General features: G+C 33.9%; 3 protein-coding genes, 1 long non-coding RNA gene and 1 pseudogene across 10 annotated transcripts; 1 reads left to right on the forward strand and 4 right to left on the reverse strand.

Annotated features, from left to right (window-relative positions):
• Positions 1 to 869: 869 nt before the first annotated feature.
• Positions 870 to 3,431, reverse strand: LOC128559082 (uncharacterized). Its single transcript, XM_053550096.1, has 2 exons — positions 2,283 to 3,431; positions 870 to 1,588 (listed from the first exon to the last, which is right to left on the reverse strand). Exons 1-2 carry the CDS (start codon positions 2,500 to 2,502, stop codon positions 1,476 to 1,478), a joined length of 333 nt encoding a protein of 110 aa, XP_053406071.1. The 5' UTR covers positions 2,503 to 3,431; the 3' UTR covers positions 870 to 1,475.
• A 9,658-nt stretch (positions 3,432 to 13,089) lies between these two features.
• Positions 13,090 to 19,220, reverse strand: LOC123565650 (uncharacterized). The gene is made up of 3 exons (XR_006689161.2): positions 18,929 to 19,220; positions 17,903 to 17,956; positions 13,090 to 14,472 (listed from the first exon to the last, which is right to left on the reverse strand). It is a non-coding gene; the product is annotated as an uncharacterized LOC123565650 (long non-coding RNA).
• A 31,450-nt stretch (positions 19,221 to 50,670) lies between these two features.
• On the reverse strand, positions 50,671 to 84,165 carry LOC128559083 (uncharacterized). Of its 4 annotated transcripts, none has more exons than XM_053550097.1 (3): positions 84,017 to 84,165; positions 74,012 to 74,148; positions 50,671 to 60,547 (listed from the first exon to the last, which is right to left on the reverse strand). In XM_053550097.1, exon 3 carries the CDS (start codon positions 60,031 to 60,033, stop codon positions 58,957 to 58,959), a length of 1,077 nt encoding a protein of 358 aa, XP_053406072.1. In that variant the 5' UTR covers positions 60,034 to 60,547; positions 74,012 to 74,148; positions 84,017 to 84,165; the 3' UTR covers positions 50,671 to 58,956. The 4 variants fall into 4 exon arrangements, with proteins under 4 accessions (XP_053406072.1, XP_053406074.1, XP_053406073.1 ...); XM_053550099.1 differs by having other exon boundaries at positions 50,671 to 60,550; XM_053550098.1 differs by lacking the exon at positions 84,017 to 84,165 and adding an exon at positions 75,014 to 76,403.
• A 6,312-nt stretch (positions 84,166 to 90,477) lies between these two features.
• Positions 90,478 to 107,795, forward strand: LOC123554926 (uncharacterized). 4 transcript variants are annotated; one of them, XM_053550104.1, is made up of 9 exons: positions 90,478 to 90,607; positions 97,731 to 97,928; positions 98,187 to 98,337; positions 98,966 to 99,152; positions 99,514 to 99,568; positions 100,239 to 100,347; positions 101,182 to 101,573; positions 102,091 to 102,230; positions 102,675 to 107,795. In XM_053550104.1, the coding sequence occupies exons 2-9, from the start codon at positions 97,734 to 97,736 to the stop codon at positions 102,697 to 102,699; spliced, it is 1,254 nt and encodes a 417-aa protein (XP_053406079.1). In that variant the 5' UTR covers positions 90,478 to 90,607; positions 97,731 to 97,733; the 3' UTR covers positions 102,700 to 107,795. The 4 variants fall into 4 exon arrangements, with proteins under 4 accessions (XP_053406079.1, XP_053406078.1, XP_053406080.1 ...); XM_053550103.1 differs by lacking the exon at positions 90,478 to 90,607 and adding an exon at positions 91,726 to 93,313; XM_053550105.1 differs by lacking the exons at positions 90,478 to 90,607; positions 102,675 to 107,795 and adding an exon at positions 95,549 to 95,907 and having other exon boundaries at positions 101,182 to 101,507; positions 101,540 to 101,573; positions 102,091 to 102,229.
• Positions 105,097 to 107,352, reverse strand: LOC123532864 (ATP-dependent DNA helicase Q1-like; annotated as a pseudogene).
• Positions 107,796 to 144,179: the final 36,384 nt, after the last annotated feature.

Genomic DNA, 144,179 nt, shown 5'->3' on the forward strand with positions numbered 1-144,179 from the left:
TGTAAAAATGCAAAACAGGGTTATGAAACCTGCACAGAGCTTATCAGCTTATGACAGATGACAAGTATGTGAAATTTCAATCCATTCAAATTAGTGGGTACTTAGATACCAGCTTACATATAAGAATTTAACCAAAAACTGCTAAGTTGAAAAAGGGGCATAATTTTGTAAAATGCAAAATAGAGTTATTGAACCTTTGCACTGCATGTCAGATCATGAAAGTGAACAAGTGTGTGAAGTTTCAATCCTTTCCCATTAGTGGATACTGACATACCAGCTTACATACAAAAAACTTAACAAAAAACGGCAAGTCGTAAAAGGGGCATAATTTTGAACAAAAAATACAAACTAGAATAATGGGACTTGCTTAGTGCATGTCAGATTATGACAGTGAACAAGTGTGACGTTTCAATCAATTTCCATTAGTGAGTACTGAGATACCAGCTTACATACAAAACCTTAACCCAAAAAGTCGGAAACTGAGCATAAGTTTGTAAAAAAGTAAAATAGATTTATGAAACCTGTGCAGTGTAAGTCAGTTTATAACATTGCATAAGTGTGTGAAGTTTCAATCCATTCCAACAAGTGGTTACTGAGATATCAGCTTACACATCAAAACTTAACCAAAAATTTCTAAGTCGAAAAAGGAACATACTTTTGTAAAATGCAAAATAGAATTATGGAACATGTGCATTGTAAGTCAGTTTATCGCAGTGAATAAGTGTGTGAAGTTTCAATCAATTCCCGCTAGTGGTTACTGAGATGCCAGCTTACATACAAAAACTTAATCAAATCGTAACGCAGACGCGGACGCGGACGCGAACGCACGGGCGAGTTCAATAGCTCCACTATTCTATGAATAGTCGAGCTAAAAGTTATTTACCCATTCACAACACCAAGCAATTGTCTTAGATACGTTCTGGCTGAAACAACCGTGGTAGACAAGACAGCCATTTCCCATCCAAACCTCTCATTGTCCGAGTGATCTCATTTCGGGTTTTCGGATACTAAAACTGTAAGAATCGCAAGATAGTAATGCATTATACAGTTCATAATTTCAGGAATGAAGATTTATACTCTATTCTGTGTAAAGGTCGCCAATGTGCATGTTTAGTGTGTTCTGTCTGTTTTCCCTCAAAATCAAGTACAATATGCCTATTACCGGCCCAGTTTGCCTGTAAAGCCTTGACCTTAGATCTAGTGACCTTGCTCTGCACATTGTCTGAATGAGGTCAACAATAGTGATGCTTGTTATATGGAAATATTTCAAATGATTAAGAAGATAAAAAGCGGACATGATAAATGGACAGACATACTGATGGACAAACATGCATGACTCCAGTGTAGCCTTCATTATTTTCTTCATACATGGGGTATGCTTACTGAAAATCATTTATAACAAACAGTGATATCTACTTTCACCACATATAAAGAATCTTTAAATCATATACATAAATGTTTTCACTCACCTGTTACTAAAGAGCCCCTGTTTCTTCCGCTTGTAACTCACTATAGATGATGTTCTCCCCAACTGCGGCTTTGAAATTTTTTATTGGTTCAGCCGTTCTGAATGCTTCGCCATTCATGTCTACAAAACAGAAGTTCCTATGTTAATAACATACTATTGAGTTCTACCAGCAAAGGAAATACTGATCTCAACATTTACCTAGTGTGATTTATCTTTTAAGTATATAAACCAGGTTTGTACCTATTATAAATATACTTTAAGTAGTATACATAAAACTTATGTAAGGCTTTCTTGGAAAAAATGTATGTCCCCTCATCTCTACCAGTGCATTTTGTAGGAGGTTACGGAAATGATTTTGATGAAACTTGAGTGTGCACCACCTATCTATAGTGATCCAAATCCAATTTGTGTAATGTTTCATAAAGTTCCATCGATACGGATAGATTACTTTGCTATGGGGGAATAAATGGATTGTAAACAGTTAAAGGGCAATAACTTCAGATCAAGTTCCCGCAGTTCTTGTTTTTGTGTTGTTGTTTCTGTTTGTTCTTTTTTTTTTGTTTTTGTTTTTTTTTTTGTATATTTGCCTCGCATACTTGAATTTATTGTCACCTTTAAAGGTTTTTCGAAAAAAAAATCGAACACGCTTTCCTAGACAATTAAACCACTTAAAAGAAATATTATTTACATACACGATTGTTTCAGCATCCCTTATAAAAAAATGCTTATTTGTTTATTTACATTGACAGTCTCCTTTTCTTTCAAATATTTTATGCAGTTTTTAGTTGTTTTAGCAAAAATGAATATATATGACCTTCATTTAGACACCAGAACTGTTTGTGAGTATCCTCGATTTCACTCTCAATGAAATAATTTTCACATCCAAAGCGACACCTTCCTTCGCAGTCCTTTGTGAGTTTAATATTTCGTCTTTGCTTGCAATTTCCTTTCAGACTAACATACTCTTTACCACTCTGATGTTTTCTTTCTTTTTCTCTTTTTTCTTTTGCCAATATGTAGTATCTTTCAACCATTTCATGCCTCGATCACTGCTTTCTGAAATTTCCTTATCTGGACCGTTCTTTGTCAAACCAGGTATATCTATAGCACTGTATGAATGGTCGTTCGACACATTAGGCTCACTTGAAACAGTTTCTTAATTTAGATAATTATGTTACCGTCATCTTGAAATACAACTGAATTATCAATAGATGTGTTTACTGCAGAATTCTAATTATCAAAGTCAGTGTACTTTTTGTCTGTATTATTATATTTTTTTTTATATCTCGTTTGTTGTGTTGGTGGATTCCAATATGTGTTACTGTCAATGTTACCACAAGGTATATCATTCTGTCGCATATAACATTCGCTTTCTGAATATTCGAACTAATTAATGTCTAATTCAATTGGCTCCATTTTCTCTAAACAGAATCAGGTTATATATGTTATTAGTTACCATTTTATCTGCTTTTCGTGTATCAGGACAAAAATCAACAATTATCTCTGTGTTTAAGGTGTTATCAGTATCATAACGGTGCCTTTCAAATTAAATCTATTCATGATTTATATTTTATAGATTCGTTACATTATAAAGATATAGGTAATATTATGCTGAACGATACAGGATACTACGAACAATTAGCTGAGGACCCCATACGAATCGATAGGATAAAATATGATAAACTGATTCAAGAATTTGAAAACTGCTTCACTGAAAAAGAATTTGACTATTTACACAATTTTGAGGTTAAACAAAGAAATGTTTACGGTTTGCCTAAAGTTCATAAAAGTAAAGAAATAAGTGCAGCCTGTAACAGATCTACAACTCCAGTAGTCGGAGTGAAAAATGTTTCTGATTTGAAGCTGCGACCAATTCTTGCGGACCTTCTTGCCAGACTCACAGGTTAAGCATTTTACTTGACATTTACGTCCACTGACATGTTTCCAGTTATCTTTGTGATAGCACATACTTTTTAATCTCACTTCCGCAAAAACACCTGATGGCAACTTACTGACCTCATTTGACGTAGAGTCTTTATATTCCTATATCACAAACTACTTGGGAATAACAGCACTAAAATTCTGGATAGAAAAACACAGAGATAATATACCGACACGTTTCTCAACATAATTCATATAAAAGGCAGCAACATATATCTTAGAAAAGAATACATTCTACTTCAATGGAAACTAATACCGTCAATTAAAGGGAACAGCTATGGGAACAAAGTTCGCTCCTATCTATGCAACACTTTCTCTTGGGTGTCTTGAAGAAATTCTGTATCAGAATGTTGGAACAGAATTTGGTTTGGATTCCGCTGATTACTTCAAAGCCAACTGGAAACGATTTCTAGATGATATTTTCATTATATTGACACGTCCCCGATGCGACCTAGACAAAATTAATTCTTTGCTTAATAAGTTACATCTAGACTTAAAATTTATTATTTAGTTCCACGAAAGAGAACTACCATTCCTAGATGTATTAGTTAAAATTAACAATCAAACTTACCGATAGCAAGCAGTGCTTAATCTTAAATTCTTGCCATCCAAAACACACATAGGAAATCATCCCTTTTTTGTTTGGCTAGACGCATTTGCACAATCGTATCAAATGATATAATTTTGCATGAACACATGAAAGAACTACGAGTATTTTTATTAGCGCAAATCTAGCCAAAACATAATAGAAAATGGAATTGATAAAGCCTTGAGATTAGACAAACAGACCCTTCGACAAGTCAAAGAAAAAAAAACAAATTTTAAAATTATTCCATTAATAAGCACACATAACCCTAGAAATTTGAATTTTACAGTGCAATTAAAAAAAAATATGTTTTCTACAGACAGATCCGAAACTGACAAATATTGTACAGAATTATAATTATATCATTATCAAAAGTAAACGCCAGCCTGCCAATCTGAAGAAAATGCTAACAAGGGCCAAATTTAATCAGTTCCAGAAGTAATAAAATGTGGTAGATCAAACTGTGGACTTTGTCAACATTTTTTTGAGGGAAACACATTCAATTTCAGAAGCGGAAAATCATTCACAATCAAAATCACTTTATCCTGTCATGTTCAAAATTTTATATACGTCATTAGATGTTGTGGCTGCGAAAAAGAATATATTGGTGAGACAGGGGATTTTTTACTCAATCGAATGACTGTTTACCGACAACAGATAAGAGACAAAAATACACGAATGTTATATGTCAGTGAACATATCGACACATGTGCTGGACAAAGACAACAACCACTTATGATCTTTCCATTATATCAATTACAAATTATGAAGTAATTGTATTATTTCAAAATGTAAACTGCCTAAGATAAGTGTACTATTGAAAGCGCTTGCAGTGAATAATTAAAATAATTGGAAAACAAAAACAACAAAAAAACCTCAAAAAAGAAAAACAGAAGTCTTCTGCTGTTAATTCCTTGCAAATTGAAATATATATTCTAAACGATTGAGCAGGGTCGATATTATAGTAAAGGGAGAGACAGGAGATTCTGCGTACATTGCGAAAATGTTGTTGGAAATTATATACAGTGCAACCTCTGCAGAGCAACACCCTTTGTGAGATGCAGGTATTGGCCCCTGTTGAGAGGTTGTTGCTCTATAGAGGTTAAATTGATAGTAAATTTCAATTATGGGAAATTTTGATGATGCTGTTGGAGAGAGGTTTTTGCTATTGAGAGGGCCGCTCTGGAGAGGTTGCACTGTATTAGGTTGTCATTTGTACAAAACGATTAGAAAAATCTACATACCCAACAGTCCCGATGGAAATCTAGCTGTTCATTAATTCAATATTTTGTTGCCCTTCAAAAATAATAAATGAAAATATTTGTTTAAGATATTGCAATTTATACATATAATATGCATTTAAGATGCGTGGAGATAGTTTACAATGTGTATTGAATATATTTTATATATGTCAAGACTGTTGCATTCATATTTTGTATAAGTTTTAAATAAAATATTATTTTAGTATTAGCCAAAATATTTGTCTTTTATCACAATTATATGAACATAATTATTCTGTCCATGTATGTTCTTTCGTTCGGCAAGATACATGGACAGGCATGTATAAGATAAATAGAAATAATATACAAACATTTTTTTTTCTCGAAAACATATGCATTTACTGACATGAATAATATAACACGTAATCCTTTACTTGGACATCTCTTATAATTGTTGTTGTTTGAAAATGTTTTATGTTTGTTCAAATACCTGCATATACTTAAATACAATTAAAGATTAAGATTTGGTTTGATTTGATTTAAATGTTTTTTTATGTATTTATACAGTATAAGTGCAAAAACAAAACACTTGTTTTCATATAATTTAGTTAATGATAACGAGATTTACCTTCGTTTATAATGGTTCCGTAGTGTATTTAAGATGAAATGCATGATAAAAAATAAAACAAATTAAGAAGCTGATTTTGCTCAACGAATAAATGAAAAATTAATGATACAACAACCTGATAGTATTGTGCAAGCTGCCTAAATGAAATAGGGAGATGTAAGCGCTCACAAATAAAATGAAGCAGAGAAAGTGGTAAGTATTACACTGTAAGAGCAAAATAAACTAATCGCACCGAAATACCATGCCTATTCTATATCCTGCCTGTCAGTCAGTCCGTGGAAGACAATTTACCTGGGTCAGATGCTGAACAGGATATACATATAAGAAATTATATATATATATATATATATATATATATATATATATATATATATATATATATATATATATATATATATATATATATTATATATACACACAGTTGAATATCGTTACCTCGATATCGGTTAGCTCGATACTCCGGTTAGCAAGATGTGTTTGAGTCGGTCCCGATTTTTCCCTATTTATCTTAGTGTAATTTTTTATCATTACCTCGATATGATTAGCCCGATATTTTGTTTAAATCGATGAGATTTTTCAGTCCCGTCAACTTACCTGTACTGTATTTACACCTGGTTTCACCGATATCACAGCTTGTCAAAAAATATCCATGTTATTTGTAAGGTGTGAAAATCAACCTATTGTTGTCCGGCGATGTATTAATCATATGCAAATTAGTTAGTGTGTTTGTTTGGTTTGTTATTTAATCTTTAATCCAATTTAAATGTCAGGGAGTTTTCATTTAATTCCCAATAATTAGTTTTATAAAACATCGTGTAATAGGAAAGCTGTTTTCCAATGTAACAACTAATTTGCATGAAATATTTTCTGTTTGACGGAATAAAAATCTGCCATTTAGGATTGAGTAACAATATGCGTATTAAACTGGCAAATTGTCGTTATCGAAGCATATGATAATACATCATATGTGTAAAATATCTGGTTTGTAATTTATGATTCGGCTCTATTATCACAAAAACTCAGGCAACACCAAGCTTGAAAAAAGTATGAAATCAACAAAAATGGAAGTTTCTGACCTCATATGCATGCCTAATCTGAGAACATCAGATGCTTTTTATGATAACTCAACTGTTATAAAGTAACGAATATCAAAATTATTTGCTTCAAATCCTGCTTACGGGGACATAATTGACAAAAAATCATCGGGAATGGGGTTGCGCACCGGGAATGGAGGTTCTCGTATAAATCATAATGTGTATAATGTATACGCGCAACTCCATTCCCGGGGCGCAACCCCATTCCCGATTATTTTTTGCCAATGTTTCCCCCAAAAGCAACATTTCATTCAAGTGTATGTAATATTCATGACTGTTTTACACGTGTTTGATCATTAGAAGCACCACATTTCCAGAAAGAAGGCACAAGAGTTAGAAAATTTGCATTTTTCATGATTCCATGCATTTTTGACAGTTCGAGCCAGCAGAGTTTTCGTGATAACAGAGCTGATTATTAAATTACTAAGTTGGTATCTTTATTCATTTTTGCGTCGAATAGCATTTTGCTTTTTTCGAAAGCACTCGTAAATGTGTCATTATTTACAAAAACAAAAACCCACCTACCTTGATTTTGTATATATTAATGCGCAACGCCAGCACCGGAAGTCGCGCAACCCATTTTAGCGTATTCCCAGTGGGAATTGGATTGCGCGTTTACCACCCGTGGTAGATGCACTAAGCCGCGAAGTACACCAATTAATGATAGAAAATGTCAAATCTGTAATAAATTAGAAGACGAATATCATCTTATAGTTGAATGTACATTATATAACGATATAAGAAGAACAAATATACCCAAACGATACTTTGTAAGGCCAAATATGTTCAAATTCGTAGAACTTATATCAAGTGAAAATAAAGATCTGTTGAAGAAATTAGGTATGTTTGTCTATAAAGCATTTAGAATAAGAAATACGACATAGTGTAACACTTAGTATAACGATTATTTCTTAAACGTTATATATTTACTGTTAATATTAGCAATGTAATAATAGGTATGTTTTGTGTTATCTGTTTAGACCTTATGTTTCGATTAGTTTTTGTATAAGGTCAGACAGAAATTTTTAATAAATTGTTAAAGTCTTACATTACTATATTATAGTAAAGTACATTATTATAACGGCTTGAACTATGTATTTGGACCTTTCGTTTCGTTTTGCAAATCATACATCAACTGATGAAAAGTTTGTTTGTTTGTTTTGGGTTTAACGCCGTTTTTCAACAGTATTTCAGTCATGTAACGGCGGGCAGTTAACCTGACCAGTATTCCTGGATTCTGTACCAGTACAAACCTGTTCTCCGCAAGTAACTGCCAACTTCCCCACATGAATCAGAGGTGGAGGACTAAAGATTTCAGACACAATGTCGTTTATCAAATAGTCACGGAGAACATACATCCCGCCCGAGGATCGAACTCACGACCCCGAGATCCGTAGACCTACGCTCTTACCTACTGAGCTAAGCGGGCGGGCTACTGATGAAAAGGGTTGTTAATATAAAATAATAATGATAATAGTAATACATTATAATTTTAATTTCGTATATTGTCAATATCTGTCAATATTTTATAGTATTGTAAAAGTAGGGTTTTGTATGGTCGTTTCATTGTATTGTCTAACTATTTAGGTATGAAATTTGGTTGAAATATATAATTATGTTAAAATGTTACAAATAATAGTAATGTTAAGGACCTTCTCCTGTCTTTAGTAAAGTTAAGTGATTTATATTAGCATGATATTATTCTGCTGCATTCACACTGTCTGCATTTGTTAATATCATGTCAACATGGGCTTGTTAGCCTAAATGGATGAAATGTCTGTCTGTCTATAGAAAGGGCGCTCAATAAATCTGGTATAATAATTATAAAAATAAATAATAACGCATCCGTCGCCTGACTCTGTAATATGTGACAAGCGTTTGTCTGTATTCAACAACTCGTGAGAGGAGAAAGGGTCTGTTTTACTACGTTCAGGGAAAACGTCTTAATCGCTTATTTTTCTGAAATGGGGGTACATAAGGGAAGTACCTGATTGATTGATGTTGGAAGTCTTATACAAATGCATCAGACGGACTCTGTGGTCCAGGTCGCCTACTTGTAATCACTATAGCCTCTCACCTCTGGAGGGCCGTGGGTTCGAGCCCCGCTACCGACCATGACCGTTTATGTGAGAAAACACTTGGTAGTTTGTGTCGAGGGATGGTAAGGAAACGATTGTTGGGAAACTACCCGTCTGTATATGACTGAAAAATTGTTAAAAACGGGCATAAAACCTCAAAAACAAACAACAAAATGCATCAAATGAAAACAATAAGCTAAATCCTGTATTTCTTTTTTATTAAAAGTACTAAACATCTTAAATTTCCAAAACAATGGATGAAAGTTAACATCAAAATACAATATATCTGTAATGACAATGACCAGAGACTTATTAATATACATTATATATGTATATTAATAAGTCTCTGCAATGACTGATAAATAAAAACAGATTCAATGATTTCATTGGCATGTAAGTTCAGTGAACTTCATGTGGAGAATGCTGTATAAACTGGTAAAAACTCAGAATAAATTTATTGCATTATTCTGATAATAATACATATAATTCTTTATATATTTACAAATAAACAAGAAAAGTTTATGTTTTTTATAAAAATCTGCAGTCTCCCCCTATGGATAGTTGTAATAGTAGACAAGAAAAAGAGAACAAGAGTAAAAGTCAAAGAGACACAGACGGTTGCCTGCAATAGAGATCATATTTGCATGTCAAATCATCCTTTAAACTTTTAACATTATGGGTAAAGTAGTTCTCAAGTTACTGGTCATATATGTTTTTCTTTGTTCATGTTCCTGTGACCTTGATCTTTGTTGGAGTTACCCAAACAATGAATGTAGGACAAAATATCCCACAGACAAAAAGTCCCACGCCATTTTTGACAGGGTGGACAAAACTTCCTACACGGTTTTGACGAGGTGGACAAAACATCCCACATGATTTTGACATGGTGGACAAAACATCCCATATTCATTTGTAAAGTTTTTTACAAGATATGTTTTTTAGGTAGTGTCTAAATCCATTAATTTTTATCATAAATAACACAATTAGTGATCAAAGTCAAACAACAAAAGTTGAAAATAAACACTTCGATAGCCAACTGATGAACTAGTAGATGTTATTAACTAATATTAGCACAATTTGCAAACTGTGAAGTTATTTTGACAAATAACAATTAGCATTTCCAGTTTGAAGATTAGTGCAATGCGATAATTGTTTGTTCTCAAGAACTAAATAATTCTCTTTTAAAAGATGTTACAAATATAACAATCTGTGAAAAAATCCTTGTAAATAAAACTATCTTGTTCGTTTCCTAGTCTTTCTGGACTCCCATCCCATCTAGAAAAATATGGGATGTTTTGTCCATCCTGTAAAAATCATGTGGGACGTTTTGCCCATCCAGTTAAATTAGCATGGGATGTTTTGTCTGGCTCCCCTAAAAAACAAAAGGGTTGGTTTACTCCATAAGACTTACTAACTTATGTAGCTTGAAGGTTCTCGGTGAAATGGTCGGACATGAAGTGAGAAGGAAAGATGTATATGGACAATGCCAAAACAAAAGTCTCCCCTTGAGGGGTTATTAACTGTTTAACACTGAAAAGACAAAATACACAGGCAGAAACACAATTCACAAATATGACAATATTTATTTGACAGTACACACATCAAATCGATTGTATTTCCTTTAAAACTTAGTATAGTATTCTACCAAGATTTTAATAGGATGTAGTTGGTCTAGTGGTTCTTTAACGAAAATTTGAGAAGTTCAAAAGGAGGAGATAATCCAGTGAGGGAGTTATAAGTCTTTTAAATGAATGTCTAGTCATGACCCTGAATACATATGCAAGGTTTGGGATGAAAAGTTTTGAGAGTAACCGAGATATTTCAGTTAAAAGGGGCATAATTCTGACTAAAAGTAAATCAGAGTTATGGGGATTGTTTCTGCTAATGAAGACATGAATTATAGTTAAGACTTATTCAATTTAAAGTTTCAAGTCAATAACTATTAAAGAAACTGAGATATGTGATTTAATACAGATCTTAAACCAAAAAATCAAAAGTCAAAAAGGGGCATAATTCTGACAAAATGCAGTTCAGAAATATGGGGATGGTTTCTCCTTATGAAGACTTTGGTGTTAAAGATATATTTTGAGTTTCAAGTAAAAAGCTTTGATAGTTATAGAGATATTTGACTTTATCAAAATCTTAAACCAAAAAATCTAAGTCAAAAAAGGGGCATAATTCTGTCAAAATGCAATTCAGAGTTATGGGGATTGTGTCTCCTGATGTAGACTTTGATAGTTAACTTATATTTTGAGTTTCAAGTAGAAAGCTTTGAAAGTTATAGAGATATTTGACTTTATCAAAAATTCTAAGTCGAAAAAGGGGCATAATTCTGTCAAAATGCAATTAAGAGCTATGGGGATTATTTATCTTGAAGAAGACTTTAAAAGTAAAGATATATGTTGAGTTTCACGTAAATTGCTTTGATAGTTATACAGATATTTGACTTTATCAAAAACTTTACCCAAAAATTCTATGTCGAAAAAGGGGCATAATTCTGTCAAAATGCAATTAAGAGTTATGGGGATTGTTTATCTTGAAGAAGACTTAAAAGTAAAGATATATGTTGAGTTTCACGTAAATTGCTTTGATAGTTATACAGATATTTGACTTTATCAAAAACCTTAACCAACGCCAATGCCGGGGAAGTACAATAGCTCGCAATATTTTTCTAATAGTCGAGCTAAAAACTAAACAAAGCCGAACAGAAACCAGCAAAGTTTAAACAATATAAACTAAAAAGTGTTTTGTATAAGAGACCATGGTATGTTTTATATGGAATTCGATCATGCTATGTCCTGAGCTTACCACTACACCAAACATGCTTACTGCATTCCTGCATGTTAAAATCAAACAAGAAATGTCACAGAGATGACGAATGCCCCCGAGGGGGCACTTTATATGAAAACCGCCATCGTGTAATGGGCCGTGTTATTTGACCTTTGACCTATAAGTCTAAGTCAGTAGGGGTGGTGAAGGCAATGAGTACCATCAGCCTGCTGGGTGCAGCGGTTCCAGAATGAAGGGCCTTCATGCAAAAAATTAACATTGGGCCGTGTGACCTTAACCTTTTACCTGGTGACCCCAAAGTCAGTAGAGGTGGAGAAGGCAATGAATTACACCAGCCTGTGAAGTTTAAAAGTCCTTGGTGCAGCGGTTCAGGAGTAAAGGGCCTTCATGCAAAAAGTTATCATTGGGCCGTGTGACCTTGACCTTTTACCTGGTGACCCCAAAGTCAGTAGGGGTGGTAAAGGCAATGATGTTTAAAAGTCCCAGGTGCAGCGGTTCAGGAGAAAAGGGCATTCATGCAAAAAATTAACATTGGGCCGTGACCTTGACCTTTGACCTGGTGACCCCAAAGTCAGTAGGGGTGGTGAAGGCAATGAGTTCCATCAGCCTGTGATGTTTGAAAGTCCTGGGTTCAGCGGTTCCAGAGTAAAGGTCCTTTATGCAAAGAGTTAACATTTGGGCCACAAGACCTTGACCTTTGACCTGATGACCCCAATGTCAGTAGGGAGTGGTGAAGGCAATGAGTACAATCAGCCTGTGATGTTTGAAAGTCCTGGGTGCAGCGGTTCCAGAGTTAAGTGTCTTCGTGCAAAAACTTAACATAAGTGTGACGAACGAACGAAAGAACGGACGGACGAACAGTTGAAAACTAATATGCCTCCCTTCGGGGGCATAAAAATTAAAATGTGTGTATTTAATCATAAAGGAAGAGTTTTTCCATTATTCATGCTAAACTCCAAGCTAAATTCTGCCATATAATAATGATTATAACAATTGCACAACAGTTGGAGTAATGATCAATAAGTTATATCAGATGTTGTCTCAAGAATAAGCCAATAATATTATTTTTGTTCCTTTGATTACACACAAGGATGTTTTCTGTACCAAAATAACTTTATATATATATATATATATATATATATATATATATATATATATATATATATATATATATATATATATATATATATATATACAAGATTTCCCATATAAATCACCGTTATATTCTCATCCAGCATATTAAAGACATATACCTTACTCTGTTACTCACAGGGTAATCGTTTATTCACAGTGGTGAATCTACTCGGACTTTTTTTGATCAATCTGCATCCCCGGACGTTTTTGGATTTTCTGTCAAAAATAAAATGACAGGTATGTGCTTTAATGATTTATAGTGCTTAATATGTACATTGTATGTTTGATATAAATTGTCCACGGAATGCCCCAATAATATATGTATGCGAACAGGTATCATAGACACGAAACTTTTGAGATTTTTCATAAACAGAGGGAAACAAATTCGCACAGTCGAGAAAACGAACAAAAACACGAACAAATCCTCGTTTAAAACGGTCCAAGTACGTTGTTGTGTGAATATCAAGATGCAAGTGTTCGATAACTGTTGTTTTGTTAACAATGTATCAACGAAACCTGGAAAATTGCGTTTAGTATTGTTGAGAAAGAGGTAAATATTGAGCAAAACTCTTAAAATGTCTAACACATCTATCTTTTTTGAGAACCAAGACATAAAAACGTCCGATATGAGAAATCTAATGGCATATATAAACGACTAAATTATCTGAACATTCAGCGGAATGATGAAATTGGCAGTCTTGCTTGTATTTTTAATGGCATTGTTCAATTTTCAACCACAAGTACGTTGAATAAATCCAAAAAAGTCTGTCCCTCAATCAAAAAGTCATGGGACGTAGATTCATCAAAAAAAGTCCGAGTAGATTCACTTCCGTGTTATAGGGGTTTTATAGTAAAAACAAGCACAAAATGGCGTATAGAGGATTTAAATTATCAAATTAATCAAATACAAAAAGGCTTATATTTTTATAAGTTTTGAGGTCAGGTGCAGATATCTAAATTTTTTAGAAAGGCCTTAGAAAGCTCTAAATGAATATTGCAAGACATTATCTGAAATGAAAAAAAAAAGAATAATTCTAGACTAATAACTTCTCCAAAATCAATCAAATAGAACATACTGACAATATATGCACAACTAGACTTCCTACTGGTATGTACATGGGTACTCACAAGATTTAAGTGAAATGGTTGTGTTGATACTTTCAACACCTTAAAAAGCAAGAAAATAAACGCATTTTGAAGCAGGAATCAAGTTAGTTGTCGATAATCTGCGTCTACAAACTCTGTTGTGTTTAATTGTTCCTCTGTTTAGTAAAACTTATATAATTTGATTGAACCACATAGCGAAATTTACAAGGCATAATTACATAAATCTATTTTTCTCCCTTCGCCCTAAAATAATATTGTAAACTGCATATTTCACTCTTTTTCAGTTGTAGTTTCCAAATACTTTTTCACTTCTAACAACATTAATTATGTCCAACTTTCCTGGCACCTTTTCTTCTTTAATGAACTTGGCAAATACTCTCTCAAGTGTCTTCTTTTCTTCATCACTCCATGCCTGCCTGGTAGCACCTGAAACAAGAGCTAACCATACACCAGCACATTCCATTATTTACCAGTATGGCAGTAAAATGAAAATATGACTCAATGAGACCTCCACTTTAAAGGAAGATAATCTAAGGGGCATAATTCTGTCAAGAACACATTTTAGAGTTACTGGGATTGTATGAAAGGAGTATGAAAGAGGCATTATTTGGTACAAAATACAAATCAGAGTTATGGGGATTGTATCACATGCAGTTGATGATGATAAAGAAAGTGTCAAGTCTGTTATCTTATACTGTGCAAAGGTTATATCCAGAAAGCGATGTCAGGCAAAAAAACTAAGTATGAATTGGGCATAAATCTGTCAAAAACACAACTAGAGTTATAGGGTTTGTATTCGCACATGCAGATGATGATTATAAAGAAATATTCTTAATTTCAAAACATTATCTTTTAAAGTACCAAATATATGTCTATAAAATAAGCTTTCTAAAAAAATCTAACATGAAAAAAAATCCAACCATAAAAACTTGGTGACCTTGACCCTGCATATAAATTGTTTGTTTTCTGGACAATATCTATTTAAACTACTTTTAAATTAACCTAGGTATAACACCTTTGTGTGACCCACAATGTTTATGTGAAGTTACAGTAAAATATAAAAAATGGTAACAAAGATATGACAGATAAATAAGTTGCCAAAAAACCTTTAACCTTAAAAATAATCTATGTATAACACCTTGGTGACCTTGACTTTGCATATAATGGACCTCACCCCTGCACTTTGTTTCATGCTGAACAATGTCACTGTGAAGAAATAAATAAGCCAAAGATTGTCCAAAGACTTTAAACCAAGAAAGCTGACAGTGATGCTGGTACAAGTAGAATAGCCACCCCTATTCTCCATACAGTGGAACTAAAATGGTGCAAACAAATATTTTGTTCATTATTTGTATAGATGACAGCTTTTTTAATCTCAAAGCACAACTGAGACAACAACCCAAAGGAAGTGCTGAAGGGAGACAGAATCTAAGTCACTGTTTAGGTGGTCCGACCACTGGGAACCAGGTTTAAATTCTGACCTACAGAAGTATGTGCTCTGCCTTTGAGGCTCATGAACATTTGTTAAACAATTAAGATAGAGCAATATTTCTTCAGTAACTAAATTTTCCTATGCAACAAAAGCTCGTTGAACACGAAATGCCCCCCTTGATGCATTTAGTAATTGCACAAGAACAAAAATTATATGCTCACTGTAAACAAAACTTCTACCATTCTGGTTTAATCTGACCTTGACCTTTAACCTAACGAGATTACAAAGTGATCTTGGTGCCATTCACTGAGCCATTTTTAAATGTTCCAAATTTCAAGAGTAGCTCAATGTCAAAATCAATGTCAAATTTCATTTCAGTACAAAATAATGTGTATGTGGTCCAAATTTGAAATCTGAGGCTAGACAAATGTGAAAGCAGGTCACTAGTAGTAGATCAATATCAAGGTCAAAGTTCATTTCGGTAGACAGAAATATGCATGTGCTTCAAATTTAGATGCTGTAGCTTGAGAAATGTGAAGTAGGTAGTAGGTAAAAATCAATGTCAAATTTCAATTCAGAACACAAAAATATGCATGCGGTCCAAATCTGAAGTCTGTACAATCAGAAACGTGAAAGTAGGTCACTACGTCAATCTCAAGATCAAAGTTCATTTCGGAACACAAAACTATGCATGTGGTCCAAATTTGAAGCCTGTACCTTCAAAAATGTGAAAGTAGGTCACTACGTCGATTTCAAGGTGAAAATTCTTTTTTGGTACACAAAACTATGCATGTGGTCCAAATTTGAAGGCTGTAGCTTAAAAAATGTGAAAGTAGGTCACTAGATCAAAATCAATGTCAAATTTCATTTCGGAATAAAAAACTATGCATGTGGTCCAAATTTGAAGCCTGTACCTTTAAAAATGTGGAAGTAGGTCAATAGGTCAATGACAATGTCAAAATTTTTTTTGTGCACAAAACTCTGCATGTGGTCCAAATTTGAAGGCTGTAGCTACAGAAATGTGAAAGTAGGTCACTAGGTCAAGGTCAACTCATGTCAAGGTTCATCTTGCCACTCAAAACCATACATGTGGTCAAAATTTAAATGTTGTAGGTTATTGACAAGAAGGTTTTAAAAGTTTTTCCCTATATAAGTCTATATGAACCATGTGACCCCCAGGGTGGGGCCATATTTGACCTAGGTGTATAATTTGAACAAATTCCGTAGAGAATCTCTAGATGATGCTACATTACAAATATCAAAGCCCTAGTCTTTGTGGTTTGAACAAGAAGATTTTCAAAGTTTTTCTCTTTATAAGTCTATGTAAACTATGTGACCCCCAGGGCGGGGCCATATCTGACCCTAGGTGGATAATTTGAAAAATCTTAGTAGAAGCTCACTCGATGATGTCACATACAAAATATCAAAGCCCTAGGCCCTGTGGTTTTGGCCAAGAGGTTTTTCAAAATTTTTCCATATATAAGTCTATATAAACCATGTGACCCCCGGGGCGGGGCCATATTAGACCCCAGGGCAATAATTTGAATCATCTTGGTAGAGGACCACTAGATGATGCTTCAAACTAAATATCTAAGCCCTAGGCTCTGTGGTTTTAGAAAGGGAGTTCAGAAACCGTTTTAACTGCTCCTGGCCAATATTGCCTTGACCTTTGACCTAATGACCTCAGAATCAATAGAGGTCATCTGCTGATCACTACCAACGTAACTATCAATTTTCCTGACACTAGGCCCAAGCGTTCTCGAGTTACTGCCCGGAAACCGTTTTACTCTTTCTTGTCAATGTGACCTTGACTTTTGACATACTGACCTCAAAATTAATATGGAGAGGACTTCAATAAGCCTACTGGCTTCCAGTCCAATCCAGAATTTATGTATGTAAATAATCATTTGATATGTACATATTGGGAAATAAATATGTTTAAACCAAAATTAATAGGGGTCATCGGCTGGTAATGACCAACCTCCCTATCAACTTTTCTGACCCTAGGCTTATGCGTTCTTGAGTTATCATCCGGAAACCGTTTAACTGTTCAGGGTCACTGTGACCTTGACCTTTAAAATATTGACCTCAAATTCAGTAGGGGTCATCTGCGGGTCATGACCAACCTTTCTGTCAACCTTCATGATCCTAAGCCCAAGTGTTCTTGAGTTATCTTCCGGAAACCGTTTTACTATTCAGGGTCACTGTGACCTTGTCCTATGACATACAGATCTCAAAATCAATAGGGGTCATCTGCTGGTGATGACCAACCTTTCAATCAACTTTCATGATCCTAGGCCCAAGCGTTCTTGAGTTATCATCCAGAAACGGATTGGTCTACATTCCGACCGACCGACCGACAGACCGGCCTACATCTGCAAAACAATATACCCCACTTTCTTCGAAGCGGGGCATAATAAATACCTGTGGTACATTCTCTTTTCCTCTTCACTCCCTTCTTTCCCGATGACGGCACAGCTGCAAAAGGTATATGCATACAATATAAGTATAAATGTTATTTTATGAGTGCAGTGATATCAGTCTAAAGACTTTTCATCTTCAGAAAACTGCAAAAAGAAAACATCAAAACTGTTATATACTTGGCACTTCTGGTTGGTAAAAAACTCAATGGAATGGCAACAGAACTTTAAGCTAAGAAGAATTGTTAAAATTCACTAATACAAGAAAATAGGAGCAAAACCATAGGACTTCACTTTCTAGGCAAGAACTTTGTCTTTGATGCATAGACTACATAATGTAGGCTTTTCAGTATTTTATATAATAGGAATTGTTGTCGAGGACAACTTAGTCCACTTTTCTCAATGCTTTGTAATGCATGTATAAATCATTAGTTGAAACAATTCTGTTATCCAAAGTGAGACTCAATTTAGAAAAAAAGCTTGATAGAGTTACGTGCTCTTGGAGGTACTACAGTTACGAAATGTTTTGACTTATTGAAATAAAGTGACCTTAACCCAAAACTTGACCAATACAGATGCCGATGTAAGGGTCATGACAATAGGTGCGCTTTGGCCACTGGAGTGTTTACAAGATTTTCACTATTATTTTACCTAGTGACTAAGTTTCTAACCTCACATGACCCAGTTCCAAATTTGACCAAGATATCATCAATGTTGATATTCTAAGTTCCATCAGTAGAGAAGTCCAAAAATATGGTCTCAGAGTGTTCAAAACGATTTTCTGTTATCTCTCCAAATGACCTAGTTCAGACCCACATGACCAACATGAGAAATGTGGTCTGTAAAGATGTCACAAGGTTTTATTATTATACGAACATGTGACCTGGTTGTTGACTCCTTGTGACCCATATTCAAACTCTGACCAAAAGCCACCACGTTTAAAAATTCTTATAATAAATAAGCAAAAACCTCAAGCAATGAGTTATCTCTCACAAGCTATTTAAAATTGAAAAAGGTTAACACTGCCTACCGTCTTCTGTGGGTATATCTTCATCATCATTGCTGTCAGCATCTTCATCATCATCGCTTTCTTCTTCAACAGTTTCTGTTTATAATAGATTACGAATAAACATGTATTTGACAAAGACAATGTATGAAAATTTAATAGTTAAAAAATAGTGATTTTATGCCAGGTATGCAACAAGCTGTCCAAGATGGGGACAAAGGTCCCTTACTCATTTAATATTTAACAGGAAAACAGGCACTTCTTCCAAACTAATGAGAGAACAAGAGGCTGCATACACAACAAAATTCTTCTCTTCATTAAAAAAACATCTAGGTGATTAGACCTTGGTAAAGATTATTCAAGAGAACTACTGAACATTCTGACCTGACCTAGTCTCATGAAAATCTGGTCAATGTGTAGATTTGAAATCAAATCATTTGTTTTTAATCTATCGTGGTTGCGCAACAAAGAAACTAGACAAAGGAGGTATTAATTATTCTATAAACTGTTATTTCTAACGAATTATAGCAAATTATGTACCTGTCTGCAAATATTTGACAACTTAAACATACAAGTGTGCTTATGTTCATATCATGCCTTAGGCAAAATTTGTTTATTAAATTTATACTTATGCTAAAGTAATGCTATCTTGATCATTCTCCATCTCATAGTCATACATTCACATTGTAAACTATTCCAGGCAGATACCAAGCATCATGACGTATATACTTGATGACGTAATATCACTGTGTAATAACTACTGTCTCATTCGCATATTACGCACCATCATTACGATATGTGGCAAAATGAACACAATGTTTTGCTTTTGAATTGCCTAAATGTCTCGAATAATTCTAACGTTGGTAATATAAATTCCATTTTAATACGATGTGTGTTTTTTCTTTTTCTTTTTTCTAAGTTGTTACTAAAAAAGATCGAAGTTATCTCTAGTCCCGCTTGTTATGGGATTTCTAGATCTATCTCATTAAGAACATAGTTCAATAAATGCTTACTGTTTAGCCAAGTTTGAAATACATCCTTCTGCTATAACTGGGGCCTCCGTGGCCGAGTGGTTAGAGTCGTTGACTTCAAACCATTTGCCCCTCATCGATGTGGGTTCGAAACCTCATTTGGGGCGTAGAATTCTTCACGTGAGGAAGCCATCCAGCTGGCTTACGGAAGGTCGGTGGTTCTACCCAGGTGCCCGCTCGTGATGAAATAGTGCACGGAGGGGCACCTGGGGTCTTCCTCCACCATTAAAGCTGGAAAGTCGCCATATGACCTAAAATTGTGTCGGTGCGACGTTAAACCCAACAAAATAAATAAATTCTGCTATAACTTTCTTGCATTTTTCAAAATCTGCAAATTATGCGTAGAAAAGTACACCCATGTGATCAGTGTTGGGACAATTATATTGATGATCTCTTTAAGATAAATAGGTTGCTATGTTTAAGGTTTATTTAGCAGTGCCATGTAGGTGTACATTTACGATATATGGTAGAAATAAATTGTGTATTTAGAAAATGACAGGAAATGACTGCACTATATATTCCCGGTACACTGTGTAATTTCCTACCAAACTTGCCAGTACAAATCACAATGTGAATAGCACAGACAATACTGCTACAGTAACTATACAAAAATCTTTCATTGCCACTGTCTGACATGAATTTACATTTGAATATGTTAATATGCTGGTTCCTATTATTTATTGTAGAAAACATTTTTTATCTTTGAAACATATGAGACGAATACAACGAATTGCTCGAAGTTCACACGCAGACACAACGGAAGGTAGGCTATGTTCGGAAGATATTTATATCATGCTTTTTTACACCCATACTTTGTGTCTTCACATTACTTTAAGTAGTTTTTCTTGGATAAGACATTCTTTATTCCTTAAGCATTACTAAATTTGAACTCTTATTGAGTAGAAAATGTGGAAAATACGTTAGGCCTATAAGTGACCATGCTCTTTCGATAATGTAGCCTACTTAAATTCGTTTTAACTCGAAAATGAGAGAAAAGTTTAGGCTTATTCAATTGTTTACTAGAAATCTAGTCCACATTTATTTATTAGATCTAGTAGATCTATTATATGACGTATTTAGATATCATTTTTAAAAGGTTTAATTCTTTTTAAAGATGATACAATAATGGGCTAAAATTCTAATTATTCTTCTGTACGCATCCCAATCTTATTAAGTATCATAATGCTAAATTACAACTTCTCATTTTAATGAAGCTCTAAATGGGCTGATCATGGTTTAGCTGGGGTGCGAAATGGGGATATGACCCCTTGGAAAAACATACGCAAATACACCCTAGTGGTTCAGTCCAGCGTATACTTCACATACATGGGGTCTAAATATTTGACACAATCCTTTTGAGCTTTTAGATTTGTAAAAAAACAGGTTGATTAAAACTCAACTTTTGTTCAGTACCTAACAGTTATGAATACTATTTACATGTATATTTTTTACGAGCGAAACTAGCCGAAAATTTTATGTGTTGATTAATTGATGTTTCAACTTTATGTTATAAAAATGTATACCCGCAAAGTTTTAAAGAGGTCGCCCCCTCTGGATCCGCCCTTAATTTCTGCTGACTAATTCGGATGCTGTACCTATCTACTAAAATGAATAGTTATTTTTATTTTTATACTAAATTATTGTAAAACAGGTTGACCTTTCAATCGCGTTACTCCTGAACAATGGTAAATTATTTAAGGTTTTTGGATTCTAGTTCAAGAAAAAAACCGTTGATATTTAGCATAAAACACACAAAGTTCCTGTAAATGGGATTCGTTTTAGGAGCTGGAGAATGAAATTGTAATCCAGAGTTTCTAAGTCCGGCGTCTTGATACCAGACCACTGATCCGAGGTCATGACTGTCATCGTTTGAAATTGGTATTCTGTGTAATACCTTAAATATATTTTACCGTACGTTGGAGATACATATTCTTGAAAACATTTTTATAAAACTTGTCACTTGTTTGTAGGGAAATGTTGCTGCATTTCAGTTTTGATACAGATACGTTTAGTCTGAAGTTTGACCTTGTACATAAGATTCTTTATTGCCAAGAAATATGACATTCTGTCTTAAAACGAAATTTAAAGGACAGTGCACCTGCGTTCGTTCTACTTTGCAACATGTATAAACTACTGCATAATATGGATTTAATTTTTATTTAGGCAAAATTTCGATATAATTTTGGCGATTTGTATCATTTATATGTAACTATGTTACTGATTTTCTGAAAAGAATCTACACTTTCTAAGAACAATTTTAATATGTCTTAACTCTGTTCCCGTATTTGGTCAGTATGTAAGGAATGCTGAAACTATTCAAGATTTCTTTGTTCCGATTTAAAATATTACCAATTCTTGCACATCATAACTATATATGTCTCGGTCTTTTTAGCTAATGCCGGAAAAAACTCGTAATGGATGTTAAAAAGTGACAAACTTTCGACACATTGTTGTTTATTCTGTTATTTTCTAAAATTTCTTTTATAATATTTTTTTTCTTCTTTGATGAAAAAGTCGGTTTGCAGGAAAAAGAATACAGCGTTTGGTGTAGGCGCGGAAGGTACTTTTGGTAGTTCGCTCAATAAATTAAGCCGAATATTCCCGACTTCACCTACAGGCAGTGAACGATTACTTTGATGATGATAATCATCATTATAGTGAATTCGTTTAAAAAGAGGTACGAAATTAGAATAGTCATATAATGGACGAAACAAAATCCTCTACATTATTATAATAGCGATTGTCTTACATTTTATTCCCGACAAACGTAGTCACGAAAAGTAAGTTTATTTCTTTTTTTACTTTGAGGTTGTGCAGTGTTCAAGATTGGCTAGCCTGACTTCGTTTTCACAAAACATTTTTCGGTCTCAGCCGAGTTTGAGCTTGAAATTTCAATATCAATTTTTCTAAAACTTCAAAACTTAATTCAAACTGAAACTGACTATCAATACTGAAAAATCATTTGAAATTAGTTATTAACTTAAAAAAATTTAAACACTTTATTTAGATATAAATGACAAATAAAGTTTCATTATCAAACTCAGCCGATACTGAAAATGTTTTGTGAACACGAGGCCTGACCTACATATGGTAGGTTGGGATAACACCTGAAAAGGGTAGAAAACATCATATTCCACTTTCCATTTCAAATTTACTGGTTTTTGCCACGGGTAAATTATCATAATTAGAGTTTGTTGAGTGGTTATCGAATTGTTAATTTGTCACATGTTTTCGCGACTAAGCATATAGTCATACGGCTGACATGTAATTATAAGCAAGAAAAATGTGAATAACGGTATTTGTCCATTGGATATTAAGAGTTCATGCGTAAACTACAAATAAAATGGATAAGACTATACGTGTTTGGTACAACGACATGACGTTAAATAAAACCAAACGACATCAAAAGTGCGTTTGGGTAGACGTGAAAAAAAGCCCGACAAACGTGCATAAAAGGTAATTACAGTAAAGAAATATGAGTAAGGACATATTTATGCTTTATATACCTAATTTTTAGAGATTTTTGAAGTTTTGACTATTTCTGAATTTACCTCATTAAAAAAAATCCAAGTAAAAGACTACTTCCAATGTACAGGTGAATACTGAGGTGCTACACACACAGATTGCAATCTAAAACTCATTATAAAACCAAACAAAACAACTGAACCTGTGATATTCCACAACCTCAAAGAATATGGAAAGCCATCTTATTATGCAGAAAATACACAAAACAAATGGTTGTATTGCATGTATCCCAAATAATTGAGAACAGTATATATATTTCAGAATTGAGCAACTTAAGTTCTTAGATTTCCAGTTTATGGCATAAGAGAAATTGGTGGATGCAATTCACATGGCTGATTTCAAAATAACGAAAAACGAGTTTGGTGATAGGGAAGATATAATACTACGTAAACGTTTTTCCCACACAAATATATTAACAGCAAAGAAAGGTTTGATGAAACGAAATAACCACCAACAGATAAATGTTACAGCAGACATACAGATGAAATTATCAAGCAGAAAGATTATAAGCATGCTCAAAATGTATGGAAATAATTCAAGTACATTATTATTTGTGATTATCATGATTTATACCTGGAAACAGTTGTCGTTTTTCGTGCTGACATATTTCAAACTTTCAGAAAGTATACAAGCTTGATTAACTACACTATTACACTACACCTGACTTACCATAGGATTCTTTACTCAAATATGCAAAGATAGGTTTAGAACTCCTAAGATACATTGATACTCACTTATTCATAGAAAAGGGTATGCGTAGGGGCAAAAGTATAGTGTCAGAAAGACATGGCAAAACAAACTATCCGCATGTTACAGATAACAATCCTGGAAAAGGAGAAAGCTACATAATGTACTATAATGCAAACAAACTCTATGGTTGGGCTAAGAGTAAGCGACTCCCATACTCTGGATTCAAATGGAAGACTGGAAAAATTGGAAAAAAAGGAAAAGGTTGAAGTTGCCTCATTATGATTATCCACTTGCTACAAAAATGTAAGCATTGAAAAAAATAATGGCTCTCAGAATATCAAACAGAATTGCTAGAAAATAACAGCATGATAAACACAGAGAAACGTGTCACCTATTTCATAGACAAAGACAAGTGCATAGTGCATTATAATAATCTACATTTGTACACGTCTCTTGGCATGAAAAAAAGGAACGTACACAGAGTCTTGGAATTCAATAAGAAACCTTCGATGGAACCTTCCATCCGACTTAACACTGACTACTGTAAAAAGGCTAAATCTGCATTTGAAAAAAACTTTTACAAACCTATCAACAACTCGATGTTTGGTAAAACAACGGAAATCCTCAGTAAGAGAGTGGATATAAAGTTAGTCAGAACAGATGTAAGCGAAACCGAGAAAATAAGAAAATTCATAGCCAGACTTAACTTTAACAGACGTTTGAAATTCTCCGATGACCTGTCTGCAGTACATGTTACCAAAACAAAACTAACACTAAACAAACCAATCTACGTATGACTGGTATTATAACAAACCGAAAAGGAAGAAAGAAAGGCACGATTATCGTTTTGGGAGCAGGTAAATATATTTGCCATATAACTTGTTTTAAAGGAACTGCAGTGCCTGTTTTTCACTAACTAGCTTCTTTTGCCATTTTTTTTTCACAGCTGATAATTCTCTCAAAAATTCTGTAGGGCTGAAATAAATCTTTTCCATCTTTCTATTTAAAAGATAAAAAGTTATATATAAGACATGGGATACTTCAAAGAACTCACAACTGCTCAATTCGATGAACTGCTCTAAAAAGCAAAATCATTAAGACACAAAGAAATGGGCATGTCTGGAAATAAACAAACTATGCTCTGTTACAGATTGCAGAATGGTGGACACCAGCAACGGGAAAAGTATGCGTAATGGTGAAGTATGGGCACCAGAGCATTTGAAAGATAAATTAGTGAAGGGTGAAACCTTTTCAAACGCACCGTTCTACTTCCGTCTACTTAGATTGAAACCATGTCAGAATAATAAGAAAATAAATACAACGGATATGATTTAGTCCTTTTAAAATAGGTACATATATATTCTGTTCGTTGTTCGATAACAACATTTTGTATGCAAAGTGTCCAGTTGTTGCCATACGAAATACAACAGACACCATTTCTCTCTTTTGTCGATCATCACAAGGTGTATAAAAGTCACTAAGTTGGGGTTCAATAGGTAAAGCAGACAATTTCTTTTCTGTCAGATAAAAATACTGTTTCTTTGCATGAACGGCATCGTCAAATGTTTGCTTGATATGTAATTCTTTCAGCAGTTGTTCATTAATGTAATCTAGTCTTTCCGTTCGAATTTTACTCCAATCAGCTTGTGCCATTTTTATTTTGTGTTGCATATGTTGTCTTGTTTGTTGTTAGAGTTTCTTTCCTCTTTCTCCTCACTTAAGCCAAAGCCCCTATCCTCTCCCTTTGCAATTGCGTTCCCTTGTTTTTGCTTCCCTCCCCATTTACTTTGAGTAAGTTAGCGTGCCCACCCTAATGTTGGCTGCCGGAATCATAAGGCGGTGCCCGATTGTTGTTCTTGCCTGTTTATATGTGTACATTTGTGTAATTGTGCGTCTCTGTGTCTTGGGCGGTGCCAATCCATGTTCGTACATCTAACTTGTCTGTTTATATAAGTTAGTTGTGTTTGGACGTGGGTGTTTGTCTTTCGTACATGAATGTCTGCTCATGTTTACGTTGTAGTGTAACTAAGATAAAGGAACATAACATTTCCGTTTTATATTAATTCTTGTTCTACTTTCCCTTTAATCCCCTCCCCTACCCCTTCTGCCTCTTACCCCTTCTTCCCCCTCTATCTATATTTTTCATGAAATTAAAATATTTTTTCCGTAACAGCTTCTTTTTGCTGTGGGCCTACTTCGCAGATGTGTGGCTCTGAGAATGTGTTTGTGGTGCTCTGTTCTTCCAAGATATCTACCCCAACCTATGATCTTTTAAAAGAAGGTATGTGCTCTGGAAACCGGTAAGTGATGTTTTACTTGTCAGTTTTCGGTGGTTCACCAAAGAACAACTACGTTCATTTACATGTGGCGTGTATCAACTGAAAATATCTTCGAGCTACATACAAGAGCATTTAGATGGCAACTGCGATATACAGGTACATGCAGACGACAATGACTTGTTACGTGTTTAAATTCAAGGTCGTCTTACGTCATCAAGGAATTATCTTTCGTGGATCAAATATTCATATTCGTTGTCTGATATCGTAGCATGGTAATGTAAATGTCTTGCCGGAGAACGTGTAGACGGCATGTGTTGCCTCTGGTGTCTAGTATATTAGTTTTGCGCGAAATTTAGAGAGTAACATATATGGAATTAAAAACTGGGAAGAATATCTCGCTGATGCTAGGTAAAGTACCAGAGCAAATAGATGTGTCAGATTCGGAAAGTGAAGCCAGCATTATAGAAGAGTGACTGTTTATACAGTGGTAGATATAATATGTTACAAGTTGTAATAGTATATATACTGTAAAAACTTTACGACAGAAGTGTCAGAGTTATACGTAGTACTTCTGCAATTTTCGGCTGTAAACTCGTCTTGCCTGTTATATCAGTATTAAAAATGATATTGCGTAATTTATAAACATTCATTTATGGCTGATACAGACGTTCTACTTATTATATAGAGATTGAAACCAAATAACGTTATGTCTTATTTAGGATAGGTTTTGCATGTAAGGTTGGTGGATTGAAACTTGACAATCATGTTTTTCTGTAATGAGATGGCACGCATTATTTCCATTTTCATTAGTAATAATGTTTACGAACAGCGTTAATGTAATTCATCATGTAATTGTTGTAGTACGAATAGTATACTTCTATTCCCGGATTTTACTTCAGTAAACACTTACAAAATCAGAAAGAAAACATAAGCGTCGGTCGGTAAAGAGGAAACATGCATTTTTTGTTGTTTTTTCTGATATCAGTAAGATATATCAATTCTAAAGTGTATTCCAAGTTATATTATAAGCATTCAGTCATTGCAATATAGCTTGTTTATTACTCATCTGACGCTATTTTGAAAATTTTTGCATTAATTTAGATATTGCAAAATGTAAATATGTTCCATTCATCTATGGTTTCAATCATATGCACCATATGTTTGTTGATCACAACTTTACGGTTTCCGGTTTAGACGGTAACGAGGCTCTGTCTGTTTGCCACTTAAAACTGTTTCTAACGAGTTGGATACTCATAAAATCGTACTTTATTTTCCTAAAGTCAGAAGACTTAAATGAATGAAAACGAATGAACTATTTTTAAACTACACTATCATGTTCCTAGATTAAATGTGTAGACATGTTTTATATAATACGAGTTTTGAAGGTATAAGTGAATCAAAATGGGAAACTCTATACTGTTTACCGGAACTACAAATCATACATGTGTAGAATTATCAGTAAATTGTTTATTCATTATCCTAAATAGCGTATACAGTACAACCTCTCCAGAGCGGCCCTCTCTTTAGCAAAAACCTCTCTATAACAACAATACCAAAATTTCCCTTAGTTCAAATATACTATCAATTTTACCTCTCCAGAACAATAACCTCTACATAACAGTCAATATGTTTATCTCTCTAAAGGTGTTGCTCTACAGAGGTTTCACTGTATGTCGCTGCTTCGTTCGTCCATCTCGCAATACTTGTCCGGAACCACTGACTTGAATTAGGCAAAACTTCAAGAGAAGCGTTTCTCCCAAAACATGCTTCATGATTCGGTCCAATTTTGAGCTATTGTCCATTCATTATTTATTTAATTTAGTGTAGGTTATAGGTTACGGAAATATCCACGAGTTCTTAAATGGAAATATGGCGTGACATATTATTGATGCATAGATGATATAAACATTTTATTACATACGTATCTACAGGTATAAATGTGATGTTAACATTTTGAATATGTTCAATAGCCTGAATGATTGACACACATTAAACTAAAAGATACGTCACAGAGAAGAGAAGAAGTATGCAATAACTCCATTTATTGAACGTGCTTATTTTCTAAGAACTAATAGCTGGTGTTCTAAGAAACGTCTTTGAAACTTTCACTGCTACGAGGAGTAATGTGCCATGTCAATGAATTCCGCTTTTATGCGTTTAATATAAAGGATGCATTGCTTTTACCGATATTTTCTTGTTTACTTAGGAAATGATTTTAAGAGACAATTTAAAATGGATATATATTTTTTTTCATTTATCAAGTTTTTATCCATAAACAATACACTTTTTATACATATGATCAGGCAGTTAAAGAATTAAATGAAACCGCTGTATGTGAATGAAACAAAATGTAGATCTTATCTTATTGTATCGAATACACTGTGTTATGAGACGGACATACTGTTTTCAAGTAAGGTCCGTATCGAAGACGAGGCATATATTCTTTATAATGTCTAGCAACAAGGAATCGAAGTACACTGCACTCGCTAGGCTAAACGAATGAATTCATAATAAAGAGAGCAAGCACGAATATAACTAGCAGTATCATTTATGATATAACAAATGTATTTGTCATTCTCGTTAATTTCTTGATGCGTCATGCATATATATCTTTACCATAATGATTTGCCATTTTGACACGAAGCATATAATGTGCATTACTAGATTTAAACAATATAATGTCTATGTGTTGATTCACATTTCACCTTTCCGTTTTGACAGGCACATGCACATATAATAATATGTATTTAATCATCACAGCGGAATTTGTCAAACGATTTACCAATGAGTTTCTGCATGGCCAGCCGGTTTATTGAGATTCATTGTATGTAGTTTTGCATGAATGTAGAACATTTTTCTTGTAACGTTGAATCGTCTGTCAGATAATTACTTGGCTTAAAACGGATGTCGTCTTTTTGACTTACAGTTGTTATATAGCGAACTACATCCGGGTCTATCCATTTTTATAAACCGCATTGAGACATCATTTATTCGTCGATCTGAACACTTTCATAGTCAAAACCTAATAAAAGGTGCCATACACTTATTAAGATATATGTGACAGGAAAGGCCGTACCGGCGACAGTAACCATCAGAACAAATCAACACCCTTTACAATATTTACAAAATTTATTTACATAAGATGATTATTTACAATGAATAGATGATATGAAGAAAAAAAACTGATTATAAGAAAAAAAAAAAGTTCAGTATCACCAGATACAAAGTTCGTATAGTTCCATTCTAACGTGACGTGGTACAGTTCTTTAATTTAATTGCGAACTTTAAGTAGCACAAACAAAACGTATCTCTAAATTCAGTCCCTTTAAACCGTGAATACGTTGATTCCGTATTGGTTCCTTATGGTGGTAGGTGATTGCATCCCTGAGCTGACTTCAGAAGATAACAAAAATCAGCGTCTTTGCGGTTTACGGCACAACCATGGGACGAAAGCTCTGCGCTGGGAAAATCACATCCAGGCGAGTGAAGACAAGTGAACCTCGGGCATTGTACTTCCGGGTTATGACATCACCAAGTAAAATCGTCTGGTGGAAGAAGCTAAAATATATAACATATGGTAAGCACCATAGCAAAACAAATAAGTCAGGGCACAAAACTGCTCCTTTGGGTACACCATATCTCCGTAGGCTCCCATAAATAATACGTACTACTTATACAAAATATATGTGCTACTAAGTTCAAACGTCACATGATTAAAATACGTCACTTATTACTTCCATTATTACAAGAATTGCTTACTTAAAAGACTAAAGTTAAAGTATGAAATGATATGAAAAGTATATGATGAAACATTATAGTAATGGAAATGATAAACTGCAGCCATTATTTACAACTACAAATTAACAAAATTCAATGTAAATCAAACGTTATATGATAGTTGGCATCCATATAATATCTAATGCCATACAACAAAACGGACATTGTATGTGTATGCAATAGACTGTCACACAATTTCATATTACAATAAATATATTACATACATGGTACTAGACTTGCCATATAGAGTTATACATAACAATACAGTGCAGTGATGGCGTTCCATAACAACGATAAGGGGCCTCCGTGGCCGAGTGGTTAAGGTCACTGACTTCAAATCACTTGCCCCTCATCGATGTGGGTTCGAGCCTCACTCGGGGCGTTGAATTCTTCATGTGAGGAAGCCATCCAGTTGGCTTACGGAAGGTCGGTGGTTCTACCCAGGTGCCCGCTTGTGATGAAATAATGCACGGAGGGGCACCTGGGGTCTTCCTCCACCATTAAAGCTGGAAAGTCGCCATATGACCTATCATGTGTCGATGCGACGTTAAATCCAACCAAAAAAAAAAAAAAAAAAAAAAAAATAACAACGATATGTTTGACATAAGTTTTTGAAACAGTGCTTTACAATTATCACGATACAAATTTCAGTATAAATCTAACATCTTATATATAAATGGAACATTTTAGATTCCTCTTTCTAGATAATTTATAAAAGTCTGAAAATTTTAATCAGTTATTCTGACATACCGAATCTAGCCAAAATCATATGCCGAAAAGTAAATGTTACAGAATTCTGTAGAATGAACAAAAATTTACCAAATAAAAATCGTAATGCAAAAAGCATACAAAAATCTAACAAATAAATTTCTTACCTCGATCGAGCATAAATTTCTAGCAAGAAAATAATTCAGACATATATTCGTCTATAATGTAGGAAGGTGGTGTGCGCAAGGCATATCTAGTCCAGTCTATTTAAAGGGTAATGTCCCGCCAAATACTAAAGTTCATGAGATTCACGGATAATCCGTGTGCTATGACTATTGTCATTTTCACGGGATTCACGATATAGCCGGGGAATCTAACTACTTTGGCGCGGATTTAAATTGACAATTTGAGGCCCATTATAGTGGTTTTGGGGATAAAAAACATAAATTACTGAAGTTTATGAAATATCAACTTTCTTATTAGTGAACCGAATTTAATGGAATTTACATGGAAATTTAAGTTATGAAATACAGAAAAACATTAGAGGTGTTTTATGCGTGAAATCTAACATTTACCTCAATAACTCAAAAATTTACAAAAAGATGATGCAATACCTGCATTTACACTTCAGATAAAATAAGGCCCGTATGTCAATTTGTGACAATATATCCCTGTTAAATCCATACATATATAAACAGTATGAACTTTTTGGGAACTACGAAGCGTTTGAAATGGATGGCAGTCGAATTAAAAGGTTATCAAGTGGAAGAAATTGTTTCTTTTAAAATAATACACATTTAAAAGATGTAATTATGTAAATTATTCATGCATAGATATATGTATTATTGCACTTCTTTAGGTATATTCCCCTCCACCATTCGCTAGGAACTATGCCCCCTCACTTAACCAAAATCCTTGATTCACCCTTGACCATATCTAAACGCAGGAAGAGACGCACACACTCTTTCCATCTGGACTATTATGAAACGCATCAGGTTGCTGCCTATATTTTATACGTAGACAAGTATGCGCATTTATACATACATGTGTGTACTATTCAGACGATGTCAAAAAAACATTTATCCTGTAATAAATGCTTGAAGCTCATATTTCAACCGCAAGGTGTCACGTCCGATGTGGTAGTATAGCATCTTGGCGCGATTTCTGTTTACATTTGCAAAACGTGTCCTGGAATAAATGTTGTCACAGAATTTTCTAGATTTTTTCTTGTTCGTCCTTCAGATAAAATACAATAAGACAAAACTTCAAACTCTTTCCGCTATATGCGATTGTGTCAACATTCCATGTGAGAAAATAAAAAGTGGGAAACCACAGGTCGCCAAACACGACATAAACAAATATGTTAAACCTTATCAATTATTAAGCATCTAATAGCTGACTTATTATAGTAGAATAATATCTATAAATGTTATGATGAAATGAAATATTTACTCTGTTTTGCTAAATTATTAAAGTGATGCGCATTCGCAACTCCTGGATACAACCTTAATTGGTTTTTAATTGATGCATACCATTATTAATTAAAAACCTGTCTGTTTACTTGATTTTATGGATATGTTTGGATACCAGTGTTAACGAATGACTAACAGAATCTCATCTCAGTCTGGGAAGTAATAGTTTTTCATTTCGGAAAATTTGTTAACTACAAGAATAATAGTTGGCCGGTGGTCTAGTCTTAACACGCTTGACTGTCAATCCACAGGTTCGGGGTTCAAATCCCGGTCCAGGTACTGGAAATTTCTGAGATGCTCTTTAGTGTCTCCCACCTAACTATAGACCTGTACTGGTTCTTCCCATGAAAGACGGTTTCGCGTGTATCGGTGCTATACACCGGGCACGTTAAAAAACCAGAGTGTCTATTCGCAAAGTGCTAGGCTAGGTTAACTGTACACGTCTGTATCTGGAAAAAAAAAAACGTTCTCTCTGTCTGTTCTGGGGGCTTTATCTCATTCTGTCCCTCTTGTCAGATCGCTCTGTCTGTACTAGTAGAGGATGAATTTTGCGCCCTGTGTGGCTGCATTTGCTATATGAAAAATGACAGTTTTAAGAGAAATATTTGGAAATACGACCAAGGGGATTTCAATAATTACAGATCTATTTTAGGAAGTGTTCACTGGGATTCTATTTTTTCAAATGATAATATGGAACATATAGCACTAAGCATAAACGAAACCATTATAGACGCCGCAAAGAAATCAATTCCGAATAAAGAAGTAACTATCCGCCCAAACGACGTTCCTTGGTTTAAGAGTAATATCCGTAAACTAACTAGAAAACGAAACAGATCTCACCAAAAAGCTAAAGAAAATAATACTGAATATTATTGGGCAAAATTTCGAAAAATTAGAAATGAGGTAACGAAACAAATAAAAAAGCAAAAGCGGACTATAGAATAAATCTTATAAACAGGATTAATGATAATTCATTAACTGTCAAGGAGTGGTTTAAAATTGCAAAAAATATAACTAAAAACCAGAAAAACACTTATACTATCCCAACATTAATAACCCCAGATCTGACTGCCTCAACAAATACAGAAAAGGCGGATATTTTAAACAATTATTTCTGTAGTCAGTCAAATATAGACGATACTAATAAAATTGTGCCGAATATTGAACAACCCTTAAACACTATTTTATCTACTTTGCAGATTTCGAGGCAAGATGTTATCGACGCCATTAATCAAATGGACTCATCCAAAGCTTCTGGCCCTGACCAGATAAGCCAAAAACTGTTAAAAGAGGCATCCGTGGAACTTTCAAGTCCTCTTTCGCAATATTTCAACATTCTTTTAGCGAAATCTTTCTTCCCAGATGAATGGAAAAAGGCAAATGTTACGCCAATTTTTAAAAAATCAGATCCCTCTAATCCTGGAAATTATCGACCTATATCTCTATTAAGTTGTGTGGGTAAATTAATGGAACGTTGTGTACATAAGCATGTTTATAATCATTTGATAAATCAAAATCTACTTAGCCCATTTCAGTCCGGATTCATTCGTGGAGATTCTACAATAAATCAGTTAGTTTATATCTATAATGATATTTGCAAGGCTCTTGATGATGGCAAGGAGATACGCGTAGTTTTCTGCGATATTTCAAAAGCGTTTGACCGTGTTTGGCACCGTGGATTAATACATAAATTATCGTTTTTTGGAATAAGGGATTCCCTTTTACAGTGATTTACATCATATTTAGAAAACAGAAAACAACGCGTAGTCTTAAAAAACTCAACTTCAAAATGGAGGAACGTAATGGCCGGGGTGCCACAGGGCTCGATCCTCGGGCCTCTTCTTTTTCTCATTTATATAAACGACATTGTGAAAGATATTAAATCAAACATTCGATTATTCGCCGATGACACAAGCTTATATCTAGTAGTTGACGATCCAAAATACACCGCATCTCAACTCAACTCTGACCTCGGTAAAATACATCATTGGGCAAAAACTTGGCTAGTTGATTTTAATCCTAATAAAACGGAAACTCTTCTCATTTCTAGAAAGTATAATAAACCTCTCCATCCGAACTTATTCATGAACAATATTCTTATAAAATCAGTAGAAGAACATAAACACTTAGGAGTCATATTTTCAAGTGATGGTAAATGGCGCCCTCATATTTCATCCGTTATTACTCGTGCATGGCAGAGAATAGGAATACTAAGGTCGATGAAATTTATTATCAACAGACAATCGCTCGAACGCCTTTATATATCTTTTATAAGACCACTTCTCGAGTACAGTGATGTCCTTTGGGACAACTGTACTGAAGAACTTAAACGCGAACTAGAAGCGATACAAACTGAAGCAGCGAGAATTATTACCGGCGCGACGAAATTCTGCAGTATTAACAACCTGTATACCGACTTAAAGTGGGAAACACCATCTAACAGAAGAAAGAAACATAAACTTCTAATATTCTACAAAATGAAAAATGATATTTCCCCAAGCTGCTTATGTGACCTTATCCCTCTTTCTACACAGAATAGATATCAATTAAGAAATAACACAAATATTCCCTTATTAAATTGTCGTACACAATTATATAAAGATTCTTTTATTCCATCCGTGATTCGTGAATGGAACGCGTTGTCCGAAGAAATCAAAGCAAGTCCTTCGTTAGAAATATTTAAGAGACGCTTAAACAGCAACGTAACCAAACCCCCGCCGCATTACCTTTCAGGAAGTAGGATTGGTCAAGTACTACATACTCGTCTCCGTCTAGGCTGCAGTTCCCTAAATTATGACCTTTTTCGTAAATCAATTTCAAATAATCCTTATTGTATATGCGGTGAACCAGAAACAACAAATCACTACCTTTTATCATGCCCGATTTATATACCACAAAGACAATTGCTCCTAAATGAATTACCTTGTGCACCCACTTTTGATAACTTACTGTTTGGTAACGAACACTTAACAACGACTCAAAATATATCGGTCTTTACTAAAGTGCAACAATACATCGTTGCCTCGAAGCGATTCTCCACGTGACCAGCATACCGGTGCGTGCGGGTGACCATTGGCGCGGACTGGCCGCATGCAGCACATTCTTAGTACCAAGCAGCATTTCTCAACTATTTTCACAATGTTCATACTTTACTAACTAAAAAGATATAAAAAGAGTTTAAACTAACAAATAAATAGTCAAACACCATATTCTTTTACACTCTATCCTTACAACATGTTTTACTGTCGAGGAAATGAATTAATATCAGTTTTCGCTGAAAACTTGTTTTCAGATCCTTTACATCATTTTGATTGTAAATGTTACTGTATATATTTATGTACATGATATATCTAATAAATACTGTTTAAACTAAAGCGCCTTTGAACATGTTTATCATGAAAAGGGCGCTATATAAATTTGGTATAATAATAATAACAATAATAATAACAATTTCAAAGAAAAAAAATACTGTGTTGCTATGATGCATAAACACTACAATAACGTACTTGTCTCAGAAATCAATTGCAAAATACTATGTTATTCCAGTTAAATTTTGAAAATGTTGTATTACTTAAAACATGTAGATTTATGATTTAGAAAAATACAGAAACCTACTCCTCACCCCAAAATATAATAGGTAATGGTAGATTTCTCGGAAGCACAGAACACCAAAAACACAGCCCCAGAGTCACACATTTACATAATAGGCCCACAACAAAAAGAAGATGTAATGGAGAAATATTTCAGACGGGTTGCTTCAAACATCCAACAAGTACATGTTAATATAAGCTAAATATTGATAAAGGGGAAGGAAATGGTAAGGGGCGAAATGGGGTCGGGGTGGGGGAGGAATCCGAAGGTGAAAGTTGAACAATGACAAATAAGAAGAAACAAGGGAATGCCATGTTCTTTAAAAACAATCGCACTACAACGTAAACTACACTGGCGCAGACACTCATGTACCAAAGACAAACACACAACGACGATCAACTGAATAACATAGAAAAACGAAAATGCAACACGTAAGAAAAAAATAGGACACCGTTACAGACTCTCAAGCTTACAAACGCACCCACACAAGTAGGAAAAACAATCAAGTACCGTCTTGGGATTCGGCTGCCAAAACAAAGAGGAGCCACGAAAACTTACTTAAAGTAAAGGTGGGTGGATGCAAAAAGTAGCGTAAATATAAGGGAAAGGAGAGGTCAAATAGGGGAGTGGGGCGGAGGAAAAACGCTTACAACAAACACGAAAACATACACAACATACAATACAAGACAGACAAAACAACCTGTTGAAAATAGTGGGCACCGCCTTGGAACGGTCAGTAACCTAAATAAAGGAAACTGGGGGTTTAAACGCGTTTAGGGCATGCCAACCTCGCACTTACCCTATTTTCAACAAGTTACACAACACAAAGTAAGTACAACCCCCGCTGAGAAAGGCTCTAACATTAGTGCAAAAATAACAGATAAATAAAGCAAAACATAAAATTAAGGTAAATTTAACACCAAACCCTAAACCTTTGGACCAAGTCTATCTATTTCAAGTCTATCTTGGAGGACATGATCTTTATAAAACGCGCATTTAAGCTTAGCTTCTATTATCAATGTCGCTAGATTTATAATTGTCCCGAAGTTATTAACAATGAATAATAAAAGAAAAGTAAAACCCCTTTCGTTGGTTTTTGAGCTAATGGACAGAAACCCGCACACAAACGACTCTTAATGTATTTATTTTTTATCATTTTTTCCATGGATAATAATTGTACAGTAAGGTAAAACGCCGTTTTTTGATAGCGTTAGAAAAATATTATATATGCTTAATTATGAGGATTCTGTCAAGTACATGGGGTTGGTTTTGTCGCGTCATCCTTCATTTAATCTTGTGAAATTGACACCAACATTTGTTGTGATTAATAAGATGCCTTTTTTTACATGACAACTTGCGAAAAGATGAATTAAAGGAAGGAATCTCATCCCTTCCAAACACTTAATTGATCCAGGCCGGCAAAATTTCACCCTTGGTTTTGATAAATCTACAATAAAACAAATATTTAAAATAGATAATTTAAAATCAATAATGATCAGTTTTAACAAAACTACCCTAAAACAAAAATATAAGAAAAATCATTGCAAAAAATGTTGTTTTTGCGAGTTTTTTAACAAAGACGTTTGACCTTTAACAAGAGGTTTGCCTTTGACTTAAACGGAAAATACCTACGTTGCTGACCTTGCTTGACGTGTATACATTAAAGTTATTTAGTAAAAAAGAATAATAACAAGCTATGTTTAAACAAAGTAATGAATAAGTATGCTACATTTTGCTTGTGTATTATTGTTTTTTTTTTTTTAATACAAGAATGATCCATGACCTTAAAAACCAGGTTTGACCTAGACATATTTTCTCTTCAATGACATCGTCTGACGTATATACAGTAAACTGAACAACGACCAGTTCACTGGCACCACATCAGAACGAAAATGCCTCTGTACACGTTATATCCTACCCCTAGGTATTCTATAAGAACCATGGTCATAAACGGGAAAATATACTAAATCGTTTCAATCGTACATTTCCCAACTTAAACGCGCAGTTCGGTGAATGGGTACCTACTATATTGAACTAGCGATAATCTATCTTCCAACGTGCATCAGTCACATTGTCTCAGTATTCCATATTGCTGAGATTATCAACATATTTTATGATTTCGTCAACGTTACAGAAAAAAACTTGCGTGACCTTCCCTAATGAACATCCGGTCTAGAGGTCACAGCAGTGTGCACATGTTAGGTGAAACATAAACAAACAAAAACAGAATTAAAAAAAATCACAATTTTACACTAAAACTCGAAATGATGAATGAAATTCATCTTGTATATGATTTTTAATTTGAAATGTTACATTAGTCTACATCTGTTCTGTTTATTTTATTCATTTTGCACATATTAGCGAACACGTGTAGTAAAATGACGATTGACATACATTTTCACAGCAGCCAATCAGAATGGTTTTGTAATCTAGAACGGAAATTCACCAGGGTCAAGCAAGTTTTTTGTGTAACGTTGAAAACACAATAAACTATGCGTTGTTTTTGTAAGATAAGAAGTATTGAAGAAATGTGACCGGTACACAACTGAAGATAAATTACCACTTGTTTAATATCCATAGTACACATTTACCGAACTGCGTGCTTTAGGTATGAAATGCGGGATTAAAACGGGCTAGTATATTTTCCCCTTCGTGACCATGGTTCTTATAGAATACCTAGGGGTAGGGTATAAGATGTACAGAGGCATATTCTGTTTGGTCTGGTGCCAGTGGACCAGTTACTAAAATGACAAACATATACATTAAAACAATAAAAGATATTACAAATAGGTGATATAATTGCATCAGTTTACTCATTTTCTTTTTTACCTTTGACTTTAATATTATGGTTGACCTTGACTGTTTTGAAATTATATGTGCAAACGATGGCATCGCCTAATAGACCTTGGGCTGATAATTGACCCTGCCCCGCCCCCACCACCACCCCCCACCCAGGGGGAATTTTCAACACTTAATTTTCTTCAACCTTATGGTAGTTGGCATTCACAGACAAAAGTTTGCAAGTTTCCGTTGGGGCTTTAACGAGTTACGGAGATTTAAAATACGTTACCATGCAAATTTTCATTTAATTCATCATTTATGTTAATTTAATATTATAAACATGCCTGTTGTACAATTAATCGTATTAACAAGACATTTAGATATGTTTATGTATTTAAAATTGAAATTATCATATGTTCATATCATTTTAGGTGAACAGATGTTATGTATTATCCGTAACTTACGTTACTCTTTTTGAAATTACTAGAACATAGAAATATCAACAATGATGATTTTTTTAGATTGTAAAATACTGATCATGGCCAATACACAGTTCAGTAATTAAATTTATATATAATAAAACTGTCCCTAGAGTTAACTTATTCAATACGTCACATATGATACATTACCTTTCCAAAATATGTGTTAAAGAAAACATATTTAAAATTTTGGTATTACCTATATGGTTAGGATTTTAAAAAAAATATACATTGGACTATAAATAAACATCACCAGACATGAACAACATTATCAAATAAATGTATATAGAATTTATAATTAATTAGAAATATTATTTAAATGTGTATTAAGAATATATAGCTCTTTGAATGTACCAGTATGACTACATATCATAATTATCATAATTATCATTAGTATAATTAAATAACATAGACTCCGCAATCCGAAGCAATATTAGTCCTAAGGTATGACCTCTGACAACTAAGTGTGACATTGAGCTTGAAGTGAAAATGGTATTAACTATACCATGGTCAACACTCTTATTAGGGGCAGAAGAGGTTTCTAACGCTAAAAGGCAGATGGCCTTAGATTTCGGTTGTTGATGATAAATACAGCTGCATCAATAGAGTCTGGTCGAGAGGAGATATTCCTCGTAAACGATTGATCGTCCTAGCCATGTGATGTCGATCCTCCTCGCTGATTTGCTGTTTCTCCTGTGACATATGGCAGTGACCTTGGTAACCATTAACAGCATTCTCACTACACTCCCCCAGCCCTGTTCTATAAAGTGGGTCATAAGGGCTTGGGAGGCCACAAATGGATTCCTTGCAGAATCAGACATAACAGGGATACCCTGCAGGATAATTAACATGGAGGTTTAGCCAATAACGATTATACATCTAATGCAAAGCAGACCACAAGTACTGCCTTCTTAAAACAGACGAGATTTCCCAATGGATGGTTAATTACTATACTGAAGCAGTTACTCCATACATATCTTATAATAACAAAACTTAAGGTCATGGGATACCCTTACCCAAGTTCATAAACCTCCGGGATGCCTGGAAAAAATACCAAATTATTAAGGCCCTGGGATACCCAGAGGCAAGGACCATAATACTGACAATAATGTATGCCAGGTGATACACGTACTGCATTATTTCATAAACGCTTAGGCTGCACGGAGAAATGTACCAAATTATTACCATGCTGGAATACCCATACTAATGTGTACTATGGGATACTCATTGTGACCTAAATTTCTAAAACAGTCAAGATACCTAGCAAAACATACACATCTGAGAAACTTGGGTTTTCTTGAAAGTTTGGCGGACGGATGGACATAGCTTCTGGGATACCCAGGAAGCTGGGAAGACTTCAAACAGATGGATACAGTTTCTGCGTCTATTGCTGGACTGGGCTTTGTCTCTGCTGACACATATCTAAACGAGGATCTAAAGTAAATGATCCAAGACCCGAAGTCCCTTTCCTAGGCCTCCATTCCAAGAATCTCTTTTGCTTAAACCAGACAGGTCCCGCAACAGGTCCCGCAACAGGTCCCGAAATACCAATACCCATCTGGAAGGGACTCGTGTTTCAACCCAAGTACAAAGGATGTTGTGGTTAGATAAAGGCTGCACAGCCATATCTACCACCAGTTTTAGAGGCTGCAGTCTCACACTGGAGATAAGTTGATCCTGTCGCTACTTAACCAAATCCACACGTTCACTTACTGAGTAAGGGTAATCAAGTCAAAACCAGACCAATAAGTGAGACTCTGGCACAACGTGCCCCTACTGGTCTATCCATCAGAACAGGAGACCTGAACACATCCCATAAACCCAGCCCCTCCAAGTCGATATTTCCATAATTGTGTAAAGCCATAGTTTCAGGAGCAAGGTCCATACAGTAATTGTTGTCATAACCCAACCCTTTCCCCCGAAATGTGCACAGTAAGGGTAATGTAAACTACCAACCTCGGAATGAAGGAATTAGTAAAATAGACATGAAGGACACTGATCCCCAAACAACGACACTGCAGTTTGCGAGGCAGGACAAGTATTGCTCACCATATAATTGTTCCATAGTTGCTGTCATGGAGATGGACTTGATGTTCATGCACTTAGGTTAAATGCAGGAAGGTGGAACAAATGACTGGAAATCAAATAGGTCCTCTGTCTGGCATAAACTTGTCAATTGGTAACGGAATTCACCCATAAAAGTTTAAAGTCCCATATTTGTCATCAAAAGAGTTAGTTTTGTAAGAACTTGCCTTCAGACTGGGCAATCAAATGCACTTTACTTTACCTACTAGAGTTACATTAATTTCACTTGCAGAATATCCTATTTGGAGGCAGTTCCTATAATTGTCTTATTGAACTACCATCATTATATACATACCGTATTAAAGAAACTTTAAGGCAAAGTATTCCAGTCATGACCATTACTGGATACCGGCTCCATAGAAGATACATGTACATGGTATATCTACTTAAGGATACAGTTGAGATTGACAACATGTTGGACGAAGTCTATGTTGATGAATGAATCTACTGTACATTCAAAACAATCACAGTTACAACATACAGCAGTTAACAAAATGTAAAATTTGTGTGCATAAAGATGCACAAGATTTCTAAATATCGTGATATGCCTGTTTCAAATTTAGCATCTTTATAGAGCACGTGTTGGGCAATGTATGTATATATTTTAAGTATGTCACTACAATGAGCTTAAATAGCTGAATATATATATCAGTTGTTTAAAAAATGTTTGGGTGCGTAGTGTTCTCGTGAAGGTGTAATCATGGACCATGTAAATTAGATTCTAGAATGTGTTTAGAATTGAAAGCAAAATATTTAAAACAAACAAAAATCATTGTAAGCTTGCTATTTTCCAAAGATAAAGTATATGTTCACAATACAGAATACACGAAAATGTATAGCTTATATGTTAGGTAACGTACGACGTAAATTGTAACGTAGACTGTTTTTTTTAAATACATGGGTTTAAAGTTAAAATGCAAAGCTATGTTAAAACATATTTTGATTGAATTGTAGATATGTTTTTTTCTAAGTGCTACGGTATATTTAAGGTAACAGAACACAAGATATATAGTTAGTTTGTTCGGTAACGTAAATTGTAACTTAATTTGATATATTTATACGTGTTTTAAGTTAAACCTTCAGTTTGAAATGCAAAACTACACTGTTGGGAACAGAATTATATTGTTGTTGTTTTTTTTTTTCAACTGATAAAGTGTGTTCAAAAGAAAATGAAGACATACAATATAATTTGCATGTTTGGTAACGTAAAATGTAATGTAGAACTCAATGTAAGACATCTTACAAGTTAGAGGCTTGTTGATAAATAAGTATATAGTTGTATTACATGTAACTGAAGAATGTCAATATAAAATTGATAGAACATTTTAATGAAAAACATGTTTGAAGTAGGTATGATTGAAAATTAGCATAATTTGGAAGAATGACGTTACATTTTAAGAATCGCTAAAAGTATGCTTTCCCTTAACTTATACTATCAATCTATATATCATTGTTTTTGCTGAACTTCGAACTTTTTAATAGTAACTTAAATTTCCAATTACCTGGTCATCTAAATTTGCAATAAAAACTTCATGTCAAAAATGTTGTTTTTTTAGGGTAAGGTATCTTTTTCTGATATTTTTCTTCTTTAACATCACATTTTAGATATTGAAATTTAATCAAATTGCAGCATCTAGTATACACCTTGTAATAAAATATGCAAACTTGAAATGATTTATTAACATAATGGTACCATTTGTCTGTAAAAATTGATGAAAAAATTATTGGTTTTGAGGGTAACGTATTTTAAGGTGTTGTTACGGAGAAAAGCCCCACTTGCCAGTTGCAAAATTTATGCCGAAATGTTCACCACACATTGGAGTTTCAAAAAAATATGGTCCACAAAATTCCCCCTGGGGGGGATGAGCAAAACCCCTTCTGGCTCATAGTCTATAACATTTCTTTATTAAAATGAACTGATATCATTGACTAATATCAACAAGATATTATCAACAAAGAAAAATTATAAAGGGCTATTTTTTCATGTTTTTTTTACTTGAAAATGACCTTTGACCCTTAATATCACATTAGAACTTGACTCAGTCCAGATTATATTTTATTACGACATTGTGAGACATATATACATCGAACTTAATCACGACCAATTACTAAAAATGACAATAAAATAGTTACTGTAATTTAACAGTGAAAAACTGGTAGAAAAAAACTGGTAGACTGGCTGCTTTACCCTATCCCCTAATATTTTTACAAATGAGTTTTACCTCCCCTATGACAAACATAAATGAACAAAATACAGATAGGCACGGCATTGACACTTAAGAAATTGGTTTTCATGGAGGATATGAAATATTGTTTCAAAAAAATGTATAAACTTCTTTTGGCCTCAATTGTTGCAATGAAAGTCCGTGAGCGCTCACCTATAAATACAGTTTTGTCAAGAATTGCGCAATATTTACCTGTTCATCAATGATAATCATGAATACCATGTAACTATTCATCCCTATTGCACCACGCTATTTGACTACTAAATCTATACTTTCCACACTTTGTGTGCACATTTTTATTATTACTAAAGATTAATATAGTTTGTCCAGAGGAGTCAGAAAGCATATTATGTTGAGAAACACAAATGTTATGATTCATGGGCTTAGCTGTTTACATTAGTTTATTTCAAATGCTTGTTATTTCTATATTTGTCAGTGTGTTCTCACTCTGGCAATTTCATTTCAATCCAGTTTATGAAGTCGCGTACTTTCACTTCGTGCTTATTGCTGTTTACATAAAAGATACGCCCTGCTTGCTTCCAAGCGGCTTATGCTTCATCTGGAGCATTGAGCGTTAAACAAGACAAAATATGAAAGTTTAGACTAGTGAGATCCTCACTTAGAAAGATACACGTGCCTTTCAACTTTTTTATAGGACATAATCTTATCCCGTAGAATGCGAGATTGAAATTTAACAATGATTTGCTGCTTGTTGTTCCGCCTTTTTCCTACTCTGCGGGCAATGTCAATGTCACTGTCGTTCAGGTTTAATTTGAGATTTTATAGTTTCTCGATCAGTGCATTGCAGACTTACGTAGATTTTTCTTCATTTTCTTTGGGTGTTACTGATATTACATCGATAATGATGCTATTTCTACGGGAGTATTGTTCTAATCGGTTGACCGACCTATCTGTTTTGTGGTTTACAGCGTCGAGATCTGATCTAAGCTTGTCATTGTTGTCCTTCTGGTCCCAATCTCCTTTTCTAGTGATTTTATGTTCTCCTTTAATATATCATTGTCAACCTCTTTATTGAACAACTTACCATCAAGGACTTCAATACGTTTTGAAACTGATTTCAACAGCTCATCTTTCACTTGATCAAATACATCTTTTATCATATCTCTTAATGAACCGTCATCTCTCGTTATCACATTTGAAAGCTTTTCATTCATTTCTTTCAGCTGCTTTTTAATTTCTGACATTTCCTGACTGTTTGACTTTTCTTGAAAGATGTTTTGTTATGATCTTACTTTGTTTCTTTACCAGCTGATTCATTTTGCTATTTGATTTGTGCCATATTTGAGATTATGTTTTTTCGTTTGTCTATTTTTTTTTTCTTATATCTAGCTCAATTACACCTGAGCCTTCACTTCGTTTTCTTTTTTCTCTGCTTTTTTCATTACTGTCTGTGTTCTCATTCATATTGATACATTCATTTTTTGTGCACTATACTTCAGATTAAATTGACGAGGACTGGTGACACAATAGATCAGGTTCAAAAACCGTGCAAATCAACGAATATGGCGCATTCCGTGACAATATAATAGGGCGTTTATATTATACAGAACTCAAAATTTACCAACCTTAGACACACAATAATCCAATATTCACATGTCCAATTAATTTTAATTTACTATAAGTCCAAAAAATTCAAATATAAAAAAAGTCTGTATTATAGAGTCTTTATAACAGCGGTTAATTTACTTTATACAGGAGACAAAAAACACGACATTTTCAATTCACTGGTTCCCCTCATCTCTCTTCTAAAATTTAGCTAATATTTATTAAAATGGTTAACGACTTTGATTCTTTTCAAGAGTAAGCTAAACATCTTTTCTTGGAGCATTATCACACCACATTATCAAACGCCATTTCTTTTAATTTCGGTACGGGTGAATCACTGAAAGCATACCACACAGACACTGGTAGAGTGGACACCTAATGTGACACTATCTTGACACAATTCTTAATTCTATGTCACAAGCAAAAGATTTTTTTTCCGATGGTAATCTTTGTCTATTTATTTATTCTTCCAGGTAGTTTTGCATTTTCTTTTAACCAGCTTCATTTAAATTGAAAGCCTAGTATAATGCCTGGCAGCCATTATACAGGTAACAAAAATATTGCAGTAAATCTATTATATCCTGTGTATTAAGTATTATTTAGTCCTACAATCTTTCTTTAATAGATAGTTTTGATGTAAAAAGAATACAAAATCATAACATAACAACGGTAGAAATGTAAGAAGAGTTAATATTTGACACTGTGTGAAATATCAAGCATATAGACCTGTAACATTTTATTTGTTCATGTATCGGGAAATATGTATGGCTACATTACTATGAACAGTTTCATTAAAATTTGCCTGTCGATATAATGTTCATGAACAGTTTATGTGCATTCATGAAGTATTCATGAATTGCTCATCATCTCTTCATAAAGTGTGTTCATGAACAATTCTTCATGAAAAGTTCATGAACAAATGTTAGGTGATTGCTGAACAAAACATCTTTAGCAAATTTAATTCGCGAACAGTTCCTGAACTTTCCTGAACATTGAAATATTCATTCATTATACATAATACTTACTTTACATTACTTTACAATGATGAATAGGTTCATGAACTGTTCATGAACTTTCATGAACATTAAATTCATAACGTCAAATTATCAGTTTCCATTATTTTGTTGCATGCTGGGGATATTTTTTTGCACATTTGAATAGAGAAGTCTGTGTAGTAAATAAGAAGGAACTATTTATCACATTACAGCAAAGAATGATTTAAAAGGAACATGAATGTTAAATAAGTAATTATGGTGTTGTCGTTATCGTTCATTTAAAAAAAATATAGACTCCTTGTTAAATGTCCCAAGTTTTAACGACCCGGAAGAAAGGTTAGTATTTGAATTTCAATCTTTTGATTAAAGTTTGTATTTTGTGCAACAATTATTTACTTCTTATTATGGCCCAAACCCCACTCTGAGTTTACTGTTTTACTCATATCATTATGTTAAAGGTGTTCATGATTTGCTCATATTCTTTTCATAAAGTTTGATAGCAAACTTAATTCATGACAGTTCATGAACATTGAAATATTCATTTATTATACAATATGATACTTAGGTTTATTACCCTTTACAATAATGAATAAGTTCGTGAACTCTTCATGAACTTTCATGAACATTAAATTCATAATGTTATATGATCAGTTTTCATTATTTGTTGCATGTTGTATTTTTTTTTTCATATGTGATGCAGCAATTCTGAGAAGTTTTTGCGGCAAATAAAAGAAGGAATTTTTATCCTACTATAGCAAAGAATAGTTTAAAAGGAACATGAGTGCACTGAATAATGTAACATTATAGCATAATATAATGTAAAATGTCATTGTCACAGTGACTGAGACTATAAAAATAGTCTCTGTCCACTATCGGAACAACACTTTACCTTATAGTTGTCAAATGCAAAGGATGTTGTTTGTTTGTGGCCCCTGCCAAGATCTGAGGTTGATGAAATTTTTTATGAACTTTTCACTGAAAAGCTCATGAACTGTTCATGAACAGATTAAGACATTTGTTCATGAACAGTTCATGAACAAATTCTGGATTAGTTCAAGAACAAAGTCGCGAAATGTGAACATGATCTGTTCATTAACATAAAAGAGTCTCATTTTCAGTTCATGAAAAACTGATGGCTTCATTCATGTAATAATTCATGAACAGTTCATGAAAAGCTTAGGAAATTTTCAACAGTGTACGTTAGGGAACTTTTTCTATAAATGGAAATGTTATCAAGTTTGACTTTCTTATAGAAACCGTTTGAGATCATTGAACGAAGGGTCAATATTATCGAACCTGTCTACGAAGAAATCAAGCACTCAACCTTCTCCTTGTTTTTCGGCTTAATTTCATTTGGATACTAGGAAGCTTTGAAATTTACATGGTTTACTAAAACTACATCGTAAACAATATCTGTTTAAAATATATATAACTACCTTATTGGTGTCGGGACTATTAAAGGTACCCTATGTTTGTTTGCATAATCGAATATCCAAAAATGATTTTCGCGAGCATTCTTCAAATAGCACAAAACATACAATTGATAACCTTCTTTACTAGAAATAAATATATTTTTTTCATTTATTTAGTTATATATAATTTAGTTGGGGATAATCCACTAATTTGGCTTCTTTTCCATTCACTAATAACAGTTAAGTCACGTGGTTATGTTTATACTATAAAAAACAGAACCAACTAAAGTGGACCAATTTTCCCTGAAACATAGAATCATATTGAAATGCTAAATTTTCTTCTCGCTATGTCATTGTACATAAGAACTGATAAATGGAACTTTGAAAGAATATTTTGCAGTACAAATGTTATTGACATAGATACACTTTCAAAAAAATACCATTCATAGCTTTAGACTGGAAACGGTTACTTCTCCCTGTATAATGTTATTTGGAATTGTATAATTATACTAGATGGAAAATGAACTAACTCCCTTCACCATAACTTCTATTAGTTATCATATAGCTACAAACTAATAAAGGAGATAGATACTGTGGAAGATCCAGCTAGTGAGTAGTGAGTTTCGTTTTAAGTTTGGAGATCTTGGACAGGTAATATTGTCTACATTCAAAAATTAAATTCTAAATGCGAATGGGTCTGAACTTCCCCATTAGAAATGTGACCCACGGATAAGCCTACAGTTTGCAGTTCATGAACTGGTCTGCAGTTAGTGTTTTAAACTGAAGATTTGTGAATCATAAAGTTAATCATGAAAATCAACCGCTTGGTAAGGCTTTCACTGTGCGGTTTTATGCACACTGTATTCTTATTTCTATTTCAATATGGAAAAGTGTTTGCTCTTCTAACTTTCAAACTGCGCTGGTTTGTAAATTGTAATTCGCATTACGAACTACTTACAAATTTGCAGTTCATAATTTGATTTCTGCAAGACCTACCAACTGTGAACTGCATTCCAGTCTGCAGTCGAGGCAATTGAAACGTGAAAGTGCTGACCGGACTGCACTTTGAAATTAAAAAATAAATCAGTCTGATGTTACTATGTGGAAAATTAACCAGATGATTTTGTCTAAGTTTTTCTTTCATGGTGAAGAAACCAGAAACCAACTTGGAGGGGTGGGGTTGGGGGTGGGGTGGTCTAGAACTGAACTGACGGTTACACTAGTATTTATCAGCCCAAAGTTCAGATATGTTTAGCTACCTAAACCATGATTATCAAGGGAAACTGCTGCCAATCTGTGTTGTTCTTCTAACCATGGCTAAAATTGTTTTTACGTCTTTGGATGATTTGTTAAGGATTTACATCTCCTACCGAGTTGATGATCTAATGTTTCTAGTAGTAGTTTTAAGCCATCCCCTTCCAACTGGCACCCTGACAACCAAATATTTAAATTTACCTGACGAAACGGCTGTCAACAAGTAACATATGACCAGACACTGACAGTATTCGCAGTCATCAGTGTTCTATAGAAACACATATTGTTGTACAATATTCATATTTTTCAGACATTTATTTTGTTTCAATATAGACGCACGGGTCAGTTACAAAAAATAACATTAATGTTCCAAATAATTTGTACAAGTAAAATAAACTATACATTTATAATCTAAATACATTCCTTTTCTTACAGGCAACTGATTTGCGATATTTTCAATTCCATTTTTCAACATGTCCAAAAATCATAAATGATTTAGAAATAAATATGATTGTATTCAGACTTTGTTTGGAACAAGATTGGCATAAGATATAGGTCACACTATTGTTAAACCTTTGCTATGGATGAGCGATATTTTTGTCTTTAATACCCCCTGTATTAAAGTTACTTTTGATTTTATGATAAAGTAGTGGTCCAAATATAAAATGTGCATGCTTTTATGGTTAGAAAACCTCTATATTCAATTTTGCATAAACTTTTAAAGAGTTAGAGCCTTAAAGGAAAATAATAAAAAGGAATGGCTCGTCCAATGTGGTTTTTTCAGCTGGGTACAAAATTCAACGAAATAAGAATTCAGCTTAGGACGTCAGAGACGATATTGTGACGTCAGATCGGAAAAAAACCTCATATCAAGTTTTGTTACAAATTTTGCCTTAAAATACAGGTTATAAAAAATCGGCTCGATAAAAAACGTTTAAGTTCGGTTCGCTGTTTTGTGCAATGTGTGTACAGCTAGTAGACACATGAATACTTAGGGGTCACCGGCTTATATTTGTCAATATTTGATGATATTTTACCCCTACCCCATTAAGAAATGACACACTTAATTGTTGTTTATTTAACAAAATATTTTAAAAAGTATGCGAAGCTGCATGTATATACGGTATATTGGGAGTGAATTGATGAAATGAATCGACATGAAATATTAAGAGACGTGTGGTGAGATTTGCTAGGAAAGTGTAAAAGAAAATATCGATTTTCTTTAAAATCAAATGTTATAAATTGAAACATTCAGGTGATTACGGACATGTTCCGAAAAGAAGACTTGCAGATATGAAATATCTTAATGAGATATTTGATAAAGGGTGTAAAGGGTGTAAATCATGTAAACGACATTTCCTTGATATAACTTATGATTATTTAAATTTAAGTGTTCAGATTGTGAACACGAAACTACATTTTCGAAATCCAGTGCATCCGGAGAAACAGATGTGGCTAAATCTCCGTACTCAGCTGCATCTGGTGAGGGTTTTATAACATATTTTCTAGTATTTATTACCAAGAGTTTGTAACTGCACTTGATCAAAAGGTTCCCGCTAATAAATTGATTATTGGCATCGGACCTGAAGTTGTGCTTTATTGTTATAAAAAGACACTGTCTCAAGAATAGATTCTCTGCGTCTGGCTACCTGCAATGATTTATCGTCATCTGAAGATCTATCCTTAAAGAATAAAGTATATTAGCTGGACTAGCAATACTGCCTTACTATGACATCACTGTCTTTGTCTCTTCGTCTTTCTCGTGCGGAAGGTCGGGACTCGCTGGTCGTTTACCAGGGATGTGAAAAAATGATGCCAGTTGCTCAATATTATGCATATAGAACAGACTCTTCTCTGAACTCGTAATCACGCATGAATAAGATGTGGAGATTGATGTCTAATTTGGTAGAATTTATTTCATGATTCACAATAAATTAATCCGTGTAAAAATATTGATTTCATATAAGATATAGGATCTGGTATACTATTTTCGTGCTGATCATACATCGGAAATGGAGCAACAGTCCGACATGCGTCGATAGATATTTCTGGTAAAATCAGGCAAACCCTCATACACATGTATCATAAAATGACATATGAACGAAATTTCGAAATATTTAAAACATTTTTAAGTACCATTTTTCATGAAATTAAATCGTCAATTGACCGCATACTAGCTCTTTTTACAAAGCTTAGTTAGCATTTTGCGTTAGACTAAGAAGGGTAGTAACAAAAATGACATCTAGTCTTCAAGCTTTGAATCTGCATTTTGAAACCATCAATAGGAATAACCAACACTGCGAAAAAATAATATACGGGAGTGTACGGGGTCCTATATATTACCCGTATACGGGAAGAAATACGGGAAAACTAAAATACGGGCTTGTACGGGGCTTGTATATTTAAAAGTCCGTATACTAATAAAATACGGATTTCCGTATACTATGAAATACGGAATTCTTAGTATACGTTACCCCGTATATTATTGAAATACGGGAAATTCTAAAAAGGGTTATTCTGATCGAATACAACACCGTATATTATCGTATATGTCTAGTGTACGGGAATACATAAATCCGTATATTACGAAAATACGGGACGTATATTTCCCGTATATGTTTCATATACAACCCCGTATATTTCCCGTATATTCTGGATATATGGAATATGTATAGTTTTATATTTCGAAAATACAGGGATTAAATTTCCCGTATATCCTTCGTATACATCTCCGTATATTTCCCGTATATGCCGGAAATACGGGATTTAAATAATTTGTATATGTCGAAAATACGGGACGTATATGTCCCGTATATGCTTGGTATACAGCTCCGTATTATTCCCGTATATGCCAAAATTACAAGATTTAAAAAATTTGTATATTTTGAAAATACAGGACTAACATTTCCCGTATATTCTTTGTATACAACTCCGTATATTTCCCGTATATTCTGGATATACGGGATTTGTATAGTTTGTATATTTCGAAAATACAGGGATCAAATTTCCCGTATATTCTTCGTATACAACTCCGTATATTTCCCGTATATGCCGGAAATACGGATTTAAATAATGTGTATATTTCGAAAATACGGGACGTATATGTCCCGGATATGCTTGGTATACAACTCCGTATTATTCCCGTATATGCCAGAAATACGGGATTCAAATAATTTGTATGTTTTGAAAATACGGGTCTTACATTTTCCGTATATTCTTTGTATACAACTCCGTATATTTACCGCTTATTCTGGATATACGGGATATGTATAGTTTGTATATTCCGAAAATACAGGGATTAAATTTCCCGTATATTCTTCGTATACAACTCCGTATATTTCCTGTATATGCCGGAAATACGGGATTTAAATAATTTTATTTTTCGAAAATACGGGACGTGTCTGTGCGTATATGCTTGGTATACAACTCCGTATATTTCCCGTATATGCCGGAAATACGGGATTTAAATAATTTATATATTTCAAAAATACGGGATGCAATCAATATGTGTAGTGAAAATGATATTCTCCGACCATTTCAAAGGTCAAACATTTTGCATGTTTTCGAACTTGTACGTGTATGTAGAATGAATGCCAATATTGAAAGAAAGAAATGTTTAATACTTATATGACATGAACTGAAAAAAAGCATTCATGACTCAAAACAGGTATAAAATCAAACATGAATGAATCCATCATTTCATCTAGCGCGTTCCCGATTTATTTTAACATTTAATCTAAATAGCCGATTGAGAAAAGCAAATGATTAATCAATTCATCCCTATTTATTTCTAGTGATAAATACATTCGTGGATCATCGCCATTGTAAAAATCAAATGCAAGCATAAATTAACTCTTTTTCTGCACATTTCCAGCGCTTGTGCATACAATGCAAATACATATAGAAGAAAAGAGGAACTAATTCATTTATATTTTGTACTAAAAAAGTATATAAGGCATGTATTGATACTTTACTTATGAAATCAATTCTAATATTTTTAACGACGCAAAATAATCGATATAATACGTCTGCGTCCAAAGATTCAAACAAACGCCTTTTGTTCGATTTGATAAAGTTGTTACTTTCTTAGGTTTTTACGTGTAAATGTAAACTATATCTTATATACAACAAAATCTCAAAAATCTCTCTTAAATAGACATGTGTAATTATATAACTTTTCAACAAAATAGAAAAAAAAATGTTAAATTCAATTACAAATTTATTATTATCAGTCTAGTGGCTAGTCTTTCCTTTAAGGAACCTGAAGACGAGAAGAGAAAATGGCAAATATATATTATATAAAGCTCATATTAAAGATTCGAAAATCAGGGTTATGAATGGCAAATGATTTATGTGTCACAAGAAGTTGGTACAAAAGATAAACAGTACAAGGAACGGAAAGGCATTTTGAGTAGCACTCAAAGAAAAAAAATACAATGGACGACATGACGTGGTTTACACGGTGTTTAAAATGTATACCAAGTCCAAATGACAACTGATATTGGGGGTTACCGACTCAAGTTTTTTAAGTTTTTCGGTACATATGATTACATTTCCCCAACCGCCATTCGTAAATATTTTACCGTCATTCGACGTATGCAGATACGTTACAAACATCATAATTCGGCCATTGTGTTTTTCAGCTGCACCATTTAGTGTTTTATTGGTCCTCAAAGACCTTTATACAAAACAACAATAAACATTTCATTCCATGGCATGATGCTGATAATTATGTGAAAAAGCGTATTAATAAGTAGAATCCAAGTAAATTTCAATATAATATATAACGTACATGTAACGAAATCTGCTAAAATTAAGATGGAATGCGTCTAAGATGAAGTTATTTGGTTCCGTTCCGACAATTATAAAATCCGGCATATTCCTCATCAAATGCGTATTTATATGTTAGATATTTATGTATTTTATTTCTTCGCAAATCTTTAAGCACGACCACTGACGTTCATTTTTGATGAACTTTGATTTCATATGCCAGGAAGAAAAGTAAACCTGATTCAGGATCTCCAATGAAGTGACGGAATTTAAAACGTAAACTAAAAAGTAATCCTGTTATAAGTAGATCTATTTAATTCTATGTGCTATCTATGTGCCATCTGAAGAAAGCAAGCTATCATTATTGAGCGAATTCCACAAATGCAAGTCTTTGATCAGCGACAATATAATTGATGTCAAAACACACAGTTGCTAAATACTGTTTTGGATTATTATCTGGAAGCCCATGATGTGAAACAAACTAACCATACTAACGGCAGAGCAAGATGCAATTGATGAGGAACACTTACTTCTGAGCAAGTTGGCCTTAAGAAATATATGTGCGGGAATACTTTAGCAACACGTGGAATGCCAGATAGATCTTGAATAAATAGTAAGATTTTGTCATGCTGGAAAAGTTTAATTCCGTTGCCAGAACAACCACTAACTGAAAATGGACACCTCACCTCATATTGAAAAGAGGCGATTCTCAGCACACATGCAAGTGATACATGGATTTTATATGTCAGGACTTAGATACAGTCAGTACAACCGGTTCTGTGAAGGTTCAATGTTTGTGCGGAATCATCTTTTAAGTGTGCACTCCATGTACTGTGATGTGACAAAAGATGTAGCCTTAGAAGCAATCATAGAAGCTAGACAGGAAGAAGAAATAAACGCAATTGACGCAGCTGAAAACAGTTCTACTGAATATAAAGGACTAACCATTTTAACAGATGCAAGATATCCAACTAGAAAAAACGCTAAACTGTCTGACATTATTGCCATTGGGACTATGACACATACAGTTGTTGGAGATTCCACTGTCACTAAGGATGACTAACCCGTTAGTCAAAAACACGAACTTGTATTAGTAAAATGGCTGTATGAAAATTTTGACAATGGTGATATTTCTATTTATATTCGTGAACATGATAGAAATGCCTCTGTAAATAGTATCTTCGTCAGGAACGGAAAACTTTTGGCAATGCCAATGACAATTGACATGCAGGCAAAGGTGTAACTAAAGTAATCAAGCCGACTGGAGAGGGACCAAAAATGCATGATAAAACCTTGCACCTTGAGCTCACTGATAAAACCGCTACCGTCAAAGCCAAGGTGTACCATGGAATGAAAAATTGCAAAGGATCATCAAAAAGTCTAAAATCAATGTTGGACAATATTGTTCCTCATTACCGGAATAAACATGAAAACGGCCACCTAACCTACACATGTAGAATGGATCCGTATTATGTACCATCAAAGCTGATAATCAATGACTCTGTTGATGAAAGTATACTAAAGAAAGCGATCCAGAGTTTGCAGGTATAAAAATCACCAGAGGACTATGTGCATGGTATTGATACACATTACGTTGAATTCTTCAACAATGCATGCCGCATATTCCATGACAAGCGAATAGCATTTGGCAATGTGTAATATGAGCGTCGTAGTGCAATTGACATATTAGACTGCAGCGAAAATGTGGACAGGGAATTCACATGAAAACGTTAGAAACCCCACACGACAGACAGGATCAAAGAATCTAAAGGCAAAGACTTTCAAAATTTAAGGAAACTGTTTTGGGAAGAATAACTGACATTCTATATAGAAAGCGAATTCAATACAATAATTATACGAGAGGAATAATAACTTTTACTATTTTGAAATGGAAATAAAAACATAATTTTTACGACATCTGAGAAAATTCAGTGTTAAAAATATTAAACATCAGAACTATTAAATGCACATTACAAATAATCTACATGATATTCAAGCAGGGGATTTACAAGTTATGTTATGATTTGAGAAAATGTTTTGTTTATGTGCATAACAATAAATCACGTACCCTATTCAATATTTCATCAATAACATGTAAGAATAGCACCTAAAATTTTAGATGATGAAAAAACATTAAAAAATAAACCTGGCTGCTGATAAGTAAACTTTAAGACTGAATATAATCCTAAGTCTTGATTTGATCGTTTTAAGCGTTTTATCAAATTTTCTGAAACTTCTTATTTAATTTACATGCTCTTCCTGATAGTTCTACCTATCAAATCATTGGTAAATAGTTTATCCCCAATTATACATGGATTATTGCGGGAATAACTTATCTCAATGTACAATAAATGTCATATACATTATTATTGTGTAACATCAGAAAATGTTTTAACTCTGGTATCAAATTCAGAATCACTATTGAAACTGAAATTTAGATATAGTGTTATTTGTATCACTACACATATTATATATAAAACAAGAAAAACAATTTCAGTATTTAACATGAAAATTGGCATCATAATGAAATGATATATCACTAAGCGTTTAACCATACATTTACATCTTTATGCATGTTAGCTTGTGTCATGAAGATGTACAGGTAAATGCAGGATTGGATAAATATTTATGTCATTTCTTTTTCTCTAGTACTATGTCTATAACAATGGATTCAATATTTAACAATATAAATCACTAATGGAATTAATGTCCATATTATGATAAAAAATGTCTGTAGAGGTCCAAATTTATTAAAGCCACCATATATTATACAATCAATCTATTATTCAATGAACTGATTTTGCAATATGACTATGTACAGTATAAAAATATCACTTTGTTACACTAAAGCGTATATTCATCATCATTAAGGTCATATCCTAACTTTATCAGAACCAAATGTTGTATAAAATCTCTATGCTGGTCAAGCAAAATATGTTACATGCATAAGTAACACTGCTGATAAGCCACTGCCTATATACCTGCCCATTCAATGACGGTAGTTGCCGCCGGTTTCTTGTGTTTAAAGGTAGAGCGAAAGAATATTAGTTTTGAAACCATAGAATTTCACTCAAAACTAACATGATGATGAAAACTTTATTTTTGTCTTTTGAAGAAATAAAATTATTCTATCGCCGTATTCCTTTTCGCGTAAAATTTCATTACGCTACACCTACCCCAATATCACGGGATAGCGCAAAGGAGTATTTTTCTTGTAAATTCCCCTTTTTAGATAAACTCTTCTACTTCATTTTTCTTAGTAAAAATAAATCAAAATAGCTTTCAAAATTCTATTACCTTGTGCGATGTAATTGCAGTGTAGAAATCTGTTTTTAATATTTAGACTATGTTAAATGTAATCATGAGAATGCGACAAAATCGGCACCCTTGTCCTTTGCTCTGAATAACATTACCCTTTGAATATATTTTGAGTCAGACACCTCGATTCTAAATAAAGTGCAAGCACGGAGAAACAGATTTTGTTATTAGGAGGATGTTGCTCTGAAAAGGTTCTGTTTCCAACATTTTGGCTATAGCTAGATAAAAAACCATCCTTTGCAAAGAGGTTTTTAGCTCTCCACTGACGTGTGTAAAGAAAGGGTTCCCTTGTTTTCATAGACATATAATAGAAACATATATACTATTTTTCCTAACATTTAGAAACCTTTCAATTATCACAAATACGTGTACATACTATGCCAAGACTGTTAAATACTCCATGAAATTAAAAAGAAAGAAAATTGTTTGTTTTGGCTTTAGCGTTGTTTTATATGTTACGACGGGCCGTTAACCTAACCAACAAGTAGCTTGCAACTTCACCACTGAAAAATTAACTATCTGACCAGAAAATACAAGACAAAATTCCGCCGTCAAAATGTGTTAACATTTGCGTGGAGCAGGTAATTATCCGGGTAAGCTTATGGTAATTAATCTTTAGTAAAATGTTAGAAGGCTGGATAATTAAGAAACTAAATAGTAGAACTGTATGACCTAATTATGCGAGTGCGTTTGTGTGTGTGCGTGCGAATTTAGTAGGTATATTAGGGAAAACATTAAGAAATAAAGATACAAAAATACAAACTAACTTTTCTTTCGTGGAGGGGCGGCTAATTTATCAAAATTAAGAATATTTGAACCTGTTGTATAATAATTATCTATGCTATTTTATGATAATGATGCTTCATTTCTTTTTTTCAAGTGTGAAAACTGCGAACTATCTACACAATGGCATATGCATGAATTCTTCATTTCAGCAGTATATTACAATGGAAAACATATTTATTGGTGGTTTGAATAAGAAATGGGTGAAGAATAAACATTATCAAATGGAAAATATATTTAAAGCGATTTTCATAAACATGATCAGTATATTTTAGCGAAGTTGTCGTGATGGTGTATGTTATAAATTCTGCATTGGAATTATTTTGCACTAAATTCACCAGTTCTACGGTAATAAACACCTCTTTTGAAAAGAAAACCTTCTGTTTAAAGAACCAAGATAAATATCACCAGTAACACACTAAAATGGTGCAACTGATAAGCTAAACATAATGGCTGAATTATAATGTCTCTTACATATCTGCAGACGTCGAATTAGAGTAGAAAATATACGCATATACTGAAAAATGTGAGTCGGTGATCCCCCAATTCTATTTGTCATTTAGACTCGGTTTGTATTTTAAACACCATATATGAAAAGATATCAAAAATTTAATTCAGGGATATTTTAATGAGTCGAGAGTGCAGCTAAACACTTGATCAACTTCAAGTAGAAAACGGCGAATTTCTTCCGATTTTTCCAATATATATTTGCCGGTGTAAAGCAATGATTTTATATCAGCATACAGTAAAAATTAATTATCCTCGAATAGTATAAACGTTTAGAAAATTGATTGGCTTGTGCCGTTTCAGTATCCGTTAGAGTTGCCAAGGATACGCCGCGACATCATTTTCAAAAACTTGCTTTGATGGTCAACTTCGACCCGTGTACACAAACTGGTTGGCTCTACTGGTGAAAAATAAACTGCATTGTTTGAAATATACACTTGCCAAATCGCAAGATGCTACACTAGAGCCCGCAACGTGTCGCGTTTTACCTCAAATAGCACATGAAATTAGCAATACAGATGCAATATAACTAATGTGAAGTCTTGTTACATGTAACTAGCAATAAGCATTATTAAAGCAACCCGGCTAATTATTACATGAAAAGTCCAAGTAGTATTATATTCATATGTAAATATGAAGCTTGGCAGCACTAAATTGTTTTGAAATCGTATACACTTCAACAAGCATCTCTTTATAATCGTCATAAACACTTAAGTAAGCATCATGGAAGTACTTCTCCGAATGACAAGTCGCCATCGGCGTTATATCTATCCAAACAGTCGTGACTGCCTTGTTCTTTGCATGCTAAAATAGATTAGTTGTGTAGTTAAGTTTGGCATTTGCAACTCCACCTCCAGTATACCTCCAGTGTTCAGCATGTTGATATAACTCTCTGCCGTATCTATTTCGAATGGATAGACCAGGATTTCTAGGAACATTAACCCATTGTCCATCAAACAATATTTTCGTAGGTGCTAAACCGGCTTTTATAAGGATATCACTGTCCAAGACAGGGTTTCCTAAAAAATCACCGTAGAAACCTTGGTAGTTTGAGACAAAACTTTTTCTCTGACTTTTATTATTGCAACAAGACGATAAAAAGCTATTAACATTTAAGTCCGCTGTCTTTTCGAAAGCCATTTGAAGCTGCTTGCATTTCGAACAATTTGTCACTAAAAAACTTATATCAAAGTCAAATTCCCAAGGGAGAACTTTTCCAAATTTAACAGCACCTAACGAAGTGCCTTCTTGTAGTTCGCATATGACACCGGTTTCCTCGCAAATTCGCATTATATTCTTTATACCATTACTTATTTTCTGCAAAGCACACGGCGACAGTGATTGTGAGGGCCTACTTGAAGTTGTCTGCTTCTCACAACCTCGGGTAACTGTAAGTCCTTCCGGTGTTTTAACTTTAAATAGATCCCATTTTTGTGCAAACTTTATCCAGTTTGAATCTGAAATTTCAGTTCCATTATTAACATAAAACATTGCGTCCGGGCACACAATCGTTTCTTTTCCCCTTTGAAACAGTCGGAGAAACCAGTCTTCATATAATCCATTGTTTTCGTATAACTCTCGAAATAAATTTTGTTTCAAGTAACTGGTAGTTGTAACAAAAGGTCCCTGTATATAATCACAGAACACACATTCGTGGAAAGACTCGTCATAACCTTCAAAATATTTTAAGGAAAAATTTCGATAAACAGACTGAAAACAACCCTTTTTCCAATGTCCATTGGAATCACGAAATGAGCCTCCTGCAGCAATCACATTCAAACTTTCTATTTCTCTAATCAGTCGTTCAAGTCTAGAATCATTTGTTATAAGATGTATATTCCTTGCAACTAAAACATACGGTGTTTTCACCTTTTTAATCATTTTGTTTAGAGCTTCTCCCTCTGATTTATCATTTGACGGAATTATATCTACCAAGGGATATTTTAATTTCTGATCATTTGGAAACTTAGCATTATGTCATATATAGACGAAATAAATTGATCAAGTTCAAACCCCTTAGATTCTTCATCATTAGGTTTTACAAAAATATATTTAATTACAGTTACAAGACTGGAAACAGATACGCCATAATCGCAGCTGTCGATCTCAAATCCAGAACTACCACCTTGGAAAGTTTCTGAACAAACATGTGATGGTTTCATGTTAAACCTTTCAAACACTTTCTCTGAGTCCACATTTATGTCTATAAGTATATTTTTTATGATAGATACAGCCTCGAGTAAATATTCCGATGTTTTCGATCCTCTGACGTGTTTTTGTGCGCTGTAGATGACTTTTGCCAGAATTGTAATCTTTTCTTCCGTGCCTTTTTCTGCGAGCTCATCAATGTTAATATGCAGAGGACGTCTATTGGACCGGCTGCTATCAAGGTTATCTGCTAAAAGACAATTAACTTTTACAATTCAAACCGTAATATGTAATAAATGAACACAGGGTTTTGTGCATATCACATTTTTATTTGAAAGCACCTCGGCACATGTGGACAAAAGTATCTCTATCTCCCGTATTCGTTATCAAAGAAAAAATCCCTATGACCAGAGAAAACTGGTGTGAAACAGGATTAAAATTCTGACATGTTCAAGTATGATTGTGAAGGTTTTAATTCGTCTGGGTGCCTCCGTGGCCGAATGGTTAAGGTCGCTGACTTTAAATCACTTGCCCTACATCGACGTAGGTTAGAGCCTCACTCGGGGGGTTGAATTCTTCAAGTCGAGAAGCTATTTAGCTGGCTTATTGAAGGTCGGTGGTTTTACCAGGGTGCCCGCCCTTGATGAAATAATGCACGGTGGGTCACCTAGGGTCTTCCGCCGCCGCCAAAGCTGGAATGTCGCCACATGACCTATACTTAGTTGGTAAGCCCAACAAAATAAAATTTAACACGTTTTAGCACAAAGCGAAGTAATTCAGAATGAACAATTTTCTAACTTTTGTAACAGCGACTTGTACCTTGACCTCAGTGACAAGAAGGGAAACAGTACCCTGTTCTCTAAAAAAACCTATATATGTAATTAGCTTGGTCTCACAATTTCGTAGCAAAAATGAATATTAGAATGTCATTTACAAAAAAATACCCCTACATATTTGTCATTATATAAGTTCCAAGTGTTAGTCAAACAACATAACTTAAACCCTTAGGGTAATATTTCTTTCCTAGTTGGCATAATTACTAATTTTATTGAAACCATTCGTGTCTCATATGGTCATAAATTAGAAAAAAACAACACTTTTATACTATATTATTCAGCATCTAAAAACCACAAGGTTTCTTCAAACTGTCCGACTAAAACTAGTAGGACTCTATTTCTTTAGAGCAGATAACATATCTACAATATTTTATCAGTATGACCAAAACTTACAAGAAGGCATTTTACTACAATTGTTACTATTTCTTCCATGTTTCTCTTAGATATTTTAAACAATGTCAGAGATAGCGACTGCAGACTGATGGACAGATGGGCGGAAAGATAGACAGACGGATGAACTTACAAAGCTAAACTTATATTCCCTCGACTGCATCGGCTGAAAATAATTCATGGGCATTAAACTGTCTGTAATTTTCATTATCTTGAAGTCTATTTAATGTAAACATAAACTTAAAAAAAACTGATTTGACAAGGATAAATACTAACAAATACATATTCTTATAGAATAAATGTATATATTTGAAGATAGTTTTTGAAAGTAAAGTAACCTCCCATTTTGCATAAAATCCAACTTAATTGTTTCTAGAAACCCCTCCGTGAGTAAACATATTTGAATAATAAAGGAATGAAATTATGAAGTTGTTTTTACAAATTTGACGTTTGGTGTGTTAGTTGAGTACAGTCATTCGCTGCGAATTTTCTTACAAACACTAACACTAATACGGCTCAATCTGGCATTACATTGCATTGAGATGATATAAGATAGATATACTGAAGATATGTAATATAATTGAAGTGCTATAGGTAGGTATATCATAAATTCTGCCTTTAGACTCCATTCCACCGGTCCAAACATAGTCACAAATTGAATGATAAGACGTCGTATTGTCTCGTGGACAGAGCCATAAACTTCTCTTGTCTGTATTAAATTAACCGTCTAGATGTTCGCTTTTATAATAAAATAAAATCAGATTCGTTCAATATGAGGATATTTCAACCTTGGAAACAGTTATATCGACCTCACTGAAATGCAAATATTGTATTTCTTGATATATTGATAGCTTTTGCGAAGACAGTCCTCAAGGCTTTTGGATAAGCTATTTGTGCACTTAAGATTTGAGCTTGAAGGGCATTATCTTTCCACAACGAAATAAGCGCCAGAAAAATGCACAGGTGAAAACATCCTTTTTTTATTTTAGGGCCAGGTTATCTTCCTCTGTTTAAGCATTCTTACTGCAGTAAATATGAAACTTGATAAAAACATCTAATATCTCACTCAATGTTATAGAGATTTAGTTTTTAACGTTTACTAGGAATACATGGTAGTATACACAAATGTACACAAAAAAAGCTCACATTTGTACATGTTTGACTTATTTACCCCACCACTATTTCAATGGAAATCTTATTTAAAATTTTAAAAAGTTTTCTGCTATCCAATGACTAATAACAGCTACAAAAGGAAAATGCCCGACTGTGCATATAAGAGATATGTTATTGTTTCGCGCATACCTGCTAGACAATAAAGGTGCAATGTCAAAAACATATTATTCAGTTTTTCCTTAATCCAGTATGTTTATCAGTAGGAAAAAAATTCAAGACCAACGTAATCAATTAAATATGTTCTGTAACCCTAGAAACGGTTCGTGAAACTTTATTTCCGATTTTATATGCGGCAGAAATTTAGCGGCTACAAAGTTTGACAAATTGACATTACGGGCCTTATTTTATATGTGTTAAATGCAGGTATGAATCATCTTTTTGTATATTTTTGAGTTATTGAGGTAAATGTCAGATTTCTCGCATGAAATACCTCTCATGTTTTTCTGTATTTCATAACTTAAATTTCCATGTAATTTCATTAAATTCTGTTCAAGTAAATAAGAAAGTGATATTTTTTTAAACTTCAGTAATTTATGTTTTTATCCCCAAAACCAACTCATAATGGGCCTCAAATTGTCAATTAAAATTCGCGCCAAAGTAGTTAGATTTTCTCGGCCTATATCGTGAATCCCGTGAAAATGACAATAGTCATAGCTCACGGCTTGCCGTGAATCCCATGAAATTTAGATATTTGGGGACATTACCTTAATAGACTGGACTAGGATCTGCCTTGCGCTCAACACCTTACGACTTTATAGGACGAATCTATGTCTGAATTATAATCTTGCTAGAATTTATGCTCGATCCGAGGTAGAATTTATTTGTTAGAGTTTTGTATGATTTTTGCATTACGAATTTTATTTGGTAAATTTTTTTGTTCTTTCTACAGAATTCTGTAACATTTACCTTTTCGGCATATTGATTTTTGCTAGTTTCGGTATTCAGGATTTGATTTATTAAATTTTTCAGAACTTTTGTAATTATTTAGATAGAAGGAGTCTAAATGTTTCATTTCTCTAAGATGTAAATTTTGGTACTGAAATTTGTATCGTGATAATTGTGTAAAGCACTGTTTCAAAAACTTACTGTCAAACTTTTGTTAATTATGACGCCATTACGGCATTGTATTGTTATGTAATAATTTATATGGCAAGTCTATGTGCCATGTTTGTAATATATTATTGTAATTTGTAATTGTGTGCCAGGTCTATTGCAATCTAATTAATGTCCGTTGTAGTGTATGGGCATTAGATATTATTAGGATGCAACTTTCATTTAACAGTTTTATTTATATTGAATTTTGTTAATTTGTAGTTTGTAAATAATGGCTGCAGTTTATCATGTCCGTATCTATAATGTATTTCTCATATACTTTTCATATCTTGTCATACTTTAAACTTAGTCTTTTAAGAAGTAAATCCCATCTTGTAATAATGGACGTATAAAGTGACGTATTTTATCATGTGACGTTGGAAACTTAGGAGCACTAGTTTTGTATACGTAGCACGTATTACTTATGGGAGCCTACGGAGGTATGGTTGTACCCAAAGGAGCAGGGTTTTATGCACTTGACTTATTTGTTTTGCTATGGTGCTTACCATATGTTATATATTTAAGCTTCTTCCGCAGAGATTTTTCCTGGTGATGTCATAACCCGGATGTACAATGCCCGAGGTTCACTTGTCTTCACTCGCCTGGATGTGATATTCCCAGCGCAGAGCCTTTCGTCCCATGGTTGTGCCGTTAACCCGCAAAGCCGCTGATTTTTGTTATCTCTGTAGTAGCTCAGGGATGCAATCACTACCACCATAGGGAGCAACACGGAATCAACGTTACTTTCACGGTTTAAAGGGATGTATTGTGAATTTAGAAGCTGTTTCGTTTGTGCTACTTAAAGTTCACAATTAACATTAAAGTCCTTGTGGTCACGTCAGATTAGAATGGACTATAAGAACGTTTGTATCTAGAGATACTGAACTTTCTTTTTTTTCTATCTTATAATCAGTTTTTTTTTCTTTTCATTATCTATTCATTGTTTATATCTTTTGTAAATAAATTTGTAAATATTGTAATGGGTTGTTGATTTGTTCTGAAGGTACTGTCGCCGGGACGGCTTTACTGTCACAATGGTGTCAGAAGTGGGATTGGTCGACCAGACACAGTAGCTATTTCGAATCATTTTAACACCCATTTAACTGCAGCAATAATTTGTAAAGGGTTCCTCTGTTTTTGTTCTATTGGTACACATATAATAGTTTTATTCCTTTTCAGAGTGACATCTTACCTCAGACAAGACAAGACAGATCCATAGCTCAGCTAACCAGCTTTAGTGTCACAGGGATTGATAGACAGTTGTTTACGACACTTGGATTCTGGAGTGTGAGTTCGTTCCTTTTTATTTTTCTTTTGGGTTTTTGTGTCACTCTATGATTAAGCCATCATATATCTGGCTGAGAGTGACCGCCCTTGACAAGGGGAGTTATCCTACTCACTCTTAATTGTTGCGTTCGCCTACTTCTCCCAGTGATCCTATTTTGTATTAGTGTACTGTATACATACTAGATACGTATTTTAATTTGTGTGTTTTAGCAAGCTTGTTTACTTGCATATACGTTTATACATACTCTTATGTTTTAGTGCTACATGTTGTGTTATATATTCTTTTATCTTAGGATAAAGCACTTTGGTTTATTTTGTCTTTTATTTTGTTACACAAAGTGTTAACACAGTTACAGTTGACTGATATTTGATAAGGTAGGGTATTGTTACAGCTACTGTCACACTGCTACTTTGTTGTTGTTGCCTATGCAAACCTTGATAGACACATAGACTGTTGCGCACACTTAGTGTATTTTATTTTTAGTGAGGACGTTAGGTGTAGTATATACGTAGAGTACTGAGTATTTTTGTTTTGGCTCCAAGTGGTAAACTGTAGGCTTTAGTGTAGGTAAACTAGTGTGTCTAGTATTCCCTTCACGATTGTTTATTTAGTGTCTCAGGTTGTTTATAGTAGGGTGTGCGTAGGGTTAATAGAGGTTAACGTAGTGTAATCATGGACTAGTGTAGTTAGAGGTTAACGAAGGTTAGGAAAGGGAGTTAGGTATGAAGGAGGAGGAGTTACGCACCTTTGTTTAAGGAAAGAGCAGGTAGGGAACGTGATGAAAGGGACATGTAGTAGATTAGGAAGCAGAGAAAGTTAGAGTAGAGTTAGAAGCTGGTTGCAGAAAGAAAGATAGAATAAGAACGACAAAAGTAAGTTTTAGAAGCTGAGAAGGAAAGATTAGAAGCAGAGTAGGGAGTAAGCGTTAGAGTTAGAGGCTAGGTTGCAGAAGGAAAAGATAGAATATGACCGTAAGTTAGAAAGGATAAGTAAGAAATGGAAAAAGGAAAGTTAATGTTGCTAGAATTTAGAATAGAAACAGAGAAGGAAGGAAAGCAGAAAGTAGGAGATTAGAAAACAGAGCATAAGTTTAATGGACTGACTTAGAAATGATGAGTAAGGAAAAAGGTAAGGTTAAGATGACTCCCTTTGATGAGAAAATTGATTCCATGGATGGTATACTTGAATGGTGTCGAAAACGTACGCTGTGCGCAGGACTGGAGATAAAGAGATATTGGTCACTTTAACTTACCGTTCCTTCTAAAGGGTTACGGAAAGGAGTGGTTTTTGATAGGCTTCCGGTGGAAGATAGGAAGGATTATGATAAACTGAAAGCCGCCTTTGCTACGTCAGTTCGAAACTCATCGGGACGATGGCTATTAAGAAAAAGTTTAGAAACTGAGGCCTCGGGATAATGAGACCTTTGTGATGTTTTCTAGCCAGAATACGTAGATAGTTAGATGGTTTGCTTAGATTGGAGTAAGGTAGAGTAGAGAAGAACGTACGAAGGATTGTTAGATTTTATTCTTTAGGGACCAATTTTTAGATGTATTTAATAGAGAACTATAACCAGAATTTGAGTAGTAAGAAGTTAGTTAAAGCTAAGGATGTAGCAGAAGATGCGATTTGTTTGCAAAGACTCGAGGAGGGTCCCAGTTTTCGTGAATCGAACCATAAGGACCGGAGCTAATATAAACCAATGAAATACCCAGTGACCAGTATCCTAGTAGTCGTATGTAGGAACTTTGTAATAGAGGTAGTAGCAATGTTGCTAAATAGAGGTAGAGGTTATCAACCTTTGGTGTACTGAAGTGTTTTAAGTGTGGTCGAATAGGGCATAGTCATATTACTGTAGGAGTGGAAGTACGGCGGTAATAGTGCCAATCCTGCAGGCAGAGTTAGAAGTAGAGCAGGAACAGGAAAGTAGTAAAGGCGAGAATAGAAAATAGTAAGGAAAATAGAAATAGAGGTAGATGGCGTGACCGACTAGGAGTAGAGGTAGCGGAAGAAAATAGAGATAGCGATAGGGTAAGTCAAGTAGGTCAGAATGAGTGGAAATAGTATTATAGAACTAAGTGATGTTGAGGAGTTAGGTATGCTTATTGTAAGTACATGTCCTACAAAAAACAGGTACTTGTAATGGTAGGGGATGTAATCGCTATGAGGGATAAAGGTTGTAATGTGTGAATAGTGACGGAACTTAGTTGAAGCAGTCAGTTTTTTAGAGAAAAACCCGTATGATGTAAGTACATAGATGGGAGTGACATAGGCTAGAGATGTTGCTAGAATAGATATTGATTGTCCGTATTTCAAGGGTACAGTAGAGGCGTTAGTGATAGATTAGATAATCATACCAATGATGTTATATTGGTAATGTAGAGGGAGCTGTAGACCTCAGTTTTAGTAGCTTAGCGTCAGCAGTAGAAACTAGGGCGCAAGCCCAACGTTAAGAAGAAGTTAAGCTTAAAGTTCCGTCTCAGATATTAGATGTATCTGGAGAGGAATGCTTAGATAAGCTACCGAAGATAGCACGTTAGATTTGTGTAGAAAGAAGGCTGAGGAGGTACGATTAAGCAGTGTAGAGGTAAAGGTTCAGTTAGGTTTGAGATTGGAATAGATTGTTATATAGAGGAGTATTACCGCCCAGAATTTAGACAAAAGTAGACAGGTTGATTGTACTAAATGTCTTAGAGAAAAACTGTGATGAAGTTTGCACATGTTTCGTTACTTGTCAGCCTTTCATTTAGGTATAAGGAAAACTAGTGACTAGGGTATTAGGCGGAATTTTACTGGCAGGAGAAATGGCCAGAGGTTAGGAGGTACTGTCAGTCATTGCTAGTATTTGTTCAATACGTACTATAGCTAAGGTAGAGTAAGTAAAAGTTCCGTTAGGAAAATTGCCTTTTATTGATACTCGTTTAAGAGAGTTGCCGTCGATTATCGTTGGTCCGATCGAACTATGATGATAGGAAAAACAAGTACATTTTGGACTATGGTCGATTATGCTACTAGATATCCAGAAGCCATAGCACTACCTAGTATTGAAAACTGAGAGAGTATCAGAGGCATTAGTAGATATGTATAGTAGTTAGCGCGTGCAGAGGAAATGTTACGATTGTGGATCGCAGTTTACGTCAGACCTTATGGCAGAAGTTAGTTAGATTATTGTCATTAAGGCAGTTAACTACAACACCGTATCAACCTATGGGTACGGTTTAGTAGAGATGTTTAACGGTAGTTTGAAGCAATTGTTGAAGGTTTGTGTAGTGAGAGACTAGAGATTGGGGATTGGTATTTGAATGCTATGTTGTTTGCTTACCGTGAAGTTCCGCAAGGAAAGTTTGGGATTTTCTCCTTTGGAGTTTCTTTTCGGCTGAACAAGCGTGGACGATAAAACTGTGTGCTAAGAGAGGTATGGGCTGGTAAGACGGAGATGATGAGGTGAAACCACTTACCAGTATGTTATGGTTTGCAAGAAAAGTTGGAGGATACGTGTAAGATAGCTCTGCAACAGTTAGCAAAAAGTAGTGCTAGTACAAGAAGGATTACAATTGGAAGGTCTAGAGGAGGAGGTTTAAGGCGGGTAGTAGGTATTGTATTTTCCTACAAAAAAATAATAAGTGTTGTTACATTGAAGGGTCCTTATTAGTAGGAGAGGTTTTAATAGATAGATTACAAGGATAGAATGTAAGACGGAAAGTTGAAAACGTTTCAAGCACATGCTGAAACATACTGTGAAGGAAGGATGATTAGTAAGTCTATACAGATAAGGGTATTTTAAGTAAGGTTGGTAGCTATTGTAGAGGAGGATCAGAGAGATTTATGGACAGATTTAGATCCGAATTGAAAGTAGTGATGATGTTTGAAGTAGAGTAGAAAAGGATATAGTTTTTTGTCTTTAACGCAGGGTACAGAAACGTACAAGATGTGAGGTAAACCAGAGTTTACAGTAGCATTGTAAACAGGGAAGTAGTAGATTTGTTAGACATTTCTCACTACGGTATTGACAGATATTTATTTTGGTATGCATACTTCTATTGATACATTTTAAGTTTATCTCAAATGGTCGGCGCCATTGCAGTTCACTCACAGATTTGGACGAAAAAGGGTCAGCCCAAATCTTGTTAGAGTGGGGTGAAATGAAAGTAAAGAAAAAGGCTTTCCGACTTTTGAAAGGCTAGCTTAATGGGTCGCCTATTTGAAGTTGCCAGATTTAGATCAGACTTTTATATTGAGAGTAGATTGCTTAGAGTTTTAGGTTTAGGACTCAGTATTACTTCAGGAAGGTGATGGAGAAAAAATTACCTATAGCGTATGCTAGTAGAAAATTGCTACCTAGGGGAGCAAAAGTATCAGTGATAGAGAAGATGGGTTTCGCGATAGTATGGGCAGTAGCTAAGTTTCACGGTTTAGTTCGGTAAAGCCTTTGTATTAGAGACAGATCATCAGCCGTCAAATTATTTTGAATAAATCGACTTAGCAATTCCAGGCTGATGAGAGGGCATTGGCATTGCAGCCATATAGGACAGTATCAGAGCAATTCCTGGTAGAGAAAATGTAGGTGCAGATTATTTAAGTAGAGTGTAGGACAGGTGGCTATATTATATGGTGTACAGATAGTGACAGCGTGTTTTTTTTTTTTTGTTGTGTTTGTATGTGCAGTATGCAATTAGTTTTTTATTTAAGAAATTATAAATTTTTTCTTTTTAAGGGGGGGACGTGTGTCACAAATTTGACATACGGGCCTTATTTTATATGTAGTGTAATGCAGTCTTGTTCATCTTTTGTAAATTTTTGAGGGTTATTGAGGTAAATGTCAGATTTCACGCTGAAAATACCTCTCATGTTTTTCTTATTTCATAACTTAAATTTCCATGAAAATTTCATTAAATTCTGTTCAGTAATAGAAAGTTGATAATTTTTATAAACTCGTAATTTATGGTTTTTATCCCAATACACTATAATGGGCCTCAAATTGTCATATTAAAAATTCGCGCAAAGTAGTTAGATTTCCCGGACTATATGTGAATCCCGTGAATATGACAATAGTCATAGCTCACGGCTTAGCGTGAATCCCATGAAATTTAGTATTTGGCGGGACATTACCCTTTAAATAGACTGGACTAGATATGCCTTGCGCCACCCACCTTACGACTTTATTAGACGAATCTATGTCTGAAGTATTTTCTTGCTAGAAATTTATGCTCGATCGAGGTAAGAAATTTATTTGTTAGATTTTTGTATGATTTTTGCATTCGATTTTTATTTGGTAAATTTTTGTTATTCTACAGAATTCTGTACTATCTTTACTTTTCGGCTATGATTTTGGCTAGTTTCGGTATGTCAGGATGTTTATTAAAAATTTTTCGATTTTTTAAAATTTTTTAGAAAGGGAAAGTTTAAAGTTTATTTATATAAGATGAAAAATTTGTATAAAATTTTGTATCTGATAATTGAAAAGACTGTTTCAAAAACCCTTATGTCAAACTTTTGTTAAAATGGAACGCCATTACTGCATTGATTGTTATGTATAAATTTATATGGCAATCTAGTGCCCATGTTTGAAAAATTATTTTTGTTTTGAATTTGTGTCCCTCCTTGCACATTAATTAATGTCCGTTGTAGGTATGGCTTTAAATATTTAGGGACCCAAACATATATAACGTTTGATTATATTAAAATTTTGTTAATTTGTAGTTGTAAATAATGGCTGCAGTTTATCTGCCCGTATCTATATTTTTTATCTATACTTTTTATACTTTTTCATATTTAACTTTGTTTTTAAGAAAAAGAATTTTTGTAATAATGGAAGTAAAAAGGGGACGTATTTTTTATGTGACGTTTGAACTTAGTACCCCCAATGTTTTTTTTTTAAAAATGACGTTTATTTTGGAAGCTACGGAGGTATGGTGTCCCAAAAGGAGCAGTTTTATGCCCTGACTTATTTGTTTTTGCTTGGGCTTCCAGTTATTATTTTAGTTTCCCCTTCCCCCCGACGTTTTTTCTGGTGATGTTCTCCCCGGAAGACAAGCCGAGGTTCACTTGTCTTCACTCGTGGAGGATTTTTCCAGGCGAGTTTCGTCCCAGGTTGTGCCGTAAACCGAAAAGCGTGATTTTTGTTATCCTCTAAAAGTCGTTTCAGGGATGCAATACTACCCCTAGGGAGAAAAACCGGAATCAGTATTCACGGTTTAAAGGGACGTTTTTGAATTTAGAAGGTTTTGTTTGGCTACTTAAATTTCACAATTACATAAAAGCCTGTTCAGTCAGATTAGAATGGACTATAAAAAACTTTTGTATCTGAGATATGAATTTCTTTTTTTTCTTTCTTATATCGTTTTTTTTCTTTTTATCTTTTCATTGTTAAAAATCTCTTTTGAAAAAAATTTGAAATATTGTAAAGGGGGTTATTTGTTTGTGGGTTATGTCGCCGGTACGGCCTTTCCCGTCAAAAATTCGCGGGAAAACGTGGGCGAAAATACGCTAAAATTAAAAAGCTAAAAACACATTTTCAAAAAAAACGCAGATAAAATTCCAATACCAAAACCAAATTTTTTTTTTTTTTTTTAAAAATTTTTTATTTTTATAACAAGTAAAATAGTATCGAAGCGAGAAACATAAAAATGCAGTTTCTGGTGTGTGAGACGGTTATATAGTTAAAGTGACCAAACTTGGGTTTTAAAAACTTTTTCTTTTAATTCTGTTTTCGGTAAAGTGATAGGAAATGGAACTCTAATTCAATTTGATTCATATGACATGATTTACAGAGTCTCTGAGCCCTATATGCGAAATTATATTTCTCTGATTGTATGAACAATTATCGCAGTACAAAGGGAAATTTTTAAGGAGCTGTAAATTTTTTTTGTTTGTATACAATCAACCACACTGGCCAGTCAGAAAAAAATGCCTCCTACGTGTTTTACTCTACCCCTAGGTTTTTATAAGAACCAGGTCATGAACGGGGGGTGCATAACCCGTTTCAAATCGTCATCTTTCAACTTAAAAAAGCGCAGTTCGGTGAATGGGTACCTGTATTTGAACAAACGATAAATTTAACTTCCATCGTGCGCCAGTCACATTGTTCAAATTTTTTTATTGCTGAGATTTTCAACTATTTTATGATTTCGTAACGTTATAAAAAAAAATTGCTTGACTTCCCCAATGAATATCCGGGGCTAGAGGGACGCCGTGTACATGTTTGGCGAAACGTAAAAAACAAAAAGGAATTTTAAAAAAAAACACAAATTTTAACCCAAAAAACGAAAATGATGAATGAAAATTATTTGTATTGTCTTTAATTTGAAAAGTACATTGGTCTGCATCTGTTCTGTTTATTTTATTCATTTTGCACATTTATGCTGCATTTTCACATTTTAGCGAACACGTGTAGTAAAATGACGATGGACATACATTTTCACAACAGCCAATCAGAATGGTTTTGTAATCTAGAACGGAACTTCACCAGGGAAGTTCAAGCAAGTTTTTTGTGTAATGTTAAAATAACTATAAACTATGCGTTGTTTTTCTAAGGTAAGATGTATTGAAAAAATGTGACCGGTACACAATGGAAGATAAATTACCACTTGTTTGATATCCATAGTACACATTTACCGCACTACGTCTTTTAGGTATGAAATGCGCGATTGAAACGGGTTAGTATATTTTCCCGTTCATGACCATGGTTCTTATAGAATACCTAGGGGTAGGGTATAACACGTACGGAGGCATTTCTTTCTGATCTGGTGCCAGTGAATCAACATATTGTTTGCGTGCAAACGTATGCTTAAAACTACAATATGCCTGGAGACGCGGCGAATTATTTACTTCAGAATACAATGATTTATAATAGTTATCAACCATTCGTTGTTTAATGGATAAAAGTACCCTTCTATTTATATTCTGTGCCTGCCAAATGTAACCGAAGCCATGTTCTTCTTGTATATTTTACGTAAGTGGCCAAGTTTTTATATTTGTTATGTTGATATCCACTTCGTTTTCCAGCATCGTATATAGTTTGAAAGCCAGTGAAAGATTTACCTCGGATATCATTTTTTCCAGTATTTCAGAATAATAACTTTTCGGATTACGTACAATGGTACTCGGCCGATTTCTTTATATTGGGCGGACGTATTAGTTGATTTCTTTACGCCTAGCATACGTCTTAGAAACTTTAGGTTATCAAGTGTATTAAATTACCGATCCCTACTCCATTGTGCATCTTACATTAGGAAAAAAGCAGACTCTTGCCGAAAGAGAGCGCGAACAATTCAGGCTTGTTTGCAACAAGTATAATCTGTTTGCTTAATTGGACCATTGTTATCCATATTCTTATGATTTTGCTCTTAATTTTGTCTTACATGTTGCTAGGAAAAATATCAAAGTAACATTTTACAAAGTGGCGGATAACCTTGATATAGTACAAACAAATACAATTTCGCGTGCGATAACGACCAAAGTTGTTTAATTGTTTGAATGAAAACATAACACATTACCATATTGAAACAAATCATGAAACAAACAAATGTCCATGTCTCATGTTCACAAAACTGCTTTAGTCTCCGCTAAGTTTGATAACAAAAATTATTTGTCATATATTTCAAAATTGCATATTTTAAAATAAATGATATATTGATGACTATTTTTAAGTGACAGTCTAGTTTTTATAGCTATTCACATCTAGAATTTAATTTTTAATGTGAAAAATTTGTAATCAAAATTTCAATCTCATACTCCACTGAGGCCGAATAGGATCACTCACGCTAATACAGTTCGATTTTAAATTTGATCTTCACCTGCACCGGCCGTAAACGAAACAGCAAAACATTTGTATAACTGATTTGACATTTAAAACAGTTGCCGTAAAAGGGCTTTGGCGTCAATGTAATCTGACTAAGTGTGATAAAAGGCATATAATGGAAAAAGAAAATGTTACCGTTACTAGATGGTTATGGTAAAATAACTCTACATCATTTGAGAACGATATGTAAACCGGTATTGAAAAGAAAATGCACACCACTATGGAACAAAAACACATCTTGCTTTTTAAGTCTATCCCCGTTATTTTGCAATCTGAAAATATAACAACAAATGAAAGCCTAATATCTTGCATGCCGACTCATTACGTTAATAACTGAAATTGTCATTCGGTTGTCTTAGAAAATACATTTCTTTTTTTTTTGGGGGGGGGGGGGGGGGGGGGGGGGGGGTAGGGGCTTCATGCATTTCCTCTATTAGTTCTTTTTACAGACTGCTCAGGCTGTTAAGGGTATTTAAGAATAAGCTGAAAAGTTAAATCTGAGATAGGCATGACAAAATAGCATAGCTAAACTAGTCACATAAATTAGGACCGGAAATAACCAAGATAAACTATACATAGTAATGATATTTTTTTACATAATTAAACAACAGTTTTATTTTGTCATAAATATCTAAGGAAGGAGATGATCATTTAATCAGGAAGGCGGACGGATATTTAGGAGCTTAGAAACTGGGACAAGTTGATCTATTTACAAATAATAAAATCACATAAAATAATAATTCTAAGTGTACGTTCAGATCCCTGATTGTTCAACATATTTTGTAAACAAATCAAACTAGAACTAGTTTAATTACGTTTAAATTTTTATTCAAGTTTTTTAACATTGTAATCCTTATTTAAGAACTTACTGTTAAAATTGTTAAAACGATGTAAAGGATAAAGTATAAGTTTAAAAACAGGCATAAATGTGTGACACATTTCCTTCTTGCACAGAAAACCGTAAAATTTGGGTACATGGGGGACATTCAAAGTCCTTAGTCTGTAAGTAACATTTCTGTACTCATTAGATTGAAATGACCCTTCCAAATTTTATGGGTTTATATACTTTTGAAAGTAAAAAGAAAACACTACACAAAAGTAACAGAAGGGTATAGTCATTTCGATGTGAAATCATACCTATATTGCGTTTTTGTTCAATTTACACAAGAGTCTTTGCGAATAGCCTTCATCAATGTGGTTACATGGCGATGTTTGATGTCGAGTATATGCTTCTTGAATTGCCACGACGCCAGATTTCAAAAGTAATAGCACATTGTGTAGTAAATCTAGATATTTTTAAAAATAGCATGTACATTTGGTTCATAAAACTGAAGATCAACTAATAAATGCTGATATCAGACAAGTGCGAAATCTGCAATGATATATATTTTTTTAAACTTTTGCGATGTGGACAAACTTTCATAAACATATTATGAAAACATTATAAAAACTTCGGTCAATCTTGTTTATTTCTTTTATGAATCACTTGTGAACCGCGTGTATTTCCCATTTGTTAATTTAAGCAACTTTGCTCGATAGACCATGGCTTGATTGATAGTTTCATTTTTAAGTTTATAAGATATTGGAGAAAAATTATGTTGTTTTAACAGATAAATTGAAAACACCTTGGCCTGTTGTAGTAAGATTAATAATAAATACAGACAGATATAAAATCATTCAATATAGTTGACAAAGTATACAGAATGAATGACAATATATTATTTTATCAAATAAAACGTAAACTGAAATATTACCTGAATCTCATTCAATGATACACCTGTTCTTGTAATATAATGACAGAATGGGTACGGAACGACGCATAAAATGTTTAAGTTTGTTAAATAATATACAAACATGTACCTTACATGAAGTGTATTATTCTAGGTTATAAATGAAGATTTTAGTCTCTTACAATTCCTGCTATTAGAATAGCTGTGTGCGCTAGGTTAAGTATTATGAATGAAAAGTAATGTAATATTACGAGACTGTAACACATATAAACACGGTGTACAAAACATCATTATGCGCCGACTAAAAGGAAAAGGTTGCATCAACGTATTGTCAAAACTGTCTTACTTTTTGACTAGTCTTTTACTAGTTTTCCGTATCATTTAGGTGATATATTTTCACGGTTGAGATGTATGAACCACGAACAACCAATAATGAAGAGTAGATTTCTGAAATAAATATAAGTTTACTTGCCTTTACTTTATTTAACAACAAACAGATGTGTGACGAGTTTCACTGCAAACAGGTTTCAAGACTCAGAGGTAAATTTGTATTTTTTCATGATTCAAAAGATATCCAAATTCGTTGCAATTTGAACAGCCTATGAATAGTTAAGACAAAGCAAGTTTAGTAAGTCTTCCCTACAAATAACTCATTCTCCAAAAACTCAAGTACCTTGACATATTACAGTGGAACTTGCGATAAAATTCCGCGCAATCTCAACTTTATTATTATTTTTTTGAAATGGTTTTGAAACATTTCCTATTTCCCGTTTCAAACACGGAATTTTAGTGATCGTACAATTAAATGACACCTTAACGGGAAGTGTATATTGAGAATCATTCAGTCAATTAAAAGCAATGTAGGCGTTCGCAAAATGTGGGTTGACTACCAGAACAAAATACCCATGTCACCGTTTATTCGTAAAATTTGCAATACATACTACTATTTAAATGACTGAATTTTAATGTACAACAAAGTGCCTTGTTTCCATCACCTTTTACGGCACCAGGATAAATCCAGTGTTACGAGATACTGGAAATCGCTTAAGTAATTGAAAAGGGACTGCCACATGTTAATTAATGGATATTATGAAAATATCTCCTCATATTTTAAAAAGTAATTGAAAATAAAAGATAATTATGGAAAGAAGCACTATGAAAACGTTTCATATGAACTACATGAAAAATATAAATCAGTGTATACAACGCCGCGCCGATCGAAAAGGAACATTGGAAAGGACTATAACATATTTATTATTATGTATTTTTAAAATATTTGTTCATACTTCAATTTGCAATAAAAAATGAAAAAAAAAAATCTTTATTTATTAATGAATTACAAATAATATATGAGTCAGTTCATAAGACACGCTGATCAGAAGTGGCTGAACTTGATTCTAAATGACCTGATACACATGTATTATTGCAAATTATTTGATGGATCATTCTAATATGATACATATAAGAATGCTGAAAGAAAATAAATATTATTTTCGCCAAATCACGCATCAGTCTAATATGTGCATCGTTAGAAACACATGCATTCGATTAATCAAGACTGATTTGATTGGAATATCACACCTATCGATTTTATTCATTAGTTAGTATATTTAACATAACATTTTTGCTAAGTTTTTCACTGAGACGACACAATTTGAAATCAACACTTTGACCTCAATGTATCTTGATGATATTTTAATATGGATAACTTGCATTTTACTAAATATGGATAACTTGCATTTTACTAAAATGACGAAAGAAATGTACCCAAAAGTGTTACAACTTAACAGGGCTAATTTAGAAGCGTCATTTTTTACTTTAATTTAACATTTGTGAATGATAATATAGAAACGAAAATATATGATAAAAGAGTCGATTTCAAAATTGAAATTGTCAACTTCCCCCACCTTGGTGGAGATGTTTCTTGTGCAACATTATGCGAGGTCATTATTTCACAACTTATTCGCTTTGCAACAGCTTGCTCAAAGACTGAGGATTTTAATGATATAAATCATCATATCGCCAAAACTATTTTTTACAGCAGGTTACCGTTATCATACGCTATGGAAGGTTTTCAGTAAATTTTACCACAGATGGTTGGAATTGTTGAAGAAAAATGAAACTAACCCGGAATACAAAGCAGATGTAGTTTATAAAATGCGGGAAATTATACTTAGTACTTATTTTTATCAGATTATGAAAAATGTGTTAAAAAGTTTATCAAATGAGGATACGATTCGAAAATCGTGAAGCAGAGTGTATGTCTAGTGACTGACACCTCTACTACAAAAAGCGTAAGACTCAGTGATGTTTTCCTCCTACATCCTACATAAAGAGACGGAGGGAGTGGAATCTTGTCTTGCAGCTTTCTTAGTAGTAGCCTTAAACGCCTTGGTGCTCCCACTTCAGACAAGTTGTTGAGGACATTGGCGAAATTATAACTTAGATTTACCAAACTTTTATGTTTTTTTATTTAATATAATTTGGCATTTTTCAATAATGTAAGAGCCTTTCATAGCGTGGAATGGTATTACTTACATTGTATTGTCTAACGTTTTGAAAATAGGATATGTGAGAGGTTGGTTTGCCCTAAACACATTTAAACCCCCAGTTTCCTTTATATAGGTTACTGGCCGCTCCATGGCTGTGTCCCTATGTTCAACATATTTTCTATCTATCTTGTATTTCACGTTGCGTATTTTGTCTTGTTTGTCGTTAGCGTTTCTTTCCTCTCTTCGCTGCCTGACTGTTGATTCTTTCATGCATGTGTGCGCTTGTGTGCTTGTTCGTCTTCGTGTTACGGACTCGCTATTAAAATCATGCGCACCCAAACTCTTTGCTTAGCGTGATTTATTAGACAATAAACAAAAAGAAGACAATGTTTAGTTTTGTTTCATTCTAACATGATTATAACTATGTAACAATCTCAAAGATGCAGGAATATAGTAAAACGTATACGAATGTAACCGACGCCAACTAGCAACCAATGACGTCGTTAAGATAACAATGAATTCAAAATTTCAAGTATTGTTTATTTCAGAATAAACAACGGTATATTTGTTCTTCGTCTATAGTGGCAGTTTCACGTGTCATGTTAGATATCTCATTGAACGCTAGAAGCTTTTGACGTCATTACTTACCTAACGATATTACTGGTTGCTGGTCGACATCGATTACACTCGTACATGTGTGAAAATAATCTTGTTTATTTCAAATCATTACGTAGACAAAACCATGTTATAATTAAAATTACCGATGGCGTCTTGTTGTTTATTGTCTGTCTTATCTCGCTGTTTACATCGCTCGGATGCTTGAACATTTAGCTAGTCGGGTTATCGCCCTCGTGGTTAAAAATTCCTACACATCCAAAATCTTTGCAAACCGTGATAAAACAGACGATAAACAACACGAAGGCATTGATTATTATATTATTTTACAACGGTAGATTTTATATCTTATTATAGTGGCGGATTCCCGTGTCATTTTAGAATTATACGTACACGCTACTGTAACAGTATTATTATACTCTCCCGTAATACGTATAGATTTTAAAAACTCCGTTACACGAGAATACTCATGAAATAAACAGCATTATAGTGCAACATTTTAAATATGCTCAGTTGAATAAAAAAAAAATGAAATAAATTCAGGCAAAACTGATACTAGTGAATAATTACGGGACATGTATAAAAAAAGGAAAACCAACATACAATGTACATGTACTTGTTACATTTATTGATTTAAGTGTCACAGACAATCCTCAAAAGGGCTATTCTACTAATTTCGATGCACCTCAATACAAACGCACCATCCTGTCCTGCCATGGCACCGAGCCAACAGGGAAGTTCATGTAGTGCTTCCGGTATATCCTCTCCAGCATTGCCGCCCCACGTCCTCAAGGTTTACATCGTTTCTCCAGACCCCAGGAACAAGGTTGTGGTCCTCGACCTTCTGGTGAAAGAGATTGTTGTCCTGAGCCAGGTGTTTGGTCCTGATGAAGTTGTGGAGGCAGACACATGCACGCACCACTAAGGAGACTGTATTGGTTTCCAGGTTAAGAGGAGGCATCTGAAGCGGCTGGCCAATATCCCAAATGAGTTCTCAACCACTCTCTTGGCCCTGGAGAGCCGGTAGTTGAAGACTCTCTCCTCATGATTGAGGCCCCGTCTACCGAAGGGCTTCATAAGCCAACTTTTCATGCCAAAGGCATCATCACCGTTGAGGAAGTATGGCGTCGGTCTCATCGACGGGTAGTGGAGCTGGGTCGTGGATACCAATGACTCCTGCTCGAAATGGCTCCTTCAGGTCACAGTGGTTCCAGATCTGTGCATCAAAGCTTGAACCAACATCGCCAATCTGCACGCACCGGAAGTTGTAGTTTGCATCTACCAAGGTCATTAGAACAATCGAATGGAATCCCTTGTAGTTGAAGTAGGTGGAAAGCCAGCCTTGTTTGGTTTCACAATAGCAATATGCTTGCCATTAAGGGCACCCAAGGCATGCGGGAATTGCTATCTGGTTGCCAGCTTCTCAGCAACTTCAAGCCACTCTTCAGGTTTGGTTGGTGTCCTGATGACCTGGGCCTCATACACACCTATGAAATGGTGTTGTGAGCAACACGGAACACATACATCAGGGAGTGATAGCTGTCGCCAGTTGCTAGGAACCTCAATGTCAGTGCAAGTTTCCCGGGGATACAGCACATTGCCAGCGGGTTGTTTCCTTTGTAATGTGGTCTTCAAGATGATAAAGCAGTTGCTGGAAAGTCTCACGGTCGATGCGAAGGAAATTTCCTAAAGGCTATGGCGTCTTCCAGTAGAAGCTCTTGTACAAGAATATCAAAATGAACATATAGTGATCTCCTGATCAGCCAGTCTCTGACCCACCATCCTCTGCTTTCTTATACCTTTCCGTCTGTCTCCTTTCTGAAGGACCTCTAACTGAATCACATCTCCAGCATATTCTACCATTTCCCTGTCCATCACCGCGCAGACCTGCAGCACACTCATAGTTTGAGCTTCAATCATGTGGAATGTTTTGGGCCTCTTGTGTGACTTCCTTGACGGCAAAAAAACTGAATGGTGTGGGATCTAGAGATTGCCCGAAATTTGCAGAATATTACAAGGGTTTTATATCTGCAGAAAGGCGTTCTAAAACGTACAAGAATTTACCCTAAACTTCCTTCTAACTTGTTAATTCGTAGTAAAACTTACTCAATTTTGAACCAAAGTCAGACAGGGGGCGAATCATCATTATATGAAGACTCAGTAAGCCGTAGTTGTCTGTACCGAAACGTTGTTCAACGTAGTAAAAAAATAAAGACAAGTATCAAACAGGGAATGTCACGCACCAAAAACGCAGCCTCCCCAAAACGAAACCCACAGCACGCGAACGTGCACAGTATAAACACACACGCACGCACGTACACACACACAAAGCCAACACATGAAGACTAAACAAAGGAACACAGTGGGGCACCGCCTTGGAACTGTCAGTGGCAAAAACACCACGGGGGAGCTTAAACCGGTTTATGGTGCGCACCCAACCCCCACTCTTACCCGCACCATGTTCCAAAGACACGGGACAGTATAAATAAAAGTAATCCCCTCCAGGTGAATCTCTAACACACGTAATGGAAACAAAAAGGCATGGCATGTAAAACACAAAAATGCTCGTGTATAAATATATAAAAAACAAACCTTAAGAACCAAAAATGTACTCAATGCCTTTTCAGAAGACAGAGCAATAAGATAAACACCCTTAAGGGCCCGACGAAACAGGCCAGAAGACAGATACCAAAACAGTTCAGTCCTGGTAGGATTTAAAAACTGCTTATCATAGAGTCCTCCCCCTCTTCCGTCAGACACAATCAAAGAGGGAAGCGTATTGTCCAACTGTAAACGGGTTGTAAAACGCGGGGAAATACAGCAAGTTTTAAAATCATCATGTCACGGCAAGGTACGTTTCAGTACAGATAATTACGGTTTAGTGCGTTTAAATACGGATGAATCAGATTCAACCAAGATCGACTAAAGTCACGCTCAAATGGCTACAGATTGATCAAACTTTTGTGCATGTTCAAAAGTTGGAAAAATTTGCACGTTTGGGATAAGTGTTAAATACGTTTTGACCAAGTGTTGTTACGGATAGCTACGTTTCTATCCGTGGCCAGACGTAGCTATTCGCGCTGTATGTGTGACTGGGGTATAAGAGTGGACATAAAAAAGTGGACCCTTGAATGTAAATACAGATTTGACATAGTGACCCTGTTTTTAATCCCACATGACCCAGATTAGAATTCTTCCAAGATTTTATAGATACAAACATTCTGATAAAGTTTCGTGAAGTTTGAAGCAAAAGAGTGTCCTCTATAGTGTAAGCAAGCTCTTCCTTTGATTTTACCTAGAGATCTTGTTTTCAACACCATGTCACCCAGATTCAAAATCGTCCAAGACTTCGTGAAAACAAACATTTTGACCAAGTTTTATTAATTGAATCAAAAACGTGGTACCTAGAGTGTTAACAAGCTTTTTCTTTAATTTAATCTGGTGACCTAGTTTTTGCCTTCACGAGACCCATATAAAAATTCATTTAAGATTTTATAGAGACAAACATTCTGACCATGTTTCACGCATCAGGTGAAAATGCAACCCCTATTGCACACTACAAGATTTTCTTTGATTTGACAGAGTGACCTAGGTTTTAACCCATATTCAGTCTTGGCCTAGATTTCATAGAGACAAATAATCAGTTCAAATTCTATGAATATCGAGTGAAAAATGCAGCACCTATTGCACATTTTGCTCAGGTGAGCTAACACTCTGCAGCCGTTCAGCTTTAAAATTCGTAAACAATGTCAGATTATGTTATTTATGATACTTTGTAGTCCAATGAATATTCCAGAAGATTACCATTCTTTTTCTTAGTGATAAAATGTTAGTCAAACAGTATACAGTGCCTTGCACATTAAGCCTCTCGCCTACATATTCAGCATAATAACACAACTACCTGTCAGCCAAGTATTTTTTTCATGTACTCTGCTAATTTAGGCTTATGCTATTTTGAGACAAATTTGCAAGCATATCTATCATTCTGACATTACATTTAGGTAGTTTCGTATCTCAGTGACTTCAGGACACAAATGCTGTTACGGTCAGCTGAATGTTAGTAAGAAGTTTTTTAAAATGGCCATAACACAAACATTCAAAACATAGCATTTTAAAAATTAATGTTCTTTTTAAACCAAGACAAGTTTACCTTTATTATTTGATCCTGACAAAAATGGACAATTACATCCATGACTGGAATCTGCAAGAAAAGTATTTGCAGCATCTATTATCTGTTAATCAACATCTGACCTCTTCGTGTGACCTTGCCTTTTGATATAGGTACATGATTCTTGGGCATAACACTCTGTCTCATGACGGTTAACATTTGTACCAATTCACATTAAAATCCTTCCATGGAGGAAGAAGATATGCTTTGGACAATGTTTGTGGACGAATCCGCCAACCAGAGACGTTCCCATAATGCATCCCGTTTTTCAAACGGGCGTATAGAAATAATTGTACTGATATGTTATATTAATACCACATGCAGGAATGAAACCAGATAGATGTCAGGAAACGGGTGTTTTCTAAAGAACTGTATTACAATGGTCCCTGAACCTCTAGTAATATCTGTAATGTAGTTACATTTTTCTCGATAAATATGTTTTAACTTTACCGCCCTCACACCGTTGCTTTGCCTCAACATCCTAACTTGTTGAGCATGTGCATTGTAAACTTCAGGGGACAGCTGAAGTGCAGTCAAGACAGTATATACTTCTTTTACGACTTATCATATGAAAGGGTCTTACAGTATATTTCATGTTATGTATTTTGTTTTTCATTTTGACTAGATTTTGAATGTAAATAAGTAAGCTTGATGTTATATATAAATAAAAGAAATTTCTGGATGTAAGGGTTGAGCGTCTAAATTTTCATCAGTTCAGCCTTACTTATATATATGTAAATTAAAGACCTTGGCTATTAAATTTTGTTAAAGAAAAATACCTTTGCTTTTATTTATATAAAACATCAAACTTACTTATTTAACTTTCTTTTTCAAATTTATAGTTTGAACCCAAATTGTAGAAATATAATAAAACCATAAAAAATTGAAAACGCTACACTTAAAGTGAAAAGTGGTACATTTTTCTACTATATCATGTAAAATAGCCTGGAAAAGTTTGAAAATTATTCAAGTTTTAGTGATGAAAGTATTATATTTGTAAACATGTCATTATGGTTCAATAACTAGCGTCAACATTATGTTTTTTATATGAAATATCCATAATATCCATCCCCTTACCATAAATTTGAACATGAGTTATAAAACTATAATATTTCAACATAATTTTTTCACTAACCTTTCAAAATATTAAATCCATGACATAGTTTTTGAAATATTGACCGAAGTGTAAACATTATCTGTAATGTCCGTCCATGTAATGTACGTCCTCTGTTATTATTGATTTTTAATGTTGAATATATTTTGTTGTTTTCTACCTCTTCCTGTTTTTTTTCTGTTTTACCTGTTACAGTTTAAATTAGATAAAACATATACATAATTCACAAAATTACCTAACAAAAAACACAAACTTTGTAAATAACTGTCAAAATTAATGGATATCTTCAGCAAAGTAAAAAAATACAGTTGTGTAAAAATATATTTAAAACGTTGATTGAGTATCATGGAAAAAGTTGGCAAAACATTATAAATAATCACATTGGAAATTTATAATATTGGACAGACATTACCTTTTTTACTGAAACTACATATTGAAAAAAAAAAATAAATTTGCAGTCCTCACATTTCTTAAAGTTCATAGCTTTGTAATAAATAATTCAATACAATATTCATAATGTTCACCCCACCCCCTCCTACAAAAACATCTTTAAAAGCTGTCATAAACTTATGCTCTATTATCATATATTTTCATGTACTTCATCTGCAAGAAAAATCATAAGATGCATAAAATACTTTCTTATCGATGGGTTAGAGCCATAAGTAATTATCTGCTACTTTCATTATTTTGTAAAAACAGAGGTTAAAGTTTGAAGGATTGTATAATTCAAATTAGCATTCATATTGTTTGTAATGGAATTATTATGATTAAATACAGTAGGTCTTGTTTTTCCTAGTGGTAAATGTTGCAAAATCATCTTAAATTAAAAAATTATTAGCATCTTTTATAGAGATTAGTTTTAGCTCTAAAAATTAAGTCGTTTTGTCAATAAATCAAAATGCCAGTACTGATTAAATACGGATAAACAATTGTGGCAGCCTGGTATAGTCTTCAAACGGAACTTGTCTACCGAACCAGATATATATATTCTCTTATTGCAGGTATTATTTACAAGGTTAGTCAAGAGATCAGTATGCCAGAATTTACTACCAGAAAAAAATTGCATATGGTTCTCATTTACTAGTGTTCTTTATAAAGAAATATAATGCCAAACGCAGAAAGCTTCAGATGTGCATTTATGGTTTGGTGCAATATTCTATTATTCAACGGTGCAAGTATGCTAAAAGTGTATAACATGTATTAAAATAGAGATTTGAATAAAATTTTTGAAAGGAAAAGGCTTGAATAAAACTTTTATTACTGAATAATTATAAGGTATTTCAGTGTGGGGAATCACGTGACCTAAAATGGTACGGAACATGGAAATCAAAATTAGTGTATTCGCTTAGAGCCGTATTTTGGGATTAATGAGGACATATACCAATCTGTTTCGTAATGTTATTATAAGCTATGTCGCCAGTGTGAATTCTGCGGCTGGACCGAGAAATGACGTCATCAAAATGGCGGTCATATTTTTAAAAATTAAATATGTCATCATCTTCAAATGACTGATAGAGCTGTTTGCTTTTGTTGCTTAAAGTGAAGCTTTTTGTAGTTTACATGGTTAACATACATAATTATTAGCATTACTTTATTTTAGATAAAAGGAATGTCATTTATACAATATTAAAGATATATTATGCCTAATTTTCATATTTGAATATATTAACAATTATCGCATATCAGTTATGGAATTATAAAATAACCATGTTTTTGAGCACGAAAGGTAGTATGTTAGGTTTGAATACTACATACTAATTAATGCGTAAGTATTCAAACAAAGTATGAATATATTACGCTTCTAAAACTCTGGAAGTTTGTTTGAAACAAATATTGTTACTTTACATACATTTAATTCTGATTGCAGTATACTTAGTTTATATATTTAGCCAATGTAAAAATGGTTAATGAGGATTGACTAGATTTAGATACACATGCAATGATTAAATATTTATATAAAAAGTGAGCATAGTACATCTTTAAAGGGATGTGAAATAAAGGAAAAACTTTGTTGAAGTAAATTCTATGCTGCTGATGATGATGATGATCGTAATTAAATGTAAATCAAAAATAGAAACCTGTTGATAATTATCTAATAATAATAGTCTTACATAACTGAAAACAGTAATAATAGATTAGACAAACTTATAACCGAAAGCACAATCAACTCGCAGGGACTTGTACTCATGACCCTTCAAAATTATATATTAAAATACTTTAATATAATTCTACATGTATCTTTCTAAATGAGTGCACACTTTTCTTTCTAGTGACCTCTTCTCTTGCTATTTAACACAGCTGGACATAGCTATAGAATGAAAGAAAATTCTTATATCTAATTTATCTTTCACATTTATAAGTTACTTTCAACTTTTCTTTGCTGTTGTTGTGACACTATTGGCCCATTCAGATTGATGTGTCGTCGCCAAACCCTTTTACCACGAAATATCACTCTTCCGTAAAATATACACAGCATTCAGTGAAAACTGACATGATGTCTGAGGAGCATTTACATTCATTTCAGAAATGGCTAAGCCGCTGTATGAAACATCAATGAATTTGCTTCTAACATTTTCTTGACATTGTTTTAACATATGTCTGTTAATATCTTCTCTGTATTAGTTTATACTTGTAAAAATATATCAAAATGTATGATCACAACAACACTAAGCTCAAGTAGCACAACTTTGCTCGATATGGAAACTATGTACGGGTATGATATATTAAACATACGTCGGCAAAATGTGCCCTAGCGTTTATGCAACAGCCTTTTCTATCATTCGAGAATGCATTTGATATGGTGATCGCAATTTCTCTGACATAGACTGATTTTGCATTATGGTAAAGAGATTGTGATAGAACCGCGTCAGTAGGGACACAATTGATCGCGCTAAAATCAGATATGAAACGATTATTGTTGCAAAAGCAATAGAGTCAAATTTGACTGAAAATTAACAGACGCCCTAGTACTAACTAGAAGTGTTATAAAAACAATTTAAGGAAACCAGAGCACCGTAATGCGGAGCAATATAGGCCCGAAGGTATGACATATGACCCATAAGAGTGACCTAGACCTTGAAGCCGGCCATCCGAAACATGCACTATGCATGTCGTTTAGATGTGGCGAACATTTCTGACAAGTGTCTTTAAATCCTTCAAGCAGTTCAAGAGTTACAGAGCGGACACGAAACAAGAGTCATATTTGTGAACACTTGTCTCAATTTCTTCGAAATCCTTCAATGGGTTCAAGAGTTACAGAGCGGACACGGAATTGCTTATGGACGGACAGACAGATGGACACCGGCGTCATAATGTAATACGCCCCCTTCGGGCGTAGAAAAAAATTGGGGTTATTTTTGTTTGTTTTTTGTCAAGACAGGCAATAGCAAATAATAATTGTTGCAAGAGGCCAATGCTCTGTGGGTGAAAAATTACAAACGGCGATCAAAGAGTCTTACAATTTTCAAATACGTCTAAATTCGGCAATAAACATAAAATATGCCAAACTATTGTCGATGGAACGAATATATAGCAATTCAGTTTTTGGACGGAAAGGTTAACATACAAGAGCTTTCCTCTACAGCTAAATCCTTTAGAGGGAAATAATACTCATTCCTCAGGTTGGTACTTACAAGACCATGATAATCAAAGTCTTACTTGGAAGTCCATACCTATTTCATTGCATGTTATCTACGTTGGTTGATTCTGGGTCCTTCAGCAGAAAGCAATAATGACAATTTGAACATGTCAAGGACAGTCACGTTCTCAACTCGTCACAGAATCGACCCTTGCATGTATGCATTAATCCACAAACCTACCGCAACTTTTCTTGGTTGTAAATAATAACATTTTCAGGTTGCAGCCGGCGTATTATACATTAAACATCAAGAAGTATAGAACTAAAATACTTCTTACAAGGGTTATATATTTATGTAGACCACTCTTAGATCATCAGAATCAGATAGCTACTATTAACCGTTCTCTAATTAGGTTGTCTATATTCCAAGAAACTTTGTGAATGGTTGCCATATGTTCTTTGCTGTTGACAATTGTGATTTCAAGAAAGACACTTTTGATAGCAAGAAATCTGTCGTAGATCTGTTATGAAAATTCTCCAAAAATGTTGTTAAATGTTGTGCCAGTCCTTGACAATTGACAGAATTATCACAGAACTTTCCGGAGTTCTCAGAATGCCAGACGATGGCAGATGATTCATTACACAATCTCGATAACCATCATGAAAACTTTCCTTCTCACAAACTGGTCTAAAATGACCGACATGTTCTAATATGAAGATATCAATCCAAACTATGTACTATGGAAAATTTATTGTTTAAAGGCTCCATTACTGTTCAGTAAAGTTTTGAGATCCTGTGGAAACTATTAATCCTTACTTTTGAAAGGCTTCTATCAAAATTAAACATATCTATCGGCAAAGAAATGTTAGAAAAAGGGTAGGCATTCTAATCATTGTATTTGATTAAATGCGAATGTTAAAGGGCGTGGTAGAGTTTAATGCGATGCAAATGGTGGGTCAGCAAATTGGTACAGTGTTTATGTGTAGCAGAGACATAAAACACAAATGAATAGCTGCAGCACTACTGGAATATGATTATATTCGTATATTTTGATGGTATAGCATGTATTAAACAAATATATTCAACAAGAAAATAATCTGTTGAAATAAAGTGGGTGGGGTAATATATATTTTATTATTTCACATTATTAAATTGTTTATATACTTCAATATTGTTATTACATTGACAACACATATTGTAGGATGGAAAACCAGAGATAGTAAGATGAAGTTTTGCTGTGTAACATAAATAAATAATGAATTACGCAAAGTTATATTTTCAAACTTGGCCACCATTTTGATGACGTCATAAATCGGTCCAGTCTCGGAACTCGGACTGGCGACATGTCTTTTTGTGACAATCAGACCTTGTCTAAAAGTTTGGTATATGTCGCCATTAATCTTTTTTCCGATCACCCGGGATCCCCGTTCTGAACACACTACAGATTTGCAAGTGTTCATAACATTTAGTATAACATAACAAGTTTTACAAAGCTGACTTTTCTGTAGAAATTCAGACACGTATCATGCTAAAATCATCTAAAGAGGTTAACTAATTATTGAAAAACGTTACAATATATTTTTCTGTAGCATTTTAGCCGATTCATGGAAATATTTAACAGGAAACGCGTCTTATTTTTTGCAGTATTATTGAAAAAATCTACATTACATTTGTATATGGAGTCTGGTAAACTTATCCCCTTGACCAGGCCCACATATCTGCTACACACCTGTACAGTATTTTTAGCTCATCTGATTTCTTGAAAAAAAATGAGTTATTGTCATCACATGATCGTCGGTGTCGGTGCCGGCGTCGGCGTGTCCTGGTTAAGTTTTATTTTAGGTCAGCTTTACTCCTAAACTATCAAAGGAATTGCTTTGAAACTTGCAACACTTGTTCTCCATCAAGACCCTGTACAACAAGAAACATAACTCCATCTTGCTCTTCGCAAGAATTATGGCCCCTTTTGGACTAAGAAAATAGACTTCTAGGTTATGTTGTATGTTTAGGTAAAAAACTTTCTATTAAACTATCAAAGCTATTGCTTTGAAACTTGCAACACTTGTTCACCATTATAAACTAACCCTACACATTAAGAAGCATAACTCCATCCTGTTTTTTTTTTTGCAAAAACTATGGCCCCTTTTGGAAAATCAGATTTCTTAGTAAAGTTTTGTGTTTAGGTCAGCTTTTCTCCTAAACTATCAAAGCTATTGCTTTAAAACTTGCAATACTTGTTCACCATCTTGAGCTGACCCTGTACAGCAAGAAACATAACTCCATCCTGCTTTTTGCAAGAATTATTTCCCCTTATGGACTTAGAAAATCAGATTTCTTGATTCAGTTTTGTTTTTAGGTCAGTTTTTCTCCTAAGCTATCAAAGCTATTGCTTTGAATCTTGCAACATTTGTTCACAATCATAAGCTGACCCTGTACAGCAATAAACAAAATTCCAGCCTGCTTTTTGCAAGAATTGTGCCCCATTTTGGACTTAGAAAATATCAGATTTATCGGTTAAGTTTTATGTTTATGTAAACGTTTTTTCCTTAACTATCAAAGTTATTGCTTTGAAACTTGCAATAGTTGTTCACCATCATAAGCTGGCTCTGTATAGCAAGAAAAATAACTCCGCCTGCTTTTTGCAAGGATTATGGCCCTTTTTGGACTTAGAAAGTCATGAGTAGGACAATATTTCTATTATACAGAGACAAATAAATCAGATGAGCGTCTGCACCCGCAAGGCGGTGCTCTTGTTTAACATGTTACATCCCGAGACACAAAACAATCATACATAATATATACATGTAGTGGTTATCGGATCACGATTTAAACGTCAACCAAATTCAACGTATATTTAAGCCAATGTATGCGAACTTGGTGAACTTTTATATGTTGTACTGAGGATGTACAATAGTGATTACGGGTCTAGCTAATATATGGCCTGGCCAAGTGGGTAAAGTTTTCAAAACCCACATATCTGTGGGATATTTTTGGAGCGAATAAATCGTCTTGGTATATCGATAATTCAATACTGGTAATTGTTTTATAATACTCTACTCTCGACTTTATGTATTTTTGTTATCATGTTGTTTTTTTTTTGTGGGACTCGAACTTATACCCTTTATCATTTCAATTTCACAGTAATTAGAACTTCTAGAATTTTTTGTGTTACATTTTATTGCAGTTAAACACATAAGTGAAAGAAACTATGTCACAAAAACTCACGCAAAAAACCTGTATCATTTTTAATTGAAACAATACTAACAAAGCCATTACTTAGGTTCAATTGCATTATCTATGCAAAATTTATGCAGCGAGTTTCCAAGAATAAATTAAAACAAAATGAAAAAAGAACGTCTGTCATTAGAATTTTTTCCTCAGTGAGTATTTAAAACCCATTTATATTCTCATTCAGTATGTCCATTTATATCACATAACGTTATTTTGTATTTAGCCCATTGATTTTAATTAGTACACTGTTTTCACATTGTTTACTGAATATATCAAATTTTCTTTTCCATTTACTATTTAAAAAATATTCTTTCTCACTCAGTATTTATATCACTTCCCGTATTTGCATAAAATTTCTCGTCTCATTTAGTGTATATTTCTAAGTGCTCAAATAACATTTCTTTTCTCACATTGTGCTTATATAATCTTCCTTGTTTTCGGTACTACTATGATCGTAACTATATCTTTTCTTGTTTATATGCACTTCTCAGTCCAGTCCCGTCCTCTTCGTCGGTTCATTCGTCCTAACCTTCTACCACCTTTCACCCAGAGCTCCTTACTGAACTGCATTATCTGATGTACTAGTACTACAGTTCCCTGTTTCCTTCTCCCAGGAAATCGTTTTTCGCTTGTGGTTTCTTCACACTGTATTTCAGTGATTAAAAAGTATTCTGCATCGTCTTTAATATCACTGTTTTTCTCTATATGTCCAAAAAGTGATCTTGAAGACTTGAACTTTAATAAGGTGTTATTGTATTATTTTTTTTAAACGACAGGTGACCTAAATGACATTATTCTTTTATTTGCTGGAATATGTTGTACAGAGGGGATTTAGATGGTGTAAGCAGCCTTTTTGTTTGTTTTCTTGTTGGTGTATTATTGGTGGATTGAGGCAATTGGAATGTAACTTTAATATTTAAATTCTTGTCAGACTCGGTTTCCACTAAGGCTTGGTCATTTCTGTAGAAGAAAAGGTATGCAAGATTAGAAAACTAAACAACCGTGCCATTCTGAAATGAAATTTATATTTCATGTCATTTTGAAGCATAAAAGTCCTAGCGTGCTGATATCTTTAAGCATAAAGAATGATTGCAGAGCTTCCGAACAATTTTAAAAACTGAAAAACACATACACGTGTTGCGTATCAGACTGCCAACAGGTAGTACGTGTTGCGTATCATAGCACGTGTCGCGTACCATTTCAATAGTTTGTCCATGTGTTGCAAGAATTCGCGAAATACCATAAACACACACTGTGTATCGTTACTATATGATGAAGACCTAACAGTTACAGATTGAAACAAGCACGAAAAGTTGCTAATTACATAGATTTTTGTGTGCAAAGAGTGATTACATGTACCGTACTATTGCGTTTTTACAGAAAATCATCCCCGGTTCTGTCAAAACCTCGAAGGTTACTCAGAAACTAGAGCGAACGTAGACAATACACACATCGCTGGAAAGAGCATTTGAATGCGCATAGACTGAGCTATAATACAAGTGGAATAGATTTTGCAGTTTTTACTAACCTTTGAAAATTAGTGAAGAAATAAAAATCCGCCATGTTGATTTCTGTGTCCCATACCGTTTTTGGTCACTAGATTCCCTACTGTGTATTTAATCTTTGGGAAACTTTTCAGCTTTAAACAGATCGTATAATGTTTAAACAAAAAAAACAAAAAAAAAAAAAGAAAACAACAAAAAAAAAAAAAAAAAAAGCGAAGAAACAAAACGAAAAAAAAACCAAAAAACATGTCATTTTAAAACATATTTGATACACAGTTTATTTATGTTTGTGTATAAGATCATACCATTATTTCTATTTGTGATTACATCAATGATTGAATGTTTAAAAGAGCAGTTTTGTTCGAAGAAATAAACAAAACACGTCTTACAGCTTTAAATTATTAAAGACATTCTGTAATACAAGTGTTGCGAACTCTTGATGCAGACGGCGTGGACTTGCGTAAAGCTCATCGATTACGAAAAAGGCAATATTTGGTAGAGACAACTCGTCTTTACAATTTCTGCAACCGTTTTTCAAATATAATGACCGGGACTCTCTCTCAGGCCACACAAGCTTTGTGTATGGGAAACGTTATGAAACCAAAGAATTGAGGCATGGTGGGAATGCTGAGAAAACAATGTGTCGGATGGTGGATAAATCTTTTTAAAGATATGCGAGACGCAAACGTACAACGAATTAGATAAAGTGCATGTTGAGTGTTTAAAATTTTGTAACATGCCCCTTCTTTAGGCACAGCTTGACAGAACTGCGCAGCATTGGAACTTACACGATATTCGCAAGCAGAAAAACATCGATGGTCCAAACTGGAAACCAGATGTTATGTATTTTGTTCCAGAACTGATTGACTGCTCCGACTACGGAACAAAAGTTCACTGCGATGATGTACAGACTGACATCGAGTTATAAAGTTCCAGAAAGAAAATTTGCACTCTGGAGTATATTGAACTTGCTTATCTTCTAAAGCCCAATCTACACTTGCCAGGTACTATTGGTGATGCTTTACAACTGTATTGCTAGAAGCAATGGAAGAGTATTCCACATAAAGTTGTCATCAGTATAAACGTTGATTTAATGTTTATTATACATTTGCATTGTTGATGTTTTGTACAATACCATTCATTAACCTTCAGCCAGCTTAATTTTATTAGTGACTAGTGTAGACCCAGAGCAGCCGGCAGATCAGGGTCTACGCTTTTCACTGCTTGGACACTAAAAACTTACCCACTTATTGGACAGTGAACGCACTAGACTAGACCCTGATCAGCCTGATCGATTGTATGCGGGTTGACCTGGGTCTACACTGGTCGCAAAGGGCAAATAAATGTGCCAACAAAGTAATAAAGGTTATGTAATACTGCATATCTGTCAAAAAGGGGTTGTTACAATATACCCACCAGACGCATTTAAATTAGAAGATATGTTTTATGGAACACCTGTGTCGCCTGCTGGCGACTGAAAGATAACAAATCATCTAGCCATGGGAAACATTAATGTCAAGTAATTCGCAATCCTTCCATTAGTTTAAGCATGGACATAAATTGGTGATAGTGGTACTCGATTCTAGGATTACGGAAGTTTCGTATTCCTAGACAACCCTATGAGGATATGCTAGGATTACGGAAGTATTTAAAAGGCATCAAATGTGTGTTAGAACATGCAAAAATTATGTTAAAAACTTGCTTTTTTTACTTAAAATAGCGAGTGTTTTTTTCCTGCCTGCCCTAATGTTTCATGTCATCGATCAACAATTTTGGGTTAGTATAATCTTAAACGATATATTTATGGCGGCGAGCGGAAATACTATAGAAATATCTATACTTTAAATTTTATGAGTTGTTTATACTAAATATGATATTTTTTCTCTGTTTTAAAACATTGGCAGACAAACGAAGCATTACATTCTCAAAAATAGCTCAAAAAGATTTTCAAAAATATAGATCTAGATCCACTTTCAATTTTATGATTTGATTTTGCCTGTCACTTTAAATTTCCGAGCGTATTAAATCGGGAGAAATCAACATCCATATACGTTTCTTTATTTCGTTTTCGCTATTTTAAATGAAATAAGTAAGTCTAAAATATATTTTTTTATGTCGCAAGAAATATTTGATGTCTCTTAAATACTTCGGTAATCCTAGCCTGCCGTCAAAGGGCTGTATAAGAAAACGGAACTTCCGTAATCCTAGAATCAGAGGCAAGGATTACGGTGCCGTAATCGTAGCCACTGCCTAAATTGATTGGATATGCAACTTCAGAATTCAGCAAATATCATAGCAATAGAATGCTACCCATAATATTTCTTCTAATTATGATAAGAACTGATATTCTGCAGTAACAGACAATATTGTCTTACAAAAAAGAAAATGTTCGGCGATCAGATTATGTAAATCTGTTTTGTGTGAGCTAGCGATGTGCATCGAAAAAGGAAACAATGCGTGTAGCTTTTTATACCCACAACCTTTCCCCTGTTTCTCATAATGAGTGAATCCGGAAGAATGAACCTGTTATGCCTTTTGGAATTGCACGGCACGGATTGTACGTTTCCTACGGATTTCTTTGTTTCTTATAAGCTCAATGTCATTGGTCAGACATGACTTTACAACATCGTTAATTACTATAATACATAAAACTTCAAAAATGCCAATATATTTATATTAAGATACATTATACTTAGGTTTTGCGTTTATCTTTACTATTGTTTGTTTTACTGGTGTGAACCCCTAAAGTTTACATGAGCAAATTCGTCTAGTCTGTTTGAAGTGCATCGAAATTCTGTTCAGGAACAATATATCGATGATCATTTGACTACAGCTAGTGTTGTTTTCGTGCATAAACTAGAGCTATCACTCAAGGTGTTTCATACTCCCACCCATACATTCATACAGTATGTAGTAAAATACAAAGGGGCATAAGTTGCAATAGAAGTATCATATCTGGCCCACTGGCACTATGACTATATGTGAGGATTTGGGATGTAGTAAATTTCTTTCTTTATTTTGTTATAATTTTTTTCACTACTTTGACACAGAAAACAATTAAATTAATAAAGGTCCATAATAAGTGTCATAAGAGTTTTGTCCCGTTTCAGGGAGTCGTTGCGTGTACGACCGAAAGAAAAAAAAAACAATTATAAATCTTCATGTGAATGATAAATTTTCTTTGAGGGTGGTGGGTGGGGGGTGAGTGCAAAAAATGCCATTATTGCAATCAAGGGCATTAACTCAAGTATTATTGATCATATACAACTAAAATATTAACTGATAAAAGACATTATATCCATATAACATTTGAGCAATAGAGCTTCCATTGCGCTAAAAGTGTCAAATAAGGTATTTCGGAACATTTCAGGGGCTACAACTCCTGTGTTGCTGGTTCGACTTAGCTCATCATCAAACGTGTCTAGTGTTTCAAGATGAATAGTCTGGTTCCTGTCGTACTATGTATTAGTCCGGATTACCTGCCCCTTCACTGTCGATTGGGTCAGGCAAACGCTATCAATGGCGGCGTCCACTGCAAAGTGTAAACTCAATCAATATTCTTGATTTTTTTATTAAGGAGTTAAAATTTTAGAATAATGTAAGTTTTGTTATTCGTATATGGCCAGTAATTTTTAAATGTATTGGTTTTCACGGTTAATGTCAATAATTGATGACATTTTACTTGAATAGATTTCGATGTATGCTAGATTTCGGATATATAATTTTTCTGTTTCCTTGTTAATCGTACCAGTTTATTTTTACACCTGGTTGCGTTTCTGTGTTATATGTTTTACAATCATATGGGCAGTTTGTCCTCATTTTAACTATTTCTTGATTTAATATGCGTTTTACAAAAGTGTTGGGTGGTTAAAATCTACAGACCTCAACAAAAGTCCAGTCACAATATTATCACGTTCATGTTGTTGTTCTTTTTTTGTTTGTGGTGGGGCAATCTAAATGTGAAAATATTGAAGGACCAAAATAATGGAGGATAAATCACAGTACACAGTCAGTCAAAGTTAATGGTTTTGTATCAGTGTGTATATAGATTATTAGATCTATACATACATGTAGAGCCCTAAATAGGGCTACCCCTATTATGCTTCAGTCAAACAGCAGCATGTCAGTACATGCGATTACCTGTTTAGACGGAATTGAGGCTATGACTAATAGATTATGATATTGATTATCTGATTAGCAGAAGACTTTAACTCTGAAAGTCATATACAAGACATATGAGTCACTCATAATACAGTGAAAATAATGTTTCAAGTATTTTGCGGCATGGTATAGATATGCGTTTTCCATCCATTACTATTCAAATTAGATTCTGCTAAGTGTTTTCATTAGCTAAGTTGGTAGAGCATCTGACTTGCAAGCAGAACATCACAGGTTTGAGTCCTGTATTGGACTTCACAGTTTTCTGCTCCTATTATAATTTCATTGCTTGTGCATATTGGCATGTATACTCAGTGAACGTTAATCATGTACAGACTCAGTTCATGTATACATAGCTGTAAATGACCAGAAATTTTGTAATACCACATATTTAATGACTTTTGTTCAATATTATATAGCCGTCTCTTTTATGTCATGTTATGCATTTACATGTATCTATGGTGTGTTAGGTGTATATCATTTGTATAATTTACCTGAATTTGCCAACATTGTTCAAATCTTTAAAAAATAGCAGAAGTAGCTTCCTCGTATGGTGTTCAGCAGTAATAAATTAGATAGTGCTGGATTTGGTTTTAACTTTAATGTTACACTGACAGAGTTGATTATGTCATGTGTCTAATTAATTTAATGCATGATGTTGCAGTGAAGCAGCACTGTAAAGTTAGGTGTTGAGCTCACTGCTACAAGTAGACACTGTTGTTTATATGACTGTAAAAAGTGTTGAAGAAGTTTAACCAAACACAGACATGCTAAGAATTAAATATCCAAAAAGAACTATATTCAGTGCGGAGCATTTATAAATTTGAAGCCCATAATTATGTATGTTATCTCAAATAAATATTTGCAACATTGCAGAATTCGTATTCTTCTCAAAAAAAAAAAAGAAAAAATGCAGTAAATCATTGTAAATATAGATCTTTGGTTGTAAGATGATGAGTTTAACTTTAGGGGACAAGTTGACCTGATATGCAAATTTATTTATATATGAGCCGTGTCATGAGAAAACCAACATAGTTTACAACTAGCATGGATCAAGACCAGCCTGTGCATCTGCGCAGTTTGGTAAGGATCCATGCTATTCGCTTTTATAACTTATTGTAATTAGAGAAACTGTTAGTGAACAGCATAGATCCTGACCAGACTGCGCGGATGCACAGGCTGGTCTGGATCCATGCTGGTTGCAAACCCACTATGTCGGTTTTCTCATGGTACAGCTCATTTTTATATATGTGTACTTTTCAGAATATGGATCATTGCTATTCCAAGGAAAAAGAGCTACAAAATGAGAGAATTCCATCAGTATTTGGCACAGATCATAGCTACAACAAAATATGTGACAATACTTGTAGAACTCCAACAAATAATCGTAAGAGAGAAAGAAGTACACCGGCTGGGAAAACTCCCCAACAGCCTTCAAAAATTGGAACTGCAGTTTTATCTGTAAGTTGTGCTGTAAAACTAAAAGCAATTTAATACTGTATGTATGCAATTGCCTATATATACAGAAAATACTTAAACATACATTACATGTAGATTGAGTGAAATCAAACCATTTTTGTATTTGTAATAATAGTTCACAAATTATAAAGGAATATTTGCATCTTTTTCATCCTAGATATTGTGTTCAAAACATACTACTCCTCCATGTTCCCATGATATCTGTGTGGTGATTATTTGTCTTTATTTCATTTAATGCAGGGTCAGAAACGCAATACTTCTTGGACAGAACCGGAGAAGGACTATTTCATTCAATATGTCAAACACACACCACTAAATAAAACGCTTACAGATTACTGGGAGAAATGTGCTTCTGCCATGAATGCCAGATTTCCAGCCGGGATGCGTAATGGTATAATATGTTTAGATTGATCTATTTTGATTAAATTTGGCCTGGCATACATCGGTATGTCTGTCATCAACTTCCACATAATCGCCACTTTTTCAATTTAAAATTTGTAAAGTTTGGTTGTAATTTTTCTCAAATGAGTGATTTAGTGACAATATTTTCCCCAGTTGTTTCCTAACAATCTAGACTAGCTCCTAGTCTATGTTAGATTTTTTATTATTTTTTTAGTTTGATTGTAGCCAGTCTATTTTGTATGTCCAATAAATAGTTTAGTGCTGCCTTGCAAATTTTAGGAACTTTATGTATCGATGTCAAATCTGACTCCGGCCAAAGTGATAAGGATCAGTGGTTTACACATCAATGGCTAGTTATATAACTTTTAATCACTGGCATGATGTACTAAATTATAATCTTGGGAGTATATTACCGATAGATGCAAATCGACTCTCATAGCATTTTGGATGATACAATTCTGATATTAAATTTTACAATCTACGAGAAAATCTCTAAAATAGACTGGATTTTTCATTATTACATATAATTAAAGAAAAAAATGACAAACGTTCCAGTTTTTTGACAAATTCTTTATTATCAATCTAGTGATTGAAACATGATTTTTTTTTTCACTCAGGGCTTGCATGCAAGGGATTGTCGCAGAAGTTATTTATAACCCCATTAAGAGGTCATACAGAATCCTCCTTAGATGAAAAAGACATTGCATCTGGATTCTGTATGTTGTCAACCCAGGATGTAATGACACGGGATGTAGGGACACAGACTGCCTTGTCTCTTCCAGTCAACACTAATACTAGTAATAGGTATGAGAATGGCAGGTTAATGTAACTTTAAAAGCTTTCTCAGTCCGTATTTATAGTAATGTAAGATGCTATTGGCAATATCCATATTTAGGTTCTGGGCTGATTATCTACACTGTCGATAAGATTTTTTTTAATTTCCACATAAAATCACAAGGTATTTTATGTTCATAGGGCTTTATCACCCCTAACTCCAGTTAAAAGAGGCAGTCCCAGAGCAAGAAATATTTTCAAAATAAGTGTTGAATTTGTAGCCTTTTGGCTTTTAATTATTATAATTTTAACTTTCCAGGTTGTGTGCTATTTACAAAATAGTTAACTTAAAGTCAAATTGTCATCATTTGTGTGTGTTTATATTTTTAAGTTTCGATGTTAAAGACGGTGAATGGTTGTTTATGGAACCAAGAAAAGAACTTGAGGTATATAGGTACATTAATGTGTGAATGTCTGCAGTAAATATCAGCCATGTAATGATTTTTTGCTCAGTAACTTGACTGTACTGCTCCAGTTTGAATTGATTTTACACAAAATGGGGATGTTGTTTGGTTTGCATATAAGCCTGTCTTAAGAATGCTGATTACATTTCATCAACCTATTACTAACAAGAATAGAGAACTCTGTGGCTGAGTGGTGGCTTTGAATTTCCCTAACTGCTGTGGGTTTGAACCTGTCTTGTGGCATGAAATTCTTTCATGTGAGGAAGCTGTTCAATTGCCTTAAGTCAGTAGTTTACAGGATAAAATAAATTTTAGAGGGGCACCTAGGGTCTTCCTCCATTACAGTCTTCCTTCACCATAAAAAGCTGAACAGTCACCATGTGACCTAAACTATGTCAGTTTGATGTTAAACTGAACAAAACTTTGTTTAGAGTAAAATAATCCTGAAACATCAATGTTAAGTTCTGTTTGAAAAAAAGGTACAGAAGTCTAAACATTCCCAAACTAAAGATTAACGTTTGTGACCGAGAAGGCAACAGAAGTACAAACATTTTCGTGGTCAAACTGGCAATAATTATTTCATTCTTCAGATGTAACTTTAATTAATTGGTATTTAGAGTTCTAATTATTGGTTTGTATTTTCCTGTTACAGCCAGTTGCCAGTGTTGGTGCAGAATACCTGCATAGAACAGCTTTAAAGCGATTAAGGCATTATCTTGGTATATCTGACGGAGAAAAAGCAAGCCTGATTGATGTGCTGTGTAAGTAATTATTTTTATAACCTGCACGATACAAAGTATAAAGAGAGCTATCCTACTCTCCCCAGATTCTACACTATATTACAGATAAATCTGCTTATAGTATTTTCCAGTCATACAAGAATTTGTTTTCCTCTCTATAGTTCAATGTAAGAATGCTTCATATATTATACCATGTATGAAGAGGTCTTGGTTCAAGTCCCAGTGGAGAGTATTTTACCATAAACAAATGTGGACTGGACAAAAAGTATAATTGTTCTTCCAAAAAAATAATTTACTAAAAAGTAATGTAACAATAGGGTCATGATGGCCCTATATCACTCACCAGAGTTGGTCTGGCTTACTGACCTAGATTTTTACTCCGCATGACCCAGTGTCGAATTTAACCAAACTATCATAAAGACAAACATTCTTGTCTTAGTTAAGTTAACTTCATGGATTTATTTCAGACTTGAATTAGTTGTTTCTCATTATCACTCATATCATATGACACAAATGTCAACTCTCACACAATATTTCATGAATAGTGGCCCTGTTTCACTCAGAATTTCGTTTTAAAATTTTTATGTACTTTCACTCTTAAGCATCGAAATAGTCAAAAGTACTGTCATCTCTGACACCTCTTGTTTAATAGTTATTTGACTGAGGTAATACAAGCTGACAATAATTAGCAAAGAGAACTCGGATGTATACAAGGCATGGTTGATTTACTACATATCCTTACATCAGTAACACATTTGTATTGCTGGCATTTGTTGCATAGTTAGTTAGACAGTTTGAATTGCTGTCATAAAAAAACATTCAGTTTCTAGTGACTTTTTTTTTATTAATCATTAGGCTCTGGTACTCCACGGCAATTTGCAAGAGCTCTGATGTCATCATCATTAGCAGAAGAAATAAAGGCTCTCCTGATTTTTGACATAGAAATGGACGTACGGGAATGTTGCTCAAAAAGTAGTATCCTGAGTAATAAGCAGTACGAAGATCTGAAAGAGTTCAAATGGTCAGATATTTTAAATGAGCTTGTAACAAGACAATCCACATTGGCTGAAGTGCTGTTAGCAGTGGCTTTGCCTACTGGCAAAATTGGCTGTAGAAACCCTATAGAAACCCTCTGTCCAGTGGTAGCAACTGTCTATGGAATGCTAATGAAGCAGCGGTCTGGTCAGTTGAGTGCAGTTCAGAAGTTTATTACGGCCAGCCTTGCAAATGAGCAGACACATCAAAAGGTATACCTGTTATCAATGTTGATCTTGTTTTTCTTTTGATATCTGGAATGCCATTACATATATTTATGCAGGGTATTTTTCCATGGAAAAAAAGTCAAGTACTTCTTTGTCAAAATTAATGGAGCAGAAACAATATTTTCTGCATAATGTAAAATGTATCTGGAAAAAGTTTAGAACTATAAAATCTTGATGTTGAAAAATAAAATTGTTTTCAGACCAAGAAATCAGGCTCATGAAGACATAAGTACTTTATCTTGTTTGTCCTTATGTAATTCATGCAGCATACTGATGTAAATATAACCTTGATTCTGTCTTATTGTCTAAATGCCCTGAAAAGAAAATTAATTGGGCACATTTAGTCATTGACTATCAAAGTAGTAATTTTTTGCTTCATGAAATTCACTCTGAAAAAAGGGCAAAGGTATAAAAAGCAATGATGTATATTTTTGGTGAATGGTATTCCTGTTTTTCCCTTAAAGTTTCAAGTTGTTTTATATTTTCTGTTTTGTTGTTGCAGTTTGTTACAAGTTTCCAGTTAAAGATTTGGATCCTAATTACCTTTCATCACCTGTCACACAGTTTACAATCCTTTTGGTTAAAATCTCAATGGCACATGTGTGGTACTGTTTCCATGTGCCATAAGATATTTCCATTTAGGTAATGTAATATTTTCTGCTATTGGAATTTTGTTACAAGTGTTCAATGAGACATTTGCATATTCATTGCCTTTCACATCACAAGACATATGTTTTACAATCCTTTTGGAGATAATGTGCGATAAGATATTTCCATGTTGGAGTTACATTTTAAAAACAGTCTTATGTAGTGAGGTTTTTAAAGAACAGACTACAGAATGTAGTAAGCATATTGTAAATGTATAGAGAAAACTTAGCACCTAACCACACCTCTCAGTGTTGGAATAAAACTATACAGTTTTCAGAATTTTTTTCTTTTACATGGACCACTTTTGAGAAATACTTAAATTAAGCATCTATTTGCATTGCATCATATTGAATAAGCTGCTTAATATGTATTGAAAAAAATGCTGATTTGACATATTTAATTCCACTGATTTTACTTACATTGTAATACATTTCACAGTTGTATGATCGTCTGCAGAAAGTAGGTGTCAGTCTAAGCCATAATGGAATGCTACAGTTTATGACGGATGTATCCTGCAGCTTTAATTCTGAGCTTATCGACAGTGTGAAGGATGGGAAAAGATTTAGAATCATTGGTGATAATATCAACTTTCACATTGCTGTTGCACAGGCAAGAAAAAATGTTGGTAAATCAGGACACATGGAACATTGGTTTGGATCAGCAGCAATAATTCAAAATGTGGAATTCCCAGCATTGTCAGATATTGCTCCCCAGCGTGATTTGCTCCAACTGCCATATAATACTTTTCTGCTGTCTCAGTCAGATTTGAACGAAGAAGTGTATTACATGTCATACCTTGCTGCGCAGATTATGGTTGAGCATTTTCCGTGGTTGCAGTTTGCTAAGGCTGCAATGAATGAAGTAGGGGACAAAATTCCTGGTATGAATGTGCGAAATAAAGTGATACCTCTGCCTATATTGTACAAAAATGAGCAAAAGTATGCAGATGTCATTGACATTCTCGATTCATACCAGGAACCTTGTGACTCAACATTTGAAAAAGCTGAAATAGAACCGCAAAAGGTCCACATAGGTGGTGATCAGCTTACCCGTGAGAGATTTTCTGGTGCTAGGCGCCTCCGAGCAGCAGCCTTTACTGAAACTGAGCGGTTGGAAAGACTTCATCCAATAACATTTGAATTATTCCATTTACAGATGACTGTATTGAATACTTTTTACCAAATTTTATATAGTACGCAAAGCACAGAGTCATTTACATTATATAGCCAAAAGGTCAGACTTGATGTTAAAAACCATTATGATAGCTGCAAAGATCTTGCAGAATCAGTGATAAAAGCCTATGTGATTGAGGCAGCTTGTGAGCATATAGGACTGCCAGATACAGACATTGTTCCTGAAAATATTCCAGACACTGCCCAAATGTCATTTGAAGAGATCAGAAGTTGGTTAGTTGGTCAAGTATCCCCTATCATACAAAAGGTTACCAAATCAACTAAAAATGTTCTAAATGGCACATATGTTCAAGAAGAAAATCCAGATCCTGTGTACATTTATGGAAACATTGTTCTTGAGTTAGGATTAATTTTCATGAACCTTTGTAACATTGTAAAAAGCCCAAACAGAGACCGGTTGCTGAATGTTATGAAATATCTGATGATGATGTTGAAGGGTCACAACAATAGGTCAAAGTATGCTCTTGAATTACTTAGGTTGCTATGTCATCAGTTTGCACTGCTGAGTGAAAGAACTGCGCACGAGACACTTTATGGTCTTTTCGTAAATACAGGAAAATCAATAATTCCAGCAGACTTACAGATGGAATACTTAGTGAGGCTTACAAAAGGTCACTTACGGACTATGTGCTCTAACGTAACAGAACAATCCTTAGTTAAACGGAATAGTTCCTTTTATGGTATGAATGAAATATCCGAGCATTTTGACAAAGAAACTTCTACAGTCACGCGAGCACAAAAACATAAGAGGTTGTCATCCTTTGAAGATGAAAATAAAATAATAAAAAATCTTAGCAAAATTAGACCCTTTCTGGAAACTCCCGGTCGTCAAGTTGAATCGATGGAAAAAGCCTCCAAAAATCCAATCACCAAATTAAATTTGGATGATTTCATCAAGTGGATTGAAAACCATAAGGTCAATTTGTTCTATGAACTGTAGACAACACTTGATGGCGTGATAGGTTTTAATTTGGATCTTGTACAGTAAGACCAGAGTTATGGCCCTTGACTTTAAAATAGGATTAAAACAGGTTAAGTTTGTGTCATATATATCATAAAGTATTTGTCCCAGACTTATGATACATTAAAGGAATATTACTTAGCATGTGAAGTTGTGCATTTGTGATTTTGTTAGAGATATCACTTGGTCAGACCAGAGTTGTGATTATATAGCATGTGATGCTGCACACCTGGTGTTCTGTGGACAGTTTTTCGAAACTTCAACCGGCTGTTAAAGTAACCGCTTGCTAAATTTTGATTCAAAACACTAGTCTTGGTGGGATGACTAGTATGATGTTTCGATTTTATTGTAAACAATTTTCGGATTTCATCATTCTAAACTAAAACATTTGTTTTTCGAAGTTTTCTAAAATGTCGAAAACTAACCTTAAACGTTAATCAGCTGTCAGCTTAATGGCCAGTTAAAGTTTCGAACAACTGGGCCCTGTTTGTGATTTCACTAAGCCAAAGTGGAGTTACAGTTATTGAAACAAAAAATGGTACATGATGTTATTGCACATGGAGAATGAAAGGATATTCAGAACACAAATTTTATCAGTAAAAAACTGCCTGCTCAAATTGAAGGCTTTTTATATTAGTATCATTCCAAATTGTAGTGTACATAATTTTTCAATGACACATTGGAACACTTCAAAAACTGCAGTATCTCAATTAACACCCATATGTTCAAACTGCCACTCTAGTGCAATATCAGGGTTACATATGCTGCAACATGTTTGTAATTGAACTGGTGTGTGAAAGCCGAAGTAGCTATTAATTATTTCCCTTTTACACTTGGAAGTGTCTGTGCAATATTCCTTCATTTCTTTTCTCATTGAGACTGAAGCTAAATCTCCTCTGTTGAAATACAGAATGGCCTGTGAATCTGAACCTGTCATTCCTGCGCGTCCAATCTCTTGAACATATGCTGAAAAAGACAGTTGTGTTTGAAGTTTAGATAATGATGTGTATATGTAGAATGAAATTCAAGGTGATTACTCTTATATTTCAAAAAGCATTTGTTATGATATTGTATAACTTTAAATTATCTTAATATGTTATCTAATTTATATCAGAAGAAGAAGTATTTACTGATGTTATTGTTTATCAAAGACAAAGACCAATGAAAAAAAAAAGAAATCACAGTTATGACTTTAAGTGATTTTAATTACATTTTTGTATTTAAATATTCTTGGATGATGGATCTGAAATGAAACAGTACATGGTGCTGGACAAGTGTAGTGTTATTCATTGTTTGTATATTTTATGGTCCATCCATACTATTTAACTGTAACAGAATTCCACTTAAGCTCTCACAAAGGTGTGTTGCACAATTCATGTCCTCAAACAGTAGCATTCAACCAGAGTCTGCAATCATTTTGCTTGGTTGCTGTGCTTTGAAAGGATATTACAGATTTTTCATTAAATGGAGTGGCTCTGTTGAACAAAATTAATGGTACCTTTTTTGAAGAGCAAGCTATATGTAAAATTAAGACATACTTTCCAGTGAAGTTGGTGGACCGGCATGAATAACTCTTTTAACCTGTTTCAGATCTGCTCCCATCCCTAGTGCCACAGTTGAAAATATCAGCCTGATATGACAATCTCCATCTGGCTTTTGCAAGTTTGACAGAATGGCCTCTTTCAGCTGTGGAGTTTTAGCAATATTATACAATTAATTAATTGAGCTGCACCGTTTGAAAACCAATATTGACTTTGCAATCAGCATGGATCAAGACCAGTCAGCGCATCCGCACAGTCTGACCAAGATTCATGTTGTTGACTTTCAAAGACGATTTCAATTAGAGAAACCATTATCAAACAGCATGGATCATGACCAGACTTTGCAAACCTACTAACGGTATGTTTGTTCATCATGGCACGGCTCAATTTTTTTTAAAATTCTGATAAGCTATATTAGTTGAATTTAATGCAGTGGCCAATTACAAGTCCACCACTGTAATACTGTAATTCGGAAATTGGGTTTAGAAAACATTACTAAGTTGAACTTAGAGAGTTTAATAATAGCTGATATGCAATGCTATTTCATAAAACTTACTTTTCCGGAATCTTTTTCCATAGAAGAGTGAAACATGACGACTCTGGAGTTCTCAGGTCTGCTCTCTCCAGCATAGAAATAACTTCCAAATTTTTGTCTTGCAACCTGGTAGCCATAACCCAGCAACTGCATTAATTTACAATAGATGATGGTGATAGGAAAGGTATCCTGTTTTTTCATCAGTTCATCTATTACAGGACTGAATATGTAATAGTATGGTGTTTCTGCAGTTTCCTTTTGCATTGGGACTAGGCCTGCTGCTAACTATCAGTGCAATGTTATTTTTGGCAGGGCTTGCACATAGTGCAGAGAAGTCTTTCATAAGAAGGCTCTGACTGATCTGCTTCTGCCCACATTCTGTTACTGTTGCTGACAGAGCAATGGTTCTGCATTTAAGTACTGACCTTATCTGTGCAAGTTTCTTGAACTGTGGTCTGAAGTCTTGGCCCCATTCTAAAATGCAATGAGCCTCATCAATCACCAAGTACACATTGATGTTTCTTTGCCTGAAATTTTCTGAAGAGAAGTAGTCATAAAAGTCTCAGTTATCAAGTACATCCTCAGGATGACTCAACATGTAATTAATCTCTCCGTTTTTAACTGGAGTAAGGTCAGATTTTAGACGCATCGCCATGCAACCAAGTTTTTCCATCTGTTGTTCAATAATGGCATTGAGAGGAGCTATTATAAGAACTAAACACCCAGTGTCAAAAAATGGAAGGAGCTCATATATCAAAGATTTGCCATAACCAGTAGGCAAAGAACAAATACAATCCTTTCTTCCAGTTATTGTCAGTATTGCTTCTGTCTGAAGTTCCTTCAATTTGTCTATATTCAGACCAACTGCCTTATTGTATAGTGCCATTGCATCAGAAATCTTTTTACCCTGGAAGAATATTATACATACATATGTTAGGAACAATTATTCAATTTTGTCTTAATAATTGATTATGATTAATAATGAATACTTGATTATGATTAATAATGCAATATGATTTTATCCCATTTTCTTGACATGTATGTGAAATTTGCATTAATTTTTAGAATAGATCTGCTTATAGTTTACAGTAGTTTAATTGTTAGTCTTTCCATTTTGTTTTTTTCCAGCCTGTATATGCAGCTCTATGTGCTTTCAATGCTAACTTTTGACTATTAATTTAAAGTATCTTATATTTAACAATGTGGTTTTCTTATCTTTGTAGATTGTATTGTTATAAGATAATCATGTTATGTTGGAAATTAGCCTGTATAACCTAATGCTTACATGTTTGTTATAACCAACGCTCAATAAAGATTATCATATCTTAACTTATCTTATGATTCAAGACTTACCGGTAACATAGTTGGGTATAGGATATTGGTGCACTTACACCATATTGCTATATACATGTAAGCTAGCTTTTATGGTATCAAGCGTTTTCATCTAGACATTTCTCCTGTAAACTTTCCACGTCCTGATTGTTTCACCCTAAATGTAAGAAATCCAGGCGCCCAACATAAACAACTCACGAGAACAAAATTAGGGTGTGTATATAGTAATGTGTAAGGGTGCACTTATACTGCCTTGCTATATGAGGTAGCTTTCATAGTAATGTGATAGAATATCTGCCTTAGGCTTAGATGAGACAGGTCCTGGGTTCGATTCCCTGTATTTCAATTTTTAAAGACAGAAAAGACTTGATTTTACTAGATTCAATGCATATCTTTTGCAGTCTGTACGCAAGTGTCGGGATTTGAACCCGAATCTCCACAGGGATTACTCCCATATGGTGTTCTACCATTTAACTACCCATGCTTTGTACACAGTTACATTTGTATGCACTTTTGAGACAGTAAAACCAAGCATTTTCTTCAATGATTGGAAATTCTAGCACACTTTCCGTTATAAGCTCAACTAATCAAAGAATAGGGAAGCTATCCTACTCGCCCGAGTGTCGGTATTAGCGTCACACAAAGGTTAAAATTTTGCATTCCACCCCAAATATTTTCAAAGTCCATTGAGATATTAGTTTCATATTTTGTATACTTGTTTACCATCATGACCCCAGTCTGTAAACAGGAGTAGACAACTCTATCAAACATTTTGACTAAAGTATGACCCCTTTTCGACTTAGAATATGCTTATTTTAATATTAAAGTTTACGTATCTCCCCAAATATTCTTAAAATCCATTGAAATATAGCTTCGATAGTTTGCATACTTGTTTACTATCATCGCCCTAGTCTGTAAAAAGGAGACAACAACTCTTTCAAGCGATTTGACTGAATTATGGCCCCTTTTCAACTTAGAATATGCTTATTTTTAATGTTACAGCTTTATTAACAGCTTAAATTATACTATCAAGCACTGAGAATAGTCGAGCACGTTGTCTACTGAAGCTCTTGTTTTTAAAAAATATAGACATATTGATATTGTATTGTCCAATTTAATTGACCTGTCAAAACTTTGTGTGTAAACAAATCATATCCACAATGTGTATATCAGCTGATGATGAAATATATACCACTCATTACCACTAATGGATCCAGGGGTTTGGGGGTGAGGGAGAATCCGGCTCCCACCCAAACATTGCCGCACCATTATGTAATTTTTGTCTCCTGTTCTAGGTAATTATAAAGTAAGGGCAAAGTATACATTTTTTCTCACTCGCTACATTTGGGAATATAATTTGTCTGTGCAGATGCACAGGCTGGTTTAGATCCATGCTGTTAACAAACACACTATGTTGGTTTTCATGTGGCACGGCTCATATGCATTTTTTTCTTGATAGCTGTGCTGGCACATTTAAAATCTGACAAAGTTTGCATGAGCTATTGTATAAATAGTCCTAGGACCTTCCCCATAAAATTCCTCAGAAATTGCGCTAAGAAATTCTGAGACCCTTGCCCAAGAACAAGTCTGACAATTCATAAAACATAGCTATAATTAGCTTATTTGTGTTGATTTTGTCACAAAACCTGTCATTTATCAATACCAAATAAATTACCTCAGATTGCTAAGTATGTGCCTACTGACGCCTATCATCCCAAGTTGATCTACACAGTACATTACCAATATTTCAGACCCTTTCTAAGTTCTATTTCTAGCACCAAAATACTGTACCCAACCCACCTTTTCTACAATGCTTTTAAACAGTAGCATTTGATGCACTTTTGAGACAGTAAAACCGAGCATTTCTGCAACGCCTGAACACTCGAGCACACTCATACCCGCTATTTTAAAACATAAATAATATATTACAACTTTTCCCCGAAAACACATTTTATCCGAAATGTGTACACTTGTCGGTGAGTCAAAATCACATAAGCTAATCATATTCCGAGGGAAAAACATATACAACTCATACCTATTACTTAAACTAGGCAAATGCTCCAGGGGTTTGACCTTAATCAAAATATTTACATTTTCTAGATATTTTATACATACACTGGACGCCGCCATTATTTTCAGTTGCCTGACGTACTAAAATACATAGTACGACGGGAACAAATCGACAGTGAAGGGGCAGGTAATCCAGACTTGATGATGGAATATCTATGCAAGTTGCTGTATTGTGATCACGTGAAGAAATTGTTTGCATGCTGCATGTGCGACATAAAATTCGTGTATGTGTAACGCAACTGAAAGGAATACTAAAGAAGAATGGTTTACATCGACCACGCTGAATATATAAAACGGTTGACGAGGTTATTGCCTTAGTGAACAGTTAATTTGTGAAAAGTGAAATGCAAGTGGCCGGTGTTTTGGATACAGAGCAGTGTGGCGTTGCATGGTCAACGACAATGAATTGCATTTGAAGCAAACGCAAATACTATGCAATTTTGACCATCTGCTATGTTAAATAAAACTTTTCTTTTTACTTATTATACTAAAGTTTGCCATGTTTGCCAATCTTATCTAAATTAAATAATATTTCGGCTGTGCTTTATTAGACTAAGTATTAACTGTTTTGTTATTATTATTCAAGATAGGGGTTCAATATAGATAATACATATATTCTAAATGAAAAGTAAGAAATAAATACCTATTCTAAAAGAACATGTATAAATTAAATGCTTAATATTCTTTGACCTTTTTAGTAAGAATACAAATTCTGGGCATGCAAATATGTACAGTAAAACAGACTTCAACACTGATAATTATTACATAGGTTTTGTTTCGCCTTTATGGCAAAATGACTCACCTAGTACCGGAACTGTCCAGGAGCTTTTATAAAACTGTGTGACTAGAAGACACACACAATTGACCATTTCATTCTAATAATACATTCACTTCATTATTAACCTGTATTTGGTTTTTATAAATATTTTCTACAAACTTACAAGTATGAGTTTTATTTATTGTTTTCCGTCCATAACCTCATTAACATTTAAGAATTTATCAGAAAACAATTCCGTCTTACTGGCATTGCTATACGACGTCGGAGTCAGAACTGTGCTAACGTTTCGCTTAGCAGGGGTCCTTATAATTACGGCGCGTGACGCACACAAAGCCTTTATGTATCCGTCAACACTAGCTGCTACGACCTTTTTCAGTGGCGTTTTTTGTTACTCTTGATAGTAACGTATATGATAGTGTAAAATGAAAAGTGTGTAATGGAACGAAATTACCCGTTTTGAAACATCCATATAAAGTATACTGTAATCTGTATATTTTCGTATAAAAACTTTCATAACTGTGTAAGAATCAAATATTATAAGACTACGTACTAAACACATGCAGCATAAAATTATACAGCAGAAAATTAAACGCGTTTTCCATAATTCAAATACTGCATCTTCTTAATGCATATTTTTCGATGAAATTTCTATTGACTTGATTTGATGGAGATTTAAGGTATACGAACAAAGTGCAGGTTACACCGAGCTGGACTAAAATCTTAGTTTCATATCTCATTAAATCTAAATTAAAGAAATGTTGTATGGAATCAAAATTTTTATACCAGCTTGAATTCCAGATAAACAGAAACAAAGTTTTCAGTCGTCTCCTGTCATCACTCAAGGGTAAGACAGTTCATACAATGTTTAAATTATGTGAGGGTTTTCACATTTTATTGCACTGTAAGACAGTTTTCATCTATTTGGACAAGTTCTTAAGATGCGCCCGTCGTATCTTAGGCCTGTTTTACGTCACATAAATAGACAATACAGTAAAAATAATATTTTGAATGAAAACATTCATACAATAAATACAATGTTTACTTGATAAATGTTGGATTGTATTTTAATAATTGTTAAACAGTGAAGTGTTGTTTACTTAAACCTAAATACACTCTGTAAACATTTTTTTTCTTATTTAGATATGCTGTAAATTTACAAAATCAAGCCTGTGAGGGTTTTCACATTTTGTTTGCATTGTACGACACTTTCATCAATTTGATCATTGACACGTTCTACAATTTACAAAGTCTAAAAATGGACTTTTTATGTTAATAAGGTACTGGTTGTACTTTTTCTCTATTTCATATTATATTGGCTCAATAATTTGAGTCAGGGGTGACCTATTCAAATGAAATTTGGTATATAGGTAGCTAGCATGAGGCATAGAGGCAGAGTTTGGGATTGCATATGAGGTCACTAGGTTCAAGGAAGGTCACTTTTGCAAAACTGAAAAATTCAAATTCCACCGAGATGCAATTGCTTTCTTTTTTTGTAATAAAAAGGTCATGCCAATGCCTTTGGGTCAATGAAAATGTCACAGTTACTAGAGACAGATTCTTTTCTCAATGTGATCATCTAAAAGTTTGTTTTCCGTTTTATAATTTTAGTTTGGACTTACTTACTGTCACCTAACTTTGTGTACAGCAAGCATATCTGGATAAGTAGCTTTGGATGATATTTGGTGTAACTGTTACTAAAAATGAAAAAATGGATTTTACTCAATATCTTTAGCTGGGGAACACTAATTGCCAGAAGACTTAGTGTATAGATAGCTTTTATCATGCACAAAGGTTTGGGATGTATTTGGTGTCACTTGGGACAGGGTCAGTGTTATGTAACAAATTATAAACAATGGGGTCATAGTTAAAATAAAAAAAAATTATATGTTTTTTTTGTGCTGTCGAACGGAAGGGCGTCAGTCACAAGTTTTTTCTTTAATTTTTGATCGGGTGATCAAGTTTGTGACCAGTCATTGTCCGGCGTCCGCTGTTGTACGTCCGCGGTCAACGTTTGCCTTGTTAACACTTTAGAGGCCACAGTTTAGATCTACTCTTTATGTCACTTAGTCTTATGTTTGAAACTATGTAATGTGGGATCAATATCTAGGTCAGAAGGTCAGATCAAAGGAAAATCTAGATAACACACTAGGGTCCACAGTTCAATTTTGAAACTCATGATAGTCAGTCAGAATGTTTGCCGTGATGACCTCTATGTTAAGTATGAATCTGGGTTATATCGGGTTAAAAACTAGGTCACCAGGTCAAATAAATAAAGCTTGTTTACACACTAAAAGGTCAAACTTTTTATTCAATCTTTATAAAACTTGGTCAGAATGTTTAATATTACGAAGTCTTGGAGAATTTTGAATCTTGGTTACGTGGAGTCAAAAACAAGGTCACTAGATTAAATCAAAGGACACGCTTTTTTACACTCTATAGGCCACTTTTTTCTCCAATCTTCACGAAACTTTCTGAGAAAGTTTTTCTCCATGAAATATCGGACGAGTTTTAATCTGAGTCATGTGGCACAAACACTAGGTCGAATCAAAGGAAATGCTTGTTTACCCTCAAGAGGCCATATATACCATTTTTGAAAGATGGTAGGAATATCTGAGACCATGAAATCTTAGACGAGGTAAAAATTAGGCCAGGTTGGTTCAAAAACCAGGTCACTAGGTCAAAACTGTTTACACCGTTATGTTATGTTACTCAGGTGAGCCACCTAGCACAATGTTATGCCTATTGTTTCTTTTTGTTGTTATTGTTGTTGTTTAAGATTGTTTTTGTCAATCTAGGAATTCAGGGTACTCAAGTTTTCCAAATTTGTACAATAATAGACAATCATTTATCAATTGAGGTAGGTGGTAAATTTACGAAGTCCTGAAATTGTTTGTAAATCTATTTATTTATAGTTATGTTCGTAAATTTACGAAGTAGAGCCTTTGATAGTTTTCAACTGGTTGATATAATATACAGTCACTTTCAATCTTGGCTACTTCGTTAAATTCTTGTTGTTAATTGTTCGTAAATGTATCAAATGTACATTTCTTCAAATTTATTATTGTTTTCACATTTTCCCTCTTGTTCGTAAATTTTGGAAGTAAAGTCTATGGAGGTTTTCAACTGTTTGAAATAATAGACATAATACACAGAGTCTACCAGTTTCAGCTGCTTCGTGAATTTACGAAGTTGTTACTTTTTCTAAAATTTACGAACTGTAAAAAATATACATTTCTTTTCTTTTGTTAAGTTTTAACCTTTTTATCTAGTTTATAAATTTATGAAGTAGAGTGTGTGGTTGTTTTGAACTGTTTGAAATAAAAAAACAGATTCCATCAGTTTCAGCTACTTCGTAAATTTATTAAATTGTTACTTGTTCGTAAATGTACGAAATGTGTCAGACATACACTTCTTACAATTTGTTATTTTTCCCCCTTTTTCATCTTGTTCGTAAATTTACAAAGTCAGTCTTGTAAGGTTCCTTTTTTTAGATGCAATAATAGACAATTTTAATCAGTTTGAGCTACTTCGTAAAGTTACGAAGTTGCGTAAATTTACAATCTGTGTCAAATTTACATTTCTTCTCATTTGTAAATGTTTCACATTTGTCATTTTGTTCGTAAATTTACGAACAGTTATGGTTTACACCTTTTTGAAATAATATACAGTTTCTACCAGTCTCACCTACTTCGTTTTCAGTTTGTTCGTAAATTTACGAGATTTATCAGTTTTTAATATCTAATCACTTGTTAAGTTTTCAAACTGTTTGTAAATTTGCATTCTTCAAATCTGTTTTTTAAATCTATGAGATTTTGTCCGTAAATTTACACAGCCAAATTTGTTTCGATTTTTGATTCTGTGACAAGTTTGTAAAACTTGAGAACTTCGAAACTGTTTAATATTTAATCTAAAAGATTTTGTCCTTAAATTTAGAAGTCTCGCATTTTGTCTAGTCTAGAAATTCTCTGACAGGTTCTTAATTTACGAACTTTTTATCTTTTTTTTGTATGTACGAAGTCAAGCTTTCGAGTTTATTCAAAATTTTACAATAATAGACAATTATTTATCAATTTTAGCTAGATTGTAAACTTAAGAAGTCTTGAAATGTTTTGTAAATATATTTATTTAAATTTATGTTTTTAAATTCACGAACACAACATACTGAAAAAATAAAGTTAGCAAGTGTATATATAGATTATCATTTGAGCTACTGTATTGATACAAATGTTATATAACATAATTTAACAGACTACTGTCTTATACAAAGTAAACAAGTTCTTAATTTAAAAGCTTTATCCACTAAGTTTGCGAGCGCTTTTACAATGAAAGTGTCTTCTGACCTAATAAGATCGATGAATTTAAACATACTTGGTCTTTTCCAAACTCTTGATGGTATAAATTGTTTCCTTAAATCTGCATACATATTACACTGAATAACAAAATCGTACTCCTCTTCCAAACAGTCATAAAATGTACGTTTGCGATCACAAATGGGAGTACTTACAGGCTGATTCCATCTACCAGTTTCAATTTATGTTAAAATCTGATTTAGTATTAAGAATTTATAAGCACTGACTGAGACACGAAAAAAAGTAAAGTTCATTTTTTTCAAGGAATTTACCAATATCTTTACTGACAACAAAGGTGTTCACCAGAGTTTATATATAATCGTACCTTTTTTCACGTGCGTCTGAATTTTTTTCAGACAAAAAGTAGTACAATCAAATAACTTAATAGTGTTATAAGAGCTTTTAATGTAAATGAAACGAACTAATTCTGATCTATAATGGAATTAATGAATACAGTTCTGATTTGGAAGTTCAATCTTGATGCTTATCTACGCGAATTTTGAAAGTACTATATTTGACTCAATCTGTAAGTTTTGATAGTATAATATTCCTTTCGAAATATAGAAATTCAGTATGAACATCAAAAAATAGTGATACATGTATCATTGGCAACTTAGTTTTCTAGAAGTAAAACATGTCTATAGAGCAATTCTTAAGTAAAAACCGGTTCATTTGGAAGTATGTATGCATTAGATTTATTTTGATAGGAGAATCATATTAACATTCTCTCAGCTACATCATTTAACAAAATTATGCCGATGGATTGTGCAGCTTGATCACGGTGTCGGCACATTAACATAAAATTGCACTCTTTCAGAAAGCAAGAATATCTAAATGTATACGGCTCTGCTAGCTGACGAAAATTGTGATATCTTTAATCCAGCTTTCTGCGACATTAAACTACAAATTTGTTGACTTGGTATTTTCATATTTTTATCACTGATAAAGATTTACAAACTTAAGAATATATTAGGATATAGTATATCAAAACTGTCATCAACATTATGTAATAAACGTGAGAACGGATATTGTGAATAATGTTACCATACAATAGCTAACGTTAGTAGCTAACTAATGAAACTGTTTTCTTTACTTTGATATGTATCTAAGCGTATTAACTTTTGGAGAAAACATTAAACAGTATTTCTGACTTCTAAAATAGATGTTTGGTCATACATTTTCCAGTACAAGTCACAAACACACAACAAACAATGCAGGTCCTTTAACTTTTTATAGAATCTTAAAATATGCAACCTTTCAGCTTACACAATGATACAGATTATACCAATATTTTAGTATTGTAAACATGTTTTAAGATTCTAGTTTTTCATTATACTGTATTGCTGAACAGTTTAAACGTTAGCGAAATTAATTTTCATTTTCCATCGCCTACTGAAATCGTTCTTAAATTTATTTTGGATATTGAATCCAATGATTTCTTGTGCATGGCGTTTGTGAAAACGAATCCGTAAACATGTTTTTAACTTGTCTTTTCTTAACTTCATGTAATATTGCAATCAATGTCCTATTCATATGAATCCTTTTGTCTAATTTCGATACAGGCGGACCACTTGATAAAATTAATGCATTACAGAAATTACAAGATATGCGCTTAAGGAGGTAGGTTACCTTCATATTTGTATGTGTGCATGTCCAGCCGGAAGCTAACGTGACGATTTACGACGACGTTTACGACAAACTAAATGTGTTTGTATATTAATTCTTCTGTAAACAAATTATGAACCTGTCTTCGATCTGATGCTTTGTGGTTAAATAATGCAGAAATAATGAATAAATTGCCGCAGATACGCTTCAAAACAATGTTGCCTTAAAATGACGTCACTGACGTCATGGCGTTACGTGTCAGTTTCCGCGCAAAATTAAAAGTTTTTTATCTTGAATGTACGTAATTCTGCGCATTTTCTCTATTTTAACTATTTTCAAATAACCATTATTTGCTGAAATATTTTTATGAGTCTTTTGCTCTGAACAATAATCAATATTTTGCTTCTTTTATGTAGTTATATTGAAATGTTATGCGGAATGTAAGAAAATGGATGATGGTAACCAATGTTATTTGGAATAAAGTTGGGTGAAAGGTTACTTGTTACGGCCATTTTCAAATAAAAAATCTAGCAGTTTGATTTGTAATACCAATTTTTCAGGTTCCTTGATAATTTGTTACTTATATACTAAAATTAAGATCTAAAATTGTTCAAATTTCAGTAGAAAATTGTGGTTTCTTGAATTGAATTGATGTTACCATGGAAACAAAGCCCGTGACCTATGCGTGTAAATGTAAAATTCAAAAGCATTGACACTGGTCTATTTAAGAAACACAGCATCGGCTTTTTATTTCCATTTCAACAATACCCTTGAGAATAATAGCAGTATGCTGAACGATGTTTTCATGAAAAATGCCAGACGAGGGGTATAGTTGTAAATATTCTAAGCTGTAAAATTTGTTTGAATAAATGCAAATAACACGAAAATATAACTTACGTTAGAAATGATATGTTTTAAAGCTACATTAACTAGAAAGATAATCTTATTCAATATTTTTTTATAAGAAATTACGACGAAAAGCAAGATATAAGCTATTTTAAACATCTCTGTTGCCATGGTTACTTTAAACTTTAAGAAAATAGAGTACCATGTAAAGTGTTTGGTATTTTGCTAATAATATTACCCAAATATTCCATGTTAGTCATTAACAGAATGGCACTGAGGTCGTCGAAAACCCCTATTTTTATACATAGTTGTTTAAAAGTTAGAGAAAATGCGTTACCATGGAAACATGAGCCCCGCGACATATACATTTTAAGCTTATATTAGAAAGTTAACGTGCATACTAGTCCAATTATCGATTATGCAGACTTCTACGGATATCACTGAAACTAAAATGCACTGAAAAGTGTTAAATATCCGTATTTTCTTTCTTCTTTCAATTTGAAATACCTTTGGAGGGTCATGTTCTTCAAACCTGGATAAAAATTAAACTTGAAGGGACAGAGACAAAAGAAATTGAGATTGTAGCAGTTAAAACTTCGTATTACAGGAAATACAAAAAAAATACTGCGGTACAACTAATTTGAATTTTCCCTGGTAACAAGGTAACCTACCTCTTTAATCTTACAGAAAATACTTTTCGTTTTCATCCAAAACATATAGAACAAATATATGTCAGGTATATGAAACATGTTTTCATCATAAGCGTGTTGTGTTGATTACATTTTAATATTTGATCAGAAAAAACACAAAACAACACATTATATACTACCAGTAAATTTCTTAATTAGAAAAAACTTTAGGTAAAATGTGTAAATCTTTTTCTCATATATGTTTTTCTTTTATTTGGAAAATAAATTAAAAAAAAAATATTCTGTTAAATGAAATTTTATTTCAATTCATTCAGTTTGAATATAAATTTCAAACTGGTGCTCAGTTTGTAAAACGAAACGGCGATTTTACTGTTATATTATTAATAAGATAATTTAACATTATATCTAACAGGAAAAAAATATTATTTCCTTTTAAAGAAAACACTTTCGTTCAATTGACATTTACATTTCATTTGATTCTATGACAGTCTTGCCGTAGTGTCATTTGTGTTTATGTCACGGTAGCTAGTGATTCTCAGGAATGCAAGTATTTCATGGTGCACTTAGTTTTTTCTCTTTCATTGAATTTTAATTGTCGTCTTTTGCTTCTGTTTTGTAAATTAATTTGTAAATATTGTACATAGTTGTTTGACATTGTTATGATTTGCTATTGTGCTTTGTCTGTCTCACTGTAATCCGTCAGTCCTGTGACTGACCTGTAATAGCGTTTGTGACAGATTAAACGCAACAAAACAAGTATAAAATACATCAAAAATTAAACTACATGTATCATCTTTACATTGTCTCAGTGCCTTTGACTGAAGAATCTATGACATGTTCTCACAAGCTTAATATGTTTAAGTAGATATCGTATTAGAGTAATATGTATGTTTAATTAGACTAAATAAAAACTTACATGGTAATGACATTTTCATTTAGAGTTGTCAAGTTTAGTGTAAGTTGTTCATTAAAATTTCACATACGTTGATTTAAATATTGCTATGTCTGTAAATCTCTTCCGAATTTTTACATATGATATAGAAACTAGACGTATTTGTTTGACTTGCTGACAGATATTCCATAAACAATTTTATTTACTGTCTTGTGTACATCCTTAAAACACATCAATACAGGTAGATTTGAGATGCTATTTATGTAATGATATTATAAAATGCCGATTTAGCATTATGCTGTCTTTCTAAAAAAAAGTAACGCAATTCATTGTCATTTTTCGAAGGCGTGATGCACTTTCAATATTATTTTGGATATTAGAAATTCGCGTAACCTGTATACATATACGGTTCTTTATTTTATGTGCAACACGTTAGTAACATTACATTTTTGTCAAGTACTGTATTTCCTTTCCCTAACATATATAGACTGTAATATTTTGATTGTTTTCCTATTCGTATGAAACGTTCTTCTTATCTCATTTCATTACATGTGCAAATAAGTTCTGATACACTGTATAATAATAATACGTAAGAAACAAAACCTAAACTTTATTTCTGCATGTTTCATTATAAGTAACCTGTTTAACAACTCGCAATATGCTCTTTCTAAAATCAAATCAACTTGATGTAAATTTGTAAAAGATGAATATATAAAGGCTATAAAAACATCTATTTCAATTAAGTGAAATCAAATTGAATTCAATAAAATGTAAAAACAATCCATTGATTTTTGAGAAATAATTCATAACATTTTTACCAAAATTAAGTTTTCATGTCACTGAAGCAGAATCTAGTATCTATCAACTGAAAAATATTACATCAGGACGACCCGTTTACTTTTCGTTTGTTTTATGTGTTTTCTTAATTTTACTACGTTTTGATTTAAAATCACTTTTAAGTTCAGTAAACATTTTAACACGTGCTTAATCTTTACTAACTGTTCTGGTTTTAAGAGTTATAAGGAGGGTACTTTCATCATTAAATGATCGTCGGCTTCGGCGTTGACTTTGGTCAAATCTTTGTTTTTACGTAACCTTTTTTCGTAAAACCTGTAATAGCGTAATCTGTACAAATATGAAAGTTAAAACGGATTTTGCATCAAGAATCTTAGATTACATTGAGGATCAAGATACTGTCAGAACAACCCAATGATTTATCATGCGAATAATGATAAAATCAAGAAAAATTATATCTTAAATATTTCTTTACTCTTTTTTAAAATCAAAAGTTTTCTTAAAAGCTTATCGAGCTTTATCTTTTTTTCAAAAGTAGTTGTATCTCAAAACAGTTAATCCAGTGTGACGGTCTCTGAAAATATAAGGGACATGCAGCAATCTAGGGTGCCACGTTGATAACACCTCGTCAACGTCTTAATTTATCTAATTTCGACTATGATATGGTTTGGCAACGTCAAAATTATTCTTGTCATTTTTCTTTTGAAATTTTATTCAGTTGAGTGTCACAACTTTTACATAAATTATGTTACAGGGAATTAGATTTTTGTCCAACTGCGATTTTAATCGGAAATGCGGTTATAGGCTAACCTGACAAAATGAAACAATCCGAATACAGACCTTCAATTTCAGAACAGAAATCAGTCGCTTCAATGGAAATATTTCCATGCGACATTGCTTGAGAATTTGTAACTTTCAGATATGCCTGCTTCAGTTAAAAATCATTCATCTTAAGGCACATATATGTGATAATATCAGTATTTTATTGATGCAGTTAATTATCATAAAATCTGATATTCACATTTATTATATTTTAACCATTAATTGTTTGCGCAAACTGCCCACGTATTTCTTCATACATTTAACCTAACCCTTAAAAATTTACGTGTTTTTTTCCCCATTTACAACGTGATTTCTTCTAATTATTTTTCAGCGAAGTAGAAATCAACACATAAAATGACATATGTCATGATACATTTATTTCATTTATTGTATATATAAAATACATATATAGGTAATACTGTTCATCATTCATATACTGCAAAAGAGATTTCATTGTGAAATTTACAAGTATAACAAACTTCGTAAATTTACGAACAACACTTTAATTTCATTTAATAAAAAATAAAAACACAGTGACTAAAAATCAAACAAGTAAGATTTAGTGCTACAGTTTTTTTAGATTAAGACCTGTTCGTAAATTTACGAATGCAATAATTCGTAAAATAATCATATAAACTAATACATAAATTTAATTTTAAAGTGTTTGAAAGAAGCAGTTCGTAAATTTACGAAGTTTGCCAAGGCTTGGCACGAAATAAGTAAACATTAAAATGAAAAACAATGAGCTTTGTTTATTTAAGAAACCATAAACTTCTTAAATTTACGAATGAAACAAACTTATGATTTAAAATGAAAACACTGAACTTCGTAAATTTGCGAACAAACCTTTAATTTCATTTGTTAAAAAACAAAAACACAGTAATTAATAATTAAACCGGGAATTCCTCAAAACATTTACACTATGATTTTATAAACTGAAGACATGTTCGTAAATTTACGAATGTGATCAGTCGCAAAATTTCAAATTAATATTAATATGTAAATTGGACAAAGGAGTTCTTCGTAAATTTACGAATTTTGCTAATGCGTCGCATGAAGCCATTGAGACTATTTCAAAACTAATGATTTAAAATGAAGCAATTAACTTTGTAAATTTATGAATTAAATGAACTGCGTAAATTTTCGAACAATCCTTTTACTTCATGTATAAAACAGAGATTTAACATGAAACAATGAATTTCCTTAAATGTTTTACACCATGAGTTTTAAAATGAGAATAGGTTCATAAATTCACGAATTTGAGCAGTCGCAAAAGAATCATATAAAATTAGTGTTCCAAAATAGTAGTTCGTAAATTTACGAAGCTGGCAAAGGCTCAGCATGTAATTAGTTGAAATCTACAGTTTGCAAACAAAAAATTAAACTAAAACAAAAAACTTCGTAATTTATGTCGAATTGAATGAACTTCGTAAATTTACGAACAACACAATTATTTCATTAAAAAAAGAACAATGATTTAAATTGAAACAAAGAACTTCGTAAATTTACAGAAAAACTTAACTTTATAATTTACAAACAAAATGTTTATTTCATCTATAAAAACACAGTGCTTAAAAATGAAACAATGAACTTCGTAAATTTACGGAAGATCAAATCACTTTGTAAATTTACGAACATCGCTTATTTCATTTAGAAAAAAGTGATTTAAAATGAAACAATGAACTAAATGTTAAGACATCCAAACTCTTAAACAGCCTTTGCTCAATTCTCATATTTGTTCGTACGTGTGAACAATATAACAAATTGCATAAAGTTTCTTTTTCAGTTCTCACAAATGTTCGTAAGTTCCAACAAATCCTGGGACTGTAAGCATTTAAAATATGTTCAGACAATCAAACAATTTTCTAAAACAGCCTAAGCTGTTCGTACATACGAACATATTAAATAGAATCTGTACAGTTTCTGTAACTGCCTCATTTGTTAGTACGTAGGAACAACCAAAGCTGTTATAAAAATTGTTTGGACATCATGAACATATTTCAAATGCATACAGTCCCCAGATTTGTTCGCACGTACAAACAAAATTCCAAATTATATAAAGATTAATTTTCAGTTCTCACATTTGTTCGTACGTACGAACCAATCTGGGGACTGTATGCATTTGAAAAATGTTCAGACATCCAAACAATTTCTAAAACAGCCTAAGCTTTTCGTACGTAAAAACAAATGAAACAGAATCTGTATTCATTTGGAATACGGGGACTGTATGCATACAGATTTTTTTTTCAGTTCTCACATTTGTTTGTACGTACAAACAAAACTGGGGACAGACTGTATGCTTTTGAAAATATTAAATAGACTGACAAACAATTTTTATAACAGCTTGGGATGTTCGTACGTAGAAACAAATGTGAGAACTGGAAATGGTTGTTTTAGAAACTGTTCAGAATCAGATGTCTGGATATTTTTTAAATGCATACAGGTTTCTTCGAGCGTTCAAACAAGTATCGACATAAAATTAATTGTCAACAAGTTGCACATGTGAATACATATGAATAGCCCAGGCTTTTAAAGAAATTATTCAGATGTTTCAAAAATTTCAATGCAAATATTTCCATAGATTTGTTTGGAAGTAGGAACTCTTTTTCATTGCATTTACAGTTGTCACAGTTGTTTGTACATATGAACAGCCCAAATTGTTTAGACGTCTGTTTGTTTTTCCGTTTGTTCATACTTGTTCATATGTATAAAAGCTTTTGCTTTTATAGAAATTGTTTGTATATCTGAACATTTCTCCAATGCATATAGTCCCCAGATTTGTTTGGACGTCTGAACAATTTTCCAACTTAGATACAATTACAGGAGATTGTAGGTATGTATTAATAGAAAATTGTTCAATAAAAAAGAAGATTCCAAGCATCAAAGTCAATTCTTTGAAGGATTCCTTTCAAAGGGACCCACAACCTAATCATGCAGAGTCCAAGCATAACCTACGAAATAATAAATATATTTCTGCAAGATAAATATGGTCCTGTACTTTTCTCTAAATTTTTCAACTGTGTAGATCTAACTGCCAGCACCTCATACATCAGAGAAATGGAACATATTCCACTTAAAACCAGTCTGAAACAAAAGCTCATAGAACACGAAATGCCCCCTTGTTACATTCAGTATTTGCATAAAGAAACATCTACTGTTCTGGGTCAATGTGATCTTGACCTTTGATCTACTGACCTCAAGAACAATAGTGTCCGCCTGGTGGTCATAATTTACATCCCTATCATTTTCGATGATCCTAGGCACATCATTTCTTGATTTATCACACAGAAACTGTTTAACTGTTCCTGGTCACTGTGATCTTGACCTTTGACCTGCTGACCTGAAAATCAATACGGTCATCTGCTGGTCATGATCAACATCCCTGTTATGTTTCGTGATCCTACGTCCGAGCGTTCTCAAGTTATAGTCCCGATACAGGTTAACTGTTTTGTGTCACTGTGTCCTTGACCCTCGAAATTCTGATATCAAAATCAATAGGAGTCTTCTCCTGGTCAAGACCGTCCTCCCTATCAACATTCATGTTCAGGTCAAAGCATTCTTGAGTTATCATCGGGAAACCGTTAACCTGTTCCGGGTCACAGTGACCTTGACTTATGACGTACTGACCTCAAAATTCATGGCCAACCTCCCAATCAACTTTAATCATCCTAGGCCCAAGCATTATAGAGTTAACATCCGCAAACTGTTTAACTGTTCCCGGTTTCTGTGACCTTGACCTTTGACCTACTTAGCTCAAAATTGATAGAAGTCTTCTACTGTTCATGATTCTTGGCACATGAGTTATCATCCGGAAACTAATTAACTGTTCCGGTTCACTGTGACCTTGACCTTTGAGCAACTGACGTCAAAATCATTTGGGGCCATCTGCTGTCATGATCAACCTCCATATCAACTTTCATGATCTTAGGTCCAAGAGTTCTTGAGTTATCTTCCGGAAACCGCTTAACTGTTTGAGCATTTGAGTAACTGACCTCAAAGTCCATATGTGTTATCTGTTGGTCATGCTCAACCTACACCTGGAATTTCATCATCCTAGGCGCATACATTATTAAGTTATCAACCAGAAACCAACTGGTCTACTGACAAACCGACATCTGTAAAACAATATATCGCAGCTTCTTCGAAGGGTCCATTAACATAACAATCACTAAACATTACAACACATATATTAATCTATTAATTTAACAAAAATAGCAATATGCTGAGAGAACGCAGGAATGTTTTTAAATTTGACCTTGAGTCTTGACCTTGACCTTAAGCCATCACAACTGACTTATGAGTTCTGCAAATCGTCTTTAATGCCTGATGAGGTGATACTTTGACCCAAGTTTTATAAAAATCTTTCAAGAGGTTTGAGTTATGCCGCTCGGACACAACTGTTACGGACGGACGGACGGAGACCATTCCTATAACCATAACCATGTTTAATGCGAGGACCTTATAATAATGCTACCTACAGAAAAATTCCATCAAGCGGTTCACGAAAAGAAGTCGATTATATGTTTTTATTTTATCTTTAGCCCTTTAGCAAACCCTAAGAAGGGCCAATTTTTACATTCTAATTCAAATATCTCTATAACATCTTTTAGTACTCCTAAAATGTTTTTCTTTTCAACTTTTTTCTTTGTTTAAAGCAAAGAAATCAATCAACTTATCTGCCTGTGAAACCCTTCTACAGTTATTGACTAAGCGGACACCATTTTCAATGATCAGGATCATGTGACCTTGACTTTTTACCTAAGGACCCCAAAACATCAAGATTAACATTCTGACCAAATTACGTAAAGATATGGTAATAAATGTGACCGCTAGAGTATTAACAAGCGTTTCATTTGATTTGAACTGGTGACTTAGCTTTTGACCCCACATGATCCAGATTCGAAGCTGACCTAAAGATCATAAAGATTAACATTCCAACCAAGTTTCAAGAAGGTACAGTCATAATGTAGCCTCTAGATTGTTAACAAGCTTTATCTTTGATTTGACCTGATGACCTAGCTTCTGACCACAACTGACCAAGATTGGAAATAGACCTAAAAATTATCAAAGATTAACATTCTGACCAAGTTTCATTAAGATATATATGGTCATATATGTGGCCTTTAGAGTGTTAACTAGCTTTTCCTTTTATTTAATTCAGTGACCTAGTTTTCGGCTTCACATGACCCAGATTCGAACCTGACTTAAAAATCATAAAGATTAACATTCTGACCAAGTTTCCTGAACAGGTCCGGCCGGCACTGGATCCAAGGCTGTTAACATTCGGTCAAAATGATTGAATTCGTAGTATCATTTTTCCCCCTTAAACGCACGGTAGCTGGTCACTGAACAAGCTTACTTGAATCGGACCCAGCAATACTAGCTTTTAACTGAATTAAGAATTCGAGGATGTATTTACTCATTACACATATGCGCCGAAATAATTTCTTCAATTTCGACAAGAAAGTAGAAAGTATCATATATAATTCCTTCTGTACAATGTAAGATTTGAGATGATTTATTTATTTATTACTCAAATACATATTTTTATTCTTCTTTCATTTGCACAGCAGAACTAATCTCTGAAATGTGTATAATAAATACACACTTAGGTAATGGCACTTTATTCAAAGTACTTGACTTTCATAAATTATTAATTTACACAAACTATAATATCCATACCATTTTTATATACATTATAAATTGATCTATAATTCATAGGATCGCGCCAAATTAGACATGTTAGATAGACTACCACAAAACAAGCTTACTATTGCTGTGTAGCTGATTTTAATTTTTGAAATCTAAAGTCTTCACAATACTGTTTAATTATTGATCTTCGAAGTATCATTTCAATTAGTTCTGGCTATCATAAACTAAACTGATGTTTTTTGATGGTCACGTCCGTGACAGCATACTGTAGCTGATTTTTTTTTTCAGTTGGTACAATTGCACCTCAAATGCTTATGTGGTATTTATAATTTTAACATGTCCGAAACATTGCAGAACGATACTGTGGAAAGCTATCGAAGATTTGTGGAAAGCTGCGGAAATAATCACTTTTGCGGATTTTGATTGACAAATCTCAAACTTTAAACTAAGATAAAATAAAGTAAAGGTAGTAAATACATATAATATTTCAATGAAACTTCAAAGTTGTGTTGTTTGTAGCAGCATCTGCCGCATGTGGAGTGAAACATCTTAATCGGATTCTTAAACAGTTTGACATTTATTTCTAAAGTCACTACATGTTCATTGTAAATATACTTCGTTATACCCGAGTGGAAAGTGGCATGTACTCGAATATGCAGCTCTCTGATTGGTCAGTTAGAACCCCTAATGTATGGTGATGTCATGATAAAGCTATGAATTGTTACTTGTCTTGCCGACTCATAATAAAATTTATCTTATTGTCACAGGGTGAGAAAAAAAAAGCGCAGTAAGTCCAGTGCTCAAACACGAGGCATCTTGCTTACAGGGCGTTTGCTCTACCAACTTGGCTAATCGGCTGCCTGACACAATATTCTTCCCTTATGTGAATACAACCCCACAACTGATCAGGTCGGATATCCAGGCACTTCGGCGTATAGCGGAGGTGACAGCAAACGCAAAATTTTAATTGGAAAGCGTTTCATGTCTCAATAGTGCTGGTTGGTTTTCTATGCTTAATTTTGGGCAATATTAATAACTCAGTAAATTTTCAATGCTGCATGATGTCCCAGTAATCACTTCCAAGAAAGAAACTTTTCTTTTTTTTAGGTTTCAGACGTGATATACAACATTGACTGTCGGTATAAGTAGATCCGTGTATACTGCAAGGTCTCATATTTGTGACGGACTGGAAGAAAATTGTAATCCAATAAATCGGAGTTCTTTTAAACGTAAATAAAATATCTCATCTATTTCGGTTTCTCCATTCGTTTGTTCTTTCAATTTCCTCGTTCTATTTTGTATCCTGGCATTAAAACTAGTTCTTAAAGCCAAAATAGTTTATACTGTGAAGTTAAAAGTGATTCAATTACACTAAATTTTATAAAATAAACACCTCTTCTGATTCGTGTAAGATTTAATGAGAGGTGACATAATTTAAGGTATTTGACCCCTAAAAAGTAATGCTTAAAAATGGCATTTGCTTTCTATATTCATGAAGTTGACTATGTTTCGTACTGTGTTGCAAATTTTAAAAATTTTTTACCGTGCCGTTTTTTGTAAATTTTGTATAATTTATTGTACTTCCATAAGCTCAAGTAGAGACAAATTTCAATGTGATGGCCATTATCTAAAACGGTGACAGAGACTACATTACAGCATTAATTGTGATAAAAGAAACATCAAAGCATCGTTAAACAATTATAAAACACACAATAAAACTGTAAATATTTTTTCTAGGGTGCCTCAAGTAATGAGACAGAATCCTCCAACATTGAACTATTAAGATCGAATCCTGTGGGTCTGTTTGGAATTTTTCATTCAAAAATAACCTTAAGGCAGAAGTAAAACCTACCTGCATTTCGTCCACAATATGAAATCTAAAGAATGAAGGCAAAATAAAGATTGTTTACCCCATGTAACTTAGTTATTTTAAAAATGTCCAACTTTACCCCTCCTGATTCAGAGGTAAAACAGCAAGAAATCACTTATAAAATGAAAAGTTTCCACTTTTGTACAATACATCCATAACAAGTCTTGAAAGAAGTAAAAACGTACTATAAAAATGGAAAATACTGGGAAAAAATGGTCCCAGTGGGACTTGAACCTAATCCTCCCCGAAAATTGCAGTCAAAGTAGGTTTATGGTATGAATTGAATACTCTTCAAAAAGCAGGTTCTCTATTACGGGTCCAATAACTTAAAGCTTAATTAGTCAGTACATTATAGTCCACGGCCATTTGTAATCCCGCTCGAAAGTCGTTGAGAAATATAGCCACATATGCCAAATTATTCCTTGGTCTAAGACAAAAACAATATGTATGTATCTCTTCTGGGGACTGCGAATGGATCCGGAAATGACGTCATCAATATGGCGACCGATTACGAAAATAATACTGCTGAATAATGTCTGAAAAAGTGAGTAAAATTGCTTATTTTATCGGATTTCTTGTCATTAAACAAGCCAATGGGACATTCGAAATATTTATATTTACTTTTTCTGAGGGAAAATTCATTTCATTTATTTCAACTATTTAATTTGTACCCCACCCACTTAATTTACAATGCATTTTTACATGTCGCCTCTACCTCTTGATATTAATTATTTTTGACTACTCTTATGGTGTTGAATTTGAAATAAGATTATTTACAAAAGGTACAAGAAATACCTAGAAGGAAAGAAATTTTACGAAAATGCAGTACAAATCAATGTCGGCACAAGTATTATACAATTATGTACATATTACATGCATTGTTTGCAATTTCATTTTGATTAAGTTTAAGCATGATCAAGACGATTATGCAAGTAGAATGCATTTAAAACGTTCTGAGTTGAATATGGGCCTTCCTTTAAGAACCATCTATCATGCCGTCGTCCATCTCTTTCTTTAGACATGATCAAGGAGGAAGGTGAAGCATCCAGCTGACAAAGGACTGGACACAAAATATGCACAGTATCTCCAAATAAAAGGGTCAGAACCGCATATGATAAAACATTTCATGATTTTACCAAATACATTTGGGAAAATTTCCATTGAATTTGATAAATGACTACTGTTTTAATAAACACTTAGTAACAGAGGTTTTTTTTTTTTTAATTTCTATTAAACTGAAAAGACACATAAGTCTGAATTACGTTAGTTACATTTAGTAGAGCATTCTCACAGTTGATAATAGCAGTATTTCTGCAAAAGGACATATTGATAACGTTCATTGAATTCTTGAAAATCGCTCTTATATGAGGATTATATAAAGGTAATAAAGGAAAAGGCATTTATTAAACGTCGCATATAACCGCAGACAACATGACCTACAGCTACTGATAAACCATGTATCTAGAAACAGATACTCACTTGGGCTTATATATTGCAAAAGATTGTTTGGGGAATATCCCCATACCCCATCTAAATAGAAAAAAAATACGTGAGTAAATAAACTTGAAAGTGTAAATCAATTTTAAATATAAAAATATGTCAATCACAAGCGATGCACTTATTGTAGTATTTGAATTATTAGTTCCATTTAATCACCTCACCGGCATAAAAATGTCAACTATTCGAGCAAAAACTGATTGTCCGTATTTGAAAACATCATCAAGAATGCGTGAATTTTGTTGATATAGTAACCACACCTGACTGTGTATAACGTATTCTAAATCATACGACAAGCTAGGCAGACGTAGTTCTCATTGATTACTTATTACCTCTCGAAAAACTGCATTCCCTTTACCGGACATCAATGTCGTTCAATAAGGAGAGGGTTTGACAAACTGCCTTACAGGTTCACATGGATCTTTTTTTAGAAATGTTACAAGCTGAAAAGTCTTTACTGAAATTAAATGCACAAAGAATGCGTTTAATTAAAGCAGTTCCTGTGTCATTCATTAAATTATTTAGTAAATAGGTATAAAGAGTATATAGGAATCATATAAAACGACGCAACAGCACATCCTGTAATTGTTGGATTTTAATTTTTCTAGGAATGTTTTTCCAGAGTTTGCATATCCTTTGTTGCAAAATCTTTTCACGTGGGGTAAAATAGCAGTTCGACACGAAATTATACGAGTAAATAAATTAGTAGTGGTACATGTATAAGAGGTTAAATTACTATGAAACGAGCTTAATGTGACTGTATATGCAATGATTGAATCCAACATAATCTTGCTGATCATATATGCGAACTTTGAATATACAAACTTCAGGGATGTAATTAGTGATCAAATCCTATTCATTAGAAGGACTTAAGGTGTAAGTTTAAGTATTATAAACGTTCTTATATAAAACGTAATATAATGTAGGCGTTAAACGACGATGACATCATAGACCACTTAGTATACTAGACAAAAGCATTCATAGAGAAATCTTCTGATGATTCCTTTCGTAGATGTCTTTAACGCAGGTTTACAGGGAAGTATGTATTAATTCATTAGATTTATCAATTTTAATAGGAGAATCTGCACTATAAAATAGTTTACGATTTTAAGCTGTTAATGCATTAGAAACAGCATTCTAAAATTGCACCATGTGACAAACTGTTTTTCCATTGGTTTTGTCGGGGCATTAAGCTGATCTTACACACTCAAACAGATAACAAGGGTATATTAATACGTATAATTATGCTATTTGACTATGGAAGTGATAGATTATCAGACTATTTCTATTTTTAATCGAAGATACTGCGCCATTAAACAGGAATTTGCTCACTTAATATTGTTATTTAGTCAATTTCGTCATTTTTTGATATTTATGGATATTTTTCATTTTTAGTGTAATGAATTTCCATCTTTTTTTCATAAAAGTGATTGATCTGCTAAAATAAACATTACCTTTACTAAATACATTAATTTTACAATCATTACATAGTTTTCAAAGACGTTGTCACCTGTTATTATTCAGCAGCCTTAGTTTCTTATTTTCTCTTTAGCCGCCATATTTATGACGTCATAACATTTTCCAGTCGCGTGTCTGGAAAGAGGTACATGGGAAATTACGATAACTCACTTCAATCTACAATGTTGTATAGGTTTCTATATTTCTCAATATTTTTCTCACGGCGGCCCATATTCCAACAAATTGACATGCACTATTATGCGTAAAAATTGGAGAAGGGATTTTTTCTCCCTCGATAGATCTTTATCTGTATTTATAACATGAAGCGATTTGTTTGTATGTTACTATTGTTTTAAAGGTAAAATGGCATCTACCGTATGTGTTACACGTGGAGATATAATGATATATAACTTTTACGAAGGGCCAGGACGTATCAATAAATTGATGACATAAACTACTACATCTATTTAAGAAAATACTGATCAATGTTTTGTAAAATTATCAATTATTTACAACTGTTACCGATAATTTGCATGCTATGTCTAGAATCATTTTAGTCATATGTTATATTTCTCAATATTCATATTTTTTGTTAAGTGTTAGACTGTCACAATTGACAGCTTCCACATACCACAAAATTAAAGCATTCATTCCAGTTGCCTAAATCATAAGTCACTTGAATCACTGTGCAAACCAGTCAGCATGTGGTATATTAATGAACATCAGTTTTGATCAGTTCCAAATGACTAACACTTATTAAGAGATTTGTGTCCTTTGTTTTAACCCTTGGATGTATCCTTCGGGGCCTTATGGTAATTTCCTGTCTTACCCGTTGGATGTATGCCTTCAGGATCTTATGATATTTGGAAGATGTACATTATTTTTATTTGCGTGTCAATTGAAAAAAGGATTAATACTACATAAATAAACTTGATTACATATGCCAGAACATTTATTTGTAAATATATAAAAAAAATTATAAAAGAGGTTGAGACTCGATTGTTTAACACCACATGATTTGTTTTCAACAATGTAACCATGTTCTTCTCCCTAATTATGTCTGACGGACCATGTGATAGACCATGAGAAGCTGTAGGACCTGAGCTGACTTGATACGCATTCTTGCCTGTAGGCTGATTCACTTGAAGTCTTCTGCAAAGGCACCGAATATAGTCTTGCTTTTAACAAGGGCATTTGTGTGCAGTTTGTTACCATTTCTTTCGTTAGGATTCACTTCGTACGGATAACTTTTATTTGCGTTGTACTGTGACTTTAAATAAGATGATAAATAAGTTTATGCTTCGCTGCATAATTAATCGGTATAAACTTAAAAGTACTGTTTTAGAACTGACAGCTCCAAAGCAATGTCCTGCTGTGTTGCTTCACTTGTTCGTGCTGTCCACTTTGACATGTAACCTGTAGCTCTTAAAATTGGTTATTTAGATATTAATTTGTCTATAGTCACAAACAAACTATTTTGAAAACAAATACGTCAGCACCAAAGGCGATAACTTATACAATTTAAAGCAAGCGGTATGTTTTCTATTTATTCAGTTTTATTTAGTTGTGATGTGTGATATTAGAGGTAATAACTCGATGGCAATCTTAAACGGATTATATTTTCGAAATTGTAAAATAATTTCAACAAAGCAATTATTGACTCGAAGGACACTTTTTTAAATAACTGCAAAAAGAAAGAATGCATAGAATAAAATATAAGTTTTCAACTTTATTCATACGACTTTCATACTTAATGAACTTTGACATTATATCATTTTACATAGAACTATAGAAAATATATCGCACAAAGTACATTTCAGACAATGACAACTATATGATTATTTCAGAGCCTTAAAAACCAGTTGATTTTAAAAAAATCAGCAAAATATATTTAATTATTTTTTTGATTTTTTCAACACACAAAATATTCTCTGAATCCTGATTTGCTTTATTTGAAAAAGAAATAAACATCACAACCAACACCGCTAGTTAATTCGCTACGAATTGCCGGGTCCTGTTTTCACCTCCTTGGTAATTTGCATAATCGATTGCTCCGGATGTGACGTCATGCCGACCTGATCAATTGGAAATGTGTCCTCGAATTCCGGAGACCAATGGTACATAATATTGCAAGCGTGGTAAGACTCACCAAGCAACGGTCACAAATTGGGTGCAAAATGTCACAAGTTGAGAAAAATGTGCAGTCAGTCCGGGGCTCGAACCCATGATCCCTCGCTTACATGGACCAGTGCTCTACCGACTGAGCTTACCGGCTGCCTAACACATATTCTTCCCTTATGTGACCAAGTCCGTACAGTGACATAATCCTCAGCTATATTCCAATTAAAAAAAAACTCACAATCGGTATTTAAACCTATAGCACGTAAAGCGTCGGCAGCGTTGATAATTTCATCGGAAGTTGCTATGATATCTAGACCGAAAATGCGCAGTCAAACAGGGATTTTTTGTCTAGATTCTATATGCATGCTAAGTCAAACAATGACAATTCAGAGGTTATAGTAACCTCTAACTAACCATCTGTGTGTCTTAAAAATTCAAAAAAAAGAAAAATATTTATCAACCCCTGAAGACATATAGAAGTTCCACAGGCCAAATTGTGTGTATCCAGAATTACACAAATATTAGAATAATGCCTGCCTTATTATGAATCTAGCGCAATAAAGTTGGGCTAAAAATAGAGAAATACACAAACTGAACTGAAAACGACCATGATCATGGAATTGTGACAAATTATCAACAAGTACAGATCGAAAGAATATTTTAAGAAAACCGGTGTCGCATTAATTAAGTCTAAGGTCTTAAACGTCAATAATGATAATGAGCATATATGAAATAGATTTTAAATTATTTGCTTAAATCAGGATGGAACTTATAGTTGCCCTTCGTTCTTTATAATATATATCTCGATTCAAATTATTTTAATTAATGAGAATTTAATAACGTCATGCAGAAAAAATATCTCACCTCGAAATGAGAAAATTTTCACCTTTTCACTCCATATCCACTCAAAACAAACAACCCTCTATTCATTTCTTGATAAGAATAGAAGCATATAATAGTACAAACATTATCACAATCACTTGCAAGATATAATTCGTGTACAAGATTAAATGAACGCATTGATGGTGAATCTGACATATGTCAAATCTAAGCGTTATGAGGTTAAAATTCCAATTTTAAGTTCCAACTTCATTTTTGAAAACTGGGGAGAAATCAAAGTAAAGCTTTTCAAACTTCTAAATGTTTATTTCTACTTCTACGGGTTACTCCCCAACAATCAACGAAGATCTTGATCGGGAGGTGCTAATCAGGGAATCAATGTTAGTCTAAAATAAAATAGTTAAGTGCATTAGTTAAAATATAATAAGATACAAAGAAGATTGACCGCTGCAAGCCCCTCTGTAAAGATATGTAGGCTGGGACTGGCTTGTATGTATCTTGGGAGAGTATTCCAGCTCTAGGGAAAAAAGAGTTACATGCGGTAAAAGTTCTCTATTTTGCTTTCACTCTTTAAAATACATGTTGTGGATGAAATGTATGTATGTTTTACTTCTGCCCAAAGGTCATTTTTCAATGAAATGAGCAATATTCAAAACAGACCCGCAGGATTCAATGTTGCGTGTTAGAATTCTGTCTTTATAAGTCCGATTAATTCAGGCAATCTAGCTAAAATGATATTGGCAGTTTTCTTTTGTGTTTTATAATTGTTTACCAGTAGTTTGATGCCAACTTTATTATTAGGGCCTAATTTTGGGGTCTATTACCTTAATAACTTTTTCGCTCATTTATGGATTTTTAAAAATTCGAAAAGTTTTGAAATGCTTACGATTTTTAAATGACATACACATTTTAATGTACATCTGAACATATAGATTTTTCTGCTGTCATTGCATCAATGTCTGACTTGTGGAGTGAAACAAAAAAACAACTGCTACGTATAGTAGTGAGTTTGTCGGCAGGTTGGTCGGTTGGTTTTCAGGGTTTCTAGACAATAAGTCAGATTTAAAAAAAAAATGTTTGGTACACAGGTGTAACATAAAACTTTTAGGTCAAGTTCGACTAAAATCCGTAGATCAAAGGTCAAGGTCAAAATGACCCGGAATAGTTTCCGGTTGATAATTTGAGAATGCTTGGGCCTAAAATCATAAATTTTGGTAACTTCATTAAACACAGGTCACGTTTAACTTGGAGATCAGTAGGTCAAAGGCCAAGGTCACAATGAGAGTTTCTGGCTGATAACTTGAGAAAGCTTTGGCCTAGGATAGCGAAAACTGATAGGGAGGTGGCAGATACAACCACTGTTGATTACGAGGTCAGTAGATCAAAGGTCACGGTGAACCCTGAACAATTTTAAACTATTTCTGGATGATAACTTCAGGGATATAAACAAGCTGATTTTATTATGGGGCCCATACAGTGAAAAATAAATATTGAACATGTTTATGATAATAGTTGTATGTGCAGCTGTATATGAGCATTTTCTCAAACAATTTTGGGGCCAGCCCGAAATCCAGGTGACATGTGCTAAGGGGCACCTGTGTATCCCTGAACTTGAGAATGCTTGGGCCTAGGATCATGAAAGTTGACAAGCAGATGACACCTATTGATTTTCAGCAAACTGCATGACCTATGCTTTAGATATTAGGTATGTTGCATTGCCAAGTGGTCTACTTCCAAAATTGTTCAAGCTATGCCCATGGGTGCCCTGGGGTCCCAAGTTCTACATATACTTATATAGGATTTTTTTTTTAATTTATTGTCTGAAAGTTCAAGGCTTATGCCTTTAATAATTTGAATGTATCATTGCTGAGTTGATCTCCAACAGACTGTTCGAATTATGTCCCTGGGGTGAAAAGGGGCCCCGACCCAGGGGTCATTTGATATATGAGTTATATAGGAAAAATACATAAAAGCTTATCTGATCATATTGCCTAGACTGTTTAATTATAATTACCCGATGGCCCGAAGTGATAAGGGTCACCCGACTGCGACCTTGACCTACTGACCTACTGTTTTGCTTTTTTTTTAAAGAAACAGTCTTGGAATTTAGATTGCATGTACAGTTTGCACACTTATCTTAAATGTGACTTTCAGTGACCATGAATATGACCTACTGACCTACATTTTTGTTTTTTAAGCTTTACCAAAGAAATTTGTTCAAGCAAGCAACTGAACTCAGGTGAGTGATATAGAGCCATCATGGCCATCTTTTTTGTTTGTTTTTTTTTTCGTACTTTTGGTAGCAAAAATGTCATTTTAATGTCATCAAATTGGGTGACGAAAAATATTGTTAATATCATAATCAAAATATATATGTACAATAGAATATGGCCGTTTTTAGCTCAACTGTGTAATGCTCAGGGAAGTTATTGTGATCGCTCGATGTCTGACGTCCGTCTGTCGGTCTGTCAACATTTAGCTTGTGTATCTGGTAGAGGCTGCTTGTTTTATTTTTATTTTTCAAATGATCTTCATGAAATATGGTCAGAGTTATTACTTTGATGATATCTAGGTCGAGTACAAATATGGATCATCTCGGGTCAAAATGTAGGTCATTAGCTCAAATCAAAGAAAAACCTTGTGGTTGCGATAAAGGCTACTTTTGTAATTGATCTTCAAGTCAGAATGATTGCATTAATGAAGTCTAGGCAATATAGGCTATATTGTTCAATTAATCTTCATGAAATTTGGTCAGAATGATTGCCTTGATAGAATCTAGGCAGAGTTGCAATATGGGGCATCTGGGTATAAAAACTAGGCCCCTAGGTTGAATCAAATAAAACAATTGTGTATGCTCTATACATGCTGTAATTTTCAATCGAACTTCATGAAGTTAAGTCAGAATGATTGCGTTGATAAAAGGTAGGTCGAGTAGAAATATGGGTCATCTCAGGTCAAAACGTAGGTCTTTAGTTCAAATCAAAGAAAAATATTGTGTATGCAATAGAGGCTGTATTGTTCAAATGATCTTCATGAAGTTTAGTCAGAATGATTGCATCTATGTCGACATTGAAAACGGGTCATCTGGGGCAAAAAAGGTAGGTCACTAGGTCAAATCAAATGATAACTTTTTGTATGCATTAGAGGCTGTATTTTATATTTCATCTTAATGAAATTTGGTTAGAAAGATTGCCTTGATCGAATTCAGGTCAAGTTTGAATATGGTTCATCTGGGGTCAAAAAGTACGTCTCTAGGTCTTATCAAAGAAAATACTCAAGAGGTCACTATTTTTAGTCCAATCCTAATGAAAATTGGCCTGAATATTTGTTTCTATGAAATCATTAGGTCAACCGAGCGACCTAGGGCCATCTTGGCCCATTTGTTTAAAGAACCTGTTTGCATGATGCAGTTGAAAACCTGGTTTTCCTAGTTTCCACGTTTTTTGTTTAATTATTTCAGGTATGCCATGTTGCAAAGCATTCTGTTTGATTAACAGAGAAGACTGACTGTAGATACTAACAAATTATATTTGCCTAACAGATGCCGGATTCCAGCCATGGATGTAATTGTCCAGTGTCATAGTCTTAGAATAAAGGTATATTCGTCTCGGACACCTTCAAACTAACATTAAAAATGCTGCTTTGTGAAACTTTAATTTTATAGACACTTTGAAACTTTGATATAGCTGACAGCAACAGGCTCGGATACGGATCGATACGGATTACTACGTTTCTATCCGTGCCTAGACGTAACTATCCGCGCCATTTGTGTGACTGGGGTATTATGCAAATTATAGTTGTGACCTACTTAACTTTCACATGAAAAATATTTTGTTGTGTAAAAAACATAATTTTGTTAATAAAACTGTTCCTTCAGCTAACAATCACTTCATAGATGGTTTCAAAGTAAGAAAAACATAATGTAAGAATTAGCTCACATTTCATATCATAGAAACTCAATTGTTTTGTAAAAAAAAGAAATAGAAAGACTTCTTATTGCCCAGTATTGCCCAAGCCTTGAGTACTTCCGAGGCGGGTTTATCCTCTCTGGGCGGGTAGTGGCCAACCCTGGTTAATGGAGTAGACAACCCGTATTGTTTTTATCGATTGTTCCATTAAAGGTCAAGGTCATAGGGGCCAGAACATGGACATTTCCTGATCAATAACTTGTATACCACTAAACCTAGAATGTTCATAGAATGACTGGACAAGCAAAGCAGATGACTCCTATTGATCATGTTGATTTTTGGTCACTTCATCAAAGGTCAAGGTCACAGGGGCCTGAACATGAAAGCTGTTTCTGATCAATAACTCGAGTAACGCTTGACCCCGAATGTTGAAACTTCATAGGATGACTGTACATACAGAGTAGATGACCACTATTGATGTTAAGAGTTACTCGTTCAAAGGTCAAGGTCAGTTTTACCCAGAACCTTCAAACTTCACAGGGTGATAGGACTTACAGAGTAGGAGACCTTTTTTCTTGGGGGGTTACTCCATGAAAGGTCAGATCAAAGGGCCTTAACATGGAAAACTGTTTCTGTTAAATTACTTAAGAACAACTTGACTCAGAAAAATTAAATTTTGTGGAATTATTAGACATAGAGAGTAAATGGTCCCATAGAATTTGGGGTCACTTGATCAAAGGTCAAGGTCGGAGGGCGAGGCAGCAGAACATTGAAAACTGTTTTCAAAATTTCATTTTGATCTGGAATTATGTCCTTATGAAGAACGTGACAACTACATGTCTGCTATATGCTTTATATCTTTCAGGTCTCTGTGTTCAGGTGAATCTGAGGACAGTTCAAAGTATTGCAACTGTTCCTGTTTAAAATTGTAAGTAAAGACGTATGCTGGCTTAAACACATTAACAATACAACAAAACGCTCGTTTTCATATGCTGGCTCCATTGATGTTAATTCAGCCGCAGATACTTCTGTTCTCAAATATGTATCGACAGTACCTGTGTCAAATGTACTGGCAAACGTGTTATACCTTCATTTTGTTAAAACTTTCCTCAGTTTAAACTGACTCTAGCACAACCAACTATGGTAAGAATGTGTTATTGCGGATTTCGCCTCACAGTCATACATATACATATAGACAAAACAGTCCTTCCCAAATACCATCAATGAGTCTGCTGCAAACCTGCTTTATAAAGGAAGTGACATTAGAGACTGGATTCATTTCCCTTATCCAGACAGTCCTTTGGCCTTTACTGATCAATCTGTTTGAGATGGACATTCATTTCTTTTCTGGTTTTGCAGCTTGGAATTCCATTTGTTTCTTAGATTTAATGCTCTTTACTTTTGAAAATATAAAAACAGCATTACTTTAATGTGATTTTTGCATAAATGTGTTGTTTCTTTTTTTATGAAATGTTTATCTTTGAAATTTATTTGTAAATTAAAGAAATTTTCATATAAATATATTTGAATCCGCTCGCTTAGCTCAGTAGGGAAAGCGCAAATATACGGATCATGGGGTTGAGAGTTTGATCCCTAGGCGGGCCAAATGATCTCCGTGATTAAAACACATTGTGTCTGAAATCATTCGTCCTCCAACTATGTAGGGAAAATGGCAGTTACTTGCGGAAAACAGGTTTGTATGGGTACATAATCCAAGAACACTGGTAGAGCTTACTGCCCGCCGTTACATAACAGAAATACTGTTGAGAAATGGAGTTACCACCCCCGCCCCTACAAACACACATTTACACACACACACACACGTACATGTAAACGCAACCAATCGGGGATGTAAGCTATAAACCTACCAACTGGGAACTTCTTTATTACTGTAGCTACTGTAGCTACAGTTATCATATTTCTATCAACTCTTATTCTTATGGTCTTGAAATCATTCGAGGCTTTAGATTAAAGCTATCTTCAATTGTTAAGCAATGAGATTTTTCACATTCAGAGCGGGGAACTTTGTGTTTAAACCAACTGAGGTGAGTGTGTAACAAACCGGGTGTTTGTGTACAGACGAAATGTGGAATTGTGTGTTTCAACAAAACGGGGAGTTAGTGTAAAGACTAAATGAGGTACAAGTGTATAACTAACACAGTACGTGTGTAAAGTTGGAACGAGGAACTAGCTATTAAAATGGTGAATGCGGAAGCTCGTGTTACATATCATATATATGAGAAAAGACAACTGAGGGACTTAATTTGATTTGATTGGTAAACAATTTACTTGTCTTTTATACGGCCTCTCCTGGAATACTCTGATGATAACATCACCCAGTATGGTGAATTTGAACTTGACAAAAATCCAACTCGAGGCATGCAGAATCATTACTGGAGCCACTTAACTCGTTTCCTTTGACAATCTCTACAAAGAAACTTGTTCCCAACCCCTAAAAGTCAGAAGACAAAAACAGAAACTCACTCTTTTCTTTAAAATGAAGAATCAATTAACCCCCAGTATCTTTCTTCCTTGGTATCTGAAACTGTTGCAGAAACATCCGTATACAATCTTAGAAATGCCGACGTTACTAGAAACCTGCATTGTCACACTCAAGTTTTTGCTAACTCCTTTCTGCCATCAACTGTCACAGACAGGAACCAGCTACCATTTGATCACAGGAATTCTCCCACATTAAGAATATTCAAACGAAAACTTTATTCAGACGTACTGGAAGCCCCATGTTATTATTATCTAGGTGAACGCAAACCCCATATTCTTCATTCTAGGCGTAGGACTCATATCAGTCCGTCCTTTATGGGGAGAGGTAGAAGACTAATACTAATTCTTTTCCAGATGTCATTTATATCAAAGAGAACGCCCCGAACTCCTAAACAATGCTGGTGCAATAACAACTGTTACACTAAATACATTGTTATATGGTGATCGCTCCATTACGAACACACTAAATGAATCAATATTTTTACATGGTCATAAATACATACAGAAAAGAAAGAGATTTGATAGGTAGTTTAAGTACTATTAAAAATTATAGCTTTGATAATAGCTTTGAGTCCCAGGTTCTATGCCGTCGTAGCCCTAATAAACAGCTTTAAGAAAAGTCCTAAAAACTCTATATGTCTAAAGTGGCATTCCCATTCCTGACCTATTACTCTCAACTCCTCTAGTTCAGATTTAAGTTTAAATCAACAATACAAATTATACATCTGAAAACGTATTCTTTTCCAAGCCAAATTTTGTTTTACAGTTTGACAAATTTATGTCTCATACCATTTTGATCAATGAAGAAACTGCAAACAAAACATGTAATATCGATGATTTATTTTGTTACCAGTAAAATCAAATAATATATAGGGAAAGAGTTTCTAAAAAAGCTGTAAGTTTCCTACACAATCCTATAAGTTGATATATGTAACACTGTAACGAATGCAATTATGTTAAATAAATATTGTTTAAATTTTAACTAAGGATTGTCTTATTAGTCTAATTGTCTTGGATGGCTGTCTTATATAATGTGTTAAAACCAAATGAGTGCTTCATACTAAATGTATAAAACAAATATATGTCACAAACTAAACGTTTCATTACAATGACTGTGTCAAACAGTATTGTTTTGATGTGACTACTTTGGACGTAACGGCTTGTTAGCTTAATATGTTTACAGAAACATTATCATTTGAAGGATTTGAAATTTATGGAATAAATTCCATCCATTTTCTTTGTTTAATTTCTATTTCGATCGACTGCGAACAATAGTTTTTAAACAAGAGCTATCAGAAAGACAGCGCATTCGACTATTTGAAATTGTTTACGGGAAATGACGAAATGTAAGAATCAATAGTCTAAAAAATGTCAAACATGGAAATGGGGCGTAAAAGTATATGTACGCTTGAAGGTGAGTGTGTGCGCGCGAGTGTGTATATGTGGGGGATATGTAGACAACTAAAATCGTTTGTAGGATTGGGACGGGTGTGTAGGTGTTATGAAAAGTATCAGTGATACTAATATATGGAAGTAGGGGTGAATTTTGGGAGAAAACAAAGCTTGGAGGGGTGCTTACGTGGTGTAAGCCACAATATAATATAAAACAGCTTGAGGGATGTGAAATATTTTTTTAGGGAGGGTATGCAGTTTGTAGATTGGGACGGGGTAAACTTGGGTAAGGATATTGAAATGGGTATATAAAGGATATAGGTACAATTAAATATTATGGCATATAAATGAAACTGAGACGCCTACCTTTAAATTTTGACCAACGCTGTTACTAATCTGACCCCAATTGCCTTTGCTCATTTAAAATAACCCGACTATCAGAGCCTTTGTATGGTTTCAAAGGTTTTCGAGCACATTTAAGGCGTTGTGTTTATGCTCCTTAGTGAGTAAATGAGGTTGCAACCTAGCGCAAACTTTTCTAATGTCAAAACGTCAAAACGCTTTTTCATAATTGTTTGCACACTTCCTTTTGATATGCCAGAACAACTAGCTAAATCTTTTACCGACAATCGCGCATTGTGTTCGACCACAGCTTTTACATCAGCGTTGTCTGCCTTTGTAACAGAGGTTTTAGGCCTACGAGAACGGGTATCATCTTCGAAAGATTATTCCTATCTTTAAAAGCTTTAACCCATCTATAAACTGTGCGCATGGAAATGGCATGAGTTCTGTCTATACCATTGAATTCATCAAATATCTGCTTTGAATCTATAACAAGCATATCGAGCGGCATTTAATATAGCGACGAATTTCAGTCTTTTCGTTCATTTAACAATGTGACAAGTAAATTGTTCAATGTATATGATTGCATTTTCATGTAAGATTTGTTTCTCAGTTGTAGGAAGCAACCATTGCAGATGGTTTAATTCCAAATTCATCATTCCTGGATTGAAACTGAAAGATTTGGCAGAAACAACAAAGGTATATCCATATCTTGTAGATTTGCTGAAGGTCGGCTTTGTTTGTATCAATTGTTTCAATAACGTTACGTTGCCATGGCTTTTGTGCATTTCTAACAACATGCCGTTTTCGCCATTCGTTCTGTGTCGATATATTTATTGAATTTAACTAATTTTACAAACTTACAAGGTTTTATGCAAGACACAAGAAAAAGATGTATAGTCTGAATAACCTGCTTGCTTTCGCCCCAATGATCCATTATCCCAAAGGAATAATTAATAATAAGCGCGGAGTATTTGTGATGACTTTATGCGAGTGCAATTTATGTTGTAAGTAATGATTCGGTCCTTTCCATCTACAAAATTTCAAGTTTTTATTTTAAACGTGTGGACTGGCACACTATAATGGCATCAGATTTACAAATACAGAGGAGAAAACTAAGTTTTATAACAAGAAAGGAGGCAGGACAGAAATCAAGGAGCAGAAAAGAACGCAATTTTTGTCTTATATCACTTGGAAAATTCCTTTTCTTTTCAGTGTGATGAATGCGCTAAAAGAAAATAGTTTTGATGAGCGTATTTTTTCCATAAACTCTAAAACATGTAAATGGACATTTCTCAAGCACATATTGACGCCTTACAAATATAATTTTAAATGTAAGCACATCCAAATATTTTTATCAGTTTGTTGCAATACGAGGGGTGATCAATATGTTACTCCGTATGTAGTTCCACGACCGCTGGTTATTTTTAGATGCGGTTTTCGGCACATTATAGAGTAATTTATTGTAAACACAATGCTACATAGATTATAAAAATCGACAGGATCAAAGTAAAAATATAATCATTTTACTGAGGTGTACTCAGGTATACTGGACCATAATTATAATTTAGGTTTGTCCTGGGCATCCACAGTCTCAGAAAAACAGAATAACTTGTAAAATCGCAAAATTCTGTCATTTTTCTTCGAGGTACAGCAATTTGTGATGAGTTTGCGTTTGTTTTAAACTATCTATTTCATTTTATATTTTACAACACAACTAAAAAGTCTAAACTCGAGGTTGATTCCATCTGGAACGGGTGTTGAGGGCGATTAATCAAAGTTGTAAGAACTAGTTTCGCAATAGAGAATTAAGATACAAGTATAAACTTAAAATACAAGAATTTTTAAAACGATCGATGATTATCGCGCCTGACAAAACTGCAGAGGCTTATTGTACTCACGTTATCATTTTTCGAGTAAAAATATACACACTCAATTTAAAACTCTTATAAACTTTTTTATTTTAGTTTTCATATGTATTCTTGTGAAGGT

This window comes from Mercenaria mercenaria, chromosome 8, assembly GCF_021730395.1.
Source record: "Mercenaria mercenaria strain notata chromosome 8, MADL_Memer_1, whole genome shotgun sequence".
Taxonomy (NCBI): Eukaryota; Metazoa; Mollusca; class Bivalvia; order Venerida; family Veneridae; genus Mercenaria; species Mercenaria mercenaria.

Bases quoted from the DNA above. Each gene is read 5' to 3' on its own strand.
- LOC128559082 (XM_053550096.1), bottom strand. From the start codon at position 2,502: ATGGTTGAAAGATACTACATATTGGCAAAAGAAAAAAGAGAAAAAGAA. The intron at 1,589-2,282 runs GTCATATATATT...TCTGTTTTGTAG, and splicing joins GTTCTGGTGTCTAAATGAAG to ACATGAATGGCGAAGCATTC.
- LOC123554926 (XM_053550104.1), top strand. From the start codon at position 97,734: ATGGATCATTGCTATTCCAAGGAAAAAGAGCTACAAAATGAGAGAATT. The intron at 99,153-99,513 runs GTATGAGAATGG...TATATTTTTAAG, and splicing joins AACACTAATACTAGTAATAG to TTTCGATGTTAAAGACGGTG. The intron at 99,569-100,238 runs GTATATAGGTAC...TTCCTGTTACAG, and splicing joins AACCAAGAAAAGAACTTGAG to CCAGTTGCCAGTGTTGGTGC.
- LOC128559083 (XM_053550101.1), bottom strand. From the start codon at position 60,033: ATGATTAAAAAGGTGAAAACACCGTATGTTTTAGTTGCAAGGAATATA.